The sequence below is a fragment of the Mus musculus genome, chromosome 9 (assembly GCF_000001635.26).
Source record: "Mus musculus strain C57BL/6J chromosome 9, GRCm38.p6 C57BL/6J".
In the NCBI taxonomy this organism is placed as follows: Eukaryota; Metazoa; Chordata; class Mammalia; order Rodentia; family Muridae; genus Mus; species Mus musculus.
Window position 1 is genome coordinate 65,545,609 of NC_000075.6, and position 121,896 is coordinate 65,667,504.

Sequence of the window (121,896 nt, forward strand, 5' to 3'; positions counted from 1 at the left end):
TACCAAGGAATAGCTTTCGTGGTGAGATTTCAGGCAGATGGGGAGAGCCACATAACCAGTAGGTTCTGCCACATATGCAGTCTTCCTAAATCACACACCAAGACATGCCCTTGGAGGGAGAGTCTTTCGATCTAGGTAAGAAGAGCTGGAAGTGACTGCACTGAACTCCAAACAGGAAGTGGACTGAGGAAGCAAGCACCAGGCCTACTTCTGCTTTAGGTGTGAGTTGCACACTTGGCCTTGGCAAGCACAGCAGAGCTCAGGAGGCAGCAGGAGATGAAAGCTCTGATCTGAAGGGGTGGATACAGCACTGGGGCAGAGCCTGTGGCTTCCCAGATGCTTGCATTCCTCACTCTGCTCTGCTACGTGCTATTTGCCTGTTGGGAGATCTCTCATCATCTCTGGGCCAGTGTCTCCTTGGCCGGTGGCAATCCAAATCCAGCAGGGGTCTTTTTGCGCTTGACGCGGATGCCTGCAGCTGACACACTTGGAGTGGGTGTATTCCCTGTGCTGCCAACCAGCCCTGTCCATCTTTCTGCAATTGCTAGTCTAGAACTTACCATGGGGCAGGGCCATGGGCCCAGAAAGATCCAGTCTCTTGGGGAGGCTGACAGCCTATCTGCATTTCCATAGCCTTCAGAAAAGTTCATTAGCTTTCCTCCCTGTAGTCACAGAAATCACCAAGCCCTGCCAGCGGTTGCCCCGGTGTTTCAGGAGCGCCCTGTAGCCTGTTATTCTTTGTTGTTTTTGCTTTTTTTTTTTAAATCTTTCGAGACAAGGTCTCATGCTGGCCTCCAACTTGCTACACAGCCAACAGTGACACTGAACTCCGTGAGCCCTGGCATTACAAGACATGACTCACCACTCGTAGCTCTGTGCTGTGCTGGGTTATCACATCCAAGGCAGGGCATCAGAGGCCAGCACCCTACCAGCCGAGCCACATCCCCAGCCCCATAGATTGTATTTTTTTTTTTAAATGAATGTAGATGTCCTTGCAAATCCTGAAGCTGCTGTCACAGCTGTATTTCAGGAAGCCAAGGCCTGCCAGTGGATGTCAGGAAGGACAATTCCTGTCCCTTGTTTCCCGATTCCAGGCCTGGATGGAGGGAAACAGTTGGTTGATGTGTGGAGCTCTTACTACCAAAGTACAACTGGCAGGACTGGGCTCAGTGTTCTGATGGGGAGAGGTGAATGCAGCTAGTGCCTCTTGTGTGGCTGGAGCCCAGATCCTGCCCTGGTCTCTCCATTTATAAAATGTAGCTAGGATACTTTTTCTCCTTGATTTTGTTTCTTTCTTTCCTCTCCACTCCTTCCCCCAGTGCTGGAACTGAACTCAGAGACCACCCACCTCCCGGGCCTCACATTTGTGAAGCAAGTATTTATCTGTGCCCCATCACTGTGTCTCATTTAGAATCCTACATTGCAGGCGCCCTACATTGCAGGCATCTGCGGTCCTGCCCCACACTTGTCAGTTTTTCTACCTCCCAAACACTGGGATCATGGGGCTTGCAGTCCTGCTGCACAGGTTTTACATGGTGCTAGAAACAGAGCCCAAGGACTTGTGCATGCCAGGCAGACACTTTGCCAGCTACGCTCCATCTGCGGCTTGTAGACTTTCTGTGACTGACAGAGACTCCCAGGCAGCCTGAGGAGGACAGGCTCTCCTGAGGCGAGCTTTGATAGTACAGTGGCATGCCTGGGCAGTGGTGGCACATTCCTTAATCCTAGCAGTCAGGGAGATCTCTGTGAGTTCAAGGCCAGCCTGGTTTACAGAAATAGTTTCGGGATAGCCAGGGCTACACACAGAAACCTTATCTTGGAAAAAAAAAATACAGTGGCAAAAGAAATCACTGCTTCCTGAAGGCCCTGTGCCAGCACTGCCCAGGAGCAGGTCAGATACGGCCTCCTTTTATCCTCAAACCAAAGGTGGATAGTATACTTTTGGTCTTCAGAAAGGCGATCAGGACTAAAGTGGTTACATAACTTGTCAAAGATCACAGAGCGGGAAGGGACATGCCACAAATCCAACCAGCTACTTAATCCTGTGGAAGAACTCAGACATTTAAAAGAGGATAAAGAACTCTAGGGTCCCCCTCGGGCTCCAGAAAAAGTCAGAGCAGATGGAGATCCTGTGTCTCAGAGCCACTGTCCTCCGGCTCACGCCTGATGGGTGATTTTGAGCTGAGTTCCTCTCTGGGAAGAACGGAGGGCTATCTGACCTGGGGTGTCCTTTGCTCCCCCAAAGCAGAGATGCTAGATAGCATGAACATGGGTCTCCTTCTCAGCACCCCTGGGGCATTCCCTCAACACACTCCCTAGTCCACGGAACAGCCCACTTGAGTGCCACATCGAGTCCTGGGGACTCTGGAGACATTCAGAGCTCAGCCTGCAGGCAGCCTGGCACTGGCTGCGTGGAACAGGGCAGACCAGTTTCCTTTCAGACCCAAGGCCACAGGCAAAAAGGAAACGGAGGTGGGTGGAAGAAGGGCTGGCCCTGCTTGGGCAAAGCCCACTCAGCTTTGCCCTCTGCAAAGTCAGGGCCATAGAGGTCACTTGGCTATTTAGGCCAGCTTGTAGACAGGAGTGGACATGGAGCTAAGGTGGATCAGAGCCTGGCTCACTCTGCTCTGTACACTGCAGGACTTTCTGGTTACCAGCAGCTATGGGGCAGCTGGTGGGAAAAGTAATGCTTTTAAAGTCTTTTTAGGAATTATCTCAAGAAACGACTCCAAGAAATAAAGTGTGTGTGCGTGTCTGTGTGCGTCTGCACCTGTGTACTTGTGCATGTGTGCACGGAGACCAGGGGAAGAAAGCAAACAAAGCCTTCTTGCTTTTGTGTGAAAGCAGGAGCCAGCCAAGCTGGGACAAATCTGACAGAACCACAGATTAATGGTCCGAGCGGCTGATGAATGATCCTGACATCATAGCCTGCGGGGGACAGTCCTGCCTGTTCATAGTGACAAGACAAGCCATTCACTTTACAATCTGTCCAGTTATGGTAAAGGGACTATACATTGCCCATGTAGGTCACAGTTCTCAACCTCAGCATTGCTGACATTTTAGGCCAGAGGTTGTCGGCTATTCAGTGGGTTACAGCTAGGCCCGCTGCTCAGCAAGCCCCAGGGGTCTTCCTGCCTCTACTCCCCCAGTGCTGGGATTACAAATATAGGCTACCATGTTCTGTCCACCCCCCTCCTTAGGTATTTAAATTTTTATTATATTTATTTATATATATTTATAATTTATATTTATGTATATGTAATATATTTATTATATTTTGTATTATATTTAATAATATGTCTGAATGTTTCTCTGTGTGGGTCTGTGCTTATAAAGCCCAAGGAGGCCAGAGGCACCGGATCCCCTGGAGCTGGACTTATAGCTTATGAGCCGCCGGATGTGGATGCTGGGAATGGAACTCAGGTCCTCTGATGAAGCAGTATATACTCTGGATCACTGAACGACCGTCACTCTAGCCCCTATTTTTATTTGGAGACTTCTCAAGCACACACATATGGAGAACAAAGAACAACCTCTCTTTTCACCGTGTGGGTTCCCAGGGTCACACTCGGGCCATTGGGCTCAGTAGCTGGTACCTTTGCCCTCTGACAATCTGGCTGGCATGAGAAGACTGAATCTGTGCAGAAGAGACATGCATTTGGCTTAGTTCCCCATGAGCCAAGGGGTACCCTTGGGAGAACTCTCCTGACACAATATCTTCTTGCCAATCACAGTGTAGCTAGCCCAAAGTAACATATGAAACTCAGTATGCTGTTCCTGCCTTCCAGATGTCTGGGACTGTTGGCTCTGCCTAGTCCAATTCTGGTGCCACCGGACCCCTCCTGTCACCATCCTTCCTGTACTTTGCTTTCCCCACAGAGTATCCCAGAGAAATAGAATTAACCCTTTCTACATCCATGGAGCATTCAAGTCCCCTGAGCCCAATTCTGCCTCCTAAGAGAACCTACCACTCCCAAGGTTGATATCTCAACCATCAACGCCTTCTCCTGCCTCAGCTTCTCTTTCCTCTCCCATCCCTTAGTACTTTCTCTACAGGATACCCCATAACGAATTCACTGTGGATCTAGAAAAATTTATTCACCGTTCATCTGCCTCAGATGTTCTCCCTCACTTGTGTCTGGTAAACTCTTAGTCACCTTACGAATCCCAGATAAAGGCCACCTCCATGAAGCCACATCCTGTTCCCTGACTCAAAGCAACCAGAGACATCTGCCCTACTATATAGGACTTGACCATCTAATAATGAAGAGCTTGCCTCAGCGTGTTTCCTGTCTCCTGAGTGTCAGTCAGGGAGCCACATGCCAGAGGACCCCGTTTTCTTGTACTTGGTGTCTATGTATCTGTTGGTGCTGGCATCACCTACTTACTAAATCCTTCCTATATGACAGGCTCTGGACTAGGTGCCCTATCAAAATGATCATCAACAATTCCTTCCTGAGAGATGGGAAAGACTCTGAGGGGCTAAGCAGCCAGCCTAAGCCTCGAAGCTGGTGAAGTGATGCCAGCGACACGGTTCTCCCTTGGAATGTGGCCTCATGCCAATGTTGACACCCCCCACCCCCACCCCAGATGTGGTCTCCAAGGAAACACCAATCTCACACCTAACTAGAACTGAGCGTGGAAGAGCCTTTTGTGTCTGTGCAGCTATCAAGCTGGGATCTCTTCTTTCTTTTCTGGGGTGTGTGTGTGTGTGTGTGTGTGTGTGCTGGGGTTCAAACCCAGAGTCTTTTACATCCCCACTGACTCACACCCCTAACAGAGTTGCAGATGATTTTTCTTTTCTGTTCTTTTTTTTTTTTTTTTTTTTTTTGAGACAGGGTTTCATGTTGCCTTAGCTGGCCTCAAACTCGACAGATAGCTGAGGGTGACATTATACTCCTGAGCCTCGTGCCTCTACCTCCCAAGCACTGGGATTACAGGAATGTGCCACCACACCCTGTTCTGGTTTGTGATTTCTTTAAAAGGAATTTTTAATAAGAAACCAAAGAAAAGCCAAATATACACACATACCACACACATTTTTAGCAAAACAGATAAGCAGGTTTGGATCCTCCCTCTGAGCTGTTACTTCCTCATCTAAAACTGGTGATTGAGACTGGACGGTCTCAAAGATGCTTATCAATCTACATATCCTGTGATGCCATGATTGGTTTCTCAGCTGGACAGTGGGGACATGAACTTCAGGAGCAATACAGGGGGACACTGTCAACTAACTGACCAGTGCCCACCCCTTCCCTGCCTAGGAGCCACCCTGATTCCTTCTCCAGGCATTCAGAGGCCTTAGCCAGCTTAAGCATCCGTGGGCTGCAGCCTTTCAGTGTCCAGACCCCCAGCTTTCAGCTTCCAGAGAGGTCCTGTTACTTCACTTCGGTTTAGTCTGTTCCCTTCTTAGCCAATCTCCCTCCCACTCCCAGCCTCGCCTAGACCTCCCTCTCCTCCCCAGTCCAACCAGTGGGACTTTCTGGAAAGCCCCACTCTGAGCTGACACAGGATGGGGAGCAGAGAGGCTTGTGGGTGGGTTCCTGCAGAGGCTCAGGGCTCACAGCTGTAGCCCTTGGAGCCTCAGTCATTTCCCTTCCCCCGCCCACCCAGCTGGGAGACCATGAGTTTTCATCACAGCTAAGTTGTTGCCCTTATAAGGGAAGGCCCTACGAGCCAGAGCCCGAAGCACACCCTGCCCGTGGCCTGCTGGTGAAGAGCCAGGCAGGGCCTTAGGGCATCCTCCAGATGTGGAAAATGGGGATGGCCCAAGCCCAAATGTCTGGGCTGAACATCTACCTGAAGCACAGACTCTCTAGGGAGCTAAAAGGAAGCCCTCAGTTGTGGGCTCTGGCTAGGACCTGCCAGGGAGTCATAGCCCCTGGCCCTAATAGTAACTCTGGCCTCCTAGGCAGATTCTTAATGTACTAGGCTGTGAAGTTGGTTGAATGCTGTCTTTCTCCTGAGGTTTCTATGACAAGAACAACTCAGTAGACTCAGCAAACATAGGTATTCTATGAGGCTACAGTGCTGGCCTTATTAAGCACTCCACAGGAGACACAGCTCCCCACAGAATCAGTCCACATCACACACAGGAGGCTCTGCCGTGAACCAAGGCAGTTTTTCCTGGTCCCTGTCTCTACCACCTGGCTGGGTTTTATTCAGTGCCAGGGATGAAATGAGGGCTTCATTTATGCTGGGCAAGCTCTGTGTAGTTGAACTAGGTCCTCTGCCCATTCCTGGGGGTTGAATCCAGGTACATTCACTTCCAAAGCTGAATTTGTTTGTGTTTGTTTGTTTTGTCGTCATCGTTGTTGTTGTTTTCCCTTTAGACCCTGTTTCCTCCAGAATTGTGGGATTTTGTTTGTTTGTTTGTTTGTTTGTTTTGTCTTTTGGATTTTTTTGAGACAGAGTTTGTACAGTGCTGGCTGTCCTCGAACTCAGAGATCCACCTGCTTCCAGAGCCCAAACATGAGTAGACATGGAGAGGGGACAAGAAGACCGCCCCTGTACACCAAGACCTTGTCTTGTTGCTGAGCTCTATGTGAAAGCAACCAAGTCATGGTTTGCCAAACTACCCACAAGCCTTCAGACGCCCGAGGTGACTGCAGAAGTGTTCTACAGAAAGGCTCAGCTTTTCTGCACGGGCCTCCAGCCCCAAGACCAGAGGGAAAGAAAGTTCTTACCACATCCTTCCTTAGTCCGTTGTTGGCCACCAACACATCCCAGTAAGCTAGTTCCTGGGTCAGGGTTAAACAGAGTAAGGAGACTCCTCTCCTATAAATGTAGCTGTCACATGCCAGGCTGGTGGCAGGGAAATTCACAAGGGTCACGGCCACAGTTCATGCATCCAAGGTCAGGTGCTTCCTGTTATGTTGGCCACAGAGTCTATCCAGTAGACTCACAGAGGAAGACAGGAGCCAACCTTTGGCAAGCACAGTAGTGAGATTCTCCTCCCCCCCCCCCCCCGCCTTAAAGTTGAGCCTCACAGACAAGTTCCTGGGTGGGACTTCCATCCTGACAGCCTGACCTGAGCTCTAGCCCAGGGCTTTCCTGAGCACTCCTGTTCATGGGGCTTTGATGGCAGTGGGCCAGGTTCACCCCTAACCAGGCCCAATCTCTGAAAGTTAGACAGCTAACTTTCCACCATTTTGGAATCACTGATGTAAACACCTGTTCTGCAAGTGTTGTCAGTAGATAGTGGGGGGCCATGCAGTGAGGTACAACATACTACCCTTGGTCTTCTATACTTCCCAGAGCACTTGTTACAAAAGGAAAAAAAAACAATCAAAGAAAAACATTACACAGTGGAAAATAAAAATCAGACTTGTTGCTCAGGTGATTACAATAAACACTAATGCTGGAGGCGGAGCTTCATGGTGGAAAGAATACTTACAGCATGTTCAAGGCCACAGGTTCAATCCCCAGAAGGACATCTTCACTGAGGCACAGGATGTCAAGGATCTGGGTCTCCGGACAGGAAACCTGGATGAAAAACTGTTAGGACCCATATAGTCTTCCAGCTGGGAATTTCTTCTCTTTCTCTTTTTACTTGTTTGTCTCCTTGAGACAGGGTTTCTGGAAGTCCTGGAACTCACTCTGTAGACCAGATTGGCCTCAAACTCAGAGATCTGCCTGCCTCTGCCTCCCAAGTGATGGGATCAAAGGTATGTGCCACCATGCCAGGCTCCAGCTTAATCATGACAAAACCCCAAGCTCAAAAGAGGTTTATTACTAATAAGAGAGGGCTGGCTGTCATCTAGGCACACATTTTTGTAATCCCAGGACTTCAGAGGTGGATACATAAGGACTTTAAATTCATCTTAAGCTAGAGTTAAAGGTCAGGCTGAGTTAATTTTAAAAAGCCTAAGGGGTTAGGGCACAACAGCTGTGGTACATATCTATCTCCTTGGTGCTAGAAAGGCTGAGGCCGAAGGATCCGAGTTTAAAGCCAGTTTGTGCTTTATATCAAGATTCTATCTGTCTCAAATTAAAAAGGAGGATAAAGAAGATAGTAGATCTCTGAGTTTCAGGCTAGCATGTGGTCTACATAGGCAATTCCAGGCCACCCAGGACTATATAGTGAAACTCTGTTTCAAACAAAACAAAAATAACAAAAACTGGGCAGAGGTAGTGCATACCTGAATTCCAGCACTCTGGAGGCTGAGGCAGGAGAACTGCTGTGAATCTGTGGCCAGCTAAGGCTACAGAATAATAAATAAATAAATAAATGGCTACTGGGTGTGATGGTGCATGCCTTTAATCCCACAACTTGGAAGACAGAGGTAGGAAGGCCTCTGTGAGTTGAACCCACCCCTGGTCTATACAGTTCTCTGTGTCTATAGAGCTATTTGAGTTCCACAACAACCAGCACTACATGGTGAGACCCTGTCTTGAAAGAAAGAAAGAAAGAAAGAAAGAAAGAAAGAAAGGAAGAGTAAAAGAAAGAAAGAACTCCAACAAATATTAAACTAACTTTACATCTGCTATTATCTCTGTATATTCCAAATCCAGGCTGGCCTGGAACTCAAGAGATGTACCTGCCTCTGCCTCCCAAGTGCTAGGATTAAAGGCCTGTGCCACCACTGCCCAGTCTAGATTGACTTATTTTTTACAAGTACATATTTAAGTGTTTAAAGGACCGTGAGGACTACCTTTATGGAACTGAGTTTGCAAGGCTGGTGATACCACTGGTCAGCGGCCACAGCCCTTTACTCCCTGGAGTCCAGCCTCAGGCTAGCTCCCATGACAACATACAGGCTTGGGCCAGAGAAGTTCCATAAAATGAGGTTTATTGCCAAATGACAAGAAAGGTGGATCGTAAGGGCAGGGAGACAGCCTTGGCAGTCCCCATCCCCACTCCACCCCACCAGCATGGGGACCAATGGCAATGGCACTGGCCATGAAGGCAGTAACCCCAGAACTACTTGCCCGACTAGTCGACTTGACTAGTCGCTTGACAGCACGGCCGGGCTCTAATTCCTGGAAGCAGGTGACTTGGAAGAAGTACAGCACCCTTGTTGCTGTAGGGGATGATTGTTCCCAAGGGAAGATGGCAGGGGATCAAGACTGGACACCTGAGGACATTCTTGCTCTTGTACAGGAGATGGAGGGAAAGGCAGGCTGGCATAGGAGCCCAAGGAGTGAGGTTTGAGGCTGACGGGGGTGGGGGGAGGGGCCGTGAGGCAAGACAAGGCTGTTTACTCTGCCCCTGTCCACTCCCCACAGCTAGAAAGGGCCAGTACAATAATGAAGGCATCAACCTGCACTGGTTGGCAGGCCTTGGTGGGCACAACTGGCGACTGGGAGCAGGGTGAGAGGAAAGGCCATCATGTGGCTGTGACCCTCCCTTCTCTTCCAGTAAACAAAGTGCACACGCGGAATCCTCAGGGCAGATTCTGTGACCGCTCCTTCCTCCAGCGAGGTCCTGCCCAGTCCTGCTGGCTGCCACAGCAGTGTGCTGGAGACTCAAGGGTCGCTCAGAGAGCCAGAGGCAACGGGGAAGGGAGGAGGGAAAGGGAGGAGAGAAAACACTCCTCTCACTAGGAAGTAAAGGAGGGGCAGCCCACCAGGGGCCTGATAGGTGGATCAGACTCCAGCATGTGGAAAAAAAGGGGTGGCTATCAGAACGGTTCCAGCTGAGGAAGAACCACAGAGACTCTGATAAATCCCATCTGGGAGGCACAGAAGGCAGGGGTGGGGGGTGGGGCCTCTAAAGGTTGATTAATGATAATTTCATACAGGCTTTTCAACTGTTAACACAGGCCCACTCTAGGGTTTTCATCTTCAGGAATGTGCAAGGCTGGACAGAAGCTGGCCCAGAAGCAGAGACTGTACCAGGAAGCCTGAGTTTCTCTTCCCCCCTCGGAAGCCTTGAGATCTGAGCATCTAATTACAGCTCTCCAACAGGGGTAGGGATGCTGCAGAGAAGACCCTCGATTTGCAGAGAGGGCAACAAACCAGAGTAAAGAGCCCCTTCACCCAGACCCTTAGCCATCTTTAGGCTCCAGCTAAAGGCCACATATTTCACTACAGCCAGACCCAAGGCCCCTCTAGATACTCTTAAGTGGGTGTGGCTGGTGGGAATCTGCCTGAAGACCAGAAGATGGGAGCCTCAGGCAGGTCAGCTGGGCTCTACCCGGAAGTCAGGAATGTAAACCGTTGGCAGTGAGAACAGACGGTGCCATCCTGGAAACTCCAACCATGGTGCCAAAGCCCTGGGGGCAGTCTGCATCAACCACACAGACCACAGGACTATGCTCCATCCCAAGCCCAGAGCCTAGAGAAGAGGCCAGACAGGTAGCCCCAGGCTAGGGTAGAGTAGAAAGGCCATCAGGAGCCTCAAGTCCTGGCCAAACTTGATGTACCCAGTGGTGCGTCTACAGTCTGAGCTGTAGCTCATTTCTTAGCAAGGTTGGGTAGTGACAGATGGGGGTACTTGGGGGGTAGGTGCCTAGGGCTTAGCAGGCCTAGGGTGCACTTCTCCTGTAGAGGGTCACCAGCTCCTTCCGTTTTTGCACTAGCCCAGGGGTTTCTTGGTTCAGTTCTCCCAAATCCCTCATTTCCTGCAGGACTTGTGTGGCCTGCCTCAGTTGCTCTACAGCCTGGCTGAGCAATGACTCGGCACACACAGGCGGTGGTTCGCTGCCCAGCACCTGGTTCAACAATTTCTCTGTCTGTTTCGAAGCCACCTTGACTTCCAGCTGGGCCCGATACAACTTCTCCTTGGGCAGTCGTGGATGCTGAGGGCTTTCTCTGAGTAGGTCCCCAAGGGAAGAGGAGCGAGGATGAAACTGGGATGGCAAGTCCGAGAAGGGCAGTGCTGGGGATGCTGCCGCATCCTCTGGGGCAGGTCCAGGGATGCCCATGGCCTGTAAGGCCGACTCAGGACCATCATCCATGCCATTCACAGACACCTGGGTCGGCTCTGGGGAAGTGGTCTCGGGGGCCTCAGAACTCTGGGATGAACCAGAAGCATCCACTCCACTCATACAAGCCTTCATCTTCTCCGACAGGATCTTGGGAGGGGGTGCAGGGGGCTTTTTGCTCTCCCTGGGGGTAGCCTCTGGAGTCTCCGAAGAGGACAACTGTGCACTCTCAGGAGCAGAAGGCTTCTCTGGGCTGGGGTTCTCCCAGCTCACCTTCAGTTTCTCAGACAAGGTGCTGTTGGGGAGACTTTTCACGTCACTGTCCTCCTTTGCTGGGGTCTCTGCATCCTCTTGGCTCTCAGGATTGGCCCCAGAGCTTGCAGAGTCAGGGGTTAGGGCTCTCTCTCCTGCAGGAGTCTCCTTGCTGTCCTCAACTGCAGAGGTCTCTGGTCCTGGGGAAGGCTTGACAGGAGGCATGAGAGCCCGAGGTGGCTCCTGGGGCTGGTCTTCACTGATGTCACTGAGAGGAGCAAACACTGGTGGTCCACTGTCTGGGACATCGAGGTCCAGCCGTGAAAGCCCATCAGAAGCCGCACTGGCTACCTGGTGTGGGAGTAGTATCCGTATGTCATCTTGGATGGCCACTGGGTCAAATGCAGGTTCCCCGAAACTGCCTACTTCACCTACTGCTTGATTCTCTGATCTTCCTCACAGTATGGGGACTTTCCCAGGGAGCCTCAGAGGTCATGAAGTAGGCTAAGCAAGAAGCCTCTTCCAAGGTCCCTCAGATGGTTGTAGGGATGGGATGGGTGGAGTCCTGGCCTGAGAACCTCACACCCTTTTACATACACCACATGGTCTACCCAGCATCTGGAACATCTACTGAGTGAGGCAGGTCCCTCCCTAAGTTCCCACAGAATGTCTCTTCTCCAAAGCTGGACTTCAACCTACCACACATCCTCCTGTGGACAGCCCTTTCTCAGTATCTCTCTGTGACTCCTCTCTCAGCTGACAGATTAAAAACAGGCTGTCTAATATCAAGAACAAATCTTCAGACACCCTGTGTTCTTCCTGCCTATGACTCCTACAGGAGGTCCCTGAGGCTCTGTTACCCGGTGACTGACTCCTTTGAAAATATGCTGTAAGTGTGGCCACTCACCACATCTCAGTTCTTCCCTTGCTACTTTAGCACCACAGCCTGTGTTGACACTCCCGAGTCCTAAGCCCAAATCACCTCAAGTCTACTTGTTTCTCCTTGCACTGCTTGAAGAACTCTGTCCTGGCCACCAGACGTCTCCTTTTAAAAAGCCTTCTCTTGGGCAGTAGCTATTGCTGGCGGCCCTGTAATGTCTTATTTGCTGTGGATTTTCCCTGGCCCTTAAAGTCTCTCTCCACATCAGCTCTACTAGTTTTTTAGAGGCTACTCCTTATCCCTTGCCCTTTCCCATACCTTCTCCCAAATTGCCTGTATGCAGCCCCGGGACATCTGGTTTCTACTGTGTACTGTCATCCAGTTCTCTTCCCTTTCAACCCCTGGCAGAGCCTGGGATCCCTCTTTCGTCATTTCAGAACCCAAATCCACCCTAAGACCTTGAGCTGATCCCTAACCCTGCCTCACAGGCTCCATAATTCCTCCTACTTCATTCCCAGCCTAATCCAAAAGCCAACTGAGCCCCTCACACACCTCAACTATTACGCCTGATGCCTTGGCTCACACCAATTCCTCCAGCAAGAGTCCCTCTCTCACTCCCATCTGTCAACTGAAACTGGTGCTGTTGGATTTTAAGCTAGTGTTCGCTTAAAACCCAGTTACTCCTCCACGGTCCCTCCTGCCCCGACCTCCTGGACTTGCTCTACTACCGAACTAATCACAGCTAACGAGGAGGGACAGGACTGTTTTCCTGCTGGAAGCTGATCTCCAAGTCGCAGGCACTACCTTCCCAAGCCTGTTTCTCTGCTGTTCAAGGTGCCCAAGTGAACCACAAATGAAAAAGGGCCTAGACGTCTCTATTGTCCTTCCTCTACACATACCACTTAGCAAGCCCCAACTCCAGGTTAGCCCTGCGTGTTGATGGCCACCCATCAGGGTGGAACACCAGGCTCAGCTGACTTCCTATTACTGAAGCTGAGGCTAGGCCTTACCTCCTTTAAGTGGATTCTTGTTGGTGGCCGCCGCCGCTGGCCCCCACGTACCCGGTTCCGTGTCACATGCTCTAGGGCACAGGTCTTGTCTACTTTTACCTGGGAAGGAGTTAGAAGCAGGTGAGTCCCTGCCAGGTCTTGGAAGTGTAGGAAACACCCACTGTGCCCAGACTCAGAGTCAAAGTCTGCACCTCATATCCTCACTCGGCTGGGTCAGCGCCTCCACCTCCATGTGCCTCTGTACAGTGTGGGTGACTGAGCCCGAGACCCTGCGCAGAGGCTCGACCACAGTTACACTCCTGGCCCATGTGCTTTTTAATTTAAAGCAAATTACTTAAGAGATGGGAATGTGGCTCAGCTGGTACAGCGCTTGTCTAGCAGGCAGGAGGTCCTGCTTCAATCTACAACACCTCATAAAACCAGGCTTGGTGGCCTAGGCCTGTAATCCTAGCATTTGGGAAGTGGAGGCAGGGGAATTAGAAGTTCAAGGTCATCCTTGGCTACATAGTGAGCTCCAGGTCAGAATGCACAGATGACATTCTGTCTCAGCTGTTTCAGGGGCTCTATAGTGAGACCATCTTTAAAAAATAAATAAATAACTTCATTTACTCACAATTAAGTTTCATTGGTAGAAACTGGACACTAGCACTCACTTTGAAGGACTCTCAGGAGATTAAATGAAGGATGCCTCGGTGTTTAAAGCGACAGAACTGAGGGGTAGTTTGGAGAGAGGTGGGTACAGCCTTCTCCTAGACCGCTGGGTCAGAAACAAAGAGCCACCCAGAGGACCACACCTCGTACCTCATCAAAAGCCTTGTTCTTGCCTCGGTTGATCCCTTCGTTGAGAGCTTTGATCCAGGATTCCTTTTCTTCCCCACTGGGGGCCTGGAATTTGATGTCACTGACCTGTGAGAGACAGGCGAGGAGGATGGCAGATATTTTTAGGACTCACATTTGGGGTCTTTAGGAAGCATCCCAACCCAGATTCCAAAGTGTAGCCTAAATGTCCCAGAGCATTCTGGCACTGGGCTTAAGTGGGGAGAGCATACATCAAAAAAGGGGCCCCTCCACCCTGTAGCGTCCAGGGACTCAGGGTGAGGGGATCAGCCTTGCTCTGTAGAAAGGGTTCTGGTATGATCTTGCTTCATAAGACTCTGTCTCAGGATAAGATAAATAAATAAAATCATGTGAGGTGAAATAAATACAAGAAGCTGGAGAGTAACATCCCACCCCACCCCCACCCTCACCCCCACAACATCTAGAAAAGCCAAAACCAGAGCCAGAAGGTAGAGTGGTGACTGCCCGACCCAAGGAAGAAAAGACAGGAGTCAGGATTTAATGGATTTTGATTCCAGTTTCATAAGTTTTAAGACTTCTGAAGAAGGGTGGTGGAGATGGAACCACCTTAAGAGTGAATTTAATACCTCTGAAATATTTGCTCAAAACGGTTAAGGAAATATTAGTCAGCAATGGTGGTGCATGTCTTTAATTCCAGCATTCAAAACGTAGTGACAGAGGCAGGCAGATCTCTGAATTTAAAGCCACTCTGGTCTACATAGAGTTCCAGGCCATCCAAAGGCCGTGGCTACATAGTAAGACCCTCTTTTGGTTTGGTTTGGTTTGATTTAGTCTGTGTGTTTGATCATAAATAGTTCTTCTTTTTCCTTACATATGTACACATACATGGCATGTATACTGCATGCTCACATGAGTGTTGAAGTGTGTGTGTAAGGCTGATGTGAGGCCTGAGATCCAGCGTCTTCCTTGTTCACTCTGCCGTATGTACTGGCTGCAGGGTCTCTTGTAGAACTCAGAGCTCGCCAAGTTGGCCGATCCGGCTAACTGGCTTGCTTTAGGGATTCCGTGTCTCTGCCTCCCACACAGTGGGATTACAGGCAAAGCATCACGCCCACCAGGTTTTAGAGGCTTACTGGGGATCTAAATTCTTGTAGGCACCATAGAAAGCACTTTACTACTGAGCCATCTCCCTAGGAACAAAACTGTTTTCAAAAGATTTCTCTAGGGCTAGGAATGGATGTGGCTTAGTTATTGGTGGACAGCTTGCAGAGCAAGCACCAAGCCCTGCCCTCACCCCCTCAGCACCACACAGACCAGGTGACACTGTGCATGCCTGTAATCCCAGCTGCTGGGAGGTAGAGACAAAGGCAGGAGAATCAGAAGTTTGAGGCCAGCTTGTAAATATTAGACTGTCAAAAAACAAAAAACAAAAAACAAAAAAACTAAAGAACTAAATCTGGAGCATAGTAACCCAGCCCTTCACCTACATAGTCTTACTTTTCTGATCTGTAAAATGGGATAGCATGTTTTACTACGAAACAATTACACATGATCAAAACTAAGGCACATAGTAGGTGTTCAATAATTAGTTAGTAGGTGAATGAGACAATACATGAATGAACTGGCCCTAGGTTCCTTCCCTCACCCTGTTCCTGGGCCACTGCCTACTCTCTGACCTCAAGACGCCCTAGTTCTCTGTTGGTATGGCCAGCTTGCCCATCCCCCACCTTGGTATTAGATAGCGCCTCCTGCCACTCCACCAGTCAGTTATGTAATACCATAGTACAGTGCACTTGGCCTGGCCCCCTTAGCATCCTCATTATATAACTTCCTCCTGGCAGCACTGCCTCCTCCTCATACAGGACCCTAGGTCCCCCTCCATGCCAGCCACAGCCAAATGCTCATTTGCATGACCAGGCTAAATTAGATCCTGGCAGCAGATCTGCAGTTAAGTCAAAAACCCTAGGGCACCTTGGCAACTTGCTCTCGGCGTAGCCTTCAGGGCTGCAGGGGCTCAGGGAGAGGCCACACTACATACTGGGGGGCTACAAAGGCCACGCAATCCTGTGATATGCTAGGCGGCTAGGCCAGTCCTGTGACCCCTGAAGCCGCACCTGTTAGGGGTTCTGAGTCAATGGGACCCTCTCCTTGGTACAGACTGGCATTTCGGAGCCGAGAAACACACAGGGGAAGTCAGTAGCTGCAGGACTGGTCAGGGACGCCTCAGATGCTGAGTTCTCTCTTCATAAGTCTGGCCTCAAAGGGCTGGGGACAGAACCACTAGACTCAGTTTCCCTTTCCCTACTAGCCCGGTCCACCAGGCACAGGCTGCCGGGAAGGGCACTGGGTCCCTGGGAGAGAGATGGCCTCAGAAAAAAACCTACGGGGCTGACCAATGGGTTCACCAGGATCCAAGAACACAAAGGTGGTGAAGATCCAGTTCTACTATAAAGTCTGTGTAATCCTTCTTCACTGAGCTCGGCATTCCACAGGGATGACTGTCACAGGAACAATGAGAATGAACCCCAAGAAGCTAGGCCTGGTGGGCTCAGGCTACAGCACCTTGCCACAAGCCCTCTGAAGAGGCTCTAAGAACACAGGCTCAACAGGAGAATCCATGGTAATAAGAATGGCTGCAGAGCAGGCCGCCAAGGCCTGGGAAAGGGGGAAGGGCAGAAAGGCAGAGAGGAAAAGAGGGGCAGGGAAGAGGAGGCCGGAAAGAGGAAAGGGCCAAGCTGGCTGAGACCAGCAGGGCAGCAGGGCCCAGCAGTGGCCACCCTGCTTCCTGGCAGCCACTGTCTGTGACCTCATGGACAGGGGCGTGGGGATGCAGCAGCAGGAGGGAGTGGGGCACACAAGACACTTGAGTCTTTGTTTATTTGATTAGAGAGAAAAAAAGGCAGCCTCAGGACCAGACAGCCAGGGTCACATGACCTCCTGGCCAGCTAGAGGCCACAAGGAAGTTGGGGAACACCCAGGGCGATGGGAAAAGCAGGCCCAGGCAGAGGATCTGCAGGGCCTCTGGGGAGCCCCACTGTAGTGTGGTATGATGAGGGTCAGTCGAGGGCCCTTGAGCAGGAGCCTGGTTATATCTTTCGTCTCTGTGACCATCACCACTGGCTCCAGCCCATGTTTCCAGTCACCCAGAACCAATCTCAACTCTTGGAAGGACTAAAGGGTATGGGGGGGGGGGGGGGTAGGGGCTGTTACCATAGAAGCTGAGAGGGCAGCTGTATAAACAGGTTGGCCAACCCACCTAGCACACTACTAGCTGATTCTCAGAGCTGACAAAGTAGGTGGCATGGGCAAAGGACAAAGAAGCAAGGTCTCCTGTCACCCCACATCCACAGAAGACATACACACAATGGCCCTGACATGCCAAGTGATATCTGCACACAAGGCAGTGTACATGGCACTGCAGACAAAGGCCTGACCTCTGTGCTCCATGTACTCAGTGCCTCTCAAACACAGATGCACACTTTGTATCTGCTCAGAGGGGCAGCAGGTCTCTAGGATAAGGAAAGGCTTTCAGGGCCTGAAAGACAGACCATTCTCTTGTCCTCAAAGCATCCTGAGCCACAGATATCAGATAAACCTGGGCCCAGCCTTGTGCTCCTGTCTTGGTGACATAGGCACTTGGGTAGCACAGACTAAGGATTAAAGGACTGGAATCTCTTGCAGCATCCAGGACCACAGGGACCACTGAAGACTAGGCTCCTAACTTCCCACACCGGGAGAGAGACAACATGGTCTCAGTAGGCCCAGACCAGGCCTGTTTCCCTCACCCAGCTCCTTTGATGAAGCTTCACTTTGATAGGCTCCCCTTGATGTGGAGAGGTTCCCGTGAGGTGTGGCAGGAGCTGGTACTATGCACTTTGACCGGGGTCACATCCGAGCTCCCTCCTGACATCCATGAAACTGCACGTGTCATCACCCAGCTGCCTGACTTCCTCCAGGGAAAAGTGGTACAAGGGCTGGGGAGATGCTCAGTGGGAAAGAGCACTGGCTGCTCTTGCAAAGGACCTGGGTTTGATTCCCAACACCCAAAGGGTAAGCTCACAACCATCTGTAACAGGGAATCTGACAACCTGGTCTCTGCAGGCACCAGGCATGCATGTGGTGTGCAGGCAAACACTCATACCCATAGAATAAGAATAAACTAAAAAACTGTAACTGGGTACAAACAGCAAACTTCGCCTGCACCCAAAGGACAGAGTCTCGGGCAAGGAAGGAAATCATGAAGGGTGGGAATCTAGGCAATGGGCCTCCTAGCTCTGGGCCCAAGAGGAGCCCAGAAGGGAAGGTGGAAGGCATACCATATTCTCTCCTCTACTCCAGACTCCATCAGAGTCCTGAAGGCCTGATGAGGTAGAGGCCCCATTCACAGCTGTCCTCCATCTGAGCCCAGCCTCCCTTTTCCCCACAGATCCTGGCTTCGAGGGAGGCAGTCTTCAGGATGGCCCCTACCTTGTTCCCTGGGGATCGCAGCAGGATAAAGCGGTGATGTTTCCGCTTGAGGAGAGTCCGGAGATCCTGGCACTTCTCATAGCTCCCAAGTTCCACCGTCTCTACACATTTCTGCTCATCCTAGAGGAAGAGATACAAAAGAAGTGGGCTGGTGAATGCCAGCCCCACCGAGAATCTCAATCATTGAATATGCATTCCAGACTCCGTTCCTACTCAGCAAGAACATTGTATCACCGAGATGTGGTTGGAATTCAGACCCTGGCAAGGAAATGGTGCCAATGTGTGCTGGCTGGCTGTGTCCATGAAGTTTACCATCCTGGTAAGAAATGGGATATAAAAGGGAGGTGGATTTGTGCCTAACGGTTGGATCCAGTGCCTGAGACCAGATGCAGAAACAGAAGGTAGGAAGACTTAGAAAAGGATGCCTAAGGGTCTGTGCAGGGTCAGTGGCCAGGCAGAGATTTGTGGAAGAGGAAGCCTGGAAGAATACAGGATGCCATGAAACATGGTAAGGAGAGCTTTCCATGAAGAGTATGAATGAGACACACATGGGCTCACATGCCCCACCGACAGCTCCCTCACTTGACATCTCCCCTTCCTGACTGCTAACTAGGCAGAGGGGCCCTCACCCCAGGCCGAAAGCCATACACAACAGAGAGGACCAGAGCATAAGAGCACCCCCCCTCCGTCAGCTTGTCTCTCTAGTTCTATCACTATGTAGGGTAGTGGCCACACAGTGTCTGGTCTCTACCACTGGCCAGTTGTCAGGTGGTTGACCTCTCAGATCGAAACATTCCATCCTGCAGGGAGGTAAATAACAACAAACCAGCTTCAGGAACTCCCTGGAACTGAGCAGATTCAGGTTTAGACTAACTGAGGCACCTAGAGAGGACACTCTTCAACCTTCTGAGCTGCCTACTGGCTGTGCAGTGTACTCCAGGTTCCAGCTTTGTGAGCCGGTACCCAAGCTGAGGTGGCCAGGGTAATGTAGCTGTCTTTTGAGTCATTTCTGCTTCTGTACATAACCTCTCACCCATATTCCTGTAAGTAACCCCAATAAAACTCAACTAAGCTGGACTTTGCTGGTATCCGTACTTTGGTCTGCCAGGGGTTCCCTATCTGGGGTGACTAGATGAGTGTGTTTTGCCTCCCCAGGAAAACTTTTGTCACACACCAGGCTGCCTTCTAAACTTCCTGCCTGCCAGCCTGGACACTAGAAGGTCTGGGGTGTAGGATACCTCTTGGGCAAGCTGCCTAGAATAAGCTCTCTCCCTTCATAGTGGTCAACTGGTTCCTCTTCTGGAGGTGACCCAGTTGGTACAACTTCCTGGGAAGCAGAAATGTGTGTGTGTGTGTGTGTGTGTGTGTGTGTGTGTGTGTGTGTGCCCCTGGATGGTCTGGAATTTGCTATGTAGACCAGGCTGGCTCCCTAAGCAGTGGGATTGAAAGAGTGTACCACCACACAGGGCTGATTGATGCCTTCTTAATTGGTGGCTCTGTGCCAAGGGCCCTCCCAGTGTAGGATCTGCTGCTCCCATGACCTTATCATTTGCCACCAAGGTCATGGAAATGTCTAAGAAAGTATCTGCTGGTGCATAAAAGTATCTGCTGGTACATCAGTGCTACTTGATAACTTGCTAGAAATGCAACTTTGTAAGCTCCAATCAGAAACTTGGGGAGCATGGACTTTTGACAGTGTGAATTTTTTTTCAAGTCAATGTTTCTCCATGTAGCCATGGCAGTCTTGGAACTTGCTCTGTAGGCCAGACTAGCCTTGAACTCACAGAGATCTACCTGCCTCTGCTTCCAAGAGTGCTGGGGACCATATGCATTTTAACTATTACTCCAAGTGACCCTGGTATAAGTAAACCCCTGAGAAACATTACTTTATACCAGACATACTCAAACCCAGCAGCCTCAAGGCTTTTAAGAACATCTAAGCCTGTTAAAGACACCAAACACTTTGGCGGAATGACATAGAGAATCATGGAACGGAGCATGAGGCTGCCTCCATCCAGCCTGCTAGTTTTCATAGTGCTGGAAGGTACAAATCTATCTGCTAGGCAAGATGTGCTTACTGGTGTAATAGTGTCATGGCTGTTATGGGTATAACCAACTTCTTTCTGACTGGACTTGAAGCCTGCTCTACAGAAGAGAATTCATATCTGGTATTATAAACCTGTCATGATCTGGAGAGATGGCTCAGAGGTTAAGAACAATTGTTGCTCTTGCAGAGCCTAGGTTCAGTTCCCAGCATCTATATGGTGGCTCACGACCATCCATAACTCCAGTTCCAGGAGATTTGATGACTTCTGAACTCCACAGACACCAGGCACGAACATACGTACATGTAGGCAAAACACTCATGCACATAAAATAATGCATGTACAATTTTTGGTTTGGTTTGGTTTTTGGTTTTCAAGATAGGGTCTCTCTGTGTGTAGCCATGGCTGGCTTGGAACTCAGTATATAGACCAGGCTGGTCTCAAACTCAGAGATCCTCCTGCCTCTGCCTCTTTCAAGTGATGAAACTAAAGGTGTGCACCACCATACCCAGTATGTTTTGTGTATGTGTGTGTATATATATATATGTGCCCTACTACATTTAACTAGGGTTGCTTACATGGTCATAGTAGGGTGTTATTTACTTGAGCAAGAATATATCAACAACAGCTACACCACCCAGGAATATGAATCCTCCTTGCCCTGCCACCACTGACTGGCCTAGCTCCTCAGGGTTGGGCGAGGCCTTGTGATTTCCTACCCCACACATGACAGAATGTTGGTGGTCCTGATAGGCATTGCTGCTCTGAGTTTATGGTTGCAACAGTCCTTTCATGTCCAGAAGACAGTGTATCATACATAGCACTCCTTCATCCTCTGCTTCTTACACTCTCTCACTTCCATGATGTTCTCTGATCCTTAAAGGGACTTATTCAGATGTCCTGTTGTGGGTTGAGCACACAACAGTTACTTATTCTCAACACTTTGATCAGTTTTGACTCTGCTTGGCATTTGCCACTATCAACAGACATTCCCCGACCAAGGCTGAGAGCAACACTAACCTACGGGTCAAAAACATATACCTAAAAGGCAGTTTGACAACATGTCCATTTAGCAATACAATTGTAGTAAATTCCCAACTAGGACCTCACATCCCAAGCATGGTCTTTGACAAGGTTTTATTGTTGTTGTTGCTGTTTTAAGATTTATTTTGCTGGGCAGTGGTGGCACATGCTTTTAGTGTCAGCATTTGTGAGGTAAGGGCAGGTGAATCTCTGAGTTTAAGGCCAGCCTGGTCTATATAGTGAGTTCCAGAGCTACACAGTGAGATACGGTCTTATAACAAAAACAAACCAACTCCAAATAAACATGGAAGTAAATGAAGGCCTTTTGCTGTTTTTTTTTGTTTTGGGAGAGTGCCCATGTAGCCTTGTGTGTCCCGGAACTTGTTCTGTAGACCAGGCTAGACTCAAACTCAAAGAGATCTGGTTGCTGAGTGCTGGGATTAAAGATGTGCACCACCAATTCCTAGCTAAATGAGGTACTTCTTAGGATGAAAGAGTTCAGTGGGAGTTGGAGGGAGATATACAGATAATTGGGGAAGGCAGATGTATGATCAAAGTGAAATTTTGTGCCGGGCGTGGTGGTGCACGTCTTTAATCCCAGCACTTGGGAGGCAGAGGCAGGTGGATTTCTGAGTTCGAGGCTAGCCTGGTCTACAGAGTGAGTTCCAGGACAGCCAGGGCTACACAGAGAAACCCTGTCTCGAAAAACCAAAAAAAAAAAAAAAAAATGTGAGAGAGTGTGTGTGTATGTGTACATTTAAATATATAAGGGCTGGAGAGATGGCTCAGTGGTTAAGAGCACTGGCTGCTCTTCCAGAGGTCCTGACTTCAGTTCCCAGCACCCACATGGTGGCTCACAACCATCTTATATCCCATCATAATGGGATCCGATGTGCCTCTTCTGATGTGCCTGAATACAGCTACAGTGTACTCATATAAATGACATAAATAAATCTTTTTTTAAAAGAATTAAAAAGGAAAGCAGGGAGCCAGCAAGGATTAGGTAGATGTGCTAACTGCCAAGCTTGACGCCCTAAGCGCAGTGCCCAGGACCCACGCAGTGGAAGAGAAATGACCTCCTCAATCTCTCCTCCAGTCACCACAATTACAGTATGCCACATGTCCCTCTACCCCACAAGTAAATAAGTACGATTAAAAGATTTTTATGAGAACCCCCACACCCAGGTAACATCTTGATCAACGTTGAGATGAGGCTGACCCAGACCTCAGTACTTTTCAGGGCAGATGGCTGTATGACTAAGGTAGCTAACCGCTGATCTAGATGGCTAGGGCAGCCTGATCTCTCTATCCAAGTCCATCAGGTGTCATTTCCCATTTTTGCTTGTATACGTCTCTTTCTACCCCTGAGGCTCAACCCTGTCCAGGTTCTTCTATGAAATATACACAGCAGAAAAATTCTATTCTGAGAAGCTCCCTGCTACCTGCCATGATCCCCCAAACCTTAGTGTTCTTGTGTCTTACCCACTGCTGGGGGAACATGCACCGCCAGGTACAAATACCATGTTAGATGCCAGGAACACTAAGCCCTGACACAAGAGAGCACAGAGTCCTATCTCATGCCTGGATGGTTCTATGCTATTCTCAGTGCATCTGTCTCCTTGAGGCTCCCCCAGTGGCACTCTACAGGAAGAAGGTCTCAAGAGAGGAACGCCGGGACTGGCTACAACTCTGGTGCTCAGAACGCTTGCTTAGAATATACAAAGCTCTGGGTTTAATCCTCCACACCACACAAACCAGGCATGGTGGCCGTCTTAAGGGCTGACAACTTGAGAGAGTCACTTCTCTCCTTCTACCATGTGGGTCCTGAGGACTGGATCCAGGACGTCAAGCTTGGCAGCTATCTTAGTTTATCATGTGATAAACACCATGACCTGAAGCAACTTAGGGGGAAAAGGGTTGGTTTCATTTTACAACTTGAAGTCCGTCATTCAGGGAAGTCAGGGTAGAAACAAGAAGCTGGACATAGGAGATGATGGAGGCCGTGGTGGAACGTTGCTTCCTGGATTGCTCCCCATGGCTTACTCAGCTTTTCCATTGCACCCAGCGCCACCAGCCTGAGCGTGACACCACCCACTGAGGAAAGACCCAGGGGCACCAATAATCAAGCAAGAAAATGAACCACAGGCTTGTCCATAGACTAGTCTGGTGGTGGCATTTTCTCAAATGAGGTTCCTTCTTCCAACATGACTCTAGCCTCTGTCAAGTTGACATAAGAACTTGCCAGCGAAGGGTCACACACCTATAATCACAGGACTTGGGTGGGGGAGGCAGGAGAATTAGAAATTCCAGGACATCCTTAGCTAGTGTGACTACACAACCCCTGCCTTTAAAAATAAAAATGTACATAGGGCCAGTCTGCTAGAATGGTGCCCTGCCTTTATAGTTTAAGGCTTACAAAGTCTTCCTGGGCTTCCAGAAGAGGCTACAGCAACAGCACCACCTATCTCTAGGCTCCCCCAGTGGACTCTCTTAGGAACATAGTCAGTCCATCTTTACCGTCCATCTTTACCACCCAGCTCCCCAAGGCTGCCTGGCTTGGGACAACTCAACATGCCAGTGCTGAATCATTCAGGGCCTTCTGCAGTTCAGAGGAAAGGAGAAAGCAGGAGGCACTGGGCGGGGGCAGCATTCTTTGGAACATCAGCCTCTGACAACACAGAAACAGCCAAGAGCCAAGAGTCTGCACTCGCCTTGCTCCTCACAGCAGAAAGAGGAATTGAACCAATAAGCACGCCTCAGTTCCTTCTTTGGGGCCAAGTTCCCGTCCCTGGGTGCTAGGTTCTTGGAAGAGTTAAGTTTTTAATAAGATTTTTTTTTTAAGTGTGATTTGGATTTTTCATGTTTAGGGAATGTGAAACCCTCCCTGCTTCCCAGCTGCGGCCAGATGTGGAGAGGCAGTCTAGGACATGGATGGCAGCGCCTGGTGGGCTGACAGCTGAGAGCCAGTCATCCAACCCCTACAGCAGCTGGCACTGGAGAAGCCATATCACACACACACACACACACACACACACACACACACACACTTTTTTTTTTCTAATAAAAATATCCCTTGGCTGCCGCTTTCCCAGCTGTGGCACATCCTAATTTGGTAAGTACAGAACATCTGGGTGGCTGTCTGCACACTGCCATTCCTTGCTGTTCTTCCACGGCATCTCCGTCACCCTGACTCCTGGGGACTCACCCAGGACAGGCAAGGTGCCCTTCAAAGGCAACTCCTTGAAGCCCTTAGGTGGGGTTTATAGGCCTTCTTGGCCCAAGGCACTCAGGAATTTGCCAAGCTGCCTTAACGAGGTGGGGGGGAGTGGTGCTGAAAGAGGTTGCCAGGCAAGATGCAAGCCTTCCATCTTCATGGATTCTATCTTGTTCTATATAGGGGGTTCCAGGCCAGGTAAGAATGAATAGGGAGACCTTGTTTCAAAAGTAAATAAATAAACAGATAGATAATAAACAGATAAGTAAGATAGATAGATAGATAGATAGATAGATAGATAGATAGATAGATAGATAGACAGATAGACAGACAGACAGAGAGACAGAATAAATAATTAGGGTCTGGATAGATGGCTCAGCAGATAGAATCCATGTGTGCAGTCTTACCACACTCTCACATTCTCAATGGGTAGCCTGAACCCTGAACCCTGGTAGCCTGAACCCCAGCACCAAAAGGAAAAGTCACCTTCCCTCCAAGTCCTCATATAACAGCATTTCGGATGCTTCCTTAACAAACAATTGTAGCTTTTATTTGTTTGTTTGTTTGTTTGTTTTGAGACAAGGTCTTACACTATAGTTGAGTTGGCCTCAAACTCAGAGCAATGCTCCTGTCTTAGCCTTCTGAGTGTTGGGATTATAGGTGTAAAGCTGGCAGTCTTACTGTTCTTAGTTGTCCAAATGCTAAGCCTGTTGAGAGTGGGGAGGGGACAAGAGTCTAATTAGGAAGGTGTGGGGATTGCGGGAGGCATTCGGACAGCAGAAGTGTCAACTGCAGCTGGGGCGATGGCACGATGGCACTGTGAGGAAAAGCGCTTGCCGCGCAGTCTGACACGCTGCGTCCAGAGCCCCAGACCTCACACAGAAAGCGGGGTTCAGGGTCATGTGTCTGTAACCCCAGCATTTCTACTGTGAGATGGGGAACAGAGACAGGAAGCCCCCCGGGAGGCTTGTGGTCCAGTCAGCCTCAAGCACAGAGAGACAGCCTGCCTCAAACAAGGTAGAGGGTGAGGACTGACACCCAAGGCTGTCTTCCAACCTCCACACATGTGCCTTGTCACATAGGAACACTCACAGATGGCCTCTTACACATATGCCTGTTGTGCACATACACATGTATATAAAACAAACACGTGTTTAATAAGTGTCAACTGGTAGCTGAGTGTTAGAGGAGGGACAAGCTAAAGGTGCCCTGGCAATTCCAAAGTCTGATAAAGGAGTCTGATCACAGATATCCTCCTGCCTCTGCAAGTGCTGGGATTAAAAGTGAGCACTACATGGGCTGGCGAGATGGCTCAGTGGTTAAGAGCGCCGACTGTTCTTCTGAAGGTCCCGAGTTCAAATCCCAGCAACCACATGGTGGCTCACAACCATCTGTAACAAAATCTGATGCCCTCTTCTGAAGTATCTAAGGACAGCTACAGTGTACTTACATATAATAAATAAATCTTAAAAAAAAAAAAAGTGAGCACTACCACTCCCACCGTGTAATTAACATTTAAAATTTTTTCAACTAAACGTGAAATTTGAGGTTTACCTGCTGGTGTCTCTTGGTGGAAAAAGTTCTGGGCTTGGCTCTAGACCCAGCCCTCCATTCTCTGTGAGACAGTGAAGTCGCTATCACCATCCCCACCTCCCCACCCCCCCCACCCCCCCACCCCCCATCCTCACCAATTCTTTCTTTAAAATGTAACATAGGCCCCATCATGGTGGTGTGCACCTTCGGTCTTGGCACTCAGGGGGCAGAAGCAGGTGGGTCTCTGTGAGGCCAGCTTGGTCTATATTGGGGGTTCCAGGCCAGGTAAGAATGAATAGGGAGACCTTGTTTCAAAAGTAAATAAATAAAGATAGATAATAAACAGATAAGTAAGATAGATAGATAGATAGATAGATGGATGGATGGATGGATGGATGGATGGATGGATGGATGGATGGATAGATAGATAGATAGATAGATAGATAGATAGATAGATAGATAGATAGATAGATAGATAGACAAACAAACAGACAGAGAGACAGAATAAATAATTAGGGTCTGGATAGATGGCTCAGCAGTTAAGAGCATTTGCTAATCTTGCAGAGGACCCAGGTTTGGTTTCTAGCACCCATATCATAAGCACCTATAATTTCAGTTTCAGGTATTATGAAACCTTTTTTTGGCCTCTGTCAGCACTATACACACAGCGCATATGCATACATGTATGCGAATGCTCATACGCAAATAGTAAAAATAAAATTTCAAAAAAAATATGAAGGTTAAGGAGGGTTAATTGGTATTTTTAGTGCCAATGCTGACTGAAACAGCTTCAGTTTTCTCAAATACTACTTCTATGAAACCTTGGCCCAAAACAGGAAGTTCCAGCATACAGGTAGGTAGTTGAGGAGATTCAAATACTATATGTATGGATGGCACAGAACCTTTACCCCAGATCCCTAACTTTACCCGTAGAAGTATCAGCCCCATACTATACACAGAGACCCAGAGGAAGTAAGACACTTGCCCAGGGTGGCACAGCATGTCACTGAAGTGGGGGCCAGTGTGGTGACACACGCCTTTAATTCCAGCATTCAGGAGTCAGAGGCAGGTGGGTCTCTATGAATTTGTGGCCAGTCAGCCTAGTCTACAGAGCAAGTTCCAGCTTAGCCAAGGCTACCATAGTTTAAACCAAACAAACAAGCAACCAAATAAACAACCAAAACCAAAAGTGGATGAGCCTTCCAGCCACAGTCTTAGGAGGCTCCTGCTGGCCTGCCTGCCTCGCTTTGCTGCTGCTGTCAGGGCCAAGCAAGTTCTCACCTCATTCTCGTAGACCAGCAGCTGGGCTTGGCAGAGAAGCAAGTAGCGGTCTTTCCATAAACCCAGAAGCCCCCCACTGCTCTTCTTGATCCAGCCAGCCTTGTCTGCAGTCCGTGCTCCACGAGGCTTCTCGCTCCCCTCCTTTATACTCTGTAAGACAACAACAGAACACATTATGAGGGCTGTTGCCATGAAGCCATACAGTCCACAGACCACATAGGGAATGCATCTAGTGTATCATCCTACATGAGGTTTCCCAGGAGCCACTGTGTTGTATGTCACTCATAGTTCCATAGTTCCATTTAACTTTTACAATTGCTATCCAAGATGGAGACACTTGTAGCCACAAGTCACAGTAAACTGAAACTCAGAAAAAAAGGTGACTTACCAGAGTCACTCTGTTAGAGAGACAGAACCGAAATTCAAAGCAGGTCTCTCGGAACCCATTTCCTTCCCACTCCTGTGCCTCCTGGTGTTTATTAAACTGGTTAACAAATGTACTGAGCCCATATAATGTCACATGTCACAGGAGAACAAAAGCAATGCAACCTGCTCTCATTGAGTACACACTGGGGAAGACAGCAGCTAAACAAATAAATACCCAGAAATGCACACGTTAACTACTGCAAAGGCTATGAAGGGACAGATGGGATACCTCATCCAGAAATGGCCCTGGCCTCCAAACCCGGAGTTTGATCCTCAGAACCCACATGGTGAACAAAGAGAACCAACTCTCATAACCTGTCTTCTGATTTCCATATATACACGTATGTGCATGCATACACATGCGCATGCACACACACACGCACACGCACACACACACACACACACACACACACACACACGCATGCACTCCCATGCACATAAGTGCAATGAAAAAAAATTAAGAAAAGGCTACAAGGTGATGGAGAGATGGCTCAGTGGTTAAGAGCACTGACTGCTTTTGCAGAGGTGCTGAGTTCAATTCCCAGCAACCACACGGTGGCTCACAACCATCTGTAATGGGATCTGATGCCCTCTTCTGGTGTGTGTCTAAAGACAGTGTAGAAGGTCCAGAGTTCAAATCCCAGCAACCACATGGTGGCTCACAACCATCTGTAACGAGATCTGACACCCTCTTCTGGAGTGTCTGAAGACAGCTACAGTGTACTTTACATATAATAAATAAATAAATAAATAAATAAATAAATAAATAAATAAATGGGCTGGTGAGATGGCTCAGCGGGTAAGAGCACCCGACTGCTCTTCCGAAGGTCAGGAGTTCAAATCCCAGCAACCACATGGTGGCTCACAACCATCTGTAACGGGATCTGACGCCCTCTTCTGGAGTGTCTGAAGACAGCTACAGTGTACTTACATATAATGAATAAATAAAATTTAAAGAAAAAAAAAAACGAGTTTTAAAAAAAAAAAAAAAAGACAGTGTACTCATATAAATAAAATAAATCTTAAAAAAAAAGAAAGAAAGAAAAGGGAAGGGAAGGGAAGAAAGGAAAGAAAAGAGAAGAGAAGAGAAGAGAAGAGAAGAGAAGAGAAGAGAAGAGAAGAAAAAGAAAAAGAAAAAGAAAAGGCTGCAAGCAGGCACTGATGTGTAAGAAGACACTGGGAACATAGTCTATGGTTCAGTGGCCAAGAAAGACCTCCTGGAATAGAGGATGTTTAAGTGAGGCCTGTGAGGATAGGCGTGACCAGGCAGGCTATAAGGCAACTGGACTCTCTACCCTCCCACACCCAACCCCAGACTTTCCCAGAAAACCCAATCCAGTTGCCTCTCCTGACATAGGGACTCCTTAGACCTCATCCCCATGCTGTGGGGCGGCTCCTTCCTCTGTTGACTGCTCAGAGAACTGCCTCTTGACCACTGGCTGGTATAGGAATTGAGTCTAAACCATTGTGTACAAGGTGGGTACACTGCAGCCTCAGTCTGTCACTCACACCTCATGCCCCTCCCCTCCCCATTCAGGACCTGTCAGATGGCTGGGTGCAGGGCACATACGTGTCTACATGCCCAGAGGGTAGAGTCAGAGTCACCTGAGTACTAAGCGCTTAACCATTCTTCTCTAACACCTAATGAGAGCTGAGGACATAAGTGTGGAAAGGAAAATTTAAACACGCCCTATTTGCGAACTGCTATGCTGAAGTTACAGGTACCCTTTGGGGCGCTGAGAGTGAAGGAGGACAGTGGAGAAAGGATCAAGACAGCATCCGAATCTAGAGGACACGAGAAGGAAATCAACACTGACTAATTTCAGCTACGTTATAATTTACATAGAGTTCCAAAAAGGGGCCCCAGTTAAGTGGCACGCCTCTCCCCAGAGATACCCTGTGGCCACAGATGTCTTTGGAAGGACAAGCCCAGGCAGATATAAGTGTGGTGATCTGTCAGGAGCTGGGCAGGGCCTGGCTTTTCTGTCATGGCACTTCTCACTGTGGCCTTTCTATCTCCCGGAACACATTCTGCTTCCCTGGGACTATAGGCTTTGGAGCCCAAGTCACAAGGACCAGAGGCAAGTGACGTCACCTCTTTCTATGTCTCAGTTTGTTCACTGGGAAATGGAGACGCTAACAGTTCCTGTAAGAAAGAGGAATTCATCTTGCTTTTCTGCCTTTTGACTAACTAAGATCAAGTTTATACAGGGCTTCCTGAGGGTAGAGGGTTTTCTTGTGAACTGCTGTCCCACTGCCTAGACTGCCTGGCACACAGCCAAGGGCTTGATACATGCTTGTTACTAAATGAAGCTAAGGCACGTGAGCAGTTCCTAGGATACCTTTAGCTTAGTAATTGGCAGCTGTCACTCCTGTTACTGTTGTCCCTGCCTATCACTGCCACCCTGCTTTGAGTCTCAGGAACCTTCTCTCCTGATGTGGTGGTTCTCAAATTTAGATGGAGAGCTGCTCAGCTGCATCTACTGGCCTCAGATCTCCAGGAGCATAGGATGATGTCTCTCTTCTGGTCTTCCCTCTGACTTGTGGATAGCAGGAGAAATGGGGAAGTGGGCTGGTTCCAAATGATCTTCCTGGATACAGGAATGAGGAAGTGGGGATGCTGGACAGCTAGAGCTACCCTGCCACGGGAAGAGAGAAGGACTTCAGGGCTCTTTGACAAGAAGGTGGAAGTTCGATGGACAGTGGTGGCGCACGCCTTTAAATCCCAGCACTTGGGAGGCAGAGGCAGAGGCAGGTGGATTTCTGAGTTTGAGGCCAGCCTGGTCTACAGAGTGAGCCCTGGGACAGGCAGGGTTACACAGAGAAATCCTGTCTCAAAAAAAAAAAAAAAAAAAAAAAAAGACCATGGAAGTTGTCTCATTCTATCATATATCCAATTGCCTCTTCCTGGCTCATAGGAATGTTCTAGGTTCCCAGAGGCTATGGGATGCCAAGGGACCTATCTCTCAGTGACGGGGGCAGGCTGTCACAGGGTTCAGGACTGAAAGGAGAAAGCTATGGAATAAGAATCCCTATGCCCACATTGCACGGCTCTATCAGCAATACCAGCACTGCTGGCACCTCCTAAGCCCTAAGCTCTCAGTGTCTCCCGAACAAAGCTGCTGTTCACATTTCCCACCTCTGAGCACCAAGTTTTTCTTCTGATCCCACAGAGTCCAACCCACCACCCCACATTTTAAGAAGGACCACACATCCCCGTGATCTCCCCTACCTGCCACCTCCAGTGCCTGACATGTAAAACTTCACATCAGCTGGAAGCTCTAGGGGCCAAGGCTGGGACTTCGGCCTTGATTGCTGTCACCTTCGAACTCTAGGAATGCACACCAGTGCCTAGCGAATACCAAGCCTAGATTAGCTAGGGAAGCTAGGCTAAGGTCTGTGAGGATGGGTGGGACCAGGAAGGGACTGGGCAGGAGCTCATTTTGGGATAGGGGAGGGGACAGCTGAGGGGTTACAGATGGAGTAAAGCAAAGCCCAGGCATCCTATGGGAGGTCTGGCTAAAAGCCAGGGTCCTACTTGCCCCCACGCTCCACCCAACTCAATCCCTGCCCCTTAGACCTCCTCCCACCAGGGGGCTGGCTACACCCCAGTAAGTTTTAACAAGGCACCCCTCCCCTTGGCAGGACTCACAGGGAAGGTTTTGTCTTGCTCAGCCCAGTTTCTCCAGCGCCTCTGTTATTGACCAGCTGACCACTGTTTCTGTCCCCCTCCCAGCCAACCTCAGCGGGCATTCTCCCGTCTATTTCAGGGCAAGCGGCTCCTGAAGTACCCAATGGCATCAGCCTGCCTGCCTAGGCCTGACACAGGAGTGTCTCAGGGCTATTTTCTTTTACAAAGCAAGGGGGGAAGGAGACTGACCTTGTGCAGGAAATGATTAGATGAAAAGCTACGACAAAGTTACAACAGACAGAAACCAACAGAAGCCAACTCTCCGAGTTCAAGGCCAATCTGGTGTACATAGGGAGTATGAGGCCACCAGCCAGGACTATATAGTGAGACTTTGTCTCAAATTTAAAAAATACACAGAGGGGAAATAATTCAGGCCCTGGCTCAAAGGATCTTCCAGGCTAATGAAGACAGAACACAGCCTGCCTGTGAGAAGCTTCAGGGGGGCTAGGTGGCTATCTCCCGCTTGAGGGGGCTCTTGTGTGCTGGGAAATTCATGGCTCTTACCCTGAGGGATTTCCCCCATCCCAGCTTTCTGCTGGGACAAGGGCCTGGAGTTGGTGAAGAAGTGCTTTGGGAAGGTAGGTGTTTGTGGAGAATTAAAGGCAAAAAGGTACCAAAGTCTTCCTATCGCCATGGTGCTGGAGAGCTGGCGCAGAGTTAGGAGCGCTAGCTACTTCTTCCAGAGGACCTGGGTTCAAGCTCTGGCTCACAAACATGGTTAACTCCAGTTCCAGGCTATCTGATGCCCTCTTCTGGTCTCCATAGGCAAGTGGTTCACAGAAATGTATACAGGTAAAACACACACACACACACACACACACACACACACACACACACACACACACATATAAAACTTCACATTCTTAACCCCTTTACCACAGAAAGAAAAAGCACAACAGTAAGAACTAGAGCCCAGCCCAGTGTCACAAAACCAGCACTGCCACAGGACACTGCCATGACTGTCTCAGTAAGGATGAGGACAACAGTGGGCAGTCTAGAGTCAGGGAAAGGCATGGCTTTGAGAGGGTAGTGGAGCAGAGCTAAGGTTTCCAACCTTACCCCACAGTCAGCAACCACCACCAGTGATATGTTTGGTTTTCAAAGCTTTTGTACACACATTATCAAATTTCTAGATTCCCCTTCTCATTTTATAACTGGGAAAATGAGGACCAGAAAACGCAGGTAGGCAGATGCTCGAACCCAAACTAGCTCTCCTCCAAGCCTCAGCCTGACAGGGACCAACCATCCTATATCCTATACAGAGGCTAAGGGAGGCTGGCCTCAGGGGTGGCTGGCATCCAGGAAGTGCAAAGCAGGAAGGCTGAAGACAATTATGTGAAGGGAGATGAGGTAGCCTGAGGTCAAGGGCAGATAAGTAACCATGATTAAGAGGTGTTTTAGAGATGGATGGATACAGAGACACAGGCGAACACGTGAACTCTATCAGCAGGAATCGACAAGAGTCAGGGGTACCAAAGAAAGGACAGGCACAGAGATACCCTGACTGTGTGGGTGAGACCTGGGAGTTCAAGGGAGGAAGGAACATGGACAAGACTTTAATGACCCAGATACTTCAGGAGTTTTTGATATCTGGGAGTCACAAAGTAGCCATGTTAGAGATTAGGGACCAGAGGGAGAACAGGGCTGACTTTGCTGAGCCCAGGAAGCCCCAGGAGAACTTCCTTTAACTGGGGACCAAAGCAGATCAGGAGATGGAGTAATTCTGACCCACATCCTCTGGGAGCACGGGGAGGGGCTTTGGACAGAGAGCACAGCCATTGCAGGAGTGGAACCGAGGGCAGGCAGCCGCCATGACAGCAAGGAAAGAAACCACAGCAAAACATAGTGGCCTGACTTTGACCCCTACCTGTACCCACTCTGAGTGCAGGGACCACAGTTAGGTCTAGCGGAGGAGGGTAGGCCCTGTGTTTCATAGAAGAGGAAACCCGGGCTGAGAGGGGAAGTGACTTATCTACCACCTCACAGAAACTCGGGGTCTAGCCTAGAGGGAACAGCCAGCCTTGCAGTGACTCCAGGAAATACGCAAGTGCTCACTGACAGGAATACGGATGGCTGAGCTCACTGAAGGCTCCCCAGCTGGCCTGGGTGGCTACAGGAGGGAAGGCTTCATCTTCTTCCCCGCCCTTCAAGGGATAAGAATGTCTTCTTACTCGTGCAATAAGTGACTGCTGTATACTGAATACTTGGATAACGAGAATGTGGCCAAAATCTAGTTTGTATGCAGAGGGCAGAGGAGGCCCAAGGGACGTTGCTGATCCAGTCCTTGCTACCGGGAGACTCAGTTGACCTGACCCTTCAACTAACATCCTCTGATAGACACAGCTCAAGAGCACTGGGAACTCTGAGATATTTACACAAGGAAGACAAAAGCAATTTCTTCGTTCCTGCCATCAGGCTCCGTTACAATCTCAGATTTCTTGAAAACAGTGACCCAGGACCCTGAAGAACTTCCCTCCCCTAACACACACCTCAGAAGCAGACCTGGCTGAGGCAGGCAAAGAAAGCCAAGAAAGGGTGTAACGGGATTCAAGCACAGCAACCCTGTCTACTTTCAGCAAGTCACCCAACTCTCCAGAGCCTCAGTCTCCCCATCAATCCAATGGGAACCATGACAGGCACTGTTTCCAGTTGGTAAGAAACGCCCAAAACATAACTGAGGATGCTGTCGGCGGGATGCAGACGAGACCTCCATCCCGCCCCTACCCCATTGGTCCAGGTTCTGCTTGAAGGGAAGGACTGTGCAGAAAGACCCGTGGAAGTAGGACGGGCAGCACCCGAGCCCAGCACTCTTGTTCCGTCTGGCCCAGCCCTCGCCCTCACCTCCTCCTCCATGGCGAGTTTGCAAGGTCCGGCGGCTTCGCCGCTTACTGCTGCCCGCGTTGCGCGGGCTCCGCTTGCTCCATCTACGCGCAGCCGGGCGGCGGCTTGCTGTCTTCTGTCCCGCCGGGCGCCCGGGGCCCAAGAAACTTCGGGGGGCGGGGCTGGAGCCGGGGAGGGGCTTCCGGGGGCTGGGGGCGGGGCCAGGGAGGGATACAGCGGCCTCCAAGCCCCCGCCCGCAGCTGGGTGAGGAGCATGGCCGGGTGGGGGGTTCAGGGGCGGGGCCAGGGCGGATCCTGGGCGGGGCCTGTCTTCAGCTCCGGGAATGGACGGAAGAACCTAGGCGGAGCTGAAGTAGCAGGAAGAGGGCGGAGAGAGGTTTCCCGGACCAAAGCAGGGAGAAGGACTGGGAGGGGGTAGAGGCTAGGGAGGTGGGGGATACGGAGGGGGAGGGGGCTTCCGGCCCAGAGGCGGAGGCGAGGGATGCTGGCGGGGTGGGGCAGGGCGGGGGCGGGGCGGGGCGGGGCGGGGGCGCGGCTGACCAAGCAAGCCCGGGAGGCAGTGGGTAGCTGATGCCTTTGAGGTTGCCTAACCCAGTGGGCCTGGGTTGCGGGGGACTGGATCCAGCTGCCAGGGCAGTTCAGAAATGAGTACACAAAGAGGCTCGTCCCCTTTCTTCCCCCAATTTGAAGTAGTGGCTATGGTCTTCGGTCTGTGGAACTTCAGGGTGGGGCCGGCCATGAGCTTGGAATTTATGACCAGAATCAAGTTTGGACTCGGTTCCTTAATAGAGGGTCTCTGAAATCCCAAACTCTGTGCTCTCCTTTCCCTCGTTCAACCCCTTTCTGGTTCTCATGTTGTGAGCCGACTCCATCACCCTAACTCCCTTCGGCCCTGACCTGACCACGTTGCTAGAGAGTGAAGAAACCCTTTAAGTTCTACCATGTACTTTTATTTTTATTTTGAAGAAACAGGCTCGGAGAGTGACTGTCACAGCCAAACCTCCAGCATCCCGCGCGCGCGCGCACACACACACACACACACACACACACACACACTATCTTTCCTAGTCAGGTGTGCTGCATGCTACAGCACCCAGAATTTTGTGCTTGTGGGATAGATTAATGATGATCTGTTTTGACTCTGGGTGACCTAACCTCAGCTACATCAGTTGACCAAACTTCTCTTTCACTGCCCTCTGCTGGCCTTTGGGCTCAGGTCCTTTTCAGTTCAACGTGAAAGAGGATGGAACACACTGCCCCTCGTGCCTGGAACTGGTCCTTACACCTAAAGGGTGGAGAGGGGTTGTGAGATGACCTATTGGTTAGGAACACTTGCTGCTCTTCCAGAGGACCTGGCTTTGATTCTCAGCACCCACATCGTGGCTCACAACTGTCTGGAACTCCAGTTCCAGACGATCCGAGGTTCTCTTCTGGCTTCCTCGTGTACCAGGGATGTAAGTGGTGCACAGACATAACTGCAGAAAAAACACTCATATACATAAAATAATTTTTTTTTTTTTTGGTTTTTCCAGACAGGGTTTCTCTGTGTAGCCCTGGCTGTCCTGGAACTCACTCTGTAGACCAGGCTGGCCTCGAACTCAGAAATTCGCCTGCCTCTGCCTCCTGAGTGCTGGGATTAAAGGTGTGTGCCACCATGCCCGGCAAATTAGTTTTTTTTAAGGATATAGAAAACAGTGTGCCAGGGCCACAGTGTTGAATAACAGTTTCCTCCAAGATTGAAACATTCCATCCTGCACAGAGTTCCTTGGACAGGAAGATAAACAACTCAAAATAAAATCCCACTTGTACAACTCAGGAGGCAGAGGCAGGCAGATTTCTGTGAGTTCTATGAGACCAGGCCAGCCTGGTCTACAGAGTGAGTTCCAGAACAGCCAAAGCTACTCAGAGAAGCCCCATCTCTAAAAACCAACTAATGAAACAAACAAGCAAGCCCCATCTCTTGCTGTTTGGAGAACAGCTTATAATTAGAGTGAAACTAGCCATCTATTGCTGTGATTTCGGGTAGAGGTGTGTCATGGTTTGAATATGCTTGGCCCAGGGAGTGGCACTATTTGGAGTTGTGGCCTTGTTGGAGTAGGTGTGTCACTGTGGGCATGGGCTTTAAGACCCTCATGGTAGCTGCCTGGAAGTGAGTATTCTTTTTTTAAAGATTTATTTATTGATTATATGTAAGTACACTGTAGCTGTCTTCAGACACTCCAGAAGAGGGAGTCAGATCTCGTTACGGATGGTTGTGAGCCACCATGTGGTTGCTGGGATTTGAACTACAGACCTTCGGAAGAGCAGTCGGGTGTTCTTACCCACTGAGCCATCTCATCAGCCCCGTGAGTATTCTGCTAGCAGCCTTCAGATGAAGATGTAGAACTCTCAGCTCCTCCTGCACTGTGCCTGCCAGGATGCTGCCATGTTCCTGCCTTGATGATAATGGGCTGAACCTCTGAATCTATAAGCCAGCCCCAATTAAATGTTGTTTTTTATAAGAGTTACCTTGGTCCTGTGTCTGTTCACAGCAGTAAAACCCTAACTAAGACGAGATGACAGCATGCTGTGGTGTGGAATGAGAATGGGAGGACATTAACAGACTGTATACATTTTGGAGGAAGATAAAGTTTTAACGGTAGGTAAGGAGGGAAATCAAAGATAGGGTGTAGGTTTTCAACTGGACCCCCAAATCGTGGGGGCAGCAGAGAGGAGAAGGGAGAGCACCAAGCAAGGTAAGGAAGCAGTTCAAGGTGAGGTCCTACTGTTTGGGGCTGTCACAGTGTGGCTTGGCTGGCTTCTACCTCAGCATCAGGAAGTTTGGAGAAGAGAGACCAGAGCTGCAGTGCCTGATTTGTGCTCTGGAAGCTACAAAATCATAAAATCTTTCCTCATTCGTCTCTTCTAACCACACTTTCTTCACAAGATTCAACTACAGAAGAAGGAAGGCAAAAGCTTGGAGAGAAAGGATCCTAAGTGTGGGGGACAGAGAGGGAGGCAGGGATCTTTTTAGTATCACATGATACTGCCCTTTGCTATAAAGTTACAGTTATTTCTTTAGCCTGCACTGGGGCCTTTCAGTGAGAGAATGGGTAAGACCCGGGAAGAGTTCTACAGAAGAAAATCTTATAAGAACCCCTTCCCTCTAAATGTCTGCCTCCAATCTGGATTTGGGTTTAGAAAGAAATCCATAAGTAGCTTTATGTCTCCCTCGAATTCGGCCTCACAGCGGCGGCAGCAAGCAGAGAATCACACGTGCACCCAACCCAGAGCAGCAAAGAAGGAAGTTGGACAGCAGACGTGAGGACTCACTCTGGCTCCGCCCCTCTGCATCCGCCAATCAAGGCCCAAATGACAGAACAGCAGAGGTAGAGTGGGCAGGAGGACAGAGTCCAAGAAACACCAGAGTAGTCAAGTTGAGCTCTAGGTTTCTTTTCCTACAAGGACTCACTGTTGTTACTCTTACAAAAGCTTAGGTGGGAAAAATGTCTAACACATTCCAATACAATAAAATAGTACCTAATCTGTATTTTAGAATTCCTTGCCCACGTGCTTATTTAAAATAAATTAAAATATAAGTCAGAAAACTTAGATGCTTAAACTGGAGAGCGGGTAGTGGTGACACATGCCTTTAATCTCAGCACTTGGGAGGCAGAGGCAGGCAGTTTCTGAGTTTGAGGCCATCCTGATCTACAGAGTGAGTTCCAGGACAGCCAGGGCTACATAGAGAAACCCTGTCTCAAGAAACAAAAACAAGGGCTGGTGAGATGGCTTAGTGGGTAAGAGCACCCGACTGCTTTTCCGAAGGTCTGTAGTTCAAATCCCAGCAACCACATGGTGGCTCACAACCATCCGTAACGAGATCTGACTCCCTCTTCTGGTGTGTCTGAAGACAGCTACAGTGCACTTACATATAATAAATAAATAAATCTTTAAAAAAAAAAAAAAAGAAACAAAAACAAGCACGCCTTTAATCCCACAACTCGGGAGGCAGAGGCAGGTGGATTTCTGAGTTCGAGGCCAGCCTGGTCTACAGGGTGAGTTCCAGAACAGCCAGAGCTACACAGAGAAACCCTGTCTTGAAAAACCAAAAAAACAAAAAAAACAAACAAACAAAATTAAAACAAACAAGCAAAAAACAAACAACTAGAGAGATGGCTTGTGTTTGTTTGTTTGTTTTTTAGGACAGTTTCTCTGTGTAGCCCTGGCTACCTGGAAGGAGACCAGCTCACCTCTAAGATCCACCTGCCTCTGCCTTCCAGAGTGCTGGGATTAAAGGTGTGTTCCATCACTGCCTGGCTGAGAGATGACTTTTTTTTTTTTTAAGATTTATTTATTATATGTAAGTACACTGTAGCTGTCTTCACACACTCCAGAAGAGAGCGTCAGATCTTGTTACAGATGGTTGTGAGCCACCATGTGGTTGCTGGGATTTGAACTTCAGACCTTCGGAAGAGCAGTCGGGTGCTCTTACCCACTGAGCCACCTCACCGAGAGATGACTCTTACAGAGGACCTGGATTCCAGTCTAAGCACTCACAAGGTGGTTCACAACCATCTGTAACTAGTTCCAGGTGATCCAGTGCCTTCTTCTGGCCTTGACAAACGCATGGCACACATTCATACATGCAGACAAATCACTGGCACACAAAATAAAATGAATCAATCTAATCATTACAACAAAACAATTCCCAAATTTCACACACACACACACCACAACCAGGGATGTTGGCATCATGTATTCCTAGCTCTTAAGAGGCATAGGCAGGAGAATTGCTCGTATAAGACTACCCAGGGCTGTATCATAGCATGTCCTAGGCCAGCCTGAACTCTCTAGCAAGACCCTGTCTCAAAACCCAAAAGAAGCTACAGGCAGAGGCAGGCAACTCTCTGAGTTCCAGGTAAAGTTAGCCTACAGAGTGAGTTTCAGGACAGCCAGGGCTACACAGAGAAATCCTGTCTTGAAAAAACAAAACGTGAGTGTGTGTGTGTGTGTGTGTGTGTGTGTGTGTGTGTGTGTGTGTTAGAGAAAGAGACAGACAGAGACAAGGTACAAATGTGGAGGTCAGAGGACAACTTAGAAGAGTAGGTTCTATCCATCCATCCACCAAATGGGTCTGTAGGATCAAATTTAGGTTGTCAGGCTTGGTGGCAGGTGCCTTTAACTGCTGAACGATCACTTGGGCTCTACGGTAAAGTTCTTTTAACCTTTCTGCATTATATTTTCTTGAATATTTTCATAATAAAATGTTAGGGCACAAGGGTCTGAGAATAAGAATTATAAATTTGGGCTGGAGAGATGGCTCAGTGGTTAAGATCACTGACTGCTCTTCCAAAGGTCCTGAGTTCAATTCCCAGCAACCACATGGTGGCTTACAACCACCCGTAATGAGATCTGATGCCCTCTTCTGGTGCATCTGAGGACAGCCACAGTGTACTTACATATAATAATATTTAAATCTTTATATTTAAAAAAAGAATTATAAATTTTTGGAGGCAGAGGCAGGCAGATTTCTGAGTTCAAGACCAGCCTGTTCTACAGAGTGAGTTCCAGGACAGCCAGGGCTACACAGAGAAACCCTGTCTCGAAAAAGCCAAAAAAGAAGGAAAGAAAAAAAGAAAGAATTATAAATTTTTATCTCAGTAAATACAGAGTTTTTATGTGATGTTGTGAATAGCTTTTAAATTTTTAATATTTATTTAAACATATATGCATATGCACACACATCTATATGTTCATAGAGTTTTTCCTACATGTTTGAATGTGTGTACCAGAAGGTGTTAGATCTCCTGGAACACAAGGTTGTGAGTCACTGTACTAGCTGAAAACAAATGGTCTTAACCTGTGAGCCATTCCTCCAGTTCCAACGAAAACATTTTCAGGATTAGAGAGATGGCTCAGCAGTAAAGAGCACACATGGGTCTTGCAGAGATCTCCAAGTCCCAGACCCCACGTGGTGGTTCACAAGCATCAGTTTCAGGAGGTTCAACAGGCACACAAGTGGAGCACATGCAGGCAAAACATTCATACACATAAAGTAAAATAATTCTTAACAATTCTTATAATTCTTATTTTGAATATCAAATTTGAGGGCTGTACACTCTGATCCTCAGCGCTGACTGGCCACAGTGGTAGATGCATGGAATTGTAACATTTAGGTGGAGGCAGAAAGATCAGAAACTCAATGTTATGTCCCTGAGAGTAGCAACTTAGAGATATTTGAGGCTAGCCTTGGATATATGATATCTTGGAGGGAAGAGGGGGAGGGGAAAGAAAGAAGAAAGAAAGAAAGAATGAATGAATTTAGTTTGTAGTGGCTATTATTATCTGTAAAATGAGGTGACTGGACCCACCCAGAAGATCCCTTCCAGCTATGTAATTTCAAACTTCAGTGAAGGAAAAATAATAATTAAAAGTAAGTTTTCAAAGCTGGATCTTGTCAAGTGCTTATAGTCACAGCTATTTAGGGAGCTGAAGGAGGATCCCTTAAGGCCAGGAATTTTTAAAACCAGCCTACACGGATTTCTGAGTTCGAGGCCAGCCTGGTCTACAAAGTGAGTTCCAGGACAGCCAAGGCTACACAGAGAAACCCTGTCTCGAAAAACCAAAAAAAAAAAAAAAAAAAAAAAAAAAAGCCTATAAAATGTAACAAGGCCCCAACTGAAAAAGATAAATTCTCGGAGTGGTCAAAGCAACCAGAGGAGTAAGAATTCCCTGAGAACAAGGACTAACTGGCTTCCTTTATAACCACTGGACATCTGTAGTCTCAGCAGGGTAAAAGACAAGGGGGCAGAGAAGGGCAAAGAATTAGGGAACAGGGAAGCGGACTTGGCTGGCCCAGGGAATGACCTGAACAGGAGCCAGTGGTTCGTTCTGTGGGTGGGAACAGGGTCTCCCCAAAGCCAAGCACAGTCATGTGGTGGTGGTAGAATGAGAAAAGCAGACAGCGTAAATTGAAGGGTTCTCAAATCTTTAGAGCCGCCTTGGGTAACAATACGCCACGCGCCACGGAGCCGCAGCCCCATCCCTACCCCACCACGCCCACTCGTGGAACTCTAAAACGCACCCAAGACCAAACACAAAAAGCCTGCTTCTGGTTAACTGTCCTCAGAGAGTTGGAAAGACGAAGAAACGCCGGCCCGTAGACACGCCCCCGCCCCTGTCCCTGATTGGCTAGAGAATTTAAAGACCAGGCCGGTGATAGGGTGGTTTTTCTATTCCTAGTATTTGAATGTTCTTCCTGCTGAAGCTTTCTGCCGGCCGGTTCAGATCAGCTTTTTCATCTGAAAGCAACGAGTCTATCGGATCCTTGAGGTGGGAGGCAAAGAACGCGATTATTTTAGTGATCCTCGCTGGGAGAGGTACAGATTCGTGGGTCAGACGGAGGGACAATGGATTCCTGGGCCTGGAGGTTCCAGACATTCCCTAATCATTTACCCTTTCCAAAGCACTGGAACCACACTGACCCTGATACCTACTAATTGGTTATTGAAGGGGGTGTGCAAGTCTCAGCCTGTTTTCACTTCCAGCCAGTCTCTTTCCCATCGCCCAACGTGTGATTATTGTTCTGCTTCCTGGGTAGAAGTCCCTAACGAGTCCCCTGTTGGCCTGGGTGAGTCTCCTCAACAAGCTTCTTTTCTGAGCAGGAACACCTTTCTAATGTGGACATTGCAGGACAATCGCTCGCGAATCCTAAGTGCATGTGACCCCACCTTCCAGCAGCAGAGGACGTTTCTCCTCGCTCCAGAGTGCTTGGAATATCTTGGTGGCACCTTCTGTTACCAGTGACAACCTGTTGACACTAAGAGGTCTGGACAGGATTTCCCGTCACCGCAGCCATACCACCTATTACATCTCGATTTTCTGTGACTTATGCGCTCCGGTCTCTGCACGCCTGCAGAGGCATTGGAGATGCCTTCTAGCACAGAGGCGGCGACCGATGAATGTGACGATGCGGAGCTCCGGTGCCGGGTAGCCGTGGAGGAGCTGAGTCCTGGAGGGCAACCTCGCAAGCGCCAGGCCCTGCGCGCCGCAGAGCTGAGCCTAGGTCGAAACGAACGACGTGAGTTAATGCTGCGACTGCAGGCACCGGGACCCACGGGGCGGCCACGCTGTTTCCCGCTACGCGCCGTGCGCCTCTTCACCCGCTTCGCTGCGACTGGGCGCAGCACGTTGCGGCTCCCCACCGATGGAGTCCCTGGAGCTGGCTCAGTGCAACTGCTCCTCTCCGACTGTCCCCCGGAGCGCTTGCGCCGCTTCCTGCGCACGCTGCGCCTGAAGCTGGCGGTTGCCCCTGGGCCGGGACCCGCCTCTGCCCGCGCACAGTTGCTCGGCCCGCGGCCCCGAGACTTTGTCACCATCAGTCCAGTGCAGCCAGAGGAACTGCAGCGTGCTGCAGCCACCAAGGCTCCAGATTCTGCGCTGGAAAAGCGGCCAATGGAATCCCAGACTAGTACGGTGAGAACCAAAAAGGGAGTGTGGGCGAGCTATTATTGAGGATCGAAGAAACCCTGGAGGCCCAAGGTTGGGGGAAGATAGTCAGGAGTATTAAGGAGACAGCTGGTGATTTGAAATGCCCATCGTACCTTATTTGAATATGATGGTGAGGTGTAAATCATCCATGCTTACCCACCAGTAAGTCCCAAGATTAGATAAGCTGAGAACAGGAAACTAGGATCCTGGCCACATCCAAAGAAATAGCGGCGGAGGAGACAAGACAAAAACTTAGAGGAAAGAACGGGTATTAAGTCCCAGAAGAGAGGAACTTTGGGAAATAATAGAAAGGGATCAGGGGCAGGCAATCGTCCAATCACCTGAGGAGAAAACCATCAGGTGGATCTGACGGAGCTTTTAGATTCGATCGGGTGTGGTCACCAATCTAAGATGCCTGACACTGAACTGATGAAAAGCCAGAAATGAAGTCTGGTATCTGTCGGGACTAAGTTCGGATGACCCAAGCCTGCTCAAAGTTCCAAGTGACGTCAAGAGCACAGCAAAGGGCTGTTTTGCAGTGCATACAGACCAAGCAGCATGGCAGGAGGTTCTGACACAGCCCTGTTCCTCCCAGGAAGCTCCAAGGTGGCCCCTGCCTGTGAAGAAGCTGCGCATGCCCTCCACCAAACCGAAGCTTTCTGAAGAGCAGGCCGCTGTGCTGAGGATGGTTCTGAAAGGCCAGAGCATTTTCTTCACTGGGAGCGCAGGTAATAGAGCAGGAATAAGGTGGTGGGCAGCCCTAGGGGGGAGCAGGCAGGCAACTCTGACTTTGCCTACTACCCAGGGACAGGAAAGTCCTACCTGCTGAAACATATCCTGGGTTCCCTGCCCCCTACTGGTACTGTGGCCACTGCCAGCACTGGGGTGGCAGCCTGCCACATTGGGGGCACCACCCTTCATGCCTTTGCAGGTAAGTGTGAGCCCTTGGGCTTGGGGTAAGAGCAAGCCAGACCTGTGGCAAAGGAGGGAGAGATGAGGGGGGCTGGGATTTCAGCCCAGACTGAATTGCGTCACTCATAGGCATCGGCTCAGGCCAGGCTCCCCTGGCCCAGTGCATGGCCCTGGCCAATCGGCCAGGTGTGCGGCAGGGCTGGCTGAACTGCCAACGTTTGGTCATTGACGAGATCTCCATGGTGGAGGCAGACTTCTTTGACAAGTTGGAAGCTGTGGCCAGGTCAGTACGGACGGCAAGGGCAGTCACTGAGACCTGAGTCTGGTTATTTCCTCCAAGGGGTTTGCCCACCGAGCATCCGTCTCTAAAGCACTCCCTGCTCCCATCCAGAGCTGTCCGGCAACAGAAGAAGCCATTTGGAGGGATCCAGCTCATCATCTGTGGGGACTTCCTACAGTTGCCACCAGTGACCAAAGGCTCCCAGCAGCCTCAGTTCTGCTTTCAGGTACTGGTCACACCCTAACCCTGACCTCTGCTTGTGGGGGACTTACATCCCGATTCTGATCCTATGCTTGTGGGGGAGTCTCCTCTGATCCCTGACTCACCCCTGTCCTTTCCCCACCAGGCCAAGAGCTGGAGGAGGTGTGTGCCTGTGATTCTGGAGCTGACTGAGGTGTGGAGGCAAGCAGACCAGACCTTCATCTCTCTACTGCAGGCTGTGAGGTTAGGCAGGTAGGTCCCGGAAAAGCGGCCATGAGATGAGAATGCATGAATGGGTTTATGTTATTATGTTTGGGGGTGGCAGGTCCCATGTAGCCAAAGCTGGTAGAGAATTTGGATGTCCTTGAACCCCTGATCCTCTTACCCCTACCTCCTCAGTCCTAGGACTTACAGGCTTTAGGTAACCACACGTAGTCCAGGGAAGAGGGAGCGATGCTTGTCCTCAGGATTGAACAGTCTGTACAGGAAAACAAGGTCTGGGACAACTTAGCATAGAATATAGTCAAAAATGATATAACATCAATCAATCAATCAATCCATCCATCACTCAACCAATAAATGCTATGGCATTGGGCATTGTGGCTTACAATTGCAACCACAGGACTCGAGGCTGAGGTGTAGAAGAGTGAGTTTGAAGCCACCCTAGGCTATTTAGAAAGACTCTCTCTCAAAACAAAACAAACAAAAAAACAACAGCAAACCCACTCCTTATACCATACCTCACATAGAAACACAGGTTAGCTGGCTGGAGAGACGGTTCAGACAGGAAAGTGCTTGTTACACAAGCACACGGACCTGAGTTTGGATTCCCCAGTGCCTATGTAAAAAGTTGAGGTTGACAGCAGATGCCTGTAAATTCCTGTGCTAGGGAGGTCAAGACAGGAGAACTCTTCAGTTTGCTGGCCTGCTAACTAAGCTCCAGGTTCAGTAGGAGACCCTGTTTCAGAAATAAAAAAAAATAAAAAATAAAAAAAGAAAGAAAAAAAAAAAAGTGCCAGGTGTAGTGGCACATGCTTTTAAATCAGCACTCTGGAGGCAGAGGCAGGTAGATCTCTGTGAATGCAAGACCAACTGGTCTACATAGTGAGTTCCAGGACAGTAAGGGCTACATACTGAGAACCTGTCTGGAAAAACAAAAACAAACAAATAAACACTGGCTAAGAGTAACTAAGGAAGACTCAGCATTGACTTCTAGCTTGTAGAAGTGCACACACTGGGCTGGAGAGATGGCTCAGTGGTTAAGAGCACTGACTGCACTTCCAGAGGTCCTGAGTTCAAATCCCAGCAACCACATGGTGGCTCACAACCATCTGTAATGAGATCTGATGACCTCTTCTGGTGCGTCTGAAGACAGCTACAGTGTACTTAGATATAATAATAAAAATCTTAAAAAAAAAAAAAAAAAAAAAAAAAGAAGTGTGCACACACACACACACACACACACACAAGACAAAGAAAAAGAAGAAGAAGAAGAAGAAAAAAAAATACCCAGGCTAGCTCTTTCAGCCAAAGCCGTAGGCAAGTTACTAGAAGACTGTACTGGAGAGGCTGATCTGATGACAGGATAGCGAGTATTCCCGTGTATCAACACCAGCATCCTATTCCAGGTCTGCAAACCTCTGGCCAGAGGTCGCTCATGATATCCTGTTTCTTCAGGAATACTGGGTTCAGGGGTGGCCAGCAGTGGGTCCACCTGTGTTCAGAGTCCAGCATCCTTATCCCCATGTTCACTGTCCACACCTGAGGGATAAGTAGACTGGCTGGGGGTCGGGTAGCAGCAAAGCTTATTCTGGTGCCCCTTTTGAGTCCCAAGACTTGGCCTGTGCAGCAGGCCATACTGTCCCCACCTTTTCTGGTGTCCAGGGGATCTCTGGTCTGACACTGCAGCCCCCACAGATGTTCAGATGAAGTAACCCGCCAGCTCAGGGCCACAGCTGCCCATAAGGTGGGACGAGATGGAATTGTAGCCACGAGACTATGTACCCATCAGGATGATGTGGCCCTGACCAACGAGAAGTGGCTGAAGGCACTGCCAGGTAAATAGAAGGCTTGGGCCAGGAGGAGCCATCGAACAGGTGTGACATCCCCTCCACCCCCATCCCTGGCAAACTGGGCCCAAGCTCTATGTACATTTACAGATGAAACTATAACCCAAAAGTTGTGGTGAGCTGACTCCCAGGCCCTGGCTAGGCCTGAGCTGTCCCCAGTCCTTCCCCCACAACTATCTTGATCTAATACATTTGTGGAAGCTGAGCCACAAGTCAATATATAACTTGTTTTCCCAACTCTTGCTTTTCCAGGTGATGTACACAGCTTTGAGGCTATAGACAGTGACCCTGAGCTAAGCCGGACCCTGGATGCTCAGTGCCCTGTTAGCCGTGTCCTTCAGTTAAAGCTGGGGGCTCAGGTGAGTGGGAAACAGGGGAAGGGATCCCCAATTTTTTGTTTGTTTGTTTTTTTTTTTTTTTTTTTTTTTTTTGGTTTTTTGAGACAGGGTTTCTCTGTGTAGCCCTGGCTGTCCTGGAACTCACTTTGTAGACCAGGCTGGCCTCGAACTCAGAAATTCGCCTGCCTCTGCCTCCCGAGTGCTGGGATTAAAGGCATGCGCCACTACCGCCCGGCTGGGATCCCCAATTATTAACACTCTACCAAGGCCCCTTGATAGTTGAGAGCTACTGTGACCACTCCCCGCCCCCTTTCCTGTCTTCAGCTTTTCTCACCTTTCTTCATCGAGAGCCCTGACAAGCAACACCACTTTAGACAAGTCTCTTCCTTACTGAAGCCCAGTTCCTAGGTGAAATGTCTCCCCATGGTAGCATCCCCCATGATATGAGGTATACTACCTACCCCTTATAGTAGTATACCTTATAGTAGTATACCTTATACCTTATAGTAGTATACCCTTATAGTAGTATACCACAGAGGGCATCCTCCTCTGTGGGAATGACCAAGAATGGTAGATTTTCCTCAGAGTCCATTAGGCACATGTGGGAAATGCAAGCATTGTGGTTGAAAGAGGCATGGCAGACGCTAGTGTCATTCCTCAAAATTTGTGGTCTTCTAGGCAGGCACAATCCCTTAATTCCCCACCCCCCTTTGACCTTGAACTCTGGAGATCCCGCTTGCCTCTGCTTCCTGGAATAGAAAACCGTGCTCCACCAAACCCAGCAAGGTCCAACTCTTTTCAAAGTCCTGTGATGCAGGTTACCCTCCTGGCCTTACCACCTTCTTTCTAGGCAACTTGATGACTACTAAGCCCCTTTGACACAAGATAAGGTCAAGATATTTCCAGGAAAATAAGGTAGCTTGTCACAGAGGTCGCAGTCACCACAGTGGTGCTTGTGCTAAGAAGCCCCCATCCTCTCTCTGAACCCTGATTGCTAGAGGAGTCAGGCCCAGGGAGGGTCCCTCTCCATCCCTGCACTTCCTCCTCCACAGGTCATGCTGGTGAAGAACTTGGCAGTGTCTCGGGGCCTGGTGAACGGTGCCCGAGGGGTGGTAGTTGGGTTTGAGTCCGAAGGGAGAGGTGAGTGATTGCGGAGGGAGGGGGTCCTGTTGCTTGGGTTTATTTCACAGCCAGCAGGACAAACCATAGGCATGCTAAAAGGTGGGACTTCTCAATGCCTTCCTCAGGGCTCCCCCGGGTACGGTTCCTGTGTGGTATCACTGAGGTCATCCGCACTGACCGCTGGACAGTACAGGTCACTGGGGGACAGTACCTCAGCCGGCAGCAGCTTCCCCTACAGCTGGCCTGGGCCATATCCATCCACAAAAGCCAGGTGACTATCCGATGCAGGGGTGGGCAGGCTATGCTGAGCCCAGGCTGGCCTCAAATTCATTATGCAGCTGTAGAGGACGTTGGCCTTGATCTTCCTACCTCTATCTCCTGGAAGCTGTTATTTCAAGTTTGCAACACAAAGCCTGGCTTAGGTGGGTGGGCTTGCACGCATGCTCCCAGCCAGGCCACGCCCCCAGCCCTAGACTCTTCTCCAGTGTACTTCCTCCTCCACATTCCTCTCTCCCTTTCTAGACCCTCCTCTGCCATTTCCCGACCAGGACCAGAACAGGTTAACAACCAAACAATCGTAGATACAGCTGGCAATAGTTAGTGATTCACAGGCAGAAACAAAGGCGCTGAGAAAGCGAAAGCTTCCGAGGCATCACAACTAGGGGAGAGGCAGAGTTTTAGCTCTGTACCTGTTTGACCATTGAGCTCTGTCCCTCAAGCTCTCAGATGTTTAAGACGCTGGATGGGGGCTGGAGAAATGGCTCAGTGGTTAAGAGCACTGACTGCTCTTTCAGAGGTCCTGAGTTCAATTCCCAGCAACCACATGGTAGTTCATAACCACCTATACTCAGCTCTAGTGCCCTCTACAGGCCTGGTAAGCATCCATGCAGGCAGAACACTGTATATATAACACTGTATGAATAACTAAATCTTAAAAAAAAAAAAAATACTCTGGGTGGGCGAGGCACCCAGGCACAGTAGCTGGATTCTTGAAAATCATTTGAATGTAAGACACTTCAGGCAAAGTTGACTTTAACCGTCCCTCTATCACCCAGGGCATGTCTCTGGACTGTGTGGAGATCTCTCTGGGCCGTGTGTTTGCCAGTGGTCAAGCCTATGTGGCCCTCTCCCGGGCCCGTAGCCTCCAGGGTCTTCGTGTGCTGGACTTTGACCCCACGGTGGTTCGATGTGACTCCCGAGTGCTGCATTTCTATGCCACCCTGCGGCAGGGCAGGGGCCTCAGTCTGGTAAGGAGTTACCTTAAGGGCAGGGGCCTCAGTCTGGTCTTAAGATGGACCTCCCGGGTGTGGGTAGGCTGAGAAGGAGGCCTAGCGGTGAATCTTTACTGACTCCTTTCGAGTGGAGGCAGAAGAGAAGAGGAGTTGGTCCTCAGGCTGTGGCCCTGGAGAGTGTCACAAACCTGTGACTAGTTTTCTGGTTCTGACCTAGGAGTCCCAAGACGATGAGGAGGCAAACTCAGATCTGGAGAACATGGACCCAAACCTCTGACCTCAGCTGAAAGAGAAGACAAACTTTTAGCTTTTTTTCCTGGGTCAAGGCCCTAGGAATTAACTGGGGAGAGGCCTGTGTTTCTTCCCTTATTCAGCCTCTGGTAGGGTTAAGGGACACAGTTTCCCATCTACTTAACTAGCATTGCCTCAGTTTCACCTATTTCCCCGGGGAAATGACTTCCAGGGTTCAAAGCTAGAAATGGTGATGGTTACCAGAGGACAAAGCTCTCTACCAAGGGTGGAACACACAGCCACAGAGTTCTTTGCAGGCTGGAGAGGCAGTGCGGGCAGGGGCTGCATTCAGCAGCAGCAGCAGTAGGAGCAGCCTGTCTTATTACACCGCATGTATTTATTTTGTGTGCTTGTGCACGCACAGCATATTGTACATGTGAAGGTCAGAGGACAACTCGAGGAAGTTGGTTTTCTCTTTCCCCAAGTGTGTTCTGGGGGTTAAATTCAGGTCACAGGGCTTGGTAGCAGGCACTTATACCCGATGAGCAATCTTGCTACCAGGGTCGGTTCTAATTTTCTTTGTGTTATTATAACAAAATATATAAGGCTGAGTACTTTATGAAAAAAATGATTTATTTTTAATTAATATATGCTCACAGTTCTAGAAGATGAAGAACACGGAACCAGCCTCGTCTCAGCTTTGCTGGGGTTTGACGGTAGCAGCAACCGCCTGGCGGGGACACTTGCAGGCAGGATCATGAGAGACAGGCACAGAGGATGGTGATGCTGGGGAAGAGTATTAATCCGTCCATGAGGACAGGACCCCCTTGCTTTAGTTACCTCCCATGCAATCCATCTCTGAAAGGTTACATCATCTTAACACTGCTACGCTAGGGACTAAGCTTCCAGTACATAAACCTATAAGGGAAACCATCCAAACTATGGCAGGAGCCTAGAGGGGATTCAGGCCAGACACAAGCCCAAGATAGAAGTTTAATTACCTTCACAGCTGTGCTCAGCCTAGCACAGCCCCAAGTAAACATCATTCAGAGCCCGACTGAGAACAGACGCTGCAAAATGTGCTGGGTTTAGGGGAGAGGCCGTGTTTAGGATACGGAGATGTATGTTCTCCTTTGTATTTATTTAAGCCAAATAAAACTGTGAACCGTGTAACTGTGCCTCCTGCCTGGTCTCTCTCCCTCACAGAGGGAGCGCACACAGAGGTGCTTGTTCACCCACCTCAAGGACCCAGATCACAGCAACCTGGTGTGAGGGGGGTTCTCTTTGTAGCAACTGTCATTTGGAAAACTGAGTTTGCTGAAGGCGGAGACAAACAATGGACCAACCAGGAGAGTAACTGTCACCCACAATTTAAGACAGATATACTCTAGAGCAGTTCTAAGTCCCAGCTACCCTGAGACTCTGGCTTGGATGTTCTGATAGGGAAGGAGCCATCAACGAACTATCTTCAGTTTATTAAAAAGCATGATGGATGGGCTGGTGAGATGGCTCAGTGGGTAAGAGCACCCGACTGCTCTTCCGAAGGTCCAGAGTTCAAATCCCAGCAACCACATGGTGGCTTACAACCATCCTTAATGAGATCTGACTCCCTCTTCTGGAGTGGCTGAAGACAGCTACAATGTACTTACATATAATAAATAAATAAATCTTTTAAAAAAAAAAAGCATGATGAAGGGGCTAGGGAGATGGCTTGGTTAACAGCCTAGAATGCTCTTGCAGTCTGGTTCCCAGCACCTATATCAAGCAGGTTATAGATCTGGCCACCTGTAACTCCAGCTCCAGGGTGCCAGTAAGGCCTGAGGTGTCAGATCCCCTGAAACAGGAGTTATGGGTGGCTGTGAGGCACCTGACCTGGGTGCTGGAAGTGGAACTCGGATCCTTACCAATAGCAAATGGGCTTTTTTTGTTGTTGCTATTTTACAAAATCTCAATTGTTTGAGAGCTAGATGCTGAGGCGAAAGCCTGCTAGCCCAGAGAGGCAGAGAAAACACCCAGCTGACCTCCTTCCTCAGTCTCACCAGTAATGCCCTCTCACACACTGTCTCAAAAAACCTCCTTCAGGGACTGGAGAGATGGCTCAGGGGTTAAGAGCACTGACTGCTCTGCCAGAGGACCTGAGTTCAAATCCCAGCAACCACATGGTGGCTCACAACCATCTTTAATGAGCTCAGATGCCCTCTTCTAGTGTGTCTGAAGACAGCTACAGTGTACTCACATATATTAAAAAAAAAAAAAAAAGTATACCTGGTGGCACATGCCTTTGATCCCAGCACTTGGGAGGCAGAGGCAGGTGGATTTCTGAGTTCGAGGCCAGCCTGGTCTACAAAGTGAGTTCCAGGGCAGCCAGGGCTACACAGAGAAACCCTGCCTCGAAAAACCAAACAACAACCAATAAAAACCTCCTTCAAACGGAATGTCCCTCCCTTCTACTTCATGTGTGTCTATAACCATCCTGACTCTTACTCTCTATGTTTTTTTTTTCTTAATAATCTTATGTTCACCTCCTGTCCACTGGTTGCTTGCTCTGCTTGTTTTTTTTTTTGGGGGGGGGGGAATTTATTTATTTATTATATGTAAGTACGCTGTATCTGTCTTTAGACATCCCAGAAGAGGTTCAGTTATCATTACAGATGGTTGTGAGCCACCACATGGTTGCTGGGATTTGAATTCAGGACCTTTGGAAGAGCAATCAGTGCTCTTAACCACTGAGCCATCTCTCCAGCCCCTGCTCTGCCTTTTGATCTAAGGTCGACTTTATTTAATCCTGCTTACAATATTCAAGCAGAAAGCTCTTGGATTCAAGGTGTGTGCTAAGGCTGAGCTACACCACAACTAGAAACAGATTTTTCCAGTAAGCAACACAATCTCAGGGTTCACACTGTGATCAAATATCTTGCAACATCACCTCCCATTTGTCTAAATGAAAAGATAAGATCTTAGCTCCAATATAGTAAAAGTATTTACAGTAATGAAGCTATTTCTGCCAAGCTTTCCACAATGTCCAGCTTGGTTGTATTTGGCAGTCAAAGGATTAAGTATTTTTGAGTTCTGCATTCTGTACAATGCTCGTGTCAGTCTTATATGAACTCATTTGAATGTCCTGAGCAGTTTGTAGTTCTAAGCTGATCTTTGGGTGGTGTTTATCAGCTTAGTGGCAATCCTGGCTAGGTAGAACATAGCAGTCAACTCAAAGGTGTCCACTGTTTGTGTAGAGCCTGGTGGTAGAAGAGGCTTGGGGCAGTTCTGTCCAGTGGTTAGCGTCCCCACAATCCAGGTGGATTAGTCATTGTAGGTCCCCATCCTCTCAGAGACCTCAAAGGGAACCGTTAGGAATGGTAGAAAACTTAAACATTTTTTAAAAATATTTATTTATTTATTTATTATAAGTACACTACTGTAGCTGTCTTCAGATACTCCAGAAGAGGGCATCAGATTTCATTATGGATGGTTGTGAGCCACCATGTAGTTGCTGGGATTTGAACTCAGGGCCTTTGGAAGAGCAGTCGGCACTCTTAACCGCTGAGCCATCTCACCAGCCCCCAAACCTAAACATTTTAAATGATATGTTCAGCAGATCTCTAAAAGGTTTGAGGATCCCGTCTATCGAGTACATCCGAGGTACACAAACTTGGTTCCTAGTTACTTGCTTCAGACTCAAGCCTGAAAACATGCACAGGAAGCTCGATGAAGATTACTTCCAGAATTAGTTAGTACTCTGTGTGATGACAGAAAATTTATAGATAACATAATAATTTCATAGATTTTGAGATAATATTTATACTTTAAGGAAAGTTTTAGAGAGTTAAATGAAAGCCGAAAGATTAAGGGATTAGTGGCAATAGAATAATAGTAAATCCCTTATTTCTTGTTTTCTTCTGTCCAGGAGGCTCTTCTGATATGAAACAGAGATTTTTGGATTTTCCTTTAACAAGCATGAGTGGGCTAGAGAATGAGAGAGCCACCCCAAAGTCAGCTTTAGTTTTTAATTGAATTGAGACCATATAAAGCTCATTTGCCACTTGTGACTGTAGAGGGCAGCAGAGACAAGCATTTGGGAATCCGCTATGGGCCAGCTGCAAGATAGGAAAAAAGAAAGGAGTGCCTGCGGGGGGGGGGGGGGGGGGAGGGGCGGGAGTGTGGGAGTCAGAGGGGAGGTGGGGCTGTCCAGCTCGCCCCCCGCCCCCACCCCCACTTAGTCCCCACACCCCACCACCAACACTGCCCCCCGGTGGTTGTCAAGTGGGAAGGGGCAGCTACTCGGGCAAGATGGTGGCACTGGTGCCGGTGCTAGTCTGGAGCTCTGAGCTGTGATTTCAGACCACGGAAGTGGATGATATCACGTGACCAATTTACCCTTTTTCTTGGGACATTTTCTCTTTTTCTTCAGATGTTTTACTTGTCCAGCGGTCTCAAGATTCCATACTTAAATGCTTTTATTCTCCTGGAAAGATAAAAGCTAAACCCTTCCTCCCACCCTAACTCTCAGGGGTTATTTCTTGGCAGCTTATATCTTTCCTAGGGTAAAATGGCTTTTTGTTTTGTTTTGTTTTGTTTGGCAACAGAAAAAGTATTATCTTTCAATTGAAATTTTAAAAATTATTGTGAAAATTTGAAACTAAATAGATCTTAGTATGTGTGGGTAAATATACCAATATTTCCCTTTCTCTTTATGGGATGGTTCAAGGTTTAAGTGTATTTATTTTTAGATCACAAAGAACATTCACTTTGACCGGGCGTGGTGGCCCACGCCTTTAATCCCAGCACTCGGGAGGCAGAGGCAGGCAGATTTCTGAGTTCGAGACCAGCCTGGTCTACAAAGTGAGCTCCAGGACAGCCAGGGCTATACAGAGAAACCCTGTCTCAGAAAAAAAAAAAAAAAAAAAAACAAAAACCATTCACTTTGAATTGAATTTCAGTATGCTTTTTGCAAGCAGCTTTTAAATTTAAATCACTGTAATTCTTATGTGCCTGCCTCTGCCTCCCAAGTGTTAGGATTAAAGGTATGCACCACCCCTGGCTATGGGCTCCTTAGAACAGTTATTCTCATAGGGTTGTCCTGGTTCTCTATTTCCCCTTATTCTTTTTTTTTTTGTTATGGAAAAAATGTTTATTTTGAAATTATTTTAATTTAGAAATAGAAAACCTCATAGGAAGGAGGAAAGAAACAAGAACCACAAAGCATCCAGGCAACGTTTCACTTCATGATCGTGTCACCCCCTCACTGTTCACTCGTCCCGTGATGAGAAAGGACTCAGCCACCCACAGAATTGTTATTAATAGGGATATGGATCAGTTTCATGAGGAAGCCAATGAATCCCATGATCGCAAATCCTACCGCTGTGGCCATGGAGAGCTTCTGGAATTCCCTTCTGTCCGGTTTGGTGCTTCTTTTAACCAGCCGAACTGAGTCCTTTACAAACTGCCGACTTGGCTCGACAAAGTTCATTACCTGCTCCATGTTTGTGGGACGGCGTCTTGAGAGGGTAGAGACACCTAGCTTAGGAGAGAGTTTCCCCTTATTTCAGCATTAGGGTTAAACTTTCAAGTTTTTCCAATTTGTATTTATCATCCTCACTGATTTATTCTGAATTCATTCCCAGGCAAATTTTAATATTCTAGTCTTAATTAAACATGATGCTAATTTGTCCACTGTCTCATTATTTTCAGACATTTTATGTCTTGCCTGTATAAGCTACACAGAATTCAATGTCTTTGCTAAGTGTTGCTAGGTTTTGTCACTTCCATTCATTCACGCCTCCCAGGCTCAGGTATCTTTGCCATTTATCTGCCAGTTAGTGGTTTTCCGTTTTTGATGACCACGTAGCTATACCATTGCACAGGCCATGAATTGAAGATAGAGAGTTTTCCTTTTGCTTTCCTAGTTGTTTGTCTTATAGTCAACACTGCTGTGCCGGTTTTGTGGTTCTTTTTTCAGCATTGGCCATTCCATTCTCTGCTCTATAGTCTGCCATTTTCTATCAGTTTGAGTTCCATCAGTGGTTGATGAAGCATCAGGAAGCCAAAAGTTGTAACCATTCCGTTGGTTCCTATAGTTTAATGGGTGCCTCTTTGGGGGAGGGGAGAGCTGTTTAGGCAACTGAGGGAATTTCCTCTGTGTTAGAAGGCACAGATCCCTTTGCACCACATCCTGGTCACAAAGGGTTTTGGATAGGTACATTGTGTGCCAAATGCTTTTTTTTTTTTTTTTTTTTTTTTTAAATCTCAATCGTTTGATTTCTACCAATGAGGACCAGGAGCTGGGATGGAAGCCTACTAGCTCAGAGAGGCAGAGAAAGCACCCAGCTGACCTTCCTCTCCAGCCAGGAATCTCCTCCCTCACACTGTCTCAACCTCCTTCAAACTGAAGGTCCCTCCCTTCTACTTCCTGTGTGTCTCTCTATCCATCTTCCTGATGCCCTCTTACTCTCTATGGGTTTTTTTTTTTGTTTGTTTTTTGTTTTTTTGGTTTTGTTTTTTTGGTTTTTCGAGACAGGGTTTTTCTGTAGCCCTGGCTGTCCTGGAACTCACTCTGTAGACCAGGCTGGCCTCGAACTCAGAAATCCGCATGCCTCTGCCTCGCAAGTGCTGGGATTAAAGGCATGCGCCACCACGCCCGGCTCCTCTCTATGGTTTTTGTTGGAATAATCCTATGTCGACTTCCTGTCAGCTGGTTGCTTGCTCTGCCTCCCAACCTGTGGTTGAATGTATTTAATCCTGTTTACAATATTCAAGTAGAAAGTTCTTGGATTAAATGTATGTGCTACACTACAATTAAAAACCTTTTTTCCGCCGGGCATGGTGGCGCACGCCTTTAATCCCAGCACTTGGGAGGCAGAGGCAGGCAGATTTCTGAGTTCAAGGCCAGCCTGGTCTACAAAGTGAGTTCCAGGACAGCCAGGGCTATACAGAGAAACCCTGTCTCAAGAAACCAAAAAAAAAAAAAAAAAAAACTTTTTCCCCCCAGTAAATAACACAATCTCGGGGTTCACAGTGTGATCAAATATCTTACAACGGGCAGTACACACTCTTATCCACAGAGCTATCCCTCTCACCCCTGAAGAGAGGTTTCCTTGCTTCCCAGAAGTCACACCAGGAGAAGACATCTGCCTAGACCACCTGGGTGCCTGAAGGTCCTCTCCTCAAGCAATCTTGTGGTAAAGCTGCTCCTGGAAGGCCTGGACAACAAAGGCAGGTGTGCTCCCTGAGGGACCTGCAGATATCGCTGCCCCTGAGGCAGGGATGCAGAAACAAACGTAGCAGTTCTTTATGGGGGCATCTAATCTGATCTATCCTGGAATGTATATCTCTGGGGGCTCTAGTGAAACCTCACCTGAGTCAGGATTCAAGATTGTCGACACTGAAGATGATGACACAGTGCTTCAATGGCTGCTAACACACGCAGTGACCACCACCCACAAGTGACAGTCACACACACACACACACACACACACACACACACACACACCACACACGATCTATCTACAGTGTAGAGGGAGAAGGGACAGCCTATCTAGGTGCCTCATACCCCGGCAACCCTGTCAGCTTCCTGGATGCTCCCAGGAGACTCTCTCCCCAATCTCGAAGACCCTCCTTTTTTCTGCCTTTTCCCCACAGCTTCATCTCAAGGATGTGGGCCTAGAAAGCAAATCCAGCTAAGCCTTGGGCAGCTTCAGGATTTTAAACAAAAGAGCCAGTGTGAGTGGTGACTGATTTAGAATGGGGAAAGGAGGAGAGCAAGCAAAAAGAACACAAAGGCCAACACATCCCCAGTGTTCCTCTTACCCGATGATGACGGGAAATACCTGTCCATCTGGCAAGATCATCCTTTTTTTTTTTTCCCCATAAATATTGATCAGTCATCCCTCATGTGTTAGGTGCTGGGCTCTGCACTGTAGATCCCATAGTACACAAGACTCACATGGCCCACTTCAGGGTGCTGAAGGAGATCTACTACAAATGGGACAAATTGGAAGACTATGACCTAGAAACTATGACAATGGTACATAACCAGAAAAGGAGTTCAGGGCCCTCTAGGTGAACAGAACTGATAGAATGTGAATGTATATGTATATGCATATGCATATGTATATGTATATAGAGTATTTATGCCAGGCATAGTGGCGCACGCCTTTGATCCCAGCACTTGGGAGGCAGAGACAGGCGGATTTCTGAGTTCGAGGCCAGCCTGGTCTACAGAGTGAGTTTCAGGACAGCCAGAGCTATACAGGGAAACCGTGTCTTGAAAAAAAAAAAAAAAGTACTTATTAGAATGGCTTACAGGCTGGGGTTCAGCTAGTCCAACCATAACTGTCTACCAATAGAAGGCCCAATAATCCTGTAGTTGTTTGTTGTATGAGTTGGAGGCCTTGGCAGCTTTCTAGTATCTGCTAGAATCTTGAAGAAGTAGTCTCTAATGCTAGTGAAGGCATGGGCTTGTCAGAAAGAACGCAAAGACGTTTCCTTCTTCCGCATCCTTTATAAAGGCTGCCAGAAGGAGGTACGGCCCACATTAAAGGTGGATCTTAACTACCTTAAAAGATCCAGGTTAAAAGTGAGTCTCCCACTTCAAATAATCAAATTTAAGAAGGAAAAAAAAATCTGTCATAGGTGTACCCAGACACTTGGGTTCTAGTTAATTCCTGATGGAGTCAAGTTGAAAACCAAGAGTTGTTATCACAGATGGTCACGGAGAGGGGCTCTGAGAAGGGGACATTTGAGCCAGGACTAGAAGCAGAGCTGAAGGGGGCCCGGCAGGGGGAGCCTGTGTTCTGGACGCCCTCTCTGGCCTGGACTTGTTTCTAGACTGAACAGTCCAAACTAGCCCCTCCAGCCTTGGCTCAAGCACTTTTCCCCACTTAGGCTTTCTAAGCAGAATGGTCTATTCCTGAGTCTGAGCACACGCACTGGGCTGTCCTCAACCACAGGACTGTTTCCTGCATCGGAAAGTCTCTCAGGATAGGTCTCTCAGGATAGTGGTGGAACACTGGCCTCTCCAAAGCACAAAGCTACTGTAGACTATGGAGTGGGGCAGGCAACAGCAGGGGATGAAGGAAAGAGAGGATGCAGTCGGGGCCTACATTGTTAAAGAATGCTGTTGCCTCTAGGGGGCACTCTCCTACCTGTCTCCATCCTACTAATGGATTTCCCAGTCCCACTTTCCAATAGGAGGGCTGCACAAAGTCAGGTGGATGAGAGTAAATCATTTTTTAAAAAGATTTGTTTATTTTACATATGTGAGTACAATGTGCTGTCTTCACACACCAGAAGAGGGCATCGGATCCCATCGCAGATGCTCGTGAGCCACCATGTGGTTGCTGGGAATTGAACTCCAGACCTCTGGAAGAGCAGTCAGTGCTCCTAACCACTGAGCCATCTCTCCACCCCAACCCACCCCATCCCTTGAACTTCCGATCCTCCTGCATTCTCCTTTGGAGTGGTGGGATTACAGGGTACATCACTATGCTGAGCTTATGCCGTCTGGAATGGAACACTGGGTCTCTGGAACGCTAGCTAAGTTACGTGCCTAGCCGGGTGACGGTCTGCTTTCAAGCAGGCCTGTCCTTAAGAGGATGGCATGAAAACTCACCAGGTGAGTCAGTCAGGAAGCAGGCAGGAGATAGGCTTGCCACAGTGCCTGACACTTCTCAAAAGTGCCTCTGGCAGAGAGGGAGCCCTAGTTTTGGCTGCTTGTTCCCTTGCCTCAGTGACCCCTGGGATCTCCATCTGAGGTGGCTAATAGTTTAATAAATCGCCTCAGGATGAGGCTGATCTCCTGGTCCCAAGAGACCTGGCTGAGGTACTTTTGTATTTCCACAGCTCTCAGCACAACCATTTTAAAAAGTGGACACTCGGGCTGGAGAGAGGGCTCAGTGGTTAAGAGCACTGACTGCTCTTCCAGAGGTCCTGAGTTCAATTCTTTTTTTTTTTTTTAAGATTTATTTATTTATTTATTTATATGTAAGTACACTGTAGCTATCCTCAGATACCCCAGAAGAGGGCATCAGATTTTGTTACGGATGGTTGTGAACCACCATGTGGTTGCTGGGATTTGAACTTGGGACCTTCAGAAGAGCAGTTGGCGCTCTTAACCACTGAGCCATCTCACCAGCCCCCTGAGTTCAATTCTTAACAACCATATGGTGGCCCAAAACCATCTGTGATGGGGATCCAATGCCATCTTTTGGTGTGTCCGAAGACAGTGACAGTATACTAATATACATAAAATAAATAAATCTTTAAAAAAAAACAAAAAACAAAAAAAAATGTGGCCACTTTAAAGAAAAAAGTGGACACTCTAGCCAGGCATGGCTTTAATCCTAGCACTTGGGAGGCAGAGGCAGAGGCAGATGGATCTCTGAGTTTGGGGTTAACCTGGTCTACAGAGTTAAGTTCTAGGGTAGATAGGGCTATACGGAGAAACCCAGTCTCAAAAAATAAAACCAAAAAGACAAAAACCAAAAAACCCAAACAACAAAAAATGACCAGATGCTGGTGACACACACCTTTAATCTCAACACTCAGGAGGCAGAGCCAGGTGGATCTCTGTGAGTTCTAGACCAGCCTCTGTACAAAGCAAGTTTCAGGGACAGCCAGGGCAGTTACAGAGAAACGTATCTCAAAAATAAAATAACATAAAATAACAACACCAACCAATCAATCAATCAATAAAGAAGACACTCTGAACATTTCATGGACTATGCGAGTATAATCCCATCTCCTGCCTGGGTGGGGTGGTCAGCTATTTAGGACGCTATGCCTTGTAAGACCCTGGTATATCTTACCCATCCCTACTGGCTACTCCAAGCACGTAGACCACTAGAGGGCACCAAAGAATCAAGTTTTCCCTGGAGCCTGCAAATCCTTTTGTCCCGAAGTCTCCAGCCTGAGTGGGGCACACCCTCACCTCAGGAGCTGGGGGCGGAGTCGGTGTTGAGCTAGAAGGGGTTTTGCTGTTATTCAGAAGCCTCCACTGGGTGTGTGCACAGGAGCTCATGTTTAGGGTTCTTTAACCCCCACCCCTTGTTCTTTTTCTGGGGGGAGGGTGGGACTACTGTTTCTACTTTATGGAGAAAGCGCCCTGGTGTATGAACAGCTAGGTACCTGGTCAAGGCTGCGGTTGGTAACCGGGTCTAACATAAGCCCCAGTTACAGGGTTCACAAAGGCTGATTCCTGTGTTTTAAGCACTGGCTCTCCCTTTTTTTTTTTTTTCAACTGTGACTTCAGAGGTTCAGCTTAAGTCCTCTGAACCCTGTTTTGATCATCTGTTGATCAGCCAGTCAACAGAATCAGAAAGACTGGGCCTGGAGACACAGCCTTAGAGTGCACCGCCTTTAACTTCAGCATTTTGGAAGTAGAGTCAGATAAGTCTCTGGAAGTTCAAGGCCAGCCTTGAACTTATCTCAGTTAAACAAATTAAATTCCCGAAAGGCACCGGGTGGGGGTGGGGGGTGTCAAACTGGGGCTAGCAAGAGGGAAACCCCCCAGATTGGTTCTTATTACCTAAAGACGCTACTTCCTACCTTATATACCTACGCTTCCCTCCTCAAACAGGGGCTAGCTGCGCATGTGCTGCTGTACAGACCAGCCCACCTTTCGCTCCTCAGCCCCTTGGCCTCAGCTCCCTCCCTTTGCCTTTCAGCATCCCTGCAGATGTCTGCCACATCCCCAGGTGGCCCTTCACTTTTTTCCTCACTGGTGTTGGGTTCAGGAAGCAGAGAACCAGCTCACCTGGGGAGATTCAGAGTGAGGCAAGCATCCAGTTACTTACAAGCCGGGGCAGGGAGAACAGACAGGGGCAGGCAGCCCAAGGTCAGGACCAAAGCTCTAGGAACCAGTGTCAGGGAGTCATAGCACTGTCTGCTTTGCCCTCTATACTTTTTCCACCCCTGGGGTTTAAAGATCATGCCATCGGCTGGAACTGTGGGGTTGTGCTCGGTATAAAAAGGCTGTTCTGGCCCTGGAGAAGCCCTGCTCTCTCCTCCACCAGAGCTGCCTCCTCCCACCCCTCATCCTCGGCCCTGGCACAACACTCCATGCCTATTTAAGGCAAATCTCCTGATCTTTTAAATAACATTCGGCTCCTTGTGAAGCAGGCAGGCAAGGCCAGAGCTTAGGAAAAGGGGGTGGAGCACTAACCTCTCAGAGGATGGGGTGGGGCAGAGCAGGATTGGGGAGGTGCAGATGTGAATCTCTCTCTTCCATAGGGTGTCTTGGGAAGATCTGAGTCCATCACTTCCAGCATTTCATTTGGTTCTCAGGATTGGCTCAAATCCTGGAGGGAGGCCCTCCCAGAATGCTACAGTGTGGCCCTAGCTGGGGTCCAGGTGGGAAGAGGTAGGATTCTGGATGCAGGACAGATGTATACATAGCTAGCCCTGGGTGAAGGGACACAACTAGAGTGGCCAGCAGGGAAAGTGGGGGAGTCTGCAGGAGGACTGACCACTAACTGATCCCACTGACAGCCCAGTTTATGAAAGACAACTGCTATTTGATTCTGTAACTCAAGGCTCAGAGAGTCCAAGAGGCCTGCCAAGGACAACACAGCTAGTGAACACAGGGATTAATGTTTCTTCCCTGCCCTGACAGGTTTCTTTTGCTTGGGGTACATGACAGTAGTCCGGATCCCAGGCCAGGCACCATTTAAAGCCCACTGACATTCCGTGTTTGTCTTTCTATCTCCTTGTGTCCCCACCCCCCCTCCCCAGATCACCATTCCTCTTGCCTGTATCTCTGCCCTGGGCTTCCTGGATTCCTTCTTTCCCCTTTTGCTCTTGGTATTTTTTTCCCCAGGCAGCACCCCTTCCCCTATCTCTGCATTCCCAACCCCCTAGTTTCCCTGAATGACTGAGATACCCTTTCCAGTGTTCAAAAGGTGACATCAGGGATCTTTTACAGCTCATGTTGCCTTCTAGGGACTAGGCACTTCACCAGTGTGTGAGCCCCAATGGGCTCAATCCCCTGGGTCCACTGAAGGAGATTCAGCAAGTCTCAATGCCTATGTAGAGGAGGGGTGATAGTCCTTCCTTCCTTCCTCTTTCTTTTCCTTTTTTTCTGAGACAGGGTTTTTCTGTGTATCCCTGGCTGTTCTAGGATGCCCTCTGTAGACCAGGCTAGCCTCAAATTCAAATATCCACCTGCCTCTGACTCCTGAGTGCTGGGATTTTTTTTTTCCCATTTGTTCCGAGACAGGGTTTCTCTGTGTAGTCCTGGTTGTCCTGGAACTCACTCTGTAGACCAGGCTGGCCTCGAACTCAGAAATCCGCCTGCCTCTGCCTCCCGAGTGCTGGGATTAAAGGCATGCGCCACCGCCACTGCCCAGTGCTTTGGTGAGGTCTTTCTAGTCTGACTCTACTATGAAACACTTTACATCCTTGGTCAAACCTATTTCTCTCTTTGGGCCTCTGTCACACTGATGGATTATAAAGGTTTATTTATTTAACTTTACTCTTTGTGAATTTCACATCAGGCACACCAATCCTATTCATCTTCTTGTCCTGTCCCCACATATCTACCTTCTGCCCTTGCAAGCCCCTCCTGAAAAGAAAATTAAAAAAATAAAAATAAAAAAAAATTCAAAATCTCATAGTGGAAGCTGTGGTGTGTCACAGTGTGCCCTTTGGTCCAAACATCTTCTAAATGTTGATTGTAATGGTTCGAGGCATCTGGCTTCTGCTACTGGATCCTCACTGGCACTCCTCTTGGACATCCTGTTGTTACCCTGTGTCATGGCGCTCCCTCAGCTTTGGATCTGCAAGACCAGCCCCTTCACGTGTTCCAGCAGCTCATAGAGGGGGTAGATGTTTGGGTGGGTCAACTCACAGCTCTGGATCTGGGCCTGGATGGTGGCTGATTTGGTCAGCCTGCCAGCACTCCTGCACCCACGTCACCAGGGCGAGCTCTTAAGGTGGCACGACCTAGCAGGAAGAGCCCAGCTTCAGCCAAATCGGAGTGACCAGGGCCAATAGGAACACCAGGAAAAATTCTCTTCTTGGCTGTGCCTCTCTCGAAGAAGTGAAGACATGAGACCAAGAAGCCTTTAGCTATGCAAGCAAGTCAAGCAAGTCCCTCTCACAGTCCACTGAGTCCTAGTTATACTCCCTCCAAGCATCACATGTCCTCTATGGGTCTTGCCTCAGCACGTGAGTCTGACTTAGCAAAACTCCTTGTGAGTCTATCTCAGCTGACATCATTCTGCCAATCAGCCTGAGTCTGAGGAAGTGGCAAGAAGCCGCAGCACACCACCAGAAGTTTTTTGTTGTGTTTCTCTCTATGGAGTCTCGACAAATGAAACTCAACAAGGCATTAAGGCAAACCAATGCATGCATGTCCTTAGTGAAGAATCCTTTATCACACGTCCTTTCATCTGCTTGCTTTAGCAAAACATCCGTTCACTTGTGTCTGCTTCAGCTAAACATTCCTTCATGAGTCTGCCTCAGCCTTTCATCTGTATTCACTTCAGTGGAAAGTTCCTTCACATGTTTGCCCCAGCAAAACACCATCTAACACAACTGACTTTCCAAAGAACCCTTAAGTTTCCACTTCAGGGCTGATGAGATGGCTCAGTGGGTTAGAGCACCCGACTGCTCTTCCAAAGGTCCAGAGTTCAAATCCCAGCAACCACATGGTGGCTCACAACCATCCGTAATGAGATCTGACTCCCTCTTCTGGAGTGTCTGAAGACAGCTACAATGTACTTACATATAATAAATAAATAAATCTTTAAAAAAAAAAGAAGTTTCCACTTCAAAGGTGTTTTATTTTTGACAAGATCTCATATAGCATAGGCTGGCCTCAAACTCTGTATGTAGTGAAGGGCAACCTTGAACTTGTGATTTTTCAGCCTCTACTTCCCCAGTGTGCTATTGATTACAGGCTTGCATCCAGACACCCCAGTTTATAAGGCAGTGGAGACTGAACTTAGTGCTTCCTGCATGCTAGGCAAGCACTCGTCCAACTGAGCTACATAGATCCTGTGCAGTCCTTCTGTCTTTAGCCCAACAGTCCAGCCATAGTCTCACAGAGCCCAGGCTGCCTTCAGAGCCCACAGAGATTTCTGATATTTCTAGCTACCACTCTCTTCCTTTTAACAAGCTGCCCCACACATGGCCCTGTGCTTTAGATCCTTCTAGGTTTCTCAAAGCCTTACCCAGAACAGTTCACCTCGGCATCCGGCATCTAGCCTGCTCTTCTGGGCTCAATTTCCTCCCCTGCCAGGGGGCAGTAACAGGTCTTTGCCTGGGATCCAGAGATGAACCAGCAGCATTTAAGATCTGTGTGTGTGTGTGTGTGTGTGTGTGTGTGTGTGTCTGTCTGTCTGTCTCTGTCTCCCTCCCTCCCTTCCTTCTTTCTTCTCTCCCTCTCTTACTCACTCTCTCTTTTGGTTTTTCAAGACAGGGTTTCTCTGTATAGCTCTGGCTGTACTGGAACTCATTCTGAAGACCAGGCTGACCTTGAACTCAGAAATCCTCCTGCCTCTGCCTCCCAAGTGCATTAAAGGCATGCACCACCACTGCCCAGCTTAAGAGCACTTTCTATTCTTTCAGAGGATTTGAGTTCAGCTCCTGGTACACACAACCCCCTGTAAATCCAGCTCCAAAGGAGCTGACACCTTCTTCTGGCCTTCGAGAGCACCTCATTCCTGGACACATGCGCTCATGCAACTCCCTCTCCCAACATACACACACATACACAAATAAAATCAATCTCAAGCCGGGCGTGGTGGCGCACGCCTTTAATCCCAGCACTCGGGAGGCAGAGGCAGGCAGATTTCTGAGTTCCAGGCCAGTCTGGTCTACAAAGTGAGTTCCAGGCCAGCCAAGGCTATACAGAGAAACCCTGTCTCACCACCACCACCTCTCCAAAAAAAAAATCAATCTCAAACTGAACAAAACGATCCAACCTTCACTTGGAAGGCTTTGGAGACTCTTCCCCGAGGAGCTTGGATATGCTGGGTGCCTTGACCTGTGGCCCTAGCTTCTCCACTAGAAAGTAGACCTGCTCACTCCATGCTAAGTCTTCTTCACTCACCCTGGCTTGGCTTAAGCCCCAGTCTTTCCTAGAGAGGCCAGCCTTCTTCTATAGGAGGGAGGGAGAGAGAGAGAGAGAGAGAGAGAGAGAGAGAGAGAGAGAGAGAGAGAGAGATGTCCACCTCTGTGCCTCCACCTGCAACTCCTCCCATCCCGTGAGCATGCAGAACTGAGGGTTCCTGGGGACCCTACTAACAGGACACTTAATTAGGGATGACAGGGTCTGTGGTGTTTGTGTGAGACCATCTTCGATCCCCAGAATCATCTTCACTGCCAACTGTAAATCGCTCACGTCAGGCCTCAGAGAAGACTCCCAACTGTAAGTTTTGATTCTGTCTTGCCTCGTTTCAATGACTGACCAAATGGACTCTCAGCACAGCCCCACCCTCAGGGCCCAGGGAGGAGAAGCTGGCAGGAAACAGAAGCTATTCCAACTATTAAGAAAGAAGCCAGGAGCTGGAGAGATGGCTCAGCAGTTAAGAGCACTGACTGCCTTTAATATCCCAACACTCGGGAGGCAGAGGCAGGCGGATTTCTGAGTTCGAGGCCAGCCTGGTCTACAAAGTGAGTTCCAGGACAGCCAGGGCTATACAGAGAAATCCTGTCTCGAAAAACAAAACAAAGAGAGAGAGAGAGAGAGAGAGAGAGAGAAGCCAGCACCTCAATGTTCAGCAGAGTCTGAACACTGCTTACAAATGACAAGATGTTGGAGAGTTAGAGCTTCAGTTTCCTCATCAGTAATAAGAGACAGTTTTATCCAAGGACAAGAGAGTCAAATGATGCATACAAACTGGTGCACACAAAATGGTGAGACTAGGTACAGTGCTGCGTGCCTGTGGTGCCAGCTACTGCAGAAGCTTAAGTGGAAGGAGAGCTGAGCCCAGCCTGGGTAACACAGTGAAACTACACATCAAAAAGCAAAACAGGGCCAGGATGTGGTGGCGCACACCTTTAATCCCAGCACTTGGGAGACAGAGGCAGGTGGATTTCTGAGTTAGAGGCCAGCCTGGTCTACAGAGTGAGTTCCAGGACAGCCAGGGCTATACAGAGAAACCCTGTCTTGAAAAACAAAACAAAACAAACAAACAAAGCAAACAAACAAAGCAAACCAGAGGGAGTTGGGGAGTTGGTTCAGCAAGGGAAAGCACATCCTTAGAACACACTGATGTGATATAATCCCAGGATGCCTATGTGAGATGGGAGGCAGAAACAGAACTGTCTCAAAGTTCATGGGCCTAGTAGCCTGAAGCACACAGCACAGCAGCAGAATCAAGAGAGGCCCTCAGAGCCTTGGCCATGGAAAGTGACACTATCCTGACCTCCACCATGTAAATAAACATGGGAATATAAGTCGCCTACGCTTATGGCACACATGTGCCCTCCCACCATGTAAATAAACAAAAAATTTCATCATAAATAAGCAGAAATTAGTAGCCAAAGCTCTTGGGGTGTTTTGCAATGTTACAGATTGATCTCAGGGTATTAGCCCATGTTAGGCAAACACTTTACTACTGCTCTGGACAACTGTTGGGCTGTCAGACTTGGACGTGGTCAGACGATAACATTAAAAACACAAAATCTCCAGCTGGAGAGATGCCTCAGCGGTTAAGAGCACCAACTGCTCTTCCTAAGGTTCAAATCCCAGCAACCACATGGTGGCTCACAACCATCCGTAATGAGATCTGATGCCCCCTTCTGGGGTGTCTGAAGACAGCTACAGTGTACTTACATATAATAAATACATACATGTTTAAAAATTAAAAAAACAAAAACAAAAACACAAAGGCTCAAACATAGTGCTAAAACAGTCTAACTTGATGTATTATCTTACAGAGATCTCTTTCTTCCTCTGTCAAAAGTTAAGCGTTTGAGATGGATGTTCCTGGGTCCTCTCAATTCACTGAGAATTGTAAAAAAAAAAAAAAAAGAAAGAAAAAAAAAAGAAAAAGAAAAAGGAAAAGAAAAGGAAAGTCTAAAGTAATATATTTCACTTTATCAAAGAACTTCTATCTTGTTCTATTTACATTCTAATTGTTGTTTTGGTTTTTTGGTCCTGAAGGATGAACTCAGGGCCTGATATAGTCTAACAGCTGTCAATGGTCACAAATGGATTTGGACCTGTGAACATGAAAAGATGCTGTATCTTTCTTTGTTTCATTTGTTTTGTGATGGTCTCACTTCGATACAGAGCCTGGCTGGCTTGAGCTCACTAGGTAGAATAAGCTGGCATCAATTTTTCAGTGATTCTCCTAATCTGCCTCTCCAGAGCTGGGAGCAGAGGTCTGTACCACCATGTCTGGCTGAGACTCTCTCAGGAGTGTCAGGCAGCATTAAGAAGGGCCGGGAGGATGAGCCTCTTGAAGGCAGTGACATCATGGAAGCTTAGCTCTGGCTTCTGCCCAGCCTCTGGTTCTGTGGGACGATGTGAGGCCCAAGGCTTGGGTCTGGAACTTGTCAGCCTCACCTGTCAGGCTTCCTCAGACCAGTATGCAGGGGTCTGCTGTTATCACTAGAGACAGCATGGCTAAAGGAGAGTCAGATGTGGTGAGAGGGTAGAGGTGTGCTTCTATGGGCCAAGCATCCCCAGTTTGACTGTCCCCTTTGTGACAAGCACTGGGAAGAATTCAGGCTCATTCTTTCAGGAACTTACTCATTCATCTTAGTGTTAATAAATTAAATATTCAGCAGCTGGGCATGATGCTGCACACGTGTAATCCCACTATTCAGGAGGTGGAAGCAGGAGGATTAGGAGTCCAAGGGTTACACAGTAAGTTCCAAGCCTGGGCAGTTTGCAAGTTTGAGGCTACCTTGGGCTCAAAACAAAACAAAACAGAAAAACCCAGTAGTAATAACAGTTAAAAGAAAGCAGAACTGTGTTAGAAATAGACAGACAAATTCAGTACTATAGAATTGCTCAAGAAGGCTTCTTTTGAGCTGAGAAAGTAATAGATGGCTACAAAGAACATTCTAAACAGAGGAAAGGGTTATTTATTTATTTATTTATTTATTATTGTATTTGCGTACACTGTTGCTCTCTTTAGACACACCAGAATCAGGCATCAGAACTCATTACAGATGATTGTGAGCCAACACGTGGTTGCTAGGAATTGAACTCAGGACCTCTGGAAAAGCAACTAGTACTCTTATCAGCTGAGCTGTCTCTCCAGCCCAGAAAAGGGTTTATTTAAAATGGTGATAGGGAAGCTTTGGATGTCTGCAGAACCTTAAGACCAGTATAAAGTGGTCATGTGGCAAACTCCCTCCTAATAAATGTCAGTTGAGCAAGTAACAAACGATCACAGCCAGACATGGTGGCACACATCTATAATCAGTCATAGCACTCAGAGGACAAGTCAGGAAAGTCTCGAGTTCAAGGCTAGCCTGAACTATACAGCAAGACCATTTCTGAAAACAACCAAAACAGCAAACAAAAATGCCCATAAAACCCACAAACACCTAAGTATTTCTGCTTCCAATCTAGATACCTTATATTCCTACATAAGACACATAAAGTACCATTTCCACCTAGAGTATGTAAGAAACAAGGATTCTCTAGACACTGAAAGCCAGACAAGGAAAAGCAATGACTGCTCAGTAGAACACAGGAAGGTAAATTCTATGAATGTCCCACTACGTTGCCTAAACAGTTTCTAGAGTTCAGCATGGGGAGGAGGCACACTGGGGCAGTCTAGCAAACCCTCTTCATTGACAGAGAACTAAAATGTACATAGTTGTATGTATCTGTATTTTTTAAAAATTGGAGTGTAGGGGCAGAGTACCGTGTAACACACGAGGCCTCATATTCAACCTCAGCATTGCAAACACAGAAAAATGACACAAAACACTTAAATGGAAACTATAGACAAAAAGCACAGCATCTAAATGAAGATCCTACTGGCTGGTCTTACACAATGATGGAAACCAGCCAGCTGACCACATGGAGACTGTGGCATGCACCCATTACCCCAGCTCTTGGCAGGTAGAGGCAGGAGGATCAGGAGTTCAAGGTCATCCTTAACTTCTTAGTGAGTTCAAGACCAGCCTGGACTATATGAGATTCTATTTCTAAAAGGTGTGTGTGTGTGTCTGTGTGTATGTGTGTGTATGTCTGTGTGTACATAGTGGCACATGTCTGTAATCTCATCTCTTAGGAGGTTGAGGCCAGAGGATTGCTATAAATTCAAGGCTAGCCTGGTCTATATATGGAACTCCAGTTAGCCAGGGTTAAAAAATAAAAAAGAGAAAGAAAATGATAGTATAGTAAGATATCCCTAAATAACATAGATACTGACATTAAAAACAATTTCTTCCTTCCCCTTCATATTTTATGTGTTGAGGGTTTTGTTTTGTTTTGTTTTGTTTTGCTTGCATGTGCCTGTGTACACCATGCATGTAGTGCCTGCTGAGGCTAGGAGAGGGCACTAGACCCCCTGGGACTGGAGTTACAGATGCTTATGAGCCACTGTGTAGGTGTTAGAAATTAAACCCTGGGTCCTCTGCAAGAAAAACAAGCGTCCTTAACGGCAGGGCGGGCCATCTCTGCAGTCCCTACTCTCCAGGCTCTAACACTTGTTTTCTAGCTGAGTGTCATGGTACCTTTGATCTCAGCACTTGGGAGGCAGACTGATTTCTTTGAGTACAGAGCCAGCTTGGTCTACATAAGAGTTCCAGGATAGTCAGGGCTCCACAGAAAGGCCCTGCTTTTTGTCTCAAAGACAACAAGCAAGCAAAAGCCCCATTCTCCAGATGGACCCCCATGTCTGTGTGGGGAGAGTTCTGGAGAAGGTGTGATAAAATACCACCCAACTCTCTCTCTTTTTAAATTAGAATTTATTTTATGTATGTGAATACACTGTCGCTGTCTTCAGACACTCCAGTAGAGGACATTAGATCCCATTCCAGATGGTTGTGAGCCACTGTGTGGTTGCTGGGAATTGAACTCAGGACCTCTGGAAGAGCAGTCAGTGTTCTTACCAGCTGAGCCATCTCTCCAGCCCAGCTACCCAACTCTTAATGGGGTCTAAGATTCAGCCTCTCACGACTAAGGAATTAATACACTGAACACTCTTGTATCACATACATGTTGACCCCGAGGCCTGGTGGTAGGCTTTACTGGGACACAGCCATACTCACTTGTTTTTGGATTATACATGGCTGCTTTCCTACGCGAGTTACAAGGGCTTACTGTAGTAGCTGTAACAGACATGTAGTTTTGTGGCTCACAGAGTCCTGTGAAATGAGCTCTTCATGGTGATAATTATACCTATGTGTTCTAGCTGGTTTTTGTCAAGGTGACACAAACCTAGACCTATTTGGGAATGGGAAATCTTAGAGAAGTGCCTCCTTTTTTGTTTGTTTGTTTTTTTTCTGTTTTTTCGAGACAGGGTTTCTCTGTGTAGCCCTGGCTGTCCTGGAGCTCACTTTGTAGACCAGGCTGGCCTCTAACTCAGAAATCCACCTGCCTCTGCCTCCCAAGTGCTGGGATTAAAAGCGTGTGCCACCACTGCCCGGCAAGACAGTGCCTTCTTAAGGCTGGCCTATCGTCAAATCTGTGGGGCATTTTCTTGATTGGTGGTTGCTGTGAGAGGGTCCAGCCCCCTGTGGGTAATGTCACCCCAGGCAGGTGGTGCTGGGCTAAACACGAAGGCTGAACAAGCTAGTAAGCAGTGTTCCACCATGGCCTCTGATGCAGTTCCTGCCTCCAGGTTCCTGTCCTAACTTTCTCATGATGAACCAACCTCTCCTGGGAGTGTAAGGTGAGATAAACCCTTCCTCCCCAAGCTGTTTATGACTATCCTGTTTCGTCACAATAAGAAAAATCCAAAACAAAACGAGATGAATTCAAGCCCAGCATGGTGGTGCACCTCTTTAGTCCCAGCACTTGGGAAGTAGAGGCAGATGGATCTCTGAGTTCAAGGTCAGCCTGGTAAAAAAGAGTAAGTTTCAAGATAGCAAGGGCTACACAGAGAAACTCTGTCTTGAAAATAATCAAACCAAAATAAACAAGCAAACACCCCCCCCTCAAAAGAATAAAATGAGAGGCCCCCAACTTTCTGACTGTGGGTATTCTGGAAGTAGAGGCAGGCAGATCTTGTTAAGTTTGAGGCCAGCCTAGTGTTCTACACAGTAAGTTTCAGAACAACCAATCCTACATAGAGAGACCTTGTCTCTAAACAAACAAACAAACAAACAAACAAACGAAACATGTCTTTGGTGTGCCACAGCATGCACAGGGAGGTCTGGGGACAATTGTGGAAGCTGATCAGCCAGGGCTACATAGAGAGACCATGTCTCAAAATAAATAAAAAATCTGTTCAATGTGTGTGCCACAGCATGTATGTGGAGGTGTGAGGACACTTCGTGCGAGCCAGCCCTCTGCTTCCACCGTGAGGGTACAGAAATTCAACTGTGCCCCCAGGCTTGCTACAAGTACTATTATCTACTGAGTCATCTTGTAGGCCCAAGAGCTGTTTTGAAAAGACTTGCTAGAACCAGCTGTTGCTAGGTCTGGTTGTAGGTCACTCTGTGCATGTATACACATGTACATAAATATCACATGTATTTTTTGTAGTTACTATTTTTTTTTGAAGATAGGGTCTTACTATATAGCATAAACCAGGCTCAAACTTGCAATATTCCTGCCTCAGCTTCTTCAGTGCTGAGATAAGAGGTATGTACCATCACACCCTGTCATATGTCGCTATAAACTTCAGTCCCAACCCTGGTCCTGGGAGCAAACAGGAAGATTGGGGGAAAGTCTTTTAAATGCCTTTTTGTTTGTTTGAGTCAGGGTTTCTCTGTGTACCCTTGGCTATTGAGATTGGCCTCAAATTCCTTTTGGTGTTCTCTCTCTCTCCCCCCCCCCCTCCTTTTATATTACTGAGAATTGACCTCAGTCTTTTCCCCCTCCCACCCACCCTTACTCCTCCCCCAACTTGCCCCTCAGAGCAAGGGCTCTGTCAGTGAGCTAAACACCCTCCAAACCCCTCCAGTTCTGCTTCAGGGACTGTGTAACTGTAAAGTTAGCAGCTGTTGTATGCATTTCAAAGAACTCTGAAGTTCATAGGCCAAAAGCAAGGCAACCATACTGCAGTCCCATCCCTCAGAACTGGATGGTTTCTCCTCCTCTGCTTCCATTTCTAGGCACTTTCTACTGCTGACTTGCAACATACACACTTCCCTAAGCCTCTCCTGTCTGCACAGCCCTGTCCAGCACAGCAGTCCTATTCCTGATTCCTGGTGTTCTTCCCTTCTGCTCCACCCAGTCCCCATTCCTTCCCTCTTCTTTTAGAGACCTCGCCACTGGGCTGTGGTGGCTCACACCTTTAATCCCAGCACTTGGGAGGCAGAGGCAGGCAGATTTCTGAGTTCGAGGCTAGCCTGGTCTACAGATGAATTCCAGGACAAACAAGGCTATACAGAGAAACCCTGTCTGGAAAACCAACCAACCAACCAACCAAAAAAGATACAATGTATGCAATTACTACCATTTACATCAAAACTATACACACAAATGTCTGTGTTTCCAGAGCCCCAGAAACTTGTAAGTGTTGCAGAAGACAAGACTAGGGACTGGAAGATTTAATTCAATGGATTCTGTTTTAGGGATCAATTTTACTTTTGCTAGACTGAATAACATTCACTTAACAGAAAATTAATCTTTTTTCTTCTTAAAATTTCATTTTATTATTATTGTATGTGTGATTATAGGTATGCGCATGCCAATCAGCGCCTGTAGAGAAAACTCATATGAGTGTGTTCTCTTCTTCCACCTTGTGGGTCCCAGGGAGTGGACGTGGGTCATCATCAGGCTAAACAGCGAGTGCCTTTCCCCATTGGTCATCTCGATGGTCCTGTGTTAATTATGTTCAACTGTAGAGTCTCAGGATGAGCACTGGTGTTTATCTTTGGTCTTGCTGAAGCACACTGTCATTGCACCAGAATAAACCCTATGCCAAGCACTCCTAGCTCCCATCTCCTTAGCGCTCACCAAACCCTAACATGCATCTTGCCTTTCTGGGTATTCTTTACAAACGGACTCATGCAATGTGACCTTTTGACTCTGGCTTTTTTCACTTCCCATGTTTTTTTTTTCAGAGTGTTCACATTGATCCTTTTGTTGACAAGTTTGTTAAGTGGCAAAATTTGGGTTGTTTCACTAATATGAATACTCACATATGGGGTTTTGCTTGAAGAGAACATGTTTAGCAATTATTTGGAACATATACTAGCATTGGAATTATTGGATCATAGGTAGTTTATTTTGCTTTGTTGGCACTGGGAATCAAATCCAGGGCCTTGCACATGTAAGGCAAATGCTCTTAGCACTGAACTACTACGTCATCAGAATATGGTTACATGTGAGCATGTATTTAACTCTTTGTGATGGTCTTATACATACATCCTGGTTAGCCTCAAACCTGTAATCCTCCTGTCTTAGTTTTTGGAGTACTGGGATTAGAGGGGTGGGCCACTGTAGTCAGCTCAAATTGTTTTCAACGTTTTTCGGTGCAGTTTTCACTTGCTGGAACTGGTTTGGTTTTTTGTTTTTGAGACCAGTTTCATGCAGCCCAAGCAGGCCATCCCTAACCTACTTGTAGGTGTTATTCAAATGGAAACACTGTCTTCTCAAAATAGAAAAAAAGAAAGCATATATTCACAGAAGGAGATTGTAAACAAGGAGGTTATTGTCTGTCCTAAGACAAGAAATTAGCAAGTCTTTCTCGAGATGACTCCTGGGGGAAGATCACAAGTTGCACTCCAGACTCCTCAGTTCAGATTTAATTCCCTTTGTGCACTCTGGTTTCAGGACTGTGCACATAACATCCTGGGTTTAAGCCCTGGTCCCCACAGTGGTCCCACATCCTTGTACAGGTGGTAGGTGGGACCTCTCTGTACTTCAAATGCAAAACAAAAAAGTCATCTCACAGAGCAGTGATGAGTAGTAGGTGGGCTCAGAGATGAGAGCCCAGCATTCAGCTGGATGCCGGCGTTGGTGGCTTTCTACTAGCAGGGCACAGGAGAGATCTTTTCTCTGGAAAGCATCATTGTCTACAGGCTATCACAGCTGCTCTGATGCTGTACTCTCAAGGATCTGGCAGAATCCTCCTCCCAAAATATTTCTCCCCTTTATTGTTAGTTCAGAAGAGTAAACAGTTATGCTTTAGGGTGACAGGGATCATGGTTAGATGTTAGGAAAATGGCTTGCTGTCTGAGGGCCATCATATATGGAAACCTGAGTGAAGTCACAGAGAGACAGATATGGGATTCATTGGAGAACAGCTGCCCTTGACCACACAGGAACCATGTGAGACAGGTACCAGGCCCATTTCACAAATAAAGAAACGGAGGCTGAGCTGCTACTCTTTTGCCTAAAGTCCCAGAAGCAAATCCTAAGTATTCCAAGTACAGGTCCATCTCTGTCTTGAAGCTTAACATTAAGTATTCATGGCTGTCTTTAATCCCAGCACTTGGGAGGCAGAGGCAGGAGGATTTCTGAGTTCGAGGCCAGCCTGGTCTACAAAGTGAGTTCCAGGACAACCAGGGCTACACAGAGAAACTCTGTTTCTAAAACAAAACAAAACAAAACAAAACAAAACAAAAAAAGTATTTCATGGACAAGTGGCAATAGGCAGTGACGAGCAGATAGATCTTTTGAGTTTGAGGCCAGCCTGCTCTACAGAACAAGTTTTAGGACAGCCAGGGCCACACAAAGAAACTATGTCTTAAAAAAACAAATCAGGGGCTGGTGAGATGGCTCAGTGGGTGAGAGCACCTGACTGCTCTTCCAAAGGTCCGGAGTTCAAATCCCAGCAACCACATGGTGGCTCACAACCATCCGTAATGAGATCTGACGCCCTCTTCTGGGGTGTCCGAAGACAGCTACAGTGTACATACATATAATAAATAATAAATAAATCTTTAAAAAAAAAAACTTTAAAAAAATAAAGAACCAGGTATGTGTTAGCCTTCTTATAACAAAACAAAACAAAACAAAAACTGTCAGTAGACAGCTGGGCATGGTGGCTCACTCCTTTAATCCTAGAACACTGGGGAGGCAGGAGGTTCTCTGCAAGTTCTGGTCTACAAATGGGATTCCAGGACAGCCAGAGCTGTTACAGAGAAACTCCATCTCAAACACACACACACACACACACACACACACACACACACACACACACACTCCCTGCCCCACCCCAAACCAAAGCAAAGAGAAGTCAGTGGAGAAGTACTCAAATGCTCACATCTAAGTGTCATCTGGAAAGTCTGCTGGAATCACCGCTGAAGGTACAGCAGTGAGAGACTTGGTGTGGAAACTGAACTCCCCAATTTCCAGCTGACACTTGGTGGAAATTCAAGTATTTGGTGCAGTCAAATGGATCTCAGTAGGTCCTAGGGTGCTGGTTGCTGGGGCACTAGGTATTTAAATGTATTCTTGGACGTGTCCCAGGAATTGGCCTTTTTTTTCAGAAACTAATTCTGGGGGCTGGAGATATGGCTCAGCGGTTAAGAGAGCTTGCTGCTCTTCCAGTGGACCCCAGTTCAGTTCGCAGCACCTGCATCGGGTGGTTCATAAACACCTGTAACTCCAGCTCTAGGGGAGACATATACACATAAGTAAAAACTCTTTTTTTCTGATCTGAAGGTAAAAATGGGGTCAGCTGACCCTAGATTTTATCTATGGTCCCTCTGACACAGATTCTTTGATCTGCACTTCTCTGTAACCACTGAGGAGATATCTAGGTTAGGGTACAGCTCTCTCCCCAGCTGCTGCCTTTAAGTTCTTAGAGAGAATGAGTGTACCCTCCCTCCCCTTCATGGGCAGCAAAGATGAAAGGCATAGGAGCTACACTCACACCTTCAGAGGTAAGGTAGGTATGCCCCCCGTCCTTGCACTACTGCCTTTTACACAGTGCCTCAGGACCCAAAAGACTTGCCACTTGGCACACTGGACACTGGTCTAGCCCTTTGGCCTTTCTTGGAAACTTGGCCTAGTAGGCCAGCCTACCATACCTGGTGAACAATTCTATAATTTGTCTGGCCGAGAGGGTGCCCTCTCCCAGGTTCTGGGAGTCAGGCAGGGAAGCAGGCCAGAGAGGTATTCTCAGTGACCTTTGGTTCCCTGGGAAGGACTCAACAGCCAGTAAAAGTTTACCAAGTGCTGCTTAATGGATGCCAGAACTTAAAACCCATTTCAAACAAAAACAAAACCAGAGGGTTTTTGAACAAAAATTTTCATAGGAAAAGATCTTTGATTAATTTTAATTTTTTTCCTAGAAAAAAAGTTTCTTTCTTTTCCTTTTGTTGTTTTTCCAGACAGGTTTTCTGTGTAATAGCCCTGGTTATCTTTGAACCCCATTTTGTAGACCAGGCTAGCTTCAAACTCACAGAAATCCACCTGCCTTTGCCTCCTGAGGGCTGGGATTTAAGGTGTGCACCACTGCATCCAGCTGGAAATTTCTTTCTTAGCCCAAACTCAAGATCCTTCTGTCTCATTTCTTGAGGAAAAATAAATCTATCACTTTCATCCCTTTTTCTAGTTACCCTTTTAGTCCATTGTGTGTTGCTGTAACGAAATACCCTAGCCTGGACAATTTACAAAGAATGGAGGTTTACTTTGCTCACGGTTCTAGAGGCCAGCAAGCCCAGGACCTTGGCATCAATATCTGCTCAGCATGTGGGGAATGCCCAGGGCTGCATCACCTATGAGTGTGAGCAACATGAATCTGCAGAGTAAGTTTCCAGTGTATGAATTTGGGAGTGGGGCACTTTAAAATCATAGTACTTATTATCCACTCTTCATATTAGACCGAAAGGAAACAGCGACAAGGAGACTGTTAGTTCCGGGCCAGCCTGGGCTACTATACAGGAAGATCCTGACAAAAAACTCTAGATGTTCCATCCCTAAAACCCATGTAAAAAGCCAAGTGTGGTGTCTTACAGTCTCATGTCTGAGAGGTAAGACTGGAGGCTGACAGGAGATCCCTGGCCAGACAGTCTAGGCCAACAACAACAAAAACATCCAAGATAAACAGCTCATGAGGGATGAACCAGAATTGACTTTGAAAAAAACATGTTTTGTTGTTGTTTTTGTTTCTGTTGAGGAAACAGAAACATAAAATGGTACTCCGTAGCTGTGTGTAAACCAAAGCTACTGATGTCAACCACTGAAACTCCGTTTCCCTATCTGCAAAACCACTGCGGTTATACAGGAACTTACAGGGGAGAAGGACTAGGTGACGGCCGCTGAGAGGTATAAGTAAGGTCATCAGGGTTGAGGCCAGAAACCTTTGGCTTGTTCAGACACCCCTACTGGGGCTTCTCTGGATTCTTTTTCTTTTTTCCAGAGACAGGCAGGGTGTCACTGTATACACACACACACACACACACACACACACACACACACACACACACATACACACACGTATACATAGCTCTAACTGACCTGAAACTTGCTATGTAGATCAAACTGGCTTTGAACTTACAGAGATCCCACAGCCTCTGCCTCCCCAGTGCTAGGATTACGATGTGTGTCACCACAACTGACTTATATTATTTCTTCAACCCACTTAAGTTCCTGGAATTCTAGCCTCTTTCCTTTTGGAGTAGGGGAAAACTGTCACTGATACATTAATATACTAGAAAACAAAACAAAACACTTCTAGGAATTATTCCACGGGAACACTAACTTTACTTCCCATTCCTCTATTAAAAAAAACAAAACAAAATGTTTTTTTGAGATGTGATCTCATGTAACCCAGGCTGGCTTAAATTCACTATATAGCTGAGGTTGATCTTGAACTGTTAAAATAGTAGGCCTATGCTACTACACCCAGTTTATGCAGTGCTGGAAACCTCATTGAGGACTTTGAGAACATGACTTAGTTATTATTCTACTGCTGTGAGACACCATGGCCAAGGCAACATTTAAAAGAAAGTACTTAACTGGGGCCTTGCTTTATACTTTTGGGGAGCATGTGGGCAGGCAGGCAGGCAGGCAGGCAGGCAGGCAGGCAGGCAGGCATGATGTTGGAGCAGTAGCTGAGAGGTCACCCTGATCTGCAGGCAGCACAGCTCAGTGAAACATCTACTCCAACAAGGCCATACCTCCTAATCCTTCCTAAATAATCTGCCAACTGGGAACCAAACATTCAAATATATTACCCTATGGGATCCACCAACATACAAACCACCACAACAGGCCAGGCAAGCACTCAACTGAACCACACACTTTGCTTTTCATTCATTCAACTTCATTCCTGATTTCTTCCTGCCAGAACCTGGGAAGGCATTCAGAAGTTACAATGGGACTTAAGGAGGAGACTCATCTCTCTCTCTTGATTGTTTCTTAATTTTCAGCCAATGATGGAAAGAAACAGTAGAAACATCTTTTGGCACGCGGCAGAGAGGAGACAATATTGTCTTTCTAGAAGTGTGGGGTGAGGTCCCTAGTCCCCTCTTCCTACCTCATAATCATACCTATTGCCATGGACTCTGTGGCCATCAAAGAACTTCAGGGTTCCATCCATAGGAAAGGCAGAGCAACCCCCCTGACAGTCTGAAAGGTATCTCTGGTTTTACTTTAGGAGAGCAAAGTCCTGCCAGAGGCACACAGTTACCACGTTTCCTGGCTGCAGACCCAGGTCTGTGGAAAGGCTACCCTGGGAGTAATAGCATTTGTTTCTGATTCAAACTTGAGATCTAGGTTCACAAAGTGGCTCTGAATAAAAGAAGCAAAACAAAACAAAACAAAACAAACAAACAAACAAACAAAAAGACATCTTAGAAATTCTGAGACAAAAACGACCCAGTCTAACTTGACCTGAAAATACAGCGAGCATTACTTGTTATTCTTACAAGTGAGTACTATTACTTCAATTTTTAAAAAAGATTTATTTATTTATTATATGTAAGTACACTGTAGCTGTCTTCAGACACTCCAGAAGACGGAGTCAGATCTCGTTACAGATGGTTGTGAGCCACCATGTGGTTGCTGGGATTTGAACTCTGGACCTCTGGAAGAGCAGTTGGGTGGTCTTACCCACTGAGCCATCTCACCAGCCCCCCTATTACTTCAATTGTATAGCTTATTTATTGATACTGAACTAGTGACTTGCTCAACATTCCGAAATCAGAACCCTCACTACCTCTCTGGTGTTCTGAGACTGTCTTACCATGCATGTACATATCCTTGGCTGATTTAGAGCTTGCTATGTAGACCAGGCTGGCCTTTAAGTCACTAAGATCTGCCTGCTTCTGCTGGGACTAAAGCGTGCATGAACATTTCCTTAAACACCTGCCCTTGTTTTTTGAGCGGCTCCCTGGGACTTGAGCTGGCTGATAAAGCGAGGCTGGCCAGTGGGCCCCAGGAATCCTCCTGTCTCTGTCTCTTCCTGTTGGGATTACCAAGGAGCTCTTTATGTGCTGAAGAAAGAAACGCTGGTCCTTTCCCTGACATCTAATGATATTTACTAAGGGCTAGAAGAGCTCCTTCAATTGTTCTAAGCCTCGGTTTTTTTAATATGTAACTAGAGATTGTAGGAACAACAGGGGGATATTAACAGTACAGAGTGGCATTATGTCCCCACCCCCCAGGCCCCCCAGCCCCAGCCCCTCCTACCCTGACCTCTTGCACCTGAAAGGCTGGAACTTAAATCTCACTAGCAACCAAGAAAATAAGCCTGAGAAACACCCATCTTCTGAATCTTAAGGTCCTGAACCAATGCTGTTATTACCCAGGACATCTTGTGGTGACGTTGAAGTCAGAATTCTTTTTTTTTTTTTTTTTTTTTTTTTTTTGGTTTTTCGAGATAGGGTTTCTCTTTATAGCTCTGGCTGTCCTGGAACTCACTCTGTAGACCAGGCTGGCCTCGAACTAAGAAATCCAACTGCCTCTGCCTCCCGAGTGCTGGGATTAAAGGCGTGCACCACCACGCCCGTCGAAGTCAGAATTCTTAAGATCTGCTTGGGAATGCCCAGACACACCAGGAAGGTGTTTCTCAGGAGTGAGGTGATCTGACTTTTTTTTCCCCCCTACTTATTAAGAATGAACTGGTGTGGTGGTGCATGCCTTTAGGAGCAGAAGACAGATCTCTATGGGTTCAAAGCCAGCCTGGTCTACAAAGCAATTTCTAGACAGCCAAGGCTTTTCAGAGAAACCCTGACTTGAAAACAAAAAACATAAAACAAACAAACAAAAACCACAAAAAGAGTGAAAGGCTGTGGCCAGGAGTGGTGTTACACAACTGTGATCCCAGCACCTAGGGGAAAAGGCAAGAGGATCGCTGAGTCTGAGGATAGCTTGGTCTACACAGCAGGCTCCAGGCGAGTGTGACCCTGCCTTAAATCAAACGAATAAATAGTTAAACAAGAAATATATGCACAGAAAATTAGAGAAAGGGGCTTAGGCACCAGACAACTCTGAAGCCTCCTACAGAAGCAGCCTAATATTATTCAGTGTAAGTTTGCTGAAGATATCTTAATGAAAAGCCACTGCTTAAGCTCTTTGCTAAAGGCCCGGAGGCTACACCTCTGTAGGATACTTGTTAGAATTAGGGAAGATTCCAAAACAAGGTATTCCCAGGCTCAAAAGAAAGAAGGCAGCACTGTGAGCATATGGAAAGGAGAGTGGAAACCGAGGAAGGGCAAGCTGGGGTGGGGGAGACTGCAGGGGATAGAAGTGTGAGAAGCTCAGAGGTGAGGCCAGAGGAGGAAAGACTGGCATAGTTGGAGGGAAAGCTCCCATTTTCCAGGCAGGAAGCCAAACCTGTACTACCACAGCTTCTCTTTCTAGCCAGATGAGGACTGATCCTATAGGCAATATCAAAAATCCTAATGACACACAGGGAAAAGTGGGCTGGGCAGAGCCTTCTGGTCTCCCTCATCTCCAAATCTCTTTAGGGTTGGAGATATACTTTCAGGGGTTGGGGGGTACAGAAAAAAATCAGACAGTTGCCTCTGAAGTGCTTAAGAGGTATCACACATGCAGGAAGCTTTTCTGACACATTAAGAATCTTTTTTTTTTTTTTTTTTTTTTTTTGGTTTTTCAAGACAGGGTTTCTCTGTGTAGCCCTGGCTGTCCTGGAACTCACTCTGTAGACCAGACTGGCCTTGAACTCAGAAATCCACCAGCCTCTGCCTCCCAAGTGCATTAAAGGCATGCGCCACCACTGCCTGGCCACATTAAGAATCTTTATGGTTCTGGGGAAACGGCTCAGTGGATCAGAGCCTTGCTCTACAAGTTCAAATCCTCAGCATATATGTAAAGCAGGCTTTTGGAACAGACAAGGTAGATTCTGAGAATTTGTTAGCCTAGCAGAAGAGCAGAGCTTCCGTCTGAAGCATGGCAACAAGAGGCTGAGTGAGAGAGACTGGATGTGTTGTTTTGGCCTCCACATGCACACAGGCACATCACCTACTCACTCCCTCCACATACACATGAATCCCCATAAAAACTGTTACTTATCTATGGGTCTAGAAAGATGGCTCAGCAGTTAAGAGCAGCTGTTGTTCTTCCAGAGGACTCTAGATTCCAAGAACTCTTGATGTCCTCCCACTTCTGTGAGGACATACATACGTGCAGGTGGTGCACTACACATACTCAGGCACATACACTACGTAAAATAAAAGGAGAGGGGTGTTTTTTAGTTGAGACAAGGTTTTTCTGTGAAGCCCTGGCTGTCCTGGAGTTCCCTCTATAGATCAGGCTGGTCTTGAACTCACAGGCATCTGCTTGCCTCTGCTTCCCGAGTGCTGGGATTAAAAATGTACACCACCGCATGGTGTGTACATGGGCATGGTGGTGCACGCCTTTAATCCCAGCACTCATGAGGCAAAGGCAGGTAAATTTCTGAGTTCAAGGCTAGCCTGGTCTACAGAGTGAGTTTTAGAACAGCCAGGGCTACACAGAGAAACACTGTCTCGAAAAAAAACCAAAAGAAAAAAAGAAAAAAAAAAGAAAAGAAAAAGAAAAGTTAAGTATATGTTCAGAACAGAGTGTAATCTTGGTTTTAAAGTATGCATAGAAAAAGGACTAGAAGAATTTAATAATCTTGTGAATCAGGCAGCTGGACTGTTCACCACTAGGTATTTTTCAGTATTTACAAAGTATTAGCATTAGAAAAGTATTACTTTCTAACTGAATTGATAATTTCCTAAAGTGACAAATGCAGCCATGGGGGCCCAAGGAGGTCCCTGCCTCATCTGTCACTTCTTTGGGTCTCAGCTTCCTCATCTATAAGACAGAGTCCTTAACTACAAGATGCCCCTCTGGATTAGAAAAGTTAAAATCGGGGGCTGGAGAGATGGCTCAGTGGTTAAGAGCACTGACTGCTCTTCCAGAGGTTCTGAGCTCAATTCCCAGCAACCACATGGTGGCTCACAACCATCTGTAATGGGATCTGATGCCCACTTCTGGTGTGTCTAAAGACAGGTATAGTATACTCATAAAAAAAATAAATTTAAAAAAGAAAAGTTCAAATCAACCCTATAGGGGTTACCTAAGTTTAGAAAACTGACTGGGTTTCTCCCCTGGAAAAGCTACAGCAGACGACTTCTTCTTCTTCTTTCTTCTTCTTCTTCTTCTTCTTCTTCTTCTTCTTCTTCTTCTTCTTCTTCTTCTTCTTCTTCTTCTTCTTCTCCTTCTCCTTCTCCTTCTCCTTCTCCTTCTCCTTCTCCTTCTCCTTCTCCTTCTCCTTCTCCTTCTTCTTCTTCAGATTTATTTATTGGAAGAGCAGTCAGTGCTCTTAACCACTGAGCCATCTCTCCAGCCCTACAGCAGACTTCTACAGCAGGATCCTAAAAGGAGGGAAGGAGGGAGGGAGAAGGGGGAATTCCTCTTTGGCAAAGGAAGAAGACTTCGCGAGACTTATAGGAAGATTTGCAGGAGGGGAAAGTGTGGTAGAGGTATCTGAGGACGCACAAGATTGAAAACACCTGGAGATGCTGGAAGCTGGAAGAACCTTAAAACTCTGGGAAAGTGTAGCACCTAACCTCGGATTATCAGTGCCTGACTCTTGCAGAAAGCAGGGCCTGACCCAAGCATTAGCACTAGTGTGTGTAGTGGCAATTCTGTGTTACCAATAAATAAGTATAGTCAAGTACACAGGCCCGGGTCACAGTAGGGGTTCAACAATTACTTCCCAAATGGGTGAACATATCATTGGCAAAACCTCCATTTACTTATCCGTGAGATGACAAGTTATCAGGGAGTCACAGCACAGCTCTCACGCATGATGGAGCTAACTCTATTTGGCAGGTCCGCACAGGGAAGTCCCCAGGGACTAAGCCAATGCCCAAGGTCAAGGTTCCTAACTGGTAAGGGGGCTGCAAACCAAGACTTTTTTTCACCTGGACCGCCTCTGAGCGCGGCCTCACGCCCCGAATCCCGCTACCAAGACTTAAGTTCCGTGCTTTGAGTCGGGGCAGTAGATCCCACCGGGAGACACCTGAGCCGAGCCCAATCCGCTCTCCTCTCAGCTATGGCTGCTCAAGGATTATCGGGGACTGCGGCTGGGATGTCTCAGTGCACATAAAGGAACCCATGGGCAGGGGCGCACGAAAGAACCCCAGTGCTCTGGCGGCTCCGCAGGGCAGTCAGGGCCGCTACTCTTCCAGTGCGACTTCAGGTAGGTGCCGGTTTTTTACAGGCTGCTGGCAGGAGACGTCCTGGTCAGCATTTATTCGGCCTGGGGGAAAATCCGGCCCTGAGGCCGCCCCCCCCCCCCCCCCCCGCCACCACTGGGTGGGAGTCTAGGCGACCCCGCCCTAGGCGTCAGCCGGCTCTTCCCTCCCCCACCCTGGGGTTCGGAATTGGAGCGGAAAAAGAACGAGCCGTGAGAAGTCTTAAAAGCGGGGTGGAGGTAACGAACGGAACCTTCTAGGTTAGTCGAGGTACCCCCCCTTCCTGAAGTTAAAAAGGATTGGGCTTCCTTCACCTCCTCTTTTGAGGTGACGGAGGTTGTGAGAGTGAGGAAAGAATTTGTATTCTAATCCCCACCAACTGGGCTGGAATCCTCTGGCCAGATAGGGGAAGTGATTTCCTCAAGGTCACTCAGCCAAAAAAAAAAAAAAAAAAAAAACTCTCGGTGACTTGCTCAAGATCAGGTGTTTGCCGCCCTACCCCTTCCTCGCCTTCACCCCCAAAACCCGGTCCCCGGCTGCTTCGCGCGAAGAGAACCGCTGGCCCGGACCCGACAGGAATTCGGGGCGAACGATGTGCTCGCGACAGCCTACACCTCCACATCTGGGCATGAAACCGGGAGCCCCGCTGCCGCCGCCGCCGCCCTCGCCCTGGCTGGGGATGCAACGTGCGGGTCACCTCAAGCTCCACCCAAGCCCGCGCGGCTCCTTTAAGAAAAGTTCTCTGAGAGAGTTCATCAAAGTTTAAAAAACTTGTCTGGGAGAAGGGAACGGTGGGGTGCAAGGGAGCCGAGTCGGGGAGAGAAAGGGAGAAGGGGGTGGGGGTCGACCAAGGAAGCGGAGTCGGGAAAACGCCGGAGCCAAGGAAGGCAGAAAGGCCGGAGCGTCGCGGCCCGGGCCGGGGCTGGGGACCGGGCCGGGGCCGGGGCGAGCCCGCACTGGGCTGCGGGGATTGGCTGCGCGTTCCCCCGGAGACCGCGCGCGGGGCGGGGGCGGGGCGGGGGAGGGGCGGGCCGGGCCCCAGCTGAGGCCGGTTCCGGCGCCCGCCCCCTCCTCCGGCGCCCGCCCCCCGCCGCCGCGAGCGCACTCGCGGGCCGCCCTGAAAAGCCGGAGGCGGTGGCCGCACGGGCTCCGCTCCCTCGGGTTCCCGGTGCCTTGCCCCTCCGGCCGCCTCCCGCACCCGCCAAACTTAATGTGATCCCCCCCCCCTTTCCTTTCTCCGTAGCCTGACGCGGCAGCAGCCGCTTTCCTCACCAGCTCGCACTCTCCTCGGGGGCGCACGGCTCGCCGTGCCCCTGCCCACCACGGGACAGAGCGTCCCGCTTCCCTCTCCGCGTCCCCCCTCACCATGAGCAACCTGAAGCCGGACGTCGAGCACTGCACGGGCGCGGGCACCGGCAGCCCGCTGGAGGAGGAGGTGGGTGTGCGGCCGCGGGAGCCGGCGCGCGTGAGGTGCACGCGGGGCCGCGGGCGGCGCGAGGTCCTGCGGGCCACCGCTCCTGGCGCCTTCCCTCCGCTGCCCTTCGCCCTGGGGAGGAGCAGCCCATGTCCAGCGGGCGGAGGCGTGCGGCCTGAACTAGCCCGGCGGGGCCGGCATTGTCTCCCCGCCCTCCGGGGCTCGAGGAGGGCGCGCGTCCCCGTGGTGGGCTCGGGGCGCCGCGGAGGTCCTACTCCCGCTGCCCTCCTTCCCCAAGCCCGGTGGGGCTTACGCTTCGCCTGAGGCGCGCCTCCTGGGTGGCCTGGACCTCCGCCCCGACTGTAAGGAGCTGAGAGGGATTATCCCGGTGGGTGCGGGAAGCTGGCTCACCCTCCAGCCTTTCCACCTCGCCCCCTCCCCGTGACCTTGGAGGCCTGGCCGGCTGCCCTGCGCTTAGGTTAGAGCTGTGGTCTCAGTGGGCAGGCGGGCTTTTCGCCCTGTCTCAGAACTTGGGCTTCTTCAGAGAGTTGAGCCGGCAATTTAATTAAAGTCGGAAAAGAGAGAAGTTAGAAGCCTTGAGTATCCCCTGTTCTCGCCCTTTGACCTAGTAGCCAAGCCAGTACCCCACACTGGCCAGGGTGGGATCTTCCAAGGAGAGGTGACATAATCTTGTCCAGCTGCCCTATGCAGAAAAAGAGGTTATGAGACCGCGTCAAGGAATCATCACTGCTCGTGGTTTTATCGCCTGGTGAGGACGACGTACTTGTGGGGGATAAAAAACCTTTAAGGTAACTTCGAGTGGAAACTAGGCAGGCCGGCTCAACTACTATGGGTTCTAGGCTCCTAGGGAGCTCTTTAACGTATGCTGTGTCACTCCAGGGCTGAGAGACCCTTCCTGCCCCGCCCTGGCATACTTTTGCCCAGGAAACCAAGGGCCAGTTATCCAGCCCTAGGGCCCTTCCCCTTGGTCTGGGGTAGAAACCGCAGAGGCCCTGATGTTTCTTACTGGTTGTGCTAATGAGTTGGTGCAGAATGACCCACTGTTGGGCTGGGCCAGCAAGAGGCCTGCTACCAGCTTCAGTGCACCAGTGGCATGACATCTTGAGACATCTTGATAATCTAGGTTTGGATCCTGGAACAAGGAGGCAGGGAATTATATGCAATGATTCACTCAAACGATGGAAAATGGAAGGGGGGAGACCGCTCCTGAGGTCTCTACTAGTAGCTCTGGAGTGAGTGGTAGCTGGTCTTGGTTACTGTTGGCTTTGTCCTCTTTGAACCTTTGGGGCCCTTCACCCCATCCTGATCTAAATGGTTTTTAGAGTCTCCTCTGAGAGTTGGAAGTGAGGAGTGTGTTGTTTGCTGTTGTGTCTGTGATCTCTGCTTGTTTCCCCACCCCCTTGTGCTGAAATTTCGGGGAGGGCAAGTGCTTCCTGAAGCTGTTCCAGGACCCCCAAATTATGCATCTTTTAAAAGGTTGGCCCTCAGCAGGGACTTCACACTTAATGAAAGGCTGACCAGATCCTCAGACCTGTTCTGTTCTGTCTGGGGAAGGGAACTAGCCATATGGTCACAGGGAAGAGTTGGAAAAAGTGTGTGGGGCCTGGCTACTTTTAAAAATTGTCTTTCTGGGAGAGAGGGCAGGGTATTCAAAAAGTAGAGCCACTGCTCTTTCCCCTAAGGACTGGTGATAGGCCTTGGTGATTCAGAGAGTTCTGAGTGGTACCCGTAGAGGGACATGGGCTTAAATTTAGTATTTAGCAAGAGTTCTAAGCAGTAGGTCCTTATTTGGGTAGCATGTACACTAAAATAAAAATACAAGATAGATTAGCATGGGCTCTGTTAAAGGTGACACAAAAACTTATGAGGCATTTCGTACTGAAAGATAAAATAGAACTGGTAAAATAACTAACCGGGTATTTGCTACTAAGCTTGACTGTCTGATCTGTGGAATCCACATGGGGGGGGGGGGAAGGGAGAGGGAGAGGACTAATTCTTGGAAGTTGTCCTCTAGCCCCCACAGTGCACCCTGGCACTCATTTACCACGACGACCACATAAAAACAAATTAAAATGTAGTTGAAAGTGGAAAACTGAGGGCATGGGGATCTCCCCATGTCTGCTCTTGTCTGGTGGGAATAGGAGTCGTCGCTTCCCTTAACAGTGTTTTGATCAATAGCCCAAGAACTCTCAGCTCCGTTTCTTTCTGGTTGCTTAGCTGGAGCTTCTCTCCTTTAGTTTAGGTGGTCTCAGGCAGTCAGTTTTACAATCCCTAAGCACCGTCATCCAGAAAATACTGTTAACATTGTTGATTTACTGCTGTGACTGAAACTGGCCCTTCCCAATCATCTATTGATTAGCTATAACAGGCCTAGAGAAGTAAAGGCTACAGTATACCTTTAACACCTCAATTCCTAAGAATACCAGGTTGCAGGAGAGATGTATTTTCTAAGTTCTAGGAGGAATGAATCCCTGCATCAACTTGAACTGCTTTGTATAATCAGGTTTCCTTGCTTGCCTCCTGCTCTCCCCAGGAGGGTTCGTCCTATATTATGAATCTCAGGTTCCTTCTCTGGAACATAGATGAAAGGATTGCAGGCCGGGGTGGGGAGTGAGGAGGACTTGCTGGGTAGTGGTGGTTGTGTCTACCATAGTGACACTAGGAAGTTAGAGGTTAGCTCTCCCTGAGATGAGGGTGAGTACAGTAGGAGGTTGTTAGTGTGGAAAAGTTGTTTCAAAATGTATGGCAGACATCAAAGGGTGAGTCCCCAGACAGAGGCAGAAGGATCCTAGGTTCAAGGCTAGCTTGGCTCCATAGAGTGAGGCCTTGTTTCAAAAGCTTTGCTTTTGAAGGGAACAGGGTTGTTGTGGATTATGGGGCCTCTTTTATTTGGATAGCTACTGGTAGTTTGCTATATGGAGAAATAACAAAAGCCAAAGCCACGTTATGAAAGGCCCATAAGAAAGAGCATGTGAAGTTGGGAGGAAATTGCCATTTTCTTGCACTTGAAGGAAGACAGTGGAAATTAAGGGAAAAGCGGAAGTTCTTGTTTGGTTGAAGGCTATACCCTCCTCCAGGTGGGTCTTGATGGAGCACCAGATGATTTAACATAGACCCTGAAAATCCTGCTTAGATTCTAGTGATTCTCCCAGGGGGGAGGCAGTGTCTCTGGAGAGCAGTGTGTGTGGTATTTATTTATTGAGAGGGTCTTGCTACAGGCATAGGCTGACTTGGATTGCAAGCCTGTCTTGAAACTATGTAGTTTAGTTACTATGACTTCAAATTCTTGATCCTTCTGCCTCAGCCTTCTGAACATTGACTTTATTGTATTCTTGGGATTACAGATGTGTGCTACTATTCAATGTTACTTAAAGCTACTTTATTGCAGTATGATTGACACTGATAAAGCTACATTTTTTCAACATGTAATTTGATGAGTTTGGACACTTTGGCTGTAGTTACTTTTTGTATTTGTTTTGGTTTTGGTTCTAAGGATTAATCCCCAAGCCATCACTGATGCTAACTAAGCAAGCAAGAGGTCTGTCACTGAGCTGAATCCCAGCACCTACAGTAATTTTCTTTTTAGAGCCCTAGCTGGCCTAGAACTTGGCCAGCCTCAGCTTCCCAGGTGCTGGGATTAACTCCTACAGTAATTTTTAAATTAGGAAGCATCCTAAAGTCATTAAAATGTGGTATTTGGATCCCCGAGTATGTTTCTAAGACAGAAAGAAGCTAGTTATTTAGTTAGTTTTTAAGATAGAGCCTCACTACCTAGCCCAGGATGACCTGAAACGTAACAAAGTTCCTCTTCCTTCTGCTTTCCTGATGCTGGGATTAAAAGCATGTGCCATCATTCCCAGCTTGTAAAGAAGTTTTCTGTTAACCTAATTGTAAAGTGTAGAAAGTCAGAAGTAATGGTAGCCAAGGTATCTACATTTGGACCTATGACTGTTATCTTTCCTTCCCATAATGGCACCTCTGAGAAGTTAATAGCTTAACTCTCCTCTCTGAGGTGTGGATAAGTAGGATGATATTAGGCCTGCAGTGATGGACAGGCCAAGGTTAGTCTAAATGAATGCAAAGAAATTCTAGAGTACAGTGTATGATGTGGGCATCTTCCTTTCCTTTTTTTTTTTTTTTTCTTCAAATTTTAGTTTTTAGTTATATCCAGTATATGTATGTGTCAGTGTATATGAGTGCATGTAGGCCAGAAGAAGGCATCATGTTCTCTGGAACTTAAATTACAGGTGGACTCTGGTACTTAATTGAACTTCGGTACCATGCAAGTTCAGTAGGGGCTCTTAACTACCAAACCATCTCTCCAACACCCCCCCCCCCCTTCCCCATTTCCCTTTTCTTTTCCCTGATACATTTTGAGGATGAGTGTGGATAGGTCATGCCTGTGATTTTAGCTCTAAAGAGGTTGAGACAAGAAGACTGTCTTAAGTTCAAGGCCATTCTGACTTATACAGGGATTTTTAAGCCAAGGCTACAGAACAAGAACCTGACTCAATACACACATCAAAACCAACCAACCAAAGCTGGATGTGGTGTTGAATGCTTCAAATCCCAGCATTTGGATAGGAGCTGGAGGGATGGGAGTTTAAGGTATATTTTAAGTCTTACTATGAAGAGACTCCATGACCAAGGCAACTCTTTGTTTTGTTTTGTTTTGTTTTTCAGACAGGGTCTCTGTGTGTAGCCCTGGCTGTCTGGCTGTCCTGGAGCTCACTCTGCAGACCAGGCTGGCCTCGAACTCAGAAATCCGCCTGCCTCTGCATCCCAAGTGCTGGGATTAAAGGCGTGTGTCATCACTGCTCGGCCAAGGCAACTCTTACAAAAGAAAAAATAAAGCATTTTAATCAGGGGCTTGTTTATAGTTTTAGAGGGTTAGTCCATTTTGATAGTGGGAAGCATGGCAACAGTCATGGCACTAGAAAAATAATTGAGAACTACATCCTGATCTGAAAGACAGTGATAGATAGACACTAAGCTCTGTGTGGGCCTTTGAAACCCCAGAGCCCACCCCCAGTGACACACTTCCTCCAACAAGGCCACATGTTTTAATCCTTTTAAATAGTACCACTTCCTGATGACTAAGCATTCAAATCTTTGAGCCTTTGGGAACCATTCTTATTCAAACCACTGCCGCTGGATTACCCTGGGCTACTTTGTAGAGACCTTTCCTCCCCAAAAAAGGCTAGGCATATTTTGTTGCACATCTTTAATCCCAGCACTTGGGAGGCAGAGGCAGACAGTCTAGTTTACATCGTGAGTTCCAGGCCAACCAGGGCTAAAAAAGAAAAAAAGAAAAAAACAAACCACAGAAAAAAAACATAACAAAACAATCATCCACCCTCAACCACCAACATAAACCTACACACATCTGAAAGAACATGGAGCATCTCGGAGCTTGTCGGCAAGCTTTTCAGGATGAGGGAAGGAAGTCAGTGCTGTCTTCTAGGCACTTACATGGAAGCATGGCCCAGGCAAATGGATCCAGGAGGATTCTGTGAGGAGGTCAGTCTCCTCCACTCTCTAGGGATGGTTGTGGATGTATCTGTCTTCTCTGCTAAGACGAAGAGGCTAGATCGTTAATAGTAAGTAATAAGTAAACCTGACTGTAGTGTATGTCTTGGGCATCCTGTGGAGTATCCCTCCGTCTTATCCTCCTCTGATAGGAGCACTGCAGAGTCCTTACATTAAACCAGAGGCCAGAGGCTTGCTTTCACAGGGCGAGAGTCGGTGCTTAACCACATACTTCATGCACCTCTCTGTTTTACATTAGGGTTGGTGTAATGTGGTAGTTTGGAGAGGAAAAAATGTCTGTCATCAGTTGCTGGTGTTCCTGGTACTGGTAGTCAAACCTGCTTTGTGCTTGCTATCCAAATATTCTACGTCCCAGGTTCTACACTTGCAGCCAAAGAAAAGGAATATGATTTTGTTTTGAGGCAGGGTCCTTGACTTAATAATACTTGAACTTGCTAAGTAGACCAGTTTAGACCAGGTCAGCCTCAAACTCACAGAGATCTGCCTGCCAATGCCTGAGTGCTGGGATTAAAGTCTAACCGTGACCGGCTGCAACCAAAAAATTTGGTTGAGTTTGGTCTCCAGAGTAGAGGAACCTAGTGGTTGAGTCAGGCCATCTGTTTTAGGCTGGTGGCAACCTCAGACCTGGCAGTAGATGATGAGTAATCACCTCCAGCCAAAAGCTTTATTTTATCATACACGTTTAGAATTGCCATTGTCTGGGAATTACGAAAATGACTCAGTTATATTTTAAGTTTTCTACAGGAGTCAAAACCCTTAGTCATCTATGAAGGGGCCAATTGTTTTCATACACCATTGCCACAGACCACTGTGAGCATCTTAATTAAAGAAATGAATAGTCTTGCCCTCAAGTGACTACTGCTATTCTAGAGACATTTTCTTGGAACTCTTTATCTCTTCTTTCTCTCTTATGCAGGCATCCTTGTTGGTTTGCGCCATAGAGTCAGCTGTTAAATCCCATTCAGTGTTTGGACCTAACGGTCCACCCTCCCACCTTCTGGATTGGCATTGCTAATTCCGTATTAGAGTCACAGCAGTGGCTCAGGGTGTTGTCTTCTTTGTTTTAAGCCATTTATCCCACTGGGTCCTGGACAGATGGAGAGGAGGGAGAGTCAGTCATTGGTTCAGGGCTATCCAGACCTGAGTTACATTGCTGTGTGATAGCATGACCTGTCTGTTTCTATTCTGTTAGTCATATATAGTAGCCCTATTGAGCTCCGTGTCAGGTCTCTATGATCTGACTGTGTCTACCCCTTGCCTTATGAATGCTTGTTCACCAGGGAGTAGAACTCTTTGATTGGATTAAAAGGATTTGGAGATACAAGGCCTTACTGGAGGGTGTGTCACTGGGGGTGGGCTTTGAGGTTTTCAAAAGCTCTTTGCAGCCCAGTGTTTGTCTTTTGTAACCTGTGGATCAGGATGTAGCGCTCAGCTACTGCTCTAGTGCCATGCATGCTGCCGTGCTTCTGCCATGGTGGACTAGACCTCTGAAACTGTAAGCAAGCTCCCCATGAAATGTTTTCTTTTGTAAGAGTTCCCTTGGTCATGTCTCTTCACAGAAATAGAACAGTGACTAAGACACCAGGCATGAATGAAGGCAAGTGATAGATCATGATAGCCCATTACACAGCAGCAAGGAGAATGGGGGTGGGGGTAGGTGGACTTGTAAGACTTTTTTTTTTTTCTTCTTCTTCGAGACAGGGCTTCTGTGTGTAGCCCTGGCTGTCCTGGAACTCACTTTGTAGACCAGGCTGGCGTCGAACTCAGAACTCAGAAATCCGCCTGCCTCTGCCTCCCAAGTGCTGGGATCAAAGCCCACCAAGCCCAGCTGTAAGACTTCTTAATGTTGGGAATGCCCTGGAAACCTTGCCTCTGGGTGTGGCTTCTGATTTTTGCCTGGAGCCACAGGGCCATCACATCTGTCTCCTGCATCCTGCTGTAGCACCAACTCTAGAACTGCATGGCACTTCTTGTCAGCTTTAATTTTCTAAATGAGGCATAGGTCAGTGCACATGACAGGCTTTGACTGATTGTGTTCATAAAACATGAAGCCTTCTCCTGAGGCTAGGAACAGCTTAGAGGATGAAGCCTGAAGCCTTACTCAGTACTTTTTATATAACCAGCTCTGTTTCTCACCTTAGAAAACTTGCTATCACCCTAGCTGGTGATGGTCCCCGGTCTCTGCTCTTACCATTGCTATGAATAGTTAATCCTTTAGGGTATATTTTACAGCCTGGAGGGGAAGAGCCCCAAACTCTCCAAGCAGCTTGAACTTTATACCCTCAGCTCTTGTCTACAGGTTATCTAGTCCCAGAACTGGCTTGTCTGTAAAAAACGGGAGACCATATCAGTTTCACCTGCTACACCAAAAGGAATGTCGAGCGGATAGAGCCAGTGATTGATTCATTTGAATGAGTGTAACTATAAAGTGTGGTTCGGAATACAATCTCACAGCCAACCTCTGATGACATGTAATTGGGGGCTGGAGTTTGCTGGGCAGTCACAACAATGGGACAGACACTGAGGTCTGGAACTTTCTACCCAGTCTGATTTAGTGATAGTGATTTTGATCTTTGAAGTGATCCAAAGCGAGCTTTGGAATAAGGTGTCATGTGATCAAGAACTGCCTAAGAAATCACATGGTTGGTGTGTTAAGGAGCCACTGAGCCACTCCAAAGCTGCATAGAAAGCAGGGGAAGCCTGTCCTCAGAGCACTGGACTCCAGGGAGCCCGTGTCTCTAGGTTCATAGCCACTGCTTACCACGGTGCTGCTTGCTCTTTCCCTGTGCCCTTGATTAGTGCCTTATAAGTCCTGGGTCTGCAGGCCATGCTGCTAACATTCCATCCACCCCGCGTCAAGTAGCCCTATGCAGAGCTTCTTTCCCTGGGAGGAGTGAGAGTTAACTTGCTGTGCCAAGCCCAAGCCTAGGACTCAAGCAGAATCCTACTTCACCCTTGAGCACACCAAAGGAAAAATGGCCACCGAGATCAGACTGGCTGCCCTGAGGTTTCTATCTGGCAACCTCACACTGGTTCAGCAGTGACCCACCCCCCTCATAACCCTGGGCCCAAGGTGGCCTAAAGGCACACCACCCATTTACAGGTTTGTCCCTTTATATGTTACCTGTTGCTTTCTTGTGAAAGCAAAGGCTCAGGAGAGGGATAAAGAACATTGCTTACAATCTTACCCTGAGTAGTTTGTGTTTTGAGACAGAATCTCTGTGTAACCCCAGCTGTCCTGGAACTCACTCCGTAAGTCAGGCTGGCCAGGGTACTGGGATTAATGGTGTGTGCCACCACACCTGGCCCTTACTCTGAGTCTTAATTACCTTCACTTCCCCCTTTATAAAAGGAGTCCAGGCAAGTCTTTTTTTTTTTTTTTTTTTTTTTTTCCTTTATGGCTACACTTACTGTTCTTCTTGCAGTGCATGTACAAAGAAAGTCTGGTAACATGAGTTCAGTAGTGCATATCTGTCATTCTAGTTGTTTTGAGAGGTTGAGAGGAGAGAATTATTTAGGCAGCTAGGTTCAGCGCCTTCCTAGAACAAATGGTGACAGACCATCTAGAAAGGAAGAAGGAAAGGAAAAGTTTGGGTGTTTAGGATGTTCAGGTGTGAGGGAGCTGTTCCTTATTACAGCTGAGACAGGAGGGAAGGCCTGCAGCCACCTGTTCCAGTTGGTGATAGGGCCTGAGACTTCAGCCTAGGTCTCCCGATAACTGTTTAAGTCCATTTCTTGCATTTCTCTAAGTCTTGTTGGCAGTTGCCTTCTGATCAGGAGGTGAAGCCTGAATCCAGTTTCTTGCTTCAGTGGAGTCTCCCTTGTGGTGATCACTTCACGTCCCAGGATTATAGCATCTTTATAGAATGTTGAGCATTTTTGTGTCAGGAAAACGTTATGTGTGGACCCAGGGGATGTGCAAATGTGTTCCATCAGTTGACTAACACCTATCCAGAAACAGTGAGGACAGTGCTACTTACATAGAGGACAGAGATGGCAGTTTTCCGTTTTACCTCCCACCTCATCTGTTTGTTTGTATATGAGACAGAGTGTGACTTTGTGGGTCCGTCTGGCTTAGAACCTCCTATGTAGACCAGGTTGCCCTGTAACTCTGCCTCCCCACTGCTGGGATCAAAGGTTCTACCAGGCCCAGCTTTGGACTGTCTTCCAGAACTCCAGTCTAGTCTCGAATTCTCATGACTATTCTCTTGCCTCAGCCTCCACTCTGGAGTATGGTGTATGGAGTGTTGATATTACAGGTGTGTGCCACCATGGCTTGCTGGCTCCTTTCACCTATTTAAAACCGATGCTATTTAGGACTAACCACAGCATCCCCCTTACCCACTCTAGTGTTCCTCAAGGTCCTGTTTCTTTCTCCTTTGGTCAGAGCTGAAAGCAACTTGTCCCAGGGTGCCTAAGGCTGCTTCATACTGGGCTCTAAACAGACTGGCATGGTAAGATCAAGGTCTGGAAATTGACATCGACTTATGAACCAAGCACTTGGGGACCTTAAAGCTACTTTTTTACTTGTGCAGTGGCTGCTAGCAGCTCACTGGACCCCTGGGTCCTGGTTTTCTCATCTAAAAATACAGATCTTCCAGCTCAAAAATTCTTTATTTAGGCTACTACTGAGAACTACTGAGTGGGGGAAGGATGTGGGAAGGGCTTACAGGAGTCTTGTTTTTCCCAGTTTGGATTTCCCTCCTCTCCCCTCCCCCTCCTAAGTAGTGTTTTCCATCCAGATGACTCCGGTAGCCCTAGCTCCAGCCGTGAGTAGGCGGGACTTGAGTGAGAGTTACTTGAACCTTGATGGAATGGATGGTTAGGCTGCGGTCCCTTTCCAGTTTGAATTCTAACTTTAAGAGATGCTAAAAGACTTCTGGAGATAGCTCAGTAGGGGAGCCCATGGCTAGCTTGGACAAAGCCCTGGGTTAATCTCTAGGACTGCAAATAGAACACACTAAACAAAAACCAAAAAAGATTTACAGAATTCATTTTCTTTTCTTTTTTTTTTTCTTTTTCCCTTTTCAAAAACTGTCTTTCAGTTTTTACTTATTTGTGCGGTTTTTTTCTTTTTCCCTTTTCAAAAACTGTCTTTCAGTTTTTACTTATTTGTGCGGGGTGGGGGAGTCTCAACGTGTGAGACAACCGGCTGGGAGCCACTTGCCTTTCCTTTGTCGAGGGAAGATTTGATTTCTATTGTTTCTTTGTCACTACATCTACAGGCCAGCTATCCCACAAGCTTTAGGGCCGTTTTCCTGTGATATACAGCTCTGGGTTCTGGAGGTTGAATTTAGGTCGCTAAGCATGTGCACTGGCACTTTTAGCCACGGAGCCGTCTTCTAGACCCCCTTGTCGTTTTGGATTCTTGAGGCAGCGTCTCATTGTTGTACAAATACTCTTCCTCAAGTACTGAGATTCACAGTGTGGTGGTGCACTGGCCCCTTCTTTCTTGATTCTCTCTGCTTTGTAGGATATTTTTATTGCCTAAAGTCAGTTTCCCTGTGCATACCTTCTCCCTGAGTCCTATCCTGTTGGCAAGGATTTATGGCGGGGCAGACTACTGCCTCAAGTGGGCTGGTGGAGTTTCTGAGGTCCAGGGCAGCCCTGGTGTTCTTTAGCAATATTTCTAGGGAAACAATCTCTACATAGAGATCCCTTGACTCCCAGGTCCTGTCTTGGCTCCTCTATGGCTGAAGAAGGCAGTGGTTGTCCTTCAGAGTTAAAGAGTAAGAGGGTTTAATGACCATGGGTGTCACATTGTTGTTGAAAGCAATGTTTACCCTTTCCATCGATAATAAAATCTGGCATTTATGGAGTCCATCCTCTTTGAGCAGCAGGCGTTTAATGCTTGGTATGAAGGAGGTCTTTATGGGTGTAAAAAGTTGTGTAGAGTAGAAACTGAACATAGTGGTACAGTTGGGAGGTGGAAGCAGGCTGTCAGGTGATGTGTTAATAAAAAGATAAAGAGGTATAAGAATATGTTCTATGGGGGTGTGGTGAGGTATGGGAGAGAGTGGCATAGGCCCGCCAGCCAAGGCATCCCTATCCCCTGAGGGACCAGCCACGCAACGGTGTAGTATAGAATAGAGTTTATTCAGGGCATGGGGAGGGGAGTTAAGAGGGTAGTAGAGACAGAGAAAGGCAGAGAGAGTAGAGAGGTAGAATAGAGGCTGGCCATGAGCAAGTGGGGGGGGGGTGGAGGGAGAGGGGGAGCAAGAGAGCAAGCAGCCACTTTTATAGTGGGTCAGGCCTATTTGGCTGTTGCCAGGTAACTGTTTAGACAGAATGCAACATCAGGAATTCAAGGTCATCTTCAGCCACTTGGGGAGGTGGAGCCAAATTTGAAGTCCATGAGACCCCATCTCAGAAAACAAAAAGAAAAATAAGGCTGGGATATTTCTCCCAATCCTGAACAATGTTAGCTGTCTCACTTTTACTGGAGACACAGACTTAGTGAGCTACTGGGTCCCTATCCTGAGTACAGGTTCTCTAATGAAGAGGACCTCCCCACCTCCCATTCTAGGACTCTCTGTGATCTCCTAAGAGGAGAAGTTTGAGCAGTTGCTGTTTAAGCCATGACCTTTAAGCTGCCTCCAGCATCTGCCTGACCATGCCTTACCTAGAAGCGCCACTAGTGCTTTGCTTCTGAAAGCTTGTTTAGTCTTTTATATTTTTTTAGATTTATTTATTATTATAAATAAGTACACTACAGCTGTCTTCAGATGCACAAGAAGAGGGCATCAGATCTCATTATGAGTGGTGGTGAGCCACCATGTGGTTGCTGGGAATTGAACTCAGGACCTTTGGAAGAGCAGTTAGTGCTCTTACCCATTGAACCATCTCACCAGCCCCTTTTTAAAAATTTTTAATTAATTAATTTTTTGGTTTTTCCTTTTCTTTCTTCTTCTTCTTTTTTTGTTTTTTTGTTTTGTTTTTTTTTTTTTGTTTTTTGTTTTTTTTTTTTCCGAGACAGGGTTTCTCGGTTTAGCCCTGGCTGTCCTGGAACTCACTCTGTAGATCAGGCTGGCCTAGAACTCAGAAATCCGCCTGCTTCTGCCTCCCAAGTGTTGGAATTAAAGGTATGCGCCACCACCACCTGGCTTGTTCTTTTTAAAAGATGTGTTTATGCATATGGGTGTTTTGTCTGAATGTACATTTGCATTTGCAGACCAGAAGAAGGTACAGAATCCCTTGAAACTACAGCTGTAGACAGTAGTGAGCCACCATGTGGGTGTTGTGAATTGAACTAGGGACCTCTGGAAGAACAGTCAGTGAGTGCTTTTAACCACTGAGCCATCTCTCCAGCCCGTTTTGTCTCTTTGAACAACTGTTATTTGAAGGAAGATTTTTCACTGACCCTTAGATGTGAATGGACTCACTAGAGCCCTTCCTATTTTTTCTTCAGAAAGTGAACCGTGACCAGACTTGGGGGCACACACCTGTAATACAATACTTTGGAACTCAAGGCAAGAAGATCCAGAATTTAGATGTATGATATCCTGTCACAAAAACAAAACAACAACTTGACTTCTGGCCAGAAAAGCTATACATACAACATGAAGAAGACACTTATCCTATGGCATGAGACAGTGTAGTGTGGTCAGGAATCTCCCTTTATAGGCATGGTGACACATACATTTAATCACAGCACTCTGGAGACAGAGGCAGGCAGATCTCTGAGTTCAAGGCCAGTTTAGTCCACAGAGCTAGTTTCAGGACATCTAGAGTGACACAAATTCTGTTTCAAAAAAAAAAAATCTCACATTAAATATGCTTACCAGGGGCTGGAGAGATGGCTCAGTGGTTAAGAGCTCCGACTGCTCTTCCAGAGGTCCTGAGTTCAATTCCCAGGAACCACATGGTGGCTCACAACCATCTGTAATGAGATCTGATGCCCTCTTCTGGTGTGTGTGTGAAGACAGCTACAGTGTATTCATATACATATAATAAATACATCTTTTTTAAAAAAAATGCTTACCAGGAGGAGAAATTTCCACTGTGTAGATGGGAACTGCCCTGGCCCTGTGCCCGTGGATACTGAGTGTGAAGCTAGTAGTGGAGGGACAGAAAGAGCCTAGGAGTGCCTGGGCCCTTCTCTCCGAGTGACAGTAAAGGCCTAGAGAGTCTCAAGAAGTTGGACATCAAACCACAGCCTGTGATGTGGACTTAGCCAAGTGGAAGCTGGACTTCTCCTGCTGCGCTCCCAGGGTCTGTAGAGCAAAGATAGAGAGTAAGGCTTGTGTAAGAGAAGAGCAGCTTTGGGAGTTCCAGGGTCTATGGCCCTTGGTAGCTGACAGGTGAGAGTTTGCAAAGAATTATTTCATGTTCTTTGTTGACCCTTATGTGTGTGCTAGAGTAAGGAGCGCTCTCTTGGTCTTGGTGTTTGTGTTGTATAGATTGTTGTATAAATTGAAACATTCAGAGAGATGAAGTAGCTCCCTGGGCCAAAGCCTAAAGATGGGTTCAAACTCTGATCCAGCTAGCCTGTTCTCTTGGCTATTTATAGTGTCATATTGCCTTGCTGGGTCACATACCTCTGGGTAAGTTTCTTTAGGGGAACTGAATATGAAGGGGGAGATCTTGCTTGACAGTGCCTGAGTAGATAGATGCTTGGAAGGGTGGACAAGTTTTGAGGCTTGTTGTCGTCTCTCTAAGCCTTTGTGTAGTTGGCATGCCAGAACAGCTCACACTGGTGGGAGCAATACAAGGCCAGGGTGCCAAGGCCACGGCAGGACTTCAGGGGAGGGAACGAGGACTGAGAAAACCCAGCCTAAAGGATGGATGCTCTGTAGCTAATGAGTGAGAATGGGGCAGGGTGGGAAGGAACAGCGCAAGCAGCTGCTATGAGATGAGGACCTGGAGTGCATGGGGTTGTGTGGAGTCTGATGGTGGAAGCAGTCCATTGGTGGGTTCCAGACACCCCTCTTCTCTGTGTGCTGCTAGCCATTCTGTTGAGCTCATACCTCCTTCTACCGTTAGTTTGCTAGTTTCTATTTTTTTTTCTGTCATCTAGAATAAAAGCTTGAGAAGGGAGGAAACCCAGCTACGGGCTGTATAGCGTAACTGCCCAAGGAGGTTGCTGTAGGCACACCACAATCTTGAGTGCCTGGGTCTCACTCAACTCTGTCCCGTGGTGAGCCAAGTTGCTTACAGAGCTGATTGTGGTGGTGCATACGTATGGTCCCAATTCTAGGGGAGGTGATACTGGCGTACTGCTATGAGCTTGGGACCACGTTGGGCTACATTTGAATTCAGGGTCAGTCTCAGGATAAATACATATTGAGACCTGTCTCAGGAAAATAAAAAAAGAAAGGGGTATTAGCCTTCTATGTAGACCACACTGGCCTTGAACTCAGAAACCCTCCTTCCGCTGCCTCCCAAGTGCTGGGATTAAAGGCATGCACCATCACTGCCTGCCTACTGCCTATTTCTTAACTAGGGAGATGAAAGGATGTAATTGGCTAGGGTGGAGTGTTCAGGTGACTTAGCCCCCTACACTTGGCTTTGTTCAAGGGTCTGTGTCTTGTAGATGGGACCAGTCACCTAATCCAGACCTGCTTTGTTTCTGTCAGGGTATCAGGGCATGCAGGGGACCATGCTATGCTGTAGCCTTTGAGGAGGTTTAGAACGCAGATGGTGGACACCAGAGGGAGCAGGCAGAGAAGCCTGGAGAGGAGGAAAGAACTCATGCCTCACTCCCACACCAAGCAGGAAACTTTGTGCTGAGAACTTGCTATTTAAGGGGCCTCTAGGGAGGTCTGGCCAAAAGGCCGTTTGAGGGAGGGATTAAAATTAGCCTGAGTTGAGATAGGCATGCTCTGGAGAGGGCTGAGGTGGATGTTTCTGTGGGGCTGCTCTAAGGGAAAAGACAAGATGATTACTGTGGTCCCTTCGGTAGGCAGCTTGCACTCAAAAGTCCCATCTGCTAGGGCAGACCCTGTCTGCACTGAGGTCCTATCTTTCCTAGTGCTCCAAAGCCAGGCTGTGTAGCAGAGAGACTTGGATTTTGAGTCAGTGGTCCTTTCTGTGACCTTGGGTGAGTCACTCGTGCTTGGGGACTTACTTGTATACTTTTCCCCCCAGTTTTTCAAGACAGGATTTCTCTATGTAGCCCTGGCTGTCCTGGAGTTCTCTTTAGGACCAGACTGGCCTTGAACTCAGAGACCCTTCTACCTCTGCCTTCAGAATGCTGAGTTTAAAGGCATGCACCACCACCACTTGGCTATCATGTTTGTTTTAAATAATTTTTAGATGTATTTTATATATATGTCTGTGTGTTTGTATTTATGAGTATGGTGTCCTCAAAAGCCAAAAGAGGTCCTCTGGGTTACAGAAGGTTGTAAGCTCTCAGGTGGGTGCTGGGAACCATGCCCAAGTCATCTACAAAATAACAAGTGCCTCTGTGTTTTTACCAATTTGCCACAGATGCGTTGGGGGGTAGGGGGTAGGGGCATCAGTGGATAACTTATGGCTATTAGATCTCTGTGGATTCCAGAGATCAAACATAAAATAAGTTTAAAAGCTTAGACAGGAAATGGTGACTCACACCTTTAATCTCTGTGAGTTCAAGGCCAACTTGGTCCAAGTTCCAGGACAGCGAGAGCTTCACAGAGAGAAGCCCAATCTTGGAAAAAACCAAACCAAACCTGTAATAAACTAGAGAACCTTCTTTTCCCACCACAGCCCCCAAGTGCTGTGTCTATCTTAATACCAGGTCCCAGCACTATTTGCATAGCAGAGGCCCCTGTGACATACCTGTCCCAATGCCTGGGAGACAGGTGAAAGGATTGAAAGTTTAAGACTTGCCTGAGCTGTTTAACAAGTTGTTGTCTCAAAAAGATTAGAAAACAAGAGGTGGGGAGAGGCTGGGCATGGTGGCAGATGCCTTAAATTTGAGCATCAGGCGGATGTCTGAGTTCTACATAGAGAGTTCCAGGACAACTGGGACTCTGTAAAAGAGACTCATAGAAGTTAGGTAAGGTAAACAGTTCTACTGATTCTCTCGAGTGCTCTACCTGTGGTTCCAGAGGCCAGGAGTCATAAGATAAAGCCTGGTGTTTAGATCTGACTTCATTACCAATTGGTGACCACAAGGAGGGCACTCATTACAGCACCAAACCATCTTGTGGGAACCTGGAAGATTTTACTTCTCAAAACTCTACATATGGGGCTGTAAAGGCAGTAGGCAAAACACTTGCCCTGCATATTCGAGGACTGAAGTTAAGATCCACGTAAAAAGCCAGATTGGGGGTTGGAGAAATGAACAGCACTGACTGCTCTTCCAGAGGACCTGAGTTCAATTCTCAGTACCACATGGTGGCTCAAAAACTTCTGTATTTCTAGTTCCAGAGGAGGCAAAACCTAATTTTGGCCTCCAAGGGCACTAGACCTGCATGTGGTGCATATTCATGTATGCATGCAAAACACCCACACTTTTGTTTGTTTGTTTGTTTGTTTTCCAGATAGGGTTTCTCTGTACAGCCCTGGCTGTCCTGGAACTCAACTCTGTAGACCAGGCTTGCCACAAACTCAGAAATCCTACTGCCTCTGCCTCCCAAGTGCTGGGACTAAAGGCATGCGCCACCACCTCCCTGCACACAATATATTTTTTAAAATCCAGGTGAAAGCCAGGTGGTGCTGTGTGAGTTTGAAATTAGCCTAGTCTACATAGCAAGTTTCAGGACAGTCAGGGCTACAGAGACCTTCTCAAAAACAAACCAACAAAGAAAGCCAGATGGACACAGTGGCTGGCCTTTATTCCATTTCAATAACTGTTTTATTTCCAGCTTGTTACCAGTCTCTATATCCAGTAAATTTGTAGCTGAGATTGGCTCAAGGTCACTGTAGCCAAGGATGACCATGAACTCCTGATCCTACTGCCTCTATCTACCTTTCTGGCATTGGAATTACATATGAGTGACGTGAAATTGGTTTGGTTTTTGTTTCTTTGAGACAGGTTTTCTCTGCGTATCCCAGGCTGTCCTTAGACTTAGATCACCTACCTCTGCACCCCTAGTGCTGAGATTAAAGGTATATGCCTCCACGCCCAGCTAAGCTTAGTAACTTTTTAATAGCATTTGCTAAGTGCTATCTAGGTTTACAGATAAAATTATAACTCATTCCCAGCTACTGTGGAGTGGAGTGTAGAGAATACAGCAGCCCGTGCCCCCACTCCCCTTCCACCCACCCCCTGTCTGCAGAGCACTACTTGTGTGTCTTTGCCTCTCCCGACCAGAGCTTTACCACCAAGGGCTTATGAGTTATCTTCTGGCAAAATAGAGCTTTTTTTTTTTTTTTTAAAGATTTATTTGTGGGTGTGGGTGCACGTGCGTGTGTGGGTGCACGTGCGTGTGTACGCGCACATGTATGCTCGCACATAGATGAGTCTGTGTCCACGAGGTGAGTAGTGGCCAGAAGAGGGTGTTAGTTAGTGCCTTCCTCTGTCGCTCCACTAACTTTGTGGACCTAGGCTGGAAGCCAGCCAGCTCCGGCATCCTCTTGTCTTCGTCTTTCTCAGAGCTGTGGTTACAAGTGTTCCTGGGATGTCCAGCTTAATATGTGGGTACTCAAATTCAAACTCTGATACTTATGACTGTGTAGCAAGCGCAAAACCATCACATTTTTATGTGCTCATTTACGGAGTTGGGTGCTCTCACTCAGGTGCAGAGGTGGTCTTTGCTGGGTCTGGAAAAGGATGGTACATTTACACACGGGCTCCTCCACCTTGCGTCTGTTGTCTGGAGATGTGCTCAGGTGTTGTGTGAAGCCTAAAGGAAGCTTTGATAGACTCGAAGCTATGAAACTGTGTGTGTACAGGAGGCCTGGAATACACTCAGTTTCCTCTGTAAACCCTACCTCATAAATGAACAACCCTGACCACTGTGGTCTCTGTCTCTAGGTCCGCACACTGTTTGTCAGTGGCCTCCCTGTGGATATTAAACCTAGAGAACTCTACCTGCTCTTCCGTCCATTCAAGGTGAGTCAGGATCGAGGAGCCCCCAGAGCCCAGGATCAGGGCTGAGCAGCAAGAGTTCATCTCTAGTGTGGATTGAACTGTAGAAAGGTGTTTCAGAAACTGGGGTCACAGATCTGGCTCTGTCTGATGGTTCTGCTGACTCTCCTCTTATGCCAGTTTTTTGGTCCTGCCGAACCTCTGTTTACTCATCTGTAAAGTAGAGATGGTAAAGAATCTTAACAGACTTTGCCATGTGAAGAATTCTTGAGATTTGATGTAGCCTTTTTTTTTTTTTTTTTTTTTTTCTGAGGAAACTGGATAAGGGACTTGCTCTCAAATGGCAAGTTAGTAGAGCCCTGGGAATGCCCTGGGCACTGCTGTACCATGTGATTCAGAACACTTAAGGCCTCAGGAACTCAGCCTCAATGTGAGGGTTGCCTTTGGAGGATTACAGAATGCTTCAGGGGATCACTGAGGAAAGATGAGGCTGATGGGGGAGACAGTGCTGGGTTAGCACAGCAACAGCTTCTGACCCCCTGAAATGGCCACCTCTCTCCACAGGGCTATGAAGGGTCCCTGATCAAGCTCACCTCAAGACAGGTAATTTCTCTTCTAGGTTTTTCCTCTCAGCTCAGGTTAACTGCTGGCATGGAACTGAAACGTTTGTCCTACTGCTTGAAGGCATCTGAAGGTGGAGACCCACTCCTTGCTGTCTTGCTTCTGCCCTGACAGAAGGACAGCCTCCACAGCTCTCTCCTTTTCTAGCCAGCTGGGCCTTGTCAGCCTCTCTCCTTTCTGTCTGGCTCTGGCATTCTGGAAACAGACTGCCTGGCCCCAGTGGCTAAAGTCTGTAGAGATGAGATGATAGCTGGGCTCTGGCCTCCTGGAGGAAACCAGGAGTGTGAAGTCAGAAGCTTTCAACCTTATCTGCATGTATTTACAATGGTTCCTCCTCCTCCTCTTCCTCCTCCTCCTCTTCCTCTCCTCTTCCTGCTGCTGTTGTTGTTTTTACTGTTATTATGTTCTTATGTTTGTGGTATTTCGGGGGAGGGTGTCAAGCCCAAGGTCTTAGACATGCTAGACAAGTGCTGGACCTGGGGTGCAGATGCAAGGCAGGGAGAGATGCAAGGCCGTCCTCTCTTTTTCTTCCTACTAGCCTGTTGGTTTTGTGATCTTTGACAGCCGGGCAGGAGCGGAAGCAGCCAAAAACGCATTGAATGTGAGTAGACAGAGGGCCTGCCTGCCTTTCTCTGACGGGGTGATTGACCCCGTTCTGTCCATTGCAGGTCTCCCCTTACTGCCCACTAATAAACATGTGGGTTTTTATTTCCCACCCATCCCTGGGCGGAGTCTCTGGCTGCCTGGTGTATGAAAGTCTCATCACTCCACATCTTAGCAGCTTTCCCTCCACTGTAGCCCTTTGTGGAAAAGTCTTACAGCCGAGCTCACAACCTTCTGGGGCCCTCTCTACAGGTGAGAGTTGATAGTATGGGTCCTTGCATGCGTCTCTCTTTTCTTCCCATCTAGGGTATTCGCTTTGATCCGGAGAACCCGCAGACCCTGAGGCTAGAGTTTGCCAAAGCCAACACCAAGATGGCCAAGAGCAAACTAATAGCGACACCAAATCCCACCAGTGTCCACCCTGCTCTAGGAGCACACTTGATCGCCCGGGACCCTTGTGAGTGGGGCTCTGACCTTCCTTCTCCTGCCCTCTGGCTCAGCCTAGACCAGCAGGCTCTTGTTAACCTGCACATATTCAGATCCTGAGATGGGTCATATCTCCTTTTCTGGGACTTTCTTTCACCCATAGCCACTTACCCTGAAACTTAGCAGCCCACTTCTTCCTCTGCAGCCTTCTCTAGACTCAAGAAGACTGGGCTCCAAAGCTATCAGGCCTGCGAGATTTCCTTGAAGCCTTTCTGTGATTTCTCTTGTTTAATATAGGCTATCTATAGCCTGCTTGAGATCTTCACGAAATAGGGTATTCATCAAGCCAAGCAAGTTCACGGGGCTTCTTTCCCTGGTCTTGAGGAAGGGTAACTAAGGTTCATTTATAGTGCTGGGTCCTTTTCTGTTTGGAAAGGGGTGCTGGGAGGGGAGACCAGTGTTCTGACTATGGAGGCTGTTGTCTCCTGTTATAGATGACCTGATGGGGACTGCTCTGATTCCTGCATCCCCAGAGGCCTGGGCCCCTTACCCTCTCTACACCACAGAGCTGACCCCAGCCATTTCACATACCACGTTCACCTACCCAGCTGCCACTGCTGCTGCTGCTGCCGCCGCCACCCTACATGCTCAGGTAAGCCATTTTGAGTGGAAGAATAGAAAGCTCAAGACAGACAAGTTGAGTGTGCTTACTTGGCATAGGCTGGCTGCTCCTGCCTCTGGGGCTGCAGCAACAGAATTGTTGTCTTTTCTCAGGATTGGTAGCTTGTGTCTGTAATCTTAGTATTTAGGAAATTGAGGCAAGAGGATTGCTGGGATTTAAAAAAAAAGATTTATTTATTATATGTAAGTACATCATAGCTGTCTTCAGACATTCCAGAAGAGGGTGTCAGATCTCATTACGGATGGTTTTGAGCCACCATGTGGTTGCTGGGATTTGAACTCAGGACCTTCAAAAGAGCAGTCTGTGCTCTTAACTGCTGAGCCATCTCTCCAGCCCCCCCCCCTTTTTTAAGACTTATTTTATTTATTTCATGTATGTGAGTACACTGTTGCTTTCTTCAGACTCACCAGAAGAGGGTGTCAGTTTCCCATTACAGGTGGTTGTGAGCCACCATGTAGTTTCTGGAAATTGAACTGAGGATGTCTGGAAGAGCAGTTGGTGCTCTTAACTACTGAGCCATCTCTCCAGTCCCATTGCTGGGATTTTTTAAGACAGCCTGAGCTAAAATGTGTGACATGGTGCCCAAGAAAACCCCCAAACCCCCACAACTGTTATCTGCCCAGATTATTTGGAACTGGTGTCCCTAGGGATCTGAATGTTCAGAGCAGAAACCAGGGACATGCAGGCGGGGTCTGCTTGGCCTTCCTATCTTTATGAACTTGATCAGGCTTTTAAAGGTTTCCGTGCCTCAGTTATTGCTGTGGAGAACTAGAATAATAAACTGTGCCTTTGGATTGTTTAGAGTTGGATAGTAACACAATAAAGGCTAGAACTTTGCCTGGATAGTTTAGGACTCCCGTTTGATTACATTTATGTGTGTCTCATATGTGCAGAGATTATAAGACAGCTTTTAGAAATCAGTTCTCTACCATGTGGGCCAAACCATCTTGTCAGCCTTGTTTTTTTTTTGGTAGGTTTTATTGGTTTAATTATTTTGCTTTGTTGGTACATTTATTTTGGTTTATAAAACGGGGGTGGGGGAACTTATGTATGTAGCCCAGGCTGGCCTTGACCTCTTGATACTCTTGCCTTACCTCCCAAATGCTGAGGTTACAAGCATACAACACCTGACTTATTTTTGTTCTTGTTTTGTGTGTTTGTGTTCCTTTTTTGTTTAGTTTAGTTCTGTTTTTCTGAGACAGTGTTGCTCTGGAGGCCAGGCTGGCCTTGTTGGTAGTTCTCCTACCTCAGCTTCAGGTGCTGGGATTACAGATTTGGGGACTGGGCACGGGTGGGGGGGGGGGAGGCAGGAAAAAGAGTAGCTATGTGTAAGGGACCCAGCCAAGCAGCCACAGGAGGGATATCAAGGGCAGGATTGAATCTATCTAAACCTCTGCTCAGACGTCACCAAAAAGTGAGCCTTGAAGCCGGGAGTGTCCTAGACCGTCAAGAAAGGAACACTTGGAGGTGGCTATTTATTTGGTCCTGACCTGGGCAGTAGAAAGCAGTACTGGGTGCTTTACCTAGGATCTAAGTGCATATCCATTTCTAAGTTTTGAGTGGCTTTGGGACCCAGAGTTTGTCCCAGTCTCCATGTGGGAAATTCAAGCCAGGTGCTGCTATGGTGGCAGGTGTACCTCAGCAGGAAAGTTGGGTAGGTTTTGATTGTGGGCCAGAATGTGGTTAAACGTGGTACTTTCTCCAGCTGAGCACCCTGGGCATCTGGAAAATTCATCAAAAGTAGCTGATGCCTTCTAGAGGGGAAGGTTTGAGTATTAACACAGGATCGGAGTTGGAGACAGGGAAGCCGTGTGTGTGTGTGTGTGTGTGTGTGTGTGTGTGTGTGTGTGTAAGTGTGTGTGTGTGTGTAAGCATGCATGGGCCCTGACAAGGACTGGGTGCTCTAGGCTAAGCAAGCTGGTAGCTTGAAATTTAAATGCAGGAACAGTGCAAGGCACTGTGATCCCAGCTCTGCTACTAATTAGCTACATGATCTTCACCTTTGGGCCTATGTGTGCTCTTTTGTAAAATAAGAAGGCTGGTCTGGGTCAGGTGTATGGAGCCAGCAACAGTGGGTTTGTCAAGTGAACCCAGAGAGGCCCCTCTGCTCTGCTAGCTGGGAGCTAAACTCTGTAGCCGCCTGTCCTGAAGTCCTCTTCCCGGCTTCTTCCCATGTTCTACTGCTTTCTAACTGTAGTCCAGATCCTGGCCGCCATTACACAACCTCTTTGTGACCTTTGACAAGTTGCTTAACTAAATCTCTCTGTATTCCAGGCTATTTTTTTTTTAAAGATTTATTTATTTATTATATGTAAGTACACTGTAGTTGTCTTTAGACACCCCATAAGAGGGTGTCAGATCTCATCATGATGGATGGTTATGAACCACCGTGTGGTTGCTGGGATTTGAACTCAGGACCGTCAGAAGAGCAGCAGTCAGTGCTCTTAACCGCTGAGCCATCTCTCTAGCCTCTCCAGGATAATTTATAATTGCAGTGTGTAGCCAAGAGTCAGGATGGCCTTGAGCTTCTCATTCCCCTGTCTCTACCTCCACAGAGTACTGAGATCACAGGCAGGCATCACCCTGGTTTACTTGGTACTCAGGATAGATACTAAGCAAGTACTGTCAACTGAGCTACATCTCAAGGGCCCCATCCCCAGACCCCACCCCCGCCTTTTAAAAAAAGATTTTTTTTTTCAAGACAGGGTTTCTCTGTATAGCCCTGGCTGTCCTGGAACTCACTCTGTAGACCAGGCTGGCCTCGAACTCAGAAATCCGCCTGCCTCTGTGTCCTGAGTGCTGGGATTAAAGGCGTGCGCCACCACGCCTGGCTCTAAAAAAAGATTTTTAATTTTATGTATATAAGTGCTCTATCTGCATGTACACCTACATGCTTGAAGAGGGCATCAGATCCCATTATGGATGGTTGTGAGCCACCATGTGGTTGCGGGAGATTGAACTCAGGACCTCTGGAAGAGCAGCCAGTGCTCTTAACCACTGAGCCATCTCTCCAGCCCCATCCTCACCTCCACCCCTCGTTAAAGACAGTTTTGTCTGTGTCGTCCTGTTCTAGAACTCCATGTAGACCAGGCTGACCTTGAATTAAGAGATTGATTTGCCTTTGCCTCCCAAGTGCTGGACATTGTGCTTTTTGAGACAGGATCTCATGACTCCTAGGATGACCTTGATCTCCTAATCTGCCCCATCTTAGAATGCTAGGGTAACTTGTGTTCTACCACACTCAGCTTTGATGCAGCTGTCAGTGTGAACAAAGTGCTGTCAAAGTGCTGGAGTTTATGATTGCTAAGGCAGGTGGATTATTATAGTCTGGCTGGATGCCTGAGGTCTGTGTCTGCCTGAGGTGCTGCCTTCTAGCCTTCCTGGGAACAGGAAGGAGGCCACCCTAAAGCACACTGGTATATCTTGGAGGAAACAGTCTCTAGTTCTGATCGTGCTTTTCAAACTTACTGGACACCCTCAGTAGAGGATGGCATAGGACCAGACGTAGTTAAGAGGCATATCCATGTAGTGATACCTTGTTTTTCCCTTTCAAGACCCCTCCCCACTTTGCTCCATGACAGTACTGCACCAGAAGTGGAGGCTGAAAGTACCTAATAACGAAGTGAACACTTGAGTCTAAGTAAGAGGTTCTAACCCAGAGAACCAACAGAAATACGGAAGGCAAGGAGGTGGCCTTGAGAAATGATAGCAGGTAGAGGATGAAAGGTTTGAGAACTAATACCACTATCCATCCCCTGTCTGCTGCACCCCAGGCCCCATAGCCCAGTGGCTTCACAGAGCACGCCCGCAGGAGAGCCCTGAAGTGAACTCTATGGCACTCGTGTTTTAACATAGCAGGCTTCTCCTGCGGCAGGCATTGTGGCCTCTGCCTCTAACCTCAGCATTTAGGGAAGTGGGAACAGAAGGGTCAGGAGTTCAGCCCAGCCTCTACTACATCGTAGATCTGAAGTCAACTTGTGCTTCACGGCAACTGTCTCAACAGCAAAACTTTCCCTATGAGCAGGGAGGCGTGGAAGCGGGTGTGGCCACAAGGACACAGACTCCTTGCATGTCTTCCTGCCCATGTAATGTAATGGGACTCTTGACACTTTAGGTGAAGCTCATGAGTGAAACTCATGCACAGTGTGTGACATGTGGCAGGTACCTCAGAGGCCTTTAAGCTCCGACAGATTTGCATTTAGGGAGAATACCAAACAGAATGGGTTTCTCTTAACTTTGGCTTACCCTACTCTAGGGAAAACCTTCCTCTTTTCTTTAAAAAATGAAAAGCCTTAAACTTGTGGAAGTCCTCCTGCCTCAGCTTCAGTGCTGGAATACCAGATGTGTTCTTTCATGCCTAGTGATGGCTGCCTCTTATTTATTTGTTTATTTATTTATTTATTTATTTATTTATTATATGTAAGTACACTGTAGCTGTCCTCAGATACTCCAGAAGAGAGCATCAGATTTCATTATGGATGGTTGTGAGCCACCATGTGGTTGCTGGGATTTGAACTCGGGACCTTTGGAAGAGCAGTCAGTGCTCTTAACCACTGAGCCATCTCGCAGCCCCTCTTTTTTAAAAATTCTTTTTTAGGTCCTGGTAAGGTGACTCATGAGGGTTAAGGTGCTTGTAGCCAAGCATGGTGCCCAGAGTTTGATCCCTGAAACACCCAGAAAGGTGAAAGGAGGAGAGAACGGATTCCACTCGCACACTGGCACACGTGCCCACACACATACATGAGAGTAAATAAGTGAATTATTGTATTTGGGAGAGGCTATGTAAGTAAATCCATAGGTGCGGGTCCTTCATAAAATTTTCTATACAAAGTTATTAATATTGTTTGTTTGTTTTGGCTTTTTGAGACTAAGTTTCATGCACCCAAGGCCAAACCTGGAACTCCTCATTTACCTCTACCACCTGAGTTCAAGCATTAGGAGTGTAAACACCATGTCTTGCTGGAACTTGATCTTAGGACAGTTAGTTTTCCATGTCAGTAACAAGCTTTATATCCATGCCTGTCTGGCACAGCATTGTTTAAACGGGCCAACTCCTGGCAGGTGTTGAAGATGTTAAAAGTTCCTTCCTGCTGACAAGATCTAGTGAGGTAGGTCCCCTTGCCACACATTTGTGGGTACTTGGCCTAATGGGTTTTCATTATTGCAAATTCCTGGACCTATCACAAAGTCATGGTGCAAACACAATAGTCTTGTCAGGCAAAGAGTGAAGTTTGTTGATGCTGTGACCATTTAAAGCATTTACTTATCATCATCATCCTCTTCTTCACCATCACCATCATCTTTGCTATTTATGTGGGCATGAGTGCCAGAATGTACGTATGGGTGGAGGTCAGAGGGCAAGAAGAGGAAACACAGAAAGGGACTGGGATGCTTTTAGAGGGATATGCCAGGCATCTGTGGGGTATTCACAGCAACCCCACTGAGTGCATCCATTCAAGCACATTCCTTTGGCATCCGTGGCCTAGCTGCCCTGGGCCCATAAATGTCCCCACCCACCATCTCAATACTCTAGGGCCGAGGAACTGCTGTAGTTGGGACACCTGAGGAGCAAGTACGAAAGAGACTTTCAAGCAGCCATCTGAGGCCTCCACTCCCCTGTATGGAAGGCTTTCATCCAGTTACCCTTTGTCTGGTCCCATGGGCTGCCAGCCAGCCAAGCACTGATTGTCACGGGGCTGCTCCAGCTAGGTAAAGGGTGGTGGGCAGGGCTCATGGGATTCTGAGCTGGCTGGAGCCCTGAGCTTGTGTGGTGGCCAGACTACTTCTTATATCCTTGCTTGTGTGAGTAAGTTCTAGTGTCTAGTCATCCAACTAAGAGAGTGTCCTAGTCCAGCAGTGGGCCTAAGGAATTTCTTCTTCCCTTAAGCTGTCAGCCAGGAGAAGGAAGAGCCTGTCTTGCTATGGACCAAGTATACAAGTGTTAGGATAATCAGCCCCTAATTCTCATCACCGTCTGCCTGTCCTTGGAGGATGTGATGGCCTAAATGATATACTCTACTCTAGAGTTGGGAGGGACATGGGAGCAGGTTCCTAGATCATCTCCCTCAGCCCAACGGGTCTGGCATTGGTCATGCCCTTTCTGCTTACCCAAGAACAGGAATCATGTACAGCCGAGTGGGCCAACTGGGTCTGCCTGCTACAGCTCCATGTGTGTTGTCTGAATGCCCAGCTTCTAACTCATACTCTATAGAGGCTTTTAAGTACCACCCCACTCTTTCCTAAGGGGACTCCAGGCTCTCCTCCTGGATGCTCAGACTCACCTTCCCCCAGACAATTTTGGGTCAGGCTGGGGTTGACATGTAGTGCATGGTGGAGCAGTTTCCTTCCCTTGAAGCCTGGCTGCAGCTCAGCTGTTCTTGCCAGACATGTAGCTCACAGAGAGGGATACATACTGTTTTATTGACTGGTTTCTGAATCCAGCTTTGGAGCCTTCTGTGATTGTCATAGTATAGGAAGCTATTGGCCCTATAGGATAATCTAAAGCTGTCTCCTGCTTGAGGGCTCTGTAGGGCTTTTGAGTCTCTGAACTTAAAAGCCATATAACAAGAGTGTGGAATAGATAGAAATGTCAAAAGTGGCTGCATTGAGGAATTGCCAGGACCTGTGTGTGGAGACCCACTCCTTGGAGACCAACCACACTGGCTTTGCAAAGTATCTTAGTGTCTTCCCTGCTGTCTTGCTTGATCTTTGCAGCCATGTTTGTTCTTTAGCTAAGATTGAGAAACATATCCAAAGAAACAGCACGAACTATGTCAAGCTCATTCTCCTGTTAATAAATTTTCAGACTAGGCATCACTGTTGGCAGAGTTTACAGAGTGAAGCCCTGGGTTCAATCCCCAGCACTGCATAAAACATGCATGGTTGCTCACTTCTGTAATCCCAGCACTCAGAAGGTAGAAGCAGTAGGATCAGAAACTCAAGGTCATTCTTAGTTATATGGCGAGTCAAAGCCACCCTGAAATTCAGGAGCCCCTATCTCAAAACAAACCAAAAAACCCAAAGGCCTTCAAGATGGCTCAGCAGGTAAAGACACTTGTCTGTCAAGCCTGATGAAGTTCATGTGATAGAAGGAGAGGACCAACTCCCACAAGTTGTGCTATAACTTCATGTATGCCAAAGCATGCATACATGGATGGACATACACGCAAAGTATATTTTAAAAAGTGGGGGGTCAAATCCGGACATGTCCTCCTCATGGAACCCTGTCCAGGTGGTAATTTACCATTTTTAAGAGGAGGAAGCTGACGCTTAGAGGTGAGTAGCTGGCCCAGGCTCTGCCGAGCAGCAGCCTGGTCAGCTGTAAGACTCTGGGCAGATTTGCCTGGCTCTTCTGAGACTGAGGTAAGCAGCTGGTATGTACTGACTGGCTTCTCTCACAGGTGCGCTGGTACCCCTCCTCTGACACCACCCAGCAAGGATGGAAGTACCGCCAGTTCTGTTAGCTCCTCAGTAAGTGTTGGCTCTAGGGGTCGGTGTCCTTGATGCTGGCTGCTCACATGCATGGATCCTCTCCCTGTTCCTGGGCGCTTGCTGGGGCTGTAGGCTGAGGGGGAGGGAGGCACCTGGCTGCTTCATCCTTCTGTCCTACACTTACTACCCTGCACCCCCTCCCCCTTTGCAGCCTCCACAGCCAGTTCCCATTCCACTCTGCTGATGGCGCTCTCTCTTTCCCTTCCCTTCAGGTCTTGTCACCCTGGAGTTGGTCCTGGGTTGTGTGGGGCCAAAACAGGGCTCTGCCCTCACTGCCACCCGAGGCCTGTGCGGAACTGCTGCTTCCCTCTAGACACTGTGAATCTGAAGCCTGACTCAGTGGATGGCTCTTGTTTTCTTCCTCAGTTCTCCAAGGCCTTCAGAAGGATCTGAGGCCTTGGATACCTAGGTCCAGTTTGCAGGCCTCACTGGGACCCAGCGCAGCCTGTCCTCCTGCTCAGACTTGTATCTGTAGCTCCCCATCTAGGAAAAGGGACATTTAATTTTGCATGTTTATGAATTGTGACACTTGTGCAAATGTGTGTATGGTTTGTTCCCAAACTGTCGCCGTAGCAACAGGTCTTGGCACTGGAGGCTGGTCCAGCCTACTGCTTCTTTCCACTCCTGCACCCACCCTGCTTCAGGGGTCCCTGAGCCTGTGGTCATTTCTGCCTTGGGGGTCCCAGCTCCTAACTTGGGAGCACACGCGCACGCACATACACACACGTACACAGACTCTGTTCTCATCCAACAGCAGATCCACAGCCTCTGAATTCCACTTCAGATCAGAGCCCTGCATCGTCTCCTTCTCCAGGCTGACAGGTCTGAGAAGCCTGCCTTGCGCTTGCCTTCCCCAGTGCACCCCACCCTGCCACTGCACCTCATTCTTCCTGAACTTCGAAACCAACCAAAACGTGAAAAGTATTTTTGTACCCTGTGTAACAAAATATTTATGGATCATAAAGGGTTTTTCATGTGTTTACCATTAATTATTAAAGAGACCTTGTTCAGCCTGTCAGATAAGTTTAATGTTTAGTTTGAAGCATGAAGAAGAAAAGGGGTTTCCGTTCTTTAGCAGTTGGCCTTTGTGTCGGGCTTTGGTTTAAGAAGAATGAGATGAAGGATAAATTGTGCAATTTTGTTTTATTTTACGAGCATGTCTGTGCTTTACCTTTAAACCTCAGCTCGGATATCTGGCTACTTCGGACAATGATGTCTGGAGGTGGCTGTTGTAATTGGTGACCCTGTGAGAATGTGAAACTGGATCATAAATGAAATGCAAAATAAAAACCTGAAGTGACTCTGCTCTGATTTTTGCTTCTACGATCCATGGGATGCAGGCTGCTGGGCTGAGGGTGACAACAGGGAGGCCAGAAACAGTCCTGGCCTGGTGGCAATCTGGGTGGGGACACCTCAGAGCTGCTATTGTTGCCTTCTGTAATAAGCTGAGGAGCCTGTCCCAAAGTGGAGAGTGACTGCACCAGGGTCTTCAGGTGCCCACCCTCCATCATCCCATCCTCTATGATGACTTTTCTCCTTGCTCCGGGAATTCTGAAGGCAGAGATCCTTAGTCCCTGCACCCAGTCAGGAGCCTGAGTGTGCCTTTATCTGCTCACCTTCACCCTTCCAACCCTGTGGTCTCTCAAGCCCCCTTGTACTGAAAAAGTGAAGTTGGTGTGCTAGGGTCTCTCTCCAGAGTCTGACCTTGGTGTACATCTACTGGCCTGTAGGGACAGAGGATCCACAAAACCTTGCCCCTGATGCATTAAACTAACCAGTGCTGTTAGCTGTGGACTGCAACTGATTCCTGGGAAGAAAGCAGAAGGTCTTTAAGGTTAGGTTGCACTGGGAACCTGGGGTTAGCATGGACGGGATTCTTGTGGCCGCCCTAACTCTACTGTGACGTGGTGTTTTAGTTTAATATTAGAAGTGGCTTGAAATCCTTCCCAGTTCCCCTAGAGGGAGAGTTTGCTTCTTTGTCCACTCTGATCCTGCAGGGCAGGGCCAATGACCAAAGCCTGCCTCCTACTGGTTTCCTCTGAGCAAAGTGGCCGTGGCTGGCTCCAGTTGAACCTTGATGACTGGCACCTCTTCTCCTGTGTGGCTTGGGTGTAGGCTGTTAACTGCTCATGTGTCAGGGGTGACGTGCATCTAGGTGCTAACTGAGCTGGGAGAGGGCCCAGACAAGTACAGGCTTTGGGGTAGCTTGTGGCAGGTGGGCAGGTTACCTGGAACCTAGAGGAAAACTCAGGAGGGGACATACCTGCACTTAATTCCAGGAAAGGAAGGAATTGGCTCTTTCTAGTGGTACCCCTCACTGCTATGTGATCTTGCCATGCAAGCAAGGGCCCTCCCAGCCTGCAGCTCCTTCGAGCATGGAGAAAAAGCTGTGTTTGGTGTTTGACAGTTCCCTCCTGGGGCCAAGTCATGGTCTGACCTACTTCAGCTGTGTCAAGATCCATTGGGTCTTCCCAAGGTGCTGAATTATTTAGTTGGGGCAGTTGGGTCTTCCTGAGAGGGACAGAGAAAGCTATTCCATAATTTAAAGGCCCCATGCCTGTGACTTCAGGGGAGGAGGGGTCTCTTTCACACTTCACTGAGCAGAGCCCAGGCCTTGGTCTGAGAGAGGAAGGGGAGGTGCTGCACCCTTTCCAGCTGGAGCTTTCCTGAGGCAGGGCCTCGGCAGAAAGACCTCGATGGACAGACAGCTGGACTTGGGTTGAGTTCACAAGCAGATCCACCCAAAAATCAAGGAGCTGCCTGGCAGGGGCATGGTAAAGCTGGACTCAGAAGCAACCTCATCCAGAGTGCACGTGCTATGCTGTTCAGGAAAGGCTAGCAGCAGGTGTGTCATGGGTTCTGTCAACCTGACACAAGCAGGATCATCTGGGAAGAGGGAATTGAGAAAAGCCTCTGTCATAGTGGTCTGTAGGCACATCTGGGACGTTTTCTTGACTGACTGATGTGGAAGGGGCCAACACACTAGGCAGTGGTCTTGGACTGTACAAAAAATCAGGCTAAGCACCCCCTTTAGACTCCTGCTTCAGTTCCTATCTCCAGATTGATTCCTGCCTTGGAACTTGTTATGTAGATCAGACTGGCCTCAAGCTCAGGGATTCCCCCTCTCTGTGCCTCCTGAGTGCTGGGATCAAGGTTGTGTGCCACCACCACCTAGCTGGGTTTCAGGATTCAAAAACGGGGTCCTGCATTCCTGTCCTGATGTGAAGTTTATTACAGGTACATATGAGAGGTGTGTCTTGTGATCACCATCAAAGTCCTTTGAAGCAAGAAATGTGTTTTCATCTACTTTTTATAGCTATGGGAACTGAAGGTAAAAGCTCCAACGGGAACTGACAAAAATGGTTCTAGCGGATAAAGCTGTTGGCTACCAAGCCTGACATCCTGAGCTTTCTCTCGGGGTCCACATGGGAGAACCAGTTCCTTCAGCTCGTGCCCAGACCTCCATATGTGCACAGTGCACACATCTTCAGACAGCATATCTTTTCAAAATCCCACAGAGGGAGATGACTCAATAGGCAAAGCACTTGTTTTGCAAGCAAGATGACCAGAGTTCAGATCCCCAGAGCCTGCATAAAAACTGTGGTCTGACTGTAACCCCAGGACTGAGGAGGGAAAAGGGGGATCCCAGGTAAGAGGCCTATCAGGAGGAACTGAACCTGCAAGCTCCAGGTTCAGCAAGAGACCTTGCCTCTTATAGTGCAGAAGACCCGGATTCTTTTCTCATTGTCCATACCAGAAGCTCACAGCTACTTGGAACTCCAGACTCCCCCCTGACTTCTTAGGCACCTACATGCACAAAGTACTCTTTTCTTTTTTGTTTTGTTGTTGTTGTTTTTGAGACAGGGTTTCTCTGTATAGCCCTGGCTGTCCTGGAACTCACTCTGTAGATCAGGCTGGCCTTGAACTCAGAAATCCGCCTGCCTCTGCCTCCGGAGTGCTGGGATTAAAGGCGTGCACCACCATGCCCGGCCACAAAATATTCTTATGTATACATAGGCACACATAATCTTTTTAAAAAAGTTTTGTATGTATTTGTGTTTTAAGGACGTGTTTCTGCAAACCATGTACATGACTGGTTACCTGCAGAAGTCAGAAAGGGTGTCAGGTTCCCTGGAACTCGAGTTGTGAGCCAGCGTGTGGGTGCTATGAATCAAACACAGGTCCTCTACACCAGCCCAGGCAGATAGACAGACAGACACACACACAACTCCAGTGAAGCCTGCACTTGGTGGAAGATGGAGAATAAGGTGTAGTTTCTGTTCCTTAGAATGGCATGTACAACGAGAGACCCAGATGGCTGAGCTGTTCAAGTGAGGAACACCCAGAAATGGGAAGAGTTAGGTGCAGGGTTGTCATTCTCCCTCCTGGTTTCCCAGGACAGGGTCACTTGAATCAGAGACTTCTCTGATGGGTCTGTTTCTATCTAAATTCAGATCCACATTCCTAGAATCTGCAACGTGTTTCCTGGAAATCAGCTCTGCTCAGGGAAGGAAGACTGGAGGAGATACTATTAGAGGGTTATGAGGTGCAAATGGGGAGCCAAGGCCTCTGCTAAGATTTCCTCAGTACTGCACTCTCTCGTGTGTGCTTGCATATACATTGCATACTGATGGCTGCAGTCAGCCCAACCTGGCTTTCAGGCGCTTCAGGACAGGATTTAGCTCTGTTCACTGGAGATGGCAGTACCTTCTTAGGAAACTTCAGGGTGATCCTACTCCAGCTGTTCTTGCCTGTGTTTGTAGGTGTGGTATACTCTGACCCCAGGAAGCTCTATTTAATTTATTAGGGTTTTTGTTGTTATGTTTTGTTTTTTTTTTTTTTTTTTTTGGTCACGGTTTTTGTTTGAGACAGTTTCACATAAGCCCAGGATAACCTTGAATTTGCTATGTAACTGTAGATGACCTTGGCCCCTGACTCTCCTGCATCCTGGTACTAAGCTTGCAGCCATGCCTATCTCTTATCCTCCTCCTGCCTCTATCCTAAGCCCACGTGTCTTTGTTGCATCCTGTCTCTAAGTCTCCAGCCCTTGGTCTTTCCCTGGTGGAGGGAAGGTGAGGTTACTTTGTTCCCTTCACTTTACCTTGAAGGTGATGGCTGAGGCGCCATCTAGACCACGAGGCTGGGGTGCCCTCTTCTGGTGAAAGAGCTCAAAGCCATTTGATTGCTTTCCTTCCAGGACAGACTTGGACTATCTGGACCCCTGCTCCAAAGCTCTCAGTTGAGAAATCACTCACAAACATGGACCACTTCCTGGATATGTGCATGCTTTGCATTCTAGACAGCTACATAAACTACTGATCCTGTGGACACAACTGTGTTAGACCCCACGATATCTGATTCATTCAGCAGTCTCGGCTCACGGGTAGAGGCGCTTCAGCTCTAAGAAGCAGAGAGACATGTCCAAGTCCAAGTGCATTCAGATATACAGAGCTGATAGAAAATCCAGGTGTTGGGGGTTAGAGAGATGGCTCAGTGGTTAAGAGCACTGATTGCTCTTCCAAAGGACCCAGCTTCAATTCTCAGCATCCACATGGCAGCTCACAACTGTCTGTCACTCCAGTTCCAGGGAACCTGACACCTTCACACAGGCATACATGCAGGCAAAACACCAATGTACATAAATTAAAATAAATCATTTAAAATTCAGGTGTCACAGATCGGGTTGGGTGAGATATGTCAGCTTATGCCTGTAATCCCATCACTTGGGATGCAAAAGCATAGGGATCGTTGCAAGTTCAAGGCGACCTGGTTGACATTGTTAGTATCAGGCCATGTGGGTAACATTCTACCTCACTGACGAAATGCCTGGACATCGTTAGTAATGACTGGTCATTTGCCTTCTAACCATAGCTGATATTCCCAGAGTTTATATTTTCTTGTATCTGGTAGACTTTTTGCCTGCCTGAATGACAGAAGTAGACCCCTCTGGTAACTAAAACTTGGAATGTCCCCTGCCAGCCTCCCCAGTGCCACTTTGCATTCTATGCAGTGGCACCTCACAGTGCCACTAGGTGTTGTTAATTTCACCTTTGCAAACATTCCTGGGTTACTGCCTGGGAGAGTCCAGCACACTTGGTAGTATCTGACACATGGCAGCTAACTGGCTACTTCACTTCTGAGACCTTGTTTAGGCAAGCCTTCTCCCATCTGGCCATGTGTCCTCGGGGGAATATGACTTCTCTGAGAGTCCCCACCCAGTGAAAACAGTGGGAACTTTCTGAAGGCACAATGAAATGCCCGAGGCACTAACGTTCATGTTCCTGATGTTTTCGGTGGTGAGCTATGATAGAGGAGCTGTTCTGAGCCAGATGCTGGGTGTCTGGGTGTTTCCCAGGACAGATTTGCGCCACCCTGTTCTTCATGAAGTTCTAGGCTTGGCCAAGAGTTGCACTCACCGGGCCTGTAGGGGCCAGAGAGGGAGGCAGTCCTAACTGGAGGGCAGGACCCATGCTGAGCTGTTCTCAGGCCCTCCTGCTCAGGAGGGTGGGGCCCATGCAGCTTAATATTTTTCTATAGAAAGACAGTCAGAATTTAATGTGAAAATTCCTAATCTGTTGGTAACTAATCAAACAAACAGAAACTAACAAAACAAAAATCCATGAAAGCAAGCTGGCCATATGGCACATGCCTGAATCCCAGTGCTTGGGAAGCAGAGACAGGCGGGTCTTTGAGTTTGAGACCAGCCTGGTCTATAGAACGAGTTCTAGGATAGCCAGGGCTACGCAGAGAAGCCCTGTCTCAAAAAGATAAACACCTGAAAGCCGTTCTGCGGGTTACACTATGCTTGTTGCTCTTTTAGGTTTTAGTCTGTGCAGTGAAGTCTGTGGACAAAGATCTGCCTTCAAGTGCTCAGTCTGTGTGTGACAGCCCCCCGTCCGTCCACAGTAACTGTTCATAGCTGGCAGAGGGCCATTCGCAAAGGCTGCTTTATCTAGGCATCTCACCTTTACCCGCTGGATGGCCACCAGGGGGCAGAGGCAGAATGCTGGATACGATTTGTTATTTATAGTGTGTGTATATTTGCTTTGTGTCCTGTTTTTTAGAGACTGGGGTGGGGTAGTTGAGATAGGATTTCACAAGGCTCAGGTCATCCTTGAACTCTCTGTGTAACTGAGCATGACCTTGAACTCCTGATCCCCTTGCCTTCCTATCAGTGCTAAGACTGGAGGCCTGTACCACAGTGCCCTTTAAAGAATTGTACTATTGGACCAGGCTTGATGGCACACACTTTTAACCCAGGGTTTGAAAGGCAGAGTTTGAGGCCACCCTGGTCTATGTGGTGAGTTCCAGGACAACCAGGGCTCTTTGGAGACACTGTCTCATGGGGGGAAATTTGTATTTCTATCATTATTATTATTATTATTTATTTATTTATTTATTTATTTATTATATGTAAGTACACTGTAGTTGTCTTCAGATACACCAGAAGAGGGCATCAGATCTCATTACGGGTGGTTGTGAGCCACCATGTGGTTGCTGGGATTTGAACTTTGGACCTTCGGAAGAGCAGTCGGGTGCTCTTACCCACTGAGCCATCTCACCAGCCCCCATTATTATTTTTTTAATGTTGGCCAGGAACTCAAGGCCATCTCTATTTAGCCTCTCAAATGCTGGGATTACAGGTGTGCACCAACACATGTGGTTTGGATGGGTTTGTGATTAAAAAAAAAAACATGTAGGGTGCATATACTGCAAGTGGTTGAAAGACTAGGATGGCGAAGCTGCGCACAATTGTGTATGCTTAGAGCGGAGAGAAGGGCTACAGGGGACTTGGTATAGGACAGAGAATAGGCATTCTTCCCAGAAGAAGCATGTATAGAGGACAAAGCAGGGCATGATGGGAACTGTCAGTAGACCAGATCATCAACAAATTTGGAATGAACTGGGGAATAAGCTAGAGATACATCGCCAGGTCAGGTCTAGGCTCAGGCATTTCAGATTTTTTGGGTATTTTTTGGTTTTTTGAGACAGGGTTTCTCTGTATAGCCCTGACTGTCCTGGAACTCATTTTGTAGACCAGACTGGCCTCGAACTCAGAAATCCGCCTGTCTCTGCCTCCGGAGTGCTGGGATTAAAGGCGTGCACCACCACGCCCGGCCAGATTTTTTTTTTAATTTATTATTTTTACGAGTATTTTGCCTGCATGTATGTATGTGTGTGTACACACAGAAAAGAACATCAGATCTGGAGTTGGAGTTAGAGACAGCTGTGAGCTATTGTGTAGGTGTTAGGAATTGAACCCTGGTCTTCCGCAAAAG

The 121,896-nt window shown here is 47.9% G+C and overlaps 3 protein-coding genes, 1 long non-coding RNA gene and 1 pseudogene across 24 annotated transcripts; 3 read left to right on the forward strand and 2 right to left on the reverse strand.

Annotated features, from left to right (window-relative positions):
* Positions 1-6,968: 6,968 nt before the first annotated feature.
* On the reverse strand, positions 6,969-34,479 carry Plekho2 (pleckstrin homology domain containing, family O member 2). Of its 5 annotated transcripts, none has more exons than NM_153119.3 (6): positions 34,330-34,479; positions 27,372-27,521; positions 18,276-18,395; positions 13,812-13,916; positions 13,011-13,109; positions 6,969-11,471 (listed from the first exon to the last, which is right to left on the reverse strand). In NM_153119.3, exons 1-6 carry the CDS (start codon positions 34,339-34,341, stop codon positions 10,470-10,472), a joined length of 1,488 nt encoding a protein of 495 aa, NP_694759.1. In that variant the 5' UTR covers positions 34,342-34,479; the 3' UTR covers positions 6,969-10,469. The 5 variants fall into 5 exon arrangements, with proteins under 5 accessions (NP_694759.1, XP_017168556.1, XP_017168555.1 ...); XM_017313067.2 differs by lacking the exon at positions 34,330-34,479 and adding an exon at positions 31,030-31,169 and having other exon boundaries at positions 8,773-11,471; XM_017313066.1 differs by lacking the exons at positions 18,276-18,395; positions 27,372-27,521; positions 34,330-34,479 and adding an exon at positions 16,371-16,715 and having other exon boundaries at positions 8,776-11,471.
* Gm51712 lies at positions 17,824-24,792 on the forward strand. Its single transcript, XR_003948345.1, has 3 exons — positions 17,824-17,858; positions 18,235-18,594; positions 24,211-24,792. It is a non-coding gene; the product is annotated as a predicted gene, 51712 (long non-coding RNA).
* A 7,062-nt stretch (positions 34,480-41,541) lies between the features above and the next one.
* Positions 41,542-50,359, forward strand: Pif1 (PIF1 5'-to-3' DNA helicase). 13 transcript variants are annotated; one of them, NM_001357526.2, is made up of 13 exons: positions 41,566-41,643; positions 41,976-42,786; positions 43,397-43,529; positions 43,607-43,732; positions 43,843-43,996; positions 44,105-44,219; positions 44,340-44,446; positions 46,112-46,251; positions 46,516-46,622; positions 47,654-47,741; positions 47,849-47,994; positions 48,779-48,970; positions 49,173-50,359. In NM_001357526.2, exons 2-13 carry the CDS (start codon positions 42,241-42,243, stop codon positions 49,230-49,232), a joined length of 1,914 nt encoding a protein of 637 aa, NP_001344455.2. In that variant the 5' UTR covers positions 41,566-41,643; positions 41,976-42,240; the 3' UTR covers positions 49,233-50,359. The 13 variants fall into 13 exon arrangements, 12 of the variants coding, with proteins under 12 accessions (XP_030100031.1, XP_030100028.1, XP_030100029.1 ...); NM_001357527.2 differs by having other exon boundaries at positions 42,004-42,786; XM_030244171.1 differs by lacking the exons at positions 48,779-48,970; positions 49,173-50,359 and having other exon boundaries at positions 41,542-41,643; positions 41,976-42,137; positions 42,230-42,786; positions 47,849-48,670.
* Positions 50,360-54,305: 3,946 nt separating this feature from the next.
* On the reverse strand, positions 54,306-55,373 carry Gm10144 (annotated as a pseudogene).
* Positions 55,374-83,747: 28,374 nt separating this feature from the next.
* On the forward strand, positions 83,748-114,928 carry Rbpms2 (RNA binding protein with multiple splicing 2). Of its 5 annotated transcripts, none has more exons than XM_006511456.4 (9): positions 83,748-83,859; positions 85,098-85,289; positions 103,741-103,818; positions 104,359-104,397; positions 104,954-105,016; positions 105,325-105,475; positions 105,939-106,096; positions 113,527-113,596; positions 113,830-114,928. In XM_006511456.4, exons 2-8 carry the CDS (start codon positions 85,221-85,223, stop codon positions 113,587-113,589), a joined length of 621 nt encoding a protein of 206 aa, XP_006511519.1. In that variant the 5' UTR covers positions 83,748-83,859; positions 85,098-85,220; the 3' UTR covers positions 113,590-113,596; positions 113,830-114,928. The 5 variants fall into 5 exon arrangements, with proteins under 5 accessions (XP_006511519.1, XP_006511518.1, XP_006511520.1 ...); XM_006511455.2 differs by lacking the exon at positions 83,748-83,859 and adding an exon at positions 84,013-84,114; XM_006511457.2 differs by lacking the exon at positions 83,748-83,859 and adding an exon at positions 84,075-84,093.
* Positions 114,929-121,896: the final 6,968 nt, after the last annotated feature.

Bases quoted from the DNA above. Each gene is read 5' to 3' on its own strand.
- Plekho2 (NM_153119.3), bottom strand. The intron at 13,917-18,275 runs GTAGGGGCCATC...TGTCTCTCACAG, and splicing joins TGCGATCCCCAGGGAACAAG to GTCAGTGACATCAAATTCCA. The intron at 13,110-13,811 runs GTACGAGGTGTG...ACTCCTTCCCAG, and splicing joins AGAACAAGGCTTTTGATGAG to GTAAAAGTAGACAAGACCTG.
- Pif1 (XM_030244168.1), top strand. From the start codon at position 42,202: ATGCGCTCCGGTCTCTGCACGCCTGCAGAGGCATTGGAGATGCCTTCT. The intron at 43,733-43,842 runs GTAAGTGTGAGC...CGTCACTCATAG, and splicing joins CACCCTTCATGCCTTTGCAG to GCATCGGCTCAGGCCAGGCT. The intron at 46,252-46,515 runs GTAAATAGAAGG...TTGCTTTTCCAG, and splicing joins GTGGCTGAAGGCACTGCCAG to GTGATGTACACAGCTTTGAG.
- Rbpms2 (XM_006511456.4), top strand. From the start codon at position 85,221: ATGAGCAACCTGAAGCCGGACGTCGAGCACTGCACGGGCGCGGGCACC. The intron at 104,398-104,953 runs GTAATTTCTCTT...TCTTCCTACTAG, and splicing joins TCAAGCTCACCTCAAGACAG to CCTGTTGGTTTTGTGATCTT. The intron at 105,476-105,938 runs GTGAGTGGGGCT...CTCCTGTTATAG, and splicing joins CTTGATCGCCCGGGACCCTT to ATGACCTGATGGGGACTGCT.